At 44.2% G+C, this 144,179-nt stretch overlaps 1 protein-coding gene across 3 annotated transcripts; it reads left to right on the top strand.

The window, feature by feature from the left end:
* Nucleotides 1–74,530: 74,530 nt before the first annotated feature.
* On the top strand, nt 74,531–142,307 carry RASGEF1C (RasGEF domain family member 1C). Of its 3 annotated transcripts, none has more exons than XM_027724053.2 (14): nt 74,531–74,694; nt 116,001–116,183; nt 117,808–117,930; nt 120,485–120,622; nt 125,498–125,710; nt 127,233–127,307; nt 130,171–130,266; nt 131,355–131,457; nt 131,555–131,634; nt 132,261–132,356; nt 136,681–136,776; nt 136,905–137,028; nt 139,063–139,135; nt 139,544–142,307. In XM_027724053.2, the coding sequence occupies exons 2-14, from the start codon at nt 116,007–116,009 to the stop codon at nt 139,566–139,568; spliced, it is 1,419 nt and encodes a 472-aa protein (XP_027579854.1). In that variant the 5' UTR covers nt 74,531–74,694; nt 116,001–116,006; the 3' UTR covers nt 139,569–142,307. The 3 variants fall into 3 exon arrangements, with proteins under 3 accessions (XP_027579854.1, XP_039238320.1, XP_039238319.1); XM_039382386.1 differs by lacking the exon at nt 74,531–74,694 and adding an exon at nt 88,788–88,802; XM_039382385.1 differs by lacking the exon at nt 74,531–74,694 and having other exon boundaries at nt 115,977–116,183.
* Nucleotides 142,308–144,179: the final 1,872 nt, after the last annotated feature.

Below are 144,179 nucleotides of genomic sequence, written 5' to 3'. Positions count from 1 at the left end.
TAGATAAATGTTGTTTTTGCTTATACCTGGTGGGTGGGGCAGGGAACAGCAGAGTTCAGCTGGGGCATGTGGGGCATATATTGGGCATTAGAAGAAGTGTGGCCACAGACTGGGTTTCCTTGATATGGATGGGAGAGTCTCCTTCTCAAGAAACTCTTATGAGCAGACTGGATAAGGTTTGTCAGAAGTGTTTTCCCTGACTGACAGCCGAAGGAAAGGGTTAGGTCACTTCTCCTGCTCCTTCCCAGGGTTATTTGTCATCACTGGTGAAGGACCTCTGTTATGCCAGGGTGCTGTGTTCCAAACTACTTCTTTTTTGGAAGTCTCCAGAATTAAAGTCCTTGCAATTCCTGGAAAAAAATGGCTTTTGGGAAACATATTTTGTAATGAGGGTCAGAGACTAACACCCTTCCCAGCATCCATGGCAACCTGCCTTAAAAATCTCTGCGTGGAAATCTTTTACTCTTCCTTAGATGCTTTTTGAGCAATTTCCAGGAGTGTTCTGCTCTTTCCCATTCACAACTACTAAATATATGCTCTGTTTGGACTGCAGACCCCAGTCTATTTTTACATTTATTTCCAGCATATTTTAATTTTTCTACCCTGGATAGAACAATTTGGTCTGTTCTTAAACCCAAGACCTTGCTGCCCCCTCTCCTGCCACTGCCTGATTTTGGCATTGCTTACAAGGAGTTTATTATTCCAGGGTACTTGTGTTCTGGCTGGCTGGAGACAGACTTAAAACGGGGAAAAAAATGGGCAGGAGAAAAAGGAAATCAGTTGTCCCCACACAAAGGAGTAATAAAGCACTTCTGCAGTCTCCATCCTGTTTGTGAATGGGGTTTTGGGGCAGAAAATACTAGTGAATTCCCACTTGTGGAGCGTTTCTCATTGTTCTGTGTTGAAATGGCCGATGGTTTCTGTGTGTAAGGCAGAAAACAAGTGATGCTTGCTTCCTTGTCCTCATGTGTGCTAATATTTAGCAGGGCTTTATTTATTTCATTAGGTGCAAAGAATATGGACTCATTGTTTACACTGCATGAACGGGAATGGCAAAAAAATAGATTTTTATCAGTGCTACTCTTGCCTTTGGTTGCTACTCTGGCCTCTGGAGTGTTTATTTCTGGATCTGGTCAAGATTTAAAGGTGGGGGGAGCAGGATTTGAGAAAATGTTCTCAGGCATGTGGGTATTGAAGGACTATTACATTTGAGCTCTGTCTTGATTAAGCTTATATATCTCTACTTGACCTTCACATTGAAATTCCACCTTTAAATAATGTTTATAAGTCTCCAGGGTCAAATCCAGGCTTCTGTGATGCAAAATATCATTAATGAAATTACTGTGTCCTGAGCTGACAGTGTCTTGCTGGGCAGGAAGGCTGAGCCTACAGCAGTGATGGGATGTCCCTGCCCTTCTTGGGACCTACCTCCAGCCTTTGGAAAGGGGGTTTAAACTCAGAAACAATGAGTTTAAATGTGAGTTGAAACACTGCAAAGCTTCAGTACCCCAGGGACAACCATGGTCCTGCCCTGTCACTCCTTACTAGCACCCACCACAGCAGCTGGCTTGGCTCTACTTAGTTATTTTTCCTCTGGACAAGGACTGTGACCTTTGATAGTGACAGAGAGAAATTCAGCTCTCCCAACAATACTGGTGCTTTAGAAATTGGGGGGGAGGGGGAAGAAACCCAAGCCTTGAGTCCATTACTACAGAAACAAAATCCAGCGGGGCTGGATGAGGCTGCAGGAACGTTGACTGGAGTTTCCAGCATGAAGGCAGGTGAAAGGGTTAAAGACAAAGCTGGTGCTTGTTCCTGCATGGCATTATCTGTATGATTGCTTTTCATATCTTGTTTATTGTGGTTAGCAGAGCAGCTATAATATAGAGTGCTAGATGCAATAAATCTTGTCGTTGTGAACAGCATACTTTTCATCAGAGCTCAAGGAATTTGCAAGGTAAGCATTCAAAGGCAATCTATAGATTTAATTATATAGAAAGCCTAAGTGGTGTAGATCTTAAAAGAAACTATAACCGTGAAGACTGCATTATGTTCAGTTTTCCTTGTATTACCTATATTATCCTGCCTTAGTTGTTATGAGGACATGAGAATGGCACTGCCAGCAGTGTCTTCTGTGGTTTTGTATCAGCACTGAACAGCCAAGGATACTGATAATTTATGGGCTGAGGGTTTTTTAGCCTTTCTGACAGCTGTGTCTATAAATTTACACTCCTGAATTTTAAAATCTTCTCTCATGCTAATTGTAGCCCAAGAAATCCCAGTGGGTGAAGGAAATCACCCCCGATTTTATTTACTGAAAGAGGCCTGTGACCACAAAGCAAAACACTGTGCATCAAAGTGACAGGTCCAAATTGCTCTAATCTCCACACTGGGCTCTGGGCACTGGGCTGGCCACAGCCTGTCCCCCACCAAGGGGACACACTGGATGTCATCCTGCCCTGGGCAGGAGTAAGGAGGTGACTTACCCTGTCAGGGAAAACCACCCACAGGAGTGTTTGGGATTGTAACAGTTTCAACAACTTTCATTTTTTCCTGACTCGTAAAAGCCCCAGTTTGGTGTGTGCTGATGTGTGGGTTGGGGAAGGGCTGACCTGTGCTATGGGGCCCTGAGGGACAGGATCTTTCACACAAACTTCATGCCAGCTCTTTGCAACAGCTGTTTGCTCTCCAAATACCCCAATGTCACCTTGTTTTGCTTGTCCCTTGGTGCAGTGTGAGCACCAGTGTGCTGTGGGACTTTCCTCCACCAACACAGACCTTATGGAGGCTGCAGGGAGGGCAAGGGGTGATGTGGGAGGCTTTTGCTGAGACTGGCATCCTTGGGACATGCCAATTCAATGAACTTGAGGCTCTAAATGAGCTTCCAGAGCTTGAGTTGCTCTGCTTTGGGCAAGGTCTGGCTCACTGATGGTTTCCCAAGCTGAGGTCTGAGGAGGGTGGCTTCCCCTAGGAGAGACAGAAATAGGACTGTTAGAAGTGGAGAGATGGATTTGCCATTGCCAATTAGACATGAGACCAAGCTGGGTTAAAACAGCTCTGTGGCAAACACCAGGATGTGGTCCATGGCAGGGAGAACCTGTTCTGGCCTTCCCAGCTCAGGAGAAGGACTGGGAAGCTCCTGGGTGGTAGGTAAATGTCATGTGTCACTGAAGTGTTTCACTAGGACACAGTGAATGATGCTTTTGGAGCACTCCTACAGACCTTGAGTCATGAGGAGGTTGCCCAACATGCCCTCAGGGTAACAAGTTGCTCAAACAGGTTTGTCCAGGGAGGAGCACCAAAAAATTCTGTCTGGAAAGGGGCAGAGCAAGAGATGGATGTGCCCCAAATTCACCACACCTTTCTCATCCACAGCCCTAAGAAGGGTTGAGGGTGTTTGTGCCCATTTCAGTGACTCAGTCGTCACCCTGGTCTCATGGTGGGAAAATGGTGTTCACAGCTCTGCAGATAAAAACTGCACAAAATTGCTGCCAGTTTATTTCCCTATGTTGGGCTGTAAACTCTGATTCAGGAGTTACTTCACAAGGGCTTGTGCTGTCAGTGGCACAGGGAGCCTCGAGGACAGTGCCAGGCAGGACTGGAGGGGTCCCCACAGCACAAAAACTCACGGATTTTGCTTCTAGTCTTCTTTTTCCCCTCATGGCGCTGCCAAAAGTCCCTCGGCCCTGCAAACTGCTGAGTTTGTCCAGTGCTTCTGTTCATCGTCCTTTGTCAGAGACAAGGATTTCCTACTTCACAGTGAGAGTGGAAAGACACAAGTAATTGGTAAGGCATTCTGCTTAATTGTAAGAGCAGAGTAAGTATGAGATCAAAACTAAAAAGTGCATTTTCTTCCCTCTCAGTAGCACAAAGTAAACATAATCTGACTAGAGAATGTAGTCTAAAATCAGTAACAGCTAAGCATCAACAACAAAATAAAATACATGTATTTAATTAGCACAAAAACACAGATTTATTTCCATCCATAAGCAACAGATGCTGAGGTTGCACTCCTGCCTCAGTGGCAGCATTATCACTCTCCTTGTGCCCCCCTTGCCAAATCCCCTGAGATCTGGGGGCAGCAGCATTTTGGATTTAGCACAGGTGAGATGCCATACAGGGTGAATTAAAAATAAAAGGATTTTCTGATAACCATGCCAGTGATAAAACTCTGAATAAGTGTTTCCAGTTCTGAGCTGGAGTGATGGGGTGGGCAGAGTGTGGCTCAGTCCCCAGTGTGGCAGGAGCAGTGGGAGGTCACTACCAGGACCTCACTGTGAGCAAGGGCCTGCCTTGATGTGAATTTCTGCAGCCCAATTCTGCTTCCCTTTCTGTGCTTTAACTTCAGATAGTATTTTTTTGAATCATATTAATATACATTTGAGTAGCAGCACAATCTCAGAAAGAAGCTCTTTTGTTCATACATGCAGCAGGAGCAGAGATGTGTAATTTATTTGTGTGGGCTGGGGAAATCCCATCCTACTTTGTTTTGAATTAAATGTTCTTAAAAGCTGGGTTTTTTTGTTGGTGGCAAACCTGTGATCAGAGCTGGTGTCAGCAGCTGTGCACACAAGGACTTGTGTGCTTTTTAATCCAACAGAGGCACGTGATCATGAAGAAAATCCCTCTTTCCCAAAACTCTCCCAGGACCTGTCCGTGCCCATCTCATAAACCTCTGTAACTCCCTTAGTACCTCTTATGCTCTGGTGGGGAAAGCAAAGCATCTGTTGTGACCTTCTAGCTGTCCTAGTTTTTGCCTGAGAAGGAAAATCTCTCCTCCTCAGCTCTGATACAGATCTTGGTAGTTTCTCCTGTGCAGGATCGATAGCACAGAGAAGTTGGATGTTGAGCTACACCCTGACACTTGCACAAACCTACATTCTTCATGTCTCCAGAGGAAATCCCAGTCCTGATTCATCCAGACCTTATTTGGGGTGGTGCTGAGCCACCCCAATCTCACTGTTATCTTTCCATGGGCTTCCCCAGGGGCTGAGATTCCCATTCTGGTTCAGGATTAGACCCTGAGGACTCTCACTGTCCCTGCTCCCTCCCTGAGCAGATGTTGGGTTGGTGACAAATGGGCACAATCGTGGCACATGCCTTGGGTTCAGCATGCAGAGCTGGCTTGTAAATGGGGTGTTTTGTTACTGCAAAAGGCAGTGGATGGATATTAATTGCTCTCTGGCAGTTTGTCATTTTTCCTGTTGGTTATTGATGAAATATCAGTAAAGTGACAGAAAACAAAAGAAGAGAAACCAATGTTAGGAAAAACCTGAAGTCAGAGGAAAAACCCTACAGTGGCTGGAAGCAGAAATATGTTGCATTTTTAAGCTGAAATTTTCCAGTAGATTTACCAATATCCAAATATTCTTCTTGGCCTCACCATGCTGCTGCCTCATACCACTTCTGAAAGAAAAATTTCTTCTGAAGATCAAAACATTATTTCAATATTTCAAAAAAATGAGCCATTTTGACTTTTCTTGCACTCAATTTATTTCTTTTATTATGAAACCCACAGATTTGTGGGGGGGGGAACCCCGCAAAAACTAACTCTCATTCTGCCCCAAATTGAGAGCAGAGCAAAACAACTTTAGTTTAAACAGAGAAGAGGGTTGTGTTTGATTCATGAAAGTTTTGCAACTTCTCTTTTCTGCCTTTTTCTTGCAGCACATTTGCTTTCTTTTTGGGGATTGCAAACAAACTAAAATGATAAAAAACATGGAAATACTTTCTCTGCTGGGGATGAACTCCTCTGTTGCAGTGGAAATAGTGGATTTATGGATATTGGACCCTTGAGTGGACAGAGCTCAGATAAAATTGATGGCACTTTGCTCTGTGCTGAAGCCAACCAAACATCATTATGATCACCTTGGGCCAGCTCAGGGGAGGGGAGTCTTAATTCCCCAGGTAGGTTTTCATTTATTAACTCCTCCAAATTAGCAGGGAGGATATAATAACCACTGAGGAGGCAACACCCCTTTCACAGCAGTGGCACTCTGTGCTACCCGTGGTTCAGAGAGGAGCCATGAGCAGGTACATATTCAATGAAATGTGTTACATTTCCTAGAAACAGCAGAAAGAACCAAATTATTCTTGTTGGATTCTTCTGCCCTTTTTACAAGCAGAGAGTTACAGCTTCTTTAAAGATGCAGATCTACAACATCCTTTGGTTGGGGGAAAGTCCAGGGGAGAACAGAGTGCACTTGAATTGGTTTTGCTGTGACTGTATAGAAAGCTTGGACCATAAAGGGAATATTAATGCTTTGCTCTGTCTGTTTGCATGTTGCATTGCTCAGTAGTGCTGCCTGGCTCTCAGCATGTTATTTCATTTATACATGCATTTCTAATAATCCTTGCTCTGTGCTTCTGCCTCTTCTCCATTTTTCTCTTTTTACCCCCAGTCCCCACATTCCTGGCAGTTGCAATAGGTTGGGCTGTCCAAGAGCTGATAGACAAAACAACCCCATATTCTCATCAGCTTTAAACACAGGAAAGATAGAGGCTTTTCTTGGAGAAAAAGCTTTGCCGTTCTGCTTTAAGTACCATTTGAATTTCACATCACAAAAATGAGATTCTACCCTTTTCCTTGAGAGCAAGGCTGGGAAAAGCTCTCTCTAAACAGACCCGACAGCAAACACTTATTGTAATGCATCACTCTTTCTCTTTTCACTGCTTCCCTACCCCTCACATCTTATGTAAAGAGTAATTTGGCCAACACCTGGTGCCAGCCACCTACACCCAGTGTGCCATTACCACTGAACCCCTTAGCCTTGTCTTCTGCCTGCAGCTCCAGGAGGGATGGCTGCATTGGTGTGCCGCAGGTATAAAGGTATAATTGTGTCCCTGGGCAGGGGGAAACTCAGATTCCCCAAACCCCAGATTACGAGGGATGAATGGGTTGCATGGGGCTGGTTTTACAGGGCCACAGACCAAAAGTATTCATTGTGGCCAGGAGTTTGTGCAGGTGCTGAGATATGGGCTTTTTTGTAGGTGGTGAGGAAATGCTGGAAAACCTGGGGGAAAGAATTTATCATTTTCTAGTATGGGGAAACTGCTTTTCAGACTGTTCTTGGGAAGAGTCACTTGACATGTGTGGTGTGATGCAACCAAAGTAAGCCAGGCTCATCTGGACTTCTGCCTTGGGGTGATGGCAGAGGCTTCTCAAACAGGGACAGGGAAACAATGAAGTGCCCACACAGGTGACATCTTCACCTTTTGGGGTGTCCTGAGCCACCCCAGGTCAGCTTTCATGCCCCAAAACAGCTGGAGTTGAGGATCTGCTCTGATGTTTCTGTGAACGCTCCAGAAGAAGTTCAGAGGGATCTCTTCCCGACACCTGGAGCAGGACCACGAGTCCTGTGGGTGTCACCAGCACAGGTGAGAGGCACAGCCTCAGGAAGAGACCCTACACAAACCCTCTGAGCAGCTTTGTCTGCCGCTGGTGTGTTTGTGACTTCAAAGGCAGGAACTGAGAGGTTTCTTGGAGCCTCGGCTTTGTTATTCATCTTCTCCAACGCTCATAAATTATCAACAAACAACCTCAGCTATCAAGTCGGTGAGGAGGACTGGGTAATTATGTTTGTGGTTCAAAATGAGGGTTGTCAATTTTAATTAGGGAAAGCTGAGGGCACAGGGAATTTTTAATGCTACTACCTGAACTCCCCAGGGCTGCGCAGAAAATAATTGTAAATGAAAAATTAATCTGGGCTTGGTAGGGAGTGCAAGGGGTGCTCCTTTTCCTCCTATTTCATCATTTGCTTTCTTTGAATCAAATTTGGGTCTAGTGATACAACTGCCAACAAGTTTGATTTTAATTACAATAAGGAAAATGTATGGGCAGGCACCAAGGGGTGTTTTCAAGCTTTTTAAAGCCCAGCAATCATTAATATTTGAAGATATTTCTCAGGTATGAGTTTCAGAAGCAAATCCACTACCTGAATGGTGCTGCTCTCTGGGGCTCTGGGATCAGCAAGGCAATCCTGAGCTGGTGCCTCTGGCCCTGCCTGTTCCTGCAAGTTTTCCCTTGCCCTGATGCTCTGCCCTGGCACAGACAGGATTTGAGCTTTGCACCCTTCCCAGGGCTCAGAGTGTATTGAGCAAGCTTAGAAAAGGCAAAGTGAACTGAATCATGACTCTCCCCTCATTTGTAACAGGGGTGAGGTGCTCTGTGCTCCTGTAGCTCCATCCCTCCTTGGTGAGGTGGCACCAGAGCTTGTCCCCCAGGGACAGGAGGGGGCAGGGGGTGCTGGGTGTTGCTGCACAACAAATGACCTCTCCCCTGCAGAGAACTAAACACAGGGAAGCGTCGATCCCATCGTACCTATTCCTCCTAAAACCAAGGGAATTTCATCCTTTAATGTCACCAGCAGCCAGAGGGGCTGTCTGTGTGACTGCTGTGTCTGATGAGCAGGCAAATGTCAGCCTATCGTGGGGAGGGTGGGTTAAGTTTTAATCAGCAGGCCAGTATCTTCCCCTAATTTATTTTCCTTCATTTAGACGGGATTTTCTGTATTGCATGTGATCCTGTGAATATTTATGATGAGAATTTTTTTTTCTTTTCCTGCTTCTGTGAATAACCAATTTGGTACATCCCAGGGATGCACACAATGGAAGTTAAACTGATCAAGCCCAACTCTTTCCTGGCATTATCCTCTGAGCATCAGCAGAATTGTCAGGTGTGATTTTGGCCTCTGCATGTTCCTTAGGAAGGGTCTATTTTCTCAGCCAGACAGCACTGCCTTGCTTCAAGTGTGCTTGGTACCAGCAGAGCTGGATCCAAAATAATCTCAAGACAGCAGAAAGATGTTTTAGTGGGCTTAGATCAGGTCTGAAGTGAGTCCACTCCAGCAGATGAGCTCCCACTTGCTAATGTAACAGTCAACCTGCAGACAGATAATTGGCAGTTGTAGTTAAGTCACAAAGAATAATGGGGGAAAAAAAGGCATTTATTTTTTAATACTGCATATTTTCATTACGGTAAGAATATGCTAAATTTCTAATTGGAAATACTTTGAGTCACTTGGCTGATGCTGGTAGGGAAAATGAGATCAATCACAGTAGATTTCATGTCACCAGGGGGATTCCCAGCCCTGCTGATGATGTGGTGATCCAAACTGGGATCAGCCTGGATCAACTGGCAAATTAAAGCCTCTTGGTTGCCTCTTAGTGCCATGGCATGTTAAGCAGTTCTCAGAGACCAGCAAATGTAAGGACTGACTCTGAGCTCAGTTATACCAGCAGAAAGTGGGGATAATTCCACTGCTATTGCCAGGCTCGGGACCCAAACACTCCATGCCATGGTGTGAGTGGGTGTCAGTCCTTCCTGTTCATGCAGGTGCAAACTGGAGTCAAGCTCTGAGGGTTAAATCCACCTCTGCCCTGCCTCTGCCTCCAGCCCTGCATTCACCTGTGAAAATCCCTGCTGTAATCCCAGTAAAGCCAAAGGGTTGTCTGTGTTATGCCCCTTGAAAATCTCATTGTGAGCATTTCTGGGCGCCTGCCATGGCACCCATAGATAGGAAAGGTCATAAAGTAAGGGAGGAAATGAGAGGAGCTTGTGTTCCCAAATCTCCTGGTGCTCAGTTACTGCTGAGGCACTTGGCAGTCACAGAGCTCCCTTGGATGCTCACTCTGTGGTCCTGAAAAGCTGGGAAGTGTCTGTGGTGTGGGAGGACAACTCATAGGGTTTTTTGCCAGTCAGGGTGACCCAACATCTCAAATCATGCTCTGGGGGCAGTTGCCTTGCTGCCTTTCATGAATTTCAACTTCTCTTGCTGCAGTTACTGTTTTGTAACCAGGCTTGAGGAATGGGGATACCCGTATTGAGGAAAGCTGCAGCCGGGTCAATACATGCTGTGCAGCTTGTTCTCATACCACTGCACCTACAGTACACTGTACCTTCTTTAACTGTTTGATACTCCAGAGTCTGGAGGAAAAATATGCACAAGAGAGGTACATTCCTGGGAGTCTCCACGTTTGCGGTGGTTTCTGCAAATTGCAACTGATTGCACTTTAAGCTTTGCTGTGATTTGGGGCCAGGAGGTCAAAGACTGGCAACAAAACCATTTGACCTCAAGATTTTGAGACAGAAGATTGTTGGGGACATGATTAACACACAGTTACTTGGCTCCTATTTATTATCCTTGCTCAATACAACCAAGCCAGTTTCTTGTATCAGAAGATCTGGCCCGTTTATGGGTTTATTATGTCGTGAACAGACAGGCTGTGGGATGCTGTCCTGTAAATTGTTTGGTGCTCTCAATTATTTCTCTTCAGGAGTCTTCTTTGTTCAGCTGCTTCCCAGGTGAGTGCCTGGCATCACCTGGAGGGCAAAAAGTACCGTCGTTCCTCTGCACCACAGCAGAGAGCTTGTAAACTGTCTGGCTGCAAATGGGATGGAGGGTGGTAATTAAAATGTGCTCTCAGAACAGAGAAAGAGGTTGCAGACAAGTATTTATTGTCTCCTAGGTCTTCAACAGGCTGGTAAAACATCAGAACACATTTAAAATAACAGCTTAATTAAATGGTGCTGCAGTCTTAATATTGCCTGGGAAAATCATCTCCTTATTTCCTCTAAATCATGCACTTGGAAAGGGAAGGACAAAAATACACATAGTAAAAAACTTGCTCACCAAAATTACCTAAAAATGCAGTTAGGGGATAGAGCATTTGGCTGAGCTTCAGGAGAATGACCCTGGTTCTGCTGAGGGCAGCTTCTCTGGATCCACCCTGTTCTCTGGGTCTCTATGAAGAGACAAAGCTGGTTTGCAAAGAGCAGAGTCAGCTGACAATGCCCTCAGTCCCACCTGGGCAGCACTGCCTGTACCTAGAGGCTATGGGATGAGTTTGTCTAAAACCAGGAATTATAGGGGTATAAATAGCAAATGAATGAGGCAGATGCAGTAAAACAGGGAGCAGGGGGACACAGTGGCTTCCAGTCACAGGCTCATACCTGGGCTGGTACCATCCTGTCTTTTCCCCACAGCCATGCAAGGCACAATCTAAAACATGGCCAGCCAGCCATGCCTTGGTGCAGCCACAGAGAAGACGTTCCATCACTCCCAGTTTGAACAACCAATAGCAGATAGTAATCAGAGGACCTTATTAGACTGGGGAGTTTTCCAGTAATGTCCCTTTCTCGGGCCCCTGGGGGACAGCAGACTTCCCTGTGAGTTGGTCTGCTCTGCATATCAGGCCCTCCGTTCCTCTAAGTCTTCCATTACAACTGCCCTTCTTTTCCTGTTAACAGAGGAGGTCTTGATGTGGCCATACCCCAGAAGAACCTTCACCCACCTCATCACTTGTCTGGCCCTCTTGTTCCTTTGAGGCTTTTTGGTGCTTGTTACAAAGCTGCTTCCAAAGATGAGTGTAAAGAACCGCAAGCGCCTTCCTCCCTGTCTGTTTGCATTTGTGGGATCTGACCTACTTCTTGTTATTTGTAACACAAAAGCCTCCCTTGTTTTCTGACTTGCAGTGAGCTGCTGCAGGAGTACTCGGTGTCTGAGAGCCAGGGCAGCCCCAGGAGAGTCCTGGTGTCTCGCACCACAGTGAACTTCACCTTGGAAAAGCCCCCCAGGAAAGGAAAGGGGGGTTTATGGGAGGCTGATGTTAGCTGCACATGTGATGACCAGGACATGTCCCCAGCCTGGCAGCTCTGTCCTGTCTCTCCTTGCACCCAAGCTCAGAGCCATCCCTCCTGCAGACAAGCTGTCAGGGCTTGGGGTTTGTTGCCTTTCCTGTCCCAAAACCCAAATGTACAATCCCTCAGCAACACATTCTGCAAAATCACACTTCGTGTGGTCACAGCCTCTACCTGTTTCTGAAGGGGCAGAGATGGTTAACCCCCCTTGGGGCGGAGGACCTCTTCAGTCCCTGCACAGCATCACTGGACACTTGCATTAGAGAAGAGAAGGGGGGAAGTGGAAGTGCAAAAGCAGCTCCTGTGGGCTGTAGCCCAGGCTGACTGTGCCTCAGTGAAGAGCAGCAGCACACCCTGCTCTCTGGGTTTGCAGCACCAACATCCCATGACCATGAATGTCCATGTGCCAATGGCTGCACCAGTCCCCATGGGGAGATGAGCCTTTTTTTGAGGGCACACATTTTGTTTTCTCCACTACCCATCCACTGGCAATCCTGGGCCACCATCTCCCTGGGGGGAGCAGCTGATATGAACCAGGGAAAAGGCAAACAGCATGCACTGAGGATTTTAGAACTGAGCTTGAACAGCAAGGAATCATTAATATATGCTCTTTCCCCTCGTAAATATTTCTTCAAAAGACACTGCAGCTATCTGGGATGCTCCTACACAACAGCAAGTCATAAATGATGGCTTTCTTCAAGCAGAGTAGACTGGAAGTTCAGTTAAATACATCAAATTAACTGTCAAAATAATCTTCCAGGAGTTGATGAGCCCAAAGATTAAATGGCATGTTATTTCTTCTCTGTGCTTTTTTTATCTTAGCAAAGGGGATTTACAGTAGATTCCAAAATCCATATTTTAAATGAATTGCAAATAGTTTCTTGTAGGTTTGGCCTATATGAAAAGATTATTACCAAAAACAACTCCTCTGTCAGGGGGAATGTAGGTTAAAGAAAAATAGGAATGTAAATAAATGTAAAGTCTTTACAGTGAATTCTGCAGGGGGCATGTTTATTTTCTCCTGAATCCCCAAGCCTGGCGTCCTATGCTATTAAAGGGCCTAGTTCTTTATTGTGAAACATACAGCATTTGTGTGTGTGCGCGATCAGTAAATATTTGGGCTGAAACTGTTTAAACATAAGCTTTCAATAATCTTTGTTTTGCCTTTTTTTTTTTACCTGTTCTCTGGCTGAGTCTTGGTTTGAATTTCCACGGACTTAAAAATATGTGATTTTTATTTGAAGAGCTTGGATATCTTGTTCATTTTGCTGTTTAGCTATTACCAGGAAGGTCAAATCCTTCCTTGGTTGATGTTCAGCATCACGTAGTTAAACAGCAACACAGCATGTGCAGCGAGGAGTTATTTATTATTCTTAACCACACTTTCAGGTACCCGAGCCCAGCGCTGACACCGCGCATCCACCGCGTATTAAATTGCATCGCCCTGACAGAACCTCCTGCCACAGGTTGGGAGCGAAAATGGTAACAAATAGATGCAAAAAGGTGATAAAAGAAAGCGATGGCAGAGGATATGAGGAGTCACAGGGCAAAGAGAGAGATTGGTAGCAGTCAATCCTGATTTTCAAGATAAGAACCTGACTCCGAGGCACCGTTCCCTGTGTTATTCCTGTGTGAACACTGACAGGGAAGGACAGTGTGTCTGACCCCCGCCTTCAGCCTTAGCTGGGATACATATCCATGTATTTATCTGGAGCTCTGAATTTCATCTTCCCTTCTATGATGTTTTATAGGCAACAGCTAGTGATTTCTTTAATTTATTGAAAGACCTGTAGGGTAAATAAGCAGAGAGAGGGAAAGAAAGCCAAAGCTTCTAAAGGATTTCCCCATTTGCCATGCTTCTGGATGTTCATGTCCAAGTTAAGAAGTAACATTAATTACGGGCATCTAGAAGGAGCCATAATCATCTGTCATTCATGGTGACAGGATGACATCTCCTGTTTGGATAGTTCAGCACTACCATTCACAAGCTCAAGAGCTCAGACTGTGATGGTAACTATTTCTGACAACCTCAGGAGATGAGTTTGGCATTTTGGGATGTATGTATGTGCAAGGGAGGTCTCATGGCAGCACAGGTATTGCGTTAGGGCCTTCCACAGAGAAAGTGCTCTACCACCCAGTGGCATTAAACTCCTCCAAACAGCCAATACACAAAGTGTGATAAGTTGTTAAACTGCAGCAACTCATTTGTGCCTCTTATTCTTGCTAAATCTCCACTTTTACCTGGGAACACATGTGAAAACAAACTCTGCCCTTTCCTGAACCAGGGTCACAGGCTGCCAAGTGGCTCAGTAACAAGGCCAGAAGGGACATCCTCAGAGCTTGACTTCATCCTTTGCTTCTGGAAGTCTTGTGGATTTTCTTGCTTCCAGGATGAGTTCCAGTGAGAAATGCTTGTTTGGAAAAATAAACAAAAACTAATAGCTAGTAAGAGTTGTTCTGTTTATCCCCTACATCTATGGTGTTATGATTGCAACTGTCATCAAAATCTTGCTTGTGAGTACCTAAAATGAGTAAACTGGGCTGGAGGGCAGCAGGGGCAGGAATGCCAGACCCAAATAATGGGTTCAGCATGCAGAGACTCACCAGTTCAGGACTGGTAAGCACCCACGTGCAGACGAACAGATGGCCAGTATCACATCTCTGCAAGGCAGGGCGTCAGAATGGCAGATCTTTTTTTGTCTGGGTAGGGTTTTTTTCCCTCCTGTCAGATATCAATCTCTAGGAGAGTTGACATCTCTCATATCCTCCCTGGCCCTGGCTTCTCTGTGTGTCTGCATAAAGTAGGGCTGCTGGCTCCTGCTCAGTTCAGAGCTATGTAGGATTCAGGAGACCCTGCCTGCATTGCTGCTGCCCCACAAAATGTTCCTGCATGCCCCTGTCACCCGTGTGCTGCTGTGGCTCATCCCTGCAGGTATTTAAAAGCCTGGGGTTGGTCACATAGCTCAATTGTGTGAGGGGTGCAGCATCTTCATCACTCTTGATTAACAATGTGTCACGAGAGACAAGAATCACTTACCTGTGACATTCACTAATGATGTGTTATATTAATAATAACAGAAATGAAGAATAAAGAAGAAAGCAAAGAAAAGAACCCCCATGCAGCCCCAAATCCAAGTTAAATAATGTAAGGAGCATCTCCTGTGATCATCTCACCATAGATTAGATCAATAACAACATCTGAATGAAGCCAGGAGAGTGGCTCTGAGCCCAGAGCTTTGCAGCACTGGCAGCATTTGCAGCCCTCATCGTGGTTTACAACACAAATGTTTTCCCTACACATCACAAGGTTCCCTGGCTGGCTAATATACAGCCATTGTTGAAAGAAATACTTTGTTAATTTTTTTCTTGCTAGAGGAGAGATCAAGCAGTAATTCTTCCATGCCACGTGGAAAGAATATGCAAAGCCAGTTCTTTGAAAGGTCAGAGTTACATGAGACACTGCAAATATAGATAGAAAAGGAAATCTGTTCTCATTCTGCCCTTTGGGTGGATGCTCGACATTACAAGGTTTGGTGTGCAAAGTATTTTTTTTAAACTTAGGGAATAAAGTTTATAACCTGGACTCTTTGAGGAGGTTTGTAAGAATTTCTGCTGGGTCTTGATATGGGATTTGTAACTAACATGATGAACGTCTTTGTTTGCTGTGTTTATTTTTCTCCCTCAACTGAACCAGTCTCACAGTGTTTATTGTGTAGTTCATTATTTATACAGCAGCATTCAGCTGCCCTCATCGGATCAGCTCCCTCTGTGCAAACACACAGTGGGAAAGTCCCTTCTCTAAAGAGCTTTAGCCATCAGTGCTAATTAGAAGACAAAGGTGCCTGCTGCTCTCCGGTACTTTGTTCTCGCTCACAATAGCAGGCAGTTGGTTTTCCATGATGTCCCAGGAGACGATGGGATTGTACCTCCCACGGGTCTTTTTGCCAAGAGTCACCACCCCGAGGGCGCAGGTTCAGAGCTGGTTCTGTGAACAGATGAGCATTTGCAACAAACTCCTTGCCTGTAAGATGCTGAAGTTTTAGCATGTCTTTGGTTTTTTAAACACAAATATCTCAGCTGTGGGAAGTTGTCATTCAAATGCCTTTATATTAGGCAACCAAAAAACCTGGATTTTCCTGGCAGGAATGTGGCAGGAGGTGAGGCCATGGCAGCATCTTCCAAACACACTGCCTTCACTTCAAGGACTCAAAAGGACTTGAGCTTCAACTTCTTCTTCCATCTTCCTTTATCTTCAATGTTTCCAGTGTCTGTTTGGGAAGATATGAAGAAATGGTTTCCCACATTTCTGATTATTACACAAGGGGAGCGCAATATATAATGAAAGTTAAAATGATTTATAAAGTAGAACACTCCAAAGGACACACAACACAGGGAATGAGAGAACGGCTGGAACACAATCTTTTGGCAGTGCATGAAAGCCCAGTAATGATCTTGGAAATGTATTGATTCAGGGATTAGCATGAAAGGCATCCAGCTAAGATGCTTTGTTCTGTTTTGGGTGGCATCACTAGAGACCTTGAGGAAGGTCAGTGTAGATCACATTGACTCTCAGTCAATCCAGCTGGATGTTGGGCAAGAAGTAAAGACCTCATGGAAGACCAGATGCTGTATCCACACTCACTGTTCCAGGGTAAATAAAAGAAGAAAATGCTTTTCATTTGTTTGAGCAGCTGTTGTTCTCCAGTGAATCTTCCACTCCATTGTTTTCAAATGCAAATTGGCTAAGTAACTGTACATATTTCAAATGACAATTAAAGATAAAGAATTATTTAAATACATAATTCCATTGCCATTGAACTGGTGTGAACCATGCTTTGATAGTGCAGTCAGAAGGGGTAGTGACACAGAAAAGGCCAGTTGTGCTATCCAGGCACATCTCTTACTGAGTTACACAAGGCTTTTTGAGAGAGGCCAGAAAAGTAACATCATGAAATAAGACCTGGAGGATCTGAAACGGTTTTAGTTTTTAAAGTACAGCTGCTGTGTCATTTGCTTCCCCATCTCCCTCTCAGCTATTTCTGCAGTGGGGTCAATTAGACGTGGCCAGAAATGCAGACTTGGCAGCGTACATGGGATGCAAAGAATATGGGAAGAAAGAGCCATGTCAAGCTGGAAGCAGAAAGCTGATCCTTTGCAGTGTAGCTCTCTCTGAGCCCTCCCTGCCCAGGCTCGTGGGATGGGATGGGAGATGTTGGGACCACATGAGATTCAATCCTGTGGACAGCCCTGGACATGACACTCGTGTGTCAGCACCCCTGCACTCACACCGTGCTCTGGCTCCTCCACCTCGTGCACCCAGAGCTGCCTGTGCCCTGCTGTGGTTGCTCCCATGGCACTGTGGGCACCAGTCCTGTGCCCATCCGGTGACACACCAGTGGTGACACACCAGTGGTGACACCTCTGCAACTGGAAGAATTCAGCCCCTGAGTTTAGGCAGTTTTCACGACACACAAGTCTGACTGCAAACTGCACAGCTCCTTAATTAATGACTTGCTGGCTTCGTTCCCAACCCACGGCTTCTCCATTTAGACTATTCCAGTCACATACACTCTCAAAGCAGCTTTGGCTTTTACAAATGCAACTCAACAGACGAATAAATAACAATAAACTCTGGCTGAAATGCATTCAGGAAACATTTGATAGGAACTAATTTATTTTACTTTATTATTTAGCAAGCCAATATATAAAATTACCTATCACAACAGCAGATGAACTGATGCACTCACTTCTTATTAGCTTTTGGTTGCTGCTATTGAAAGGTTCAAGTATATTTTTTGAGAGGGACTTATGTAAGAAAGAGGTTTTTTAAAAAGACAAGGTATTTTCAGGGTTTCCTGACATAAAAGTATGCTGAGATAGCCCTGCATCATCAATCCTTTAAAGTATCTAAGCTGCATCTTGAAAAGCTTACATCCTAGATTGGTTTTAAGGAAGACATCGCTGAAAATCCTGCCATAAAGATTACAGCTGACACCACCTGTCCTCAGGCACAGTCAAACTTCCCACCACATGGGTGAAATGTTCCCAGGGAATGGCTGTGCCCCCCAGGAATGGAGCATCAGCTTAGGTCTCCTTGCCCTCAGCCCTGGAAACAGAGCCCATTGCACTAACTCATCTCCTCTGACATGAAGAGTGAACACACAGGAAGAGTGAAAGCCCAAATCAAATACTACAAAAGCAAAATATTTCTGGCATGTACAGTCCTTTGCTTGGGAAGATGATGCAGTGTGCCCCCAGCTCCCTGCTGGCTCTGCTGTCCTTGAAGGGCACTGCTGTTTCAGGCAGTTTCTGGGCTTCTCCCTCCTGACACAGGTTGCAGCATCATGTTCAGGTTTGTCCAACAGAAAAACTCACCACGAGGATATGGGTTAAAACTCATCACAAGCATATGGGTAATCTTAGAAAGCAGGAAGACTAAAATGAACCTCAAGTAGTTTGGCTGCTCAAGCACCACACTGACTCTGCTTTGTCAACACGATGTGGACAGACTCCCTGGAGTCAAAGGAAACCAGAGAGGGCAGCAGAAAGAGCAGCCAAATATATTCCCCTGGCTGTAAATAGCCACTACTACATAAAACATTCTGTTGGATTCAGTGCATTTGCATTCCTGAAAAATACATTTATGATGGTAAAGGTGAAAACTGGAAGTGCAGTGAATTCACTGGCTTTGGATCCCCAACATCTCCAGGAAAGGAAAGCAAACCTTCAGTAATTCCAACTATGGTGGAGGTTTTTTTCATCTTTAGACATTTGTTGTTGTATCCTGATCCCTCTGTTAGACAAAAGAAACAGCTTGAAATATTTAGGCCCCAATCCTGAAAATCAGAACCAGTTAGAGGTCTCCTAGTACCTGAATAAATGTGTGAGTTTTTGCAAAAGCAGAGGTAAGGTCACATTCTCTGAAAATCTTGTTTTGTAAAAACAAACAAAAACTGAGAATGAGTAACTCTGAAAATTTTATGGTGGCTCCAGATAGAAAAGAGATATAAGTGGAAATCTCTCTATTGCATACCAGGAGTTGAGTGTGTCATATGCTTGAGCTGTTTTATTTGTACAGTCATTTATTCAGCAGTCATCCTGGTAGTTTTTCTACCCCTTCAACTTTGTGCAATTGTAGGATATGACACAGTTTCTTTACAAAGCTTTGTGTGGTTGTATAGAAATGAAGCTCGTCATTAATTAAAAAGGCTACAACGTGAAAAGAATTTCTTGGTATGTTTAAGAACTGGAATGATATTCTCTTCAGTTTTAGAACATTTAGCAATTAGTTCATCAAGAGATGTGTCTGAAGAGTCAGTAACCTGAAGCTAAGGGTTTGGCAAGTGAAGGCAGATATACGATTCTTGGAGAGAAAATAAATTGAGAAGAAAGCGAAAGCTTAGTAAAAGAAATCCATAATGGTGTATTTTCTTCTAATGTATGTTAGAAGGCATTTAAATGGCTAAGACTGGGCAATGTGTAAAAAAGGCAGTGCTCAGATATAGACAGGTCACGTTTAAGACAGGGAAGGTTAAGTGACTTTCAGCACTAACAATGTCCCCAGGGTTCGATGGGATAAAAAGAAGAGAGAAGCATATCCAAAGTAAATAGAATATTGAGTGTACTAGAGAGAGCTACCACCAATTAATTTCTGGGGTTAATGGTAATGCAGAGCAACATGACATATGTCCAGGGGGAACCTGTGGAAGAGAAGAGTGTCTGGCAGGGAAGGGCAGTGGTGAAGAAATTCTCCTCCTCTGTTGCCATCAAATGCTTGTCCATCTCTCCATGTCCTTCCTGCCTCCCAAAGGCACAGATGCCAAGCTGTGCCTGACTGTCAAACTGCCTGAGTAACCAAGCAACTCCAAATATATATATACATATATATTATGTGTCTTCCTTTCCCTGTAATATATAAATATAGGTAACGGTGTTCTGATATAGCAAGTTCAGATTCTTAAACTGGTTTCCCATTTCTGTGTTCCCTCCCTGAATAGAAGCTGGCTTTTTTCACTTTTTTTTTTTTTTTTTTTTTTTTTTTGGTCAGTGACCAAAAAATACTTTGCTACCTTTTGTGAATAAGTTTCTGTGTATTTTAGTTCTGGTCCTTTACATCCTGAGCACCCCACGTCCTGCCAGAGCAAAGCCAAGCTGTACTGAGGTGGTTGTCTCCTGCTCTGCTGCACGGTGTGTGCACTTGCAGTGATAATTCCCAAGACAATTTAGCTGTGCTTTGAGGAATTAGTTAAACCTCCAGCTCTACCTAGAGCAGAGGAGTTTGTGGGGGTGGGGATGCTGCATGAAAAGTAGGCAGCATGAGACAAATATAGAAGCTGTCAAGAGAAGCTTATTTCAAGCATGTCCCCCCAAACCCACCAGTCTATTATTCCAGCCATAAATTTGTCCTTCGGTGTTTGTTTTTCTTGTCTTGGAGTCTGAAAGGCCTATTTCTAACATTGTGAAGCCTCAGCTGTCATATCTGCTTTCCTCTTATTGCAAGCTACGCACTGAAGCACTGTGCCCTTTCATATCAAATATATCATTAAAATAGAGCCATTTTCCCATCAGAAAGAAACTCTGGGTGCAGCTATTCAAGCATTTTCTTTATCAGCCAAGCCAATCTAAGATGGTCTCACCTTCCTGACCTGTTTCTGCCCACAAGTACAGTTTCCATCCCCTCACGTGTACCTGGGGGGGGAGGGAGGGGGGGGCTGCCCCATGAATATGATCCATGTGGATTAAAACCAGCGCTCTGAAAACACATGTCTCAGCACATCAGAGGGGAGCATCGACCCCCAGCGTGGAGACAAGGAATGTGTCCTTGTAACCACATCCTCAGACAGAGCTAAAGGCTGTTTCTGCTGCTTACAGGCACTTCCCAAAGCAAAGCCTGCAAGCAGTGAAAAACCTGACCTGAAACCTTTATACACTTCTCCAGCAGCCAGCTAGAGATCAGAACCATTTATTTATCTTTAATGACACTCTCTTTAGGCATTTCCTCAAACAAAATTAACACCCTCAAATCCCCAAATCAATTCAGCTTCCACATTTTGCTATGATTAAGTAACATGCTGTTATTTATTTAATCCTCTTTGGAAACAGCAGAGCTGCTGTGAAAAGACAAGCCATGTTTATTTTCAGGCATTTTAAATTCATTACACTCCTGTACTCAGAGACACATATGCAGATTTATATCCTTGGTACAGAGAAACCCATTTAGTGAAACAAAACACAAGCACCTAAAAATACAAATCAGGGGGAGCCTTCAAAGCTGCAGCAAAGTCTTGTATCCTCCTTGCAAACACAAACCTCCCAAAAGACTACAGCACCCAGCATGCACTGATCCGATGGAATTTCTGGAACCAGGGTGACAGCTTGCATGAAGAAGCAATTAACCTGCCTTAGCAAAACAGGAGGGAGTGGGAAGAATTGTGACCACAGCTGTTCCATATTCCTGAAAATTCGGTGCAGCTGCCAGCTTGCAAGATTACCCTGCACTTCAAGCTAGTGAAAATTCGCAATCTGTTCGACGTGCTGGTTGTCGGGAGGAAAAGCGACACTAAAAATGACTTGTGGAGGGCTCAGTGAATACTGTGATATCATAGGAAGACACTTAAATGCAAAAGAAGTGCCTCTGTGAACAAACGTTAGTGGGGTGTGTTTGCTTTGGAGAAAATGCTTTAAGCTAAACTTCCAAAGGAGCAGAACAAAAGCTAAAACATATCACGATGGGTATTCGCACCCAGAGCGCACTGACGAGCTGTTCCACCTAACGAATGAACCCGTGTTTGGTGTTTTGGGGATAATGCCAGCAAGCTGCAGCTCTGTGAGACACGTGCTGACCCCCCCACCAAGGGGTTTTGTGCTGCTGCCTTCAGACAGCGTCACTGGCAAGCTCAGGGCCAGCCTTGCCAACCAGCTGCCACCACGGGGCACACCGAGTGTCCCGGGAGGGAAGTGGGCACCTCGCCCGTCCTTCCCAAACTGCCTGATGGAGTTGGGTACTATTTAGGTGTGTAGGAAAGTTTAGCTTTTTGCAAACCTGGGAGTCTGGGAAGAGAAACAGCCTTTCCGGTGATTACCAGCTCAGCAGAGAACAAGAGCTGGGTTAATTAGGTTTGCAGTGCCAGTTGCATCTGAGTAGTTCAGCAGCAGCATCAAACCCACTGTGTTTCCTGAGCCTCCCTGTCTGCAAGACCAGCATGGACAGGACAGGCTTTTGCTGGAGGTGAGATCAGGCAGGAGCCCGAGGTGAGATGTGGACTAAAACCACCTCTCCGTGGCAAGGGGGGAGAAACTCCACCATACTTTGGGGCCAAAGGGGACAGGGGCCATGCTGGATTTTGGTATCTTCGTGCCCTTTCAAAAGGTCCAGTAGAGTGGTAGAGCACCAGTGTCCCCACAGACTGCAGCAGTGCTTGAAGCCTTCCCAGCACCTTCAGCTTCCCATGCCAGGCTCTGTCCAAACCTCAGCGTGCACCTGTGTGGGGAAGCCAGGCTGTCTCCTGCACGGGAGGAGACCTCTGCTCTGCCCTGAGTATAGTCATGTCAAGTCTCTTTAAACCATTCCTGTTCTTTTCCCTGGAGTGAAGATGCTGGAAATTAACTGGAGACAATAAATCCTCTTTATTCTCCCATTTGATTCTGCAAAGTCTTAAAAATAGAAGTACCCATTTGTGTTTCCTCTAATCCTGTCAGGGTTAAGGCCTTGGGTGTATATTGGTACAAGATGAACATGTACGTCTATAAAAATCTTTACTTCCTCTTCTTCTCCCCCACACACATATGAAGGCACTGCAGCACTTGAAATTTTTCAGTTGCCTGGGAAAAAGAATGCTCTGAAGAATGATCAAAGGTTAATGAAAAGTTCAGCCAAGGAGCAGACCCCAGCAGAGATAGCAGTTCTTTAAAGCTTTCAAACAGCTGACAAGAAACCATCAACAAGTATTTGTGGTCAGGGATAAAGAGAAACATCTTTTTGAACATATCCAAGCATGAAACCTCCACGGTAGTTACCTTATAATATTATCCCTACATGTCAAACTATGTCATTTTTATAAAGAAGACTGATTTATATGTGACAGCAGCAACTTTTTACAGCCCTCGGGGGCTGTGACTTCAATAGCAGAGATCCAAGTAGTAGAACTGTAGTCTACTACTCCCATAATAAATGGCAGTGGGAGGAAGAGGATTGTTGCTTTCTCGATCCTGTTACCAGACTTCAATAAGTATTGCCTGTGAGTGCAGTCAATTTGCTTTCAGGGCTCAATGAAAATGGTCTTCGTGGAGCACTGTTTTTTTATTAGTAGTATTTTTACTTTTCTTTTTTTCTGGATTTCTCATGTTTTAAAATAGAACTGTCTTGAAAGTAAGTTTCGCTTAGATGCCTGGGAATTTTTTAAGAGTATTTATTTATGTTTTGCAAATATTCATGTTATAAAATAAATCCACCCGAGTTGTTTGTGTTACTAGAGCACAGGGAGCTCCACTCACGTGCAAACATGGTCAACTGTCCTTCAAAAAAGAGGACCAGGGCTGTGGAAGGGTTTATCTGGACCAGAAGCTGCTCCTGCCTGAGGTCTGAAGACCTCTGGAAAGACAGCAGTGGGAGCAGCCAGCAAAATGGGGCCAGCCAGCAGGTCTAGGTGCCTGAATGGTCCCAACAGCAAGTCATGAGAAAGAACCATCACCTCCTGTGGGCTCTAGTTTGTGTTTTAACACCAGTGAACAGAGGGTGGGGGCTCTTCAGGCCAGGGATGACCTTGAGGAACTAGTACTGGAGGAAGAGATTGATTGACATTCTCTGGGGTTAATTATAGGGTGGTTGTTGATGGACTGGACAGAGGCCTTAATATCTGTAAGGTATTTGTAATGGGAGTTTATCATTATCACTATTCTGTTATTGATCTAAGTGGTAGTCACAAGACATCCGGATCCTGCTGATTAATTTAGATATGTTAATGGTGTATGTGTTCTAAGCAGGGTTTGATGCACCAGTGCATTTTTGATCTTGACTTTATTTTTATTTTCCTGTCGCCATGGTGCTGTATATGTAAACATGCCTTCTTTAAAAATATCAAATATGAAGGCAGATTTAAAGCATTTTAGAACCCAAGTACTGGGATCAGAAAAACACGTGCGGTGTTTTGACATGAGCTGAAAATACATCCAAAGTCTGCTTTTCCAGCATGCTGACAAAATATATAAATTAGCCTGGCAAAGGTCTGGCTCCCACCAGAGCTCCCAGCTCTGTGTAGAGCCCTGATCCAGCAGAGCAGCCAAAGCCACTGACACGTGGGGAGTCACCACTTTTCCAGCAGTGACTGTACCTGTGGCTGTGGCAATGAGGAGTCAGGGGAGGCAGCAGCTCCCTGTCCCTTAACTCAGGGATAAATTAGCACTGCTCCAGGCCTGGCTGCTGCAGCGGGGGCTGAGGGATCCCCACGGTGGCCTTGGCTATTCCATCAGTGGGAAGAGAGGGAGCAGAGTCCCCCCTCAGGAAATGGCAGGAAAAGACAGTGCTTTTATGGAGGAGCCCTGAGCACCACATCTCATATGTGCTGCACCAGCACTTTCCTCTGAAGGAGTCATTCAGTGTTCTGGCTCCAGTGGATAAAGAACACAGCCTTGTGCCAGCTGAAATGTCTTCTTGGTGCTTGGTCAGCCCTTTCCCAAACACATCTGCAGGACCTGGGGCTCAGGCTATCACCTTTCCATGGATTTAGTTTTCAATGAACAGCCACCTGGTTAAAACACAACCTGTTGCTCTGTACAGTGCTATCCTGCCTGGGTTTGCTCCTGGTTTCTGCATCAAGTTTTGCCTCCCCGCTCATGCTTTTAATTTTAGAGCTGTGACCATTAGTGCAAATGGGCTGGTGGAGGCATGAAGTGTCCTTAAATAGCTCTGAAAAAAAAAATCGAATTTATTAGTGGTGTTTTTTCTTATGGCTGATGGATAAAGTTCACCCTCAAGCTGGAAAAGATGCAGACTTTAAATCACCTTGTGAAGAGAAGGATTTTCTCTTGGGACACAACAATAGCATGAAAAAATCCTAAAATAAACAGGCCATTTTTATTGAGTTAGATATTTATTTAGGTGCTGAAATCTAGTTCCTAATTTTAGGCCCACAGTTTTATCAGCATTGAGAACCCTGGCCCTGATAACAGCAAAGTCACAGAAGCACCACAAGAAGGAAGTTAACATTACAAGTCTAATTTCTTTTAAAGCATTGCAGAGCCCGTGATTTACACTTCTAATTCCTACAGATGCTCTGGAAAAGACCACTTAATGTGTTTTTCAAGCATGCTAGGACTGCTGGTGGGAAGTTCCAATTCAAAGCATTAATATTATTGCTTAGCTATTGTATTTAAAGTACAAAGAGGCCACATGGCCTTTAAATGTCACTTGAAAAAAGAAATCTTCCCCTGGAGAGATCAGCTTGTTTCTTCCAGGAATTCTCTGCTCCCAGGCAGATCTGCAGTATTGAAGGGATACTCATTCACAGCTTGTCTGTTCTTATAGAAACTGAAGGAAAATCTCCCAAAGGAATGTTTGTGGCTGCTCTATTGCTTGTGTTTCATTGCTGCACCTCGTTTGTGCTGTCCAGCAGTTCAGGCTGGTGATAAAACACCAGAGATCAAGCTGGTGTTGGAAACCAGGTCAGCTGCTGTGTCTCAGCTTTAGCTGTTCTAATTGCTCCACAGGACAGCCAGACACACACAGAGACCCCAGAAGTCTGGTCTTTGCATTTGGAGCAGACCCCCCCTCTCTGTGTTGATGAGTCTAAAGAGGGGTTACATTTTGCTTCATAGAGTTGCTAACTGGGTAAATTATCCCAGGTGGAAACAGCCCTCACCTGGGTCACTCCACCCTCCCTCCAGTGGAGAGGAAACATCTTTCAGCTGATGAGGAGCCCTGAATCCCTGACAGTGTATGCACTGTCCCCATCCTGCAACACACCCATCCCAGAAGTTTTACAGCCATGCCCTAAAAAGGTATCAGTTAAGGGGCTGTAGCTGCTCTACCGTGTGTTTGAGAAGGATTTCCCCCCCCTTATTACTTCACTGTGCGTTTTCTGAAGCTCTCTTACAGCATGTGTGGCTCCTCAGTCCCAGGTAAGCAGCAGCCCTTGGGCCAATTACAGTGTTTCACTTCTGTGGATTTTGAAGTGGATGAGATCAAGTGGGTTGTTTTCCCACAGTTTGCTCCCAGCCTCCTGTGAGTTCCCTGTGACCATCTGCCAGGGATGCAGATCTGTGTCCCAGGAAAGGTAAAGGTGGGCTGAGGCTCTCCTGTTCTTGTTGGACTGCTAAAAAGTATGAGACTTGTGTGTTTATTTTTTGTTGGGATTGCTTATCATCCTCTGTAAAACTAAGTACAGTTACTACTTGGGCATACAAAAAAAAAAAAGCTTAGTGACATATGGTCAAGTTAATTCATGTATTACTGGAATATTTTTGTTATGCTTTTATTGGTGTTTTGCCCACAGTCTTTGTATTTGAACTTTGATATATTGTCTATGAACTAACATCACTTGGGAAGAGGGTGAACTTATAAAGGTACTTAGCAGCTCCTGGTGGACAGGCACCTAGTGATTTTCAGAACAACTCCACATGTACTGTTCTGAGAGCTCAGAAAATAAAAGAAGTTGAGCAGATGATGGAAGGGAAAGTACTTGACCTTTTGTGTCTGCTGCATCTCCTGACACTCTGAGCTGTCTCTCGCTGCAGAGGGCTACATGAAGGACCTGCTTTGAACCTGAAATAAGAAAGGGATTTCTTGTGGCTTCTTTCCCAATACTCTGAACTTCTAAGCTATTCGGGTCTTCCTTTTATTTATGACAGTTTTTTCTTGGTAGGTGTCATAGTAATTTGTTGTTGTTCATGCTGGTATGAGAATAGATAACTTATGGGGACTCTGGGGAGGAAAAAAGATTTGGGGAAGAAGTAAACCTTCCCTAGGTTTGTTGTGACTCAGTAAGTGTCTTGGATGGGGTGTGTATGTGTAATTGGCAGTGAAGTGTTGCTTGGTCTATGGCAACTTGTGGCTACCAGGTGACCTCAATATTTGCTATAACTCTCCTTGCCTGGCTTAGGACCTCTGGTTCAATGACATCAGAAAGAAAAAATTGAGGTCTTTGCCTAGAAACCCAAAGTTTCCTGTTTTGATGCTAGAAATGGATCTCATATGAGATGTTCAGTACATTCCTCTGCTTAGGACAGCAGAAATCTATTTTTGAAGAACGAAGCAATGTGTGATAAGTATTGGCTGGAAGAACATAAGTAATTCATCACAATCAGGTACTTTGTGAGAATTCTGGACTTCAGTCAGATGTAAGAATGTTAAAATTCCTGCTGGCTGGCAAGGACTGGGGGGGTGGATCCAAAAAGTTTATCTCTTGAAACAAGTGCTTTATTTCTTAAAGCTTAAGCTCTCTGGACAGTAAATATCTGGTGTTTTCTTTGCTCTCATAATCACATTGCTTTACCTTGCTGAAAATGAGAAGATAATCCAACCTTTGTTTCTGACAGTTGCTTTTCATAAATGACCACCCATCTGTCTCCAGCAAGCCCAATTATGTTCTTCCATATTACATTTCCAGTCAATTCACAGTTGTCTTTTGTACAATGTAAATGGACCATATAAGCCTGGAGTAAGTGCCAGTCCTGGTAAAGTGTGTCCTGTTTCAGTTTATGGCTGATTGGCTGTGTCTTGCTGTTACTAAACCTTTTTGTCAGGGAGGGTGAGGTGTATGTTCTGTTACCAACCATTGACCTACTACACAGATTTGGCATTATCATTCCCACTGATGGCAAATCTTGTAGTTGGGGATGCAAAATGGCTTTCACTGGTTCATTTGTAAGAAAGAAAGGAACTGGGCTGCCCAATCCCACTGGAATGGTTGTCCTGCTGGGCTGGTTTTGGGTAGTGGAAGAAATTATTTGAATGCTTCTGCACCTCTTGGTTGACATGTCAGCTCTCACTCTGTTTCTAGGGCAGCTTCCTGCTTGGTAGCAGGAACTTGCTTTCACTGCAGCAATCTAGAGCTCAATTTTTGTCTTTGCCAAAGTCAAAGGCAGGGCAAAGGTACTTGGCAGAACAAGGAGGAGATAATTCCTTAGCAAGGGGGGGTAGAGGGCAATGAGAGTCTGATCTGTTGCAATAGCAGGGACCAGGGACTGAGTCTGTTCCTGTTCTCGCTGATCTGCTCTGACTCTGGGAAACTCACTCAGGCTGCTTCAAATCCCCATTTGTAGGGGAAGGGAAATACTTCTTCACCTTCACCAGTGTAGCAAATATAATAGCCCTGATCTAAAGGATTTCTTTCAATACCACGATGTTTCTCATCCTCTTTCCCCTCAGCTCTAGGTGTACAGGCTATTGGCAGGCTTAAAGGAGGTGTGTGTGTCATTCTTTCTCCCCTATTCCCTCTTAGTGTCCTTACCAAAGAGAGGAAAGCACTTTCACGAAGGCAAGGAATTTCTTTGCTGCTCTGAACGTGCCTGAGCCAGAAGAGGCTTTGTTAGCTGACTCAGCTTCAGCAGCACTGAAATGAAATTAGCAGGTGTTAAGCCTGTTTTGAAATGCAGCATCACTGTGACCCGATTAATAATGGCCTAACTCTTTTAAGCTGCCTCTTTGGCCTCCTATGATTAAAATTTTGCCAATACATCATGTCATTCCCTTGGTTTTTCTTATGCCAAAATGAAATTCTCTTTATTGCATCAGTGTCAGTAGCTGGAGGATGCTCGTTATTGAAGGCATTCAAATAGCCATGGTCTTGTTCCTGCAAGGAGCACAGTGTGTGCAGTTCCTTATGGAGCTCCACAGGTACCAGGAGGGGCTGGCTCACACCCAGGGATGTGCAGAGCTGTGCCCATGGCAGTAACTGACCACTGCTAGAAGTTATTTTATCTGCATTGCTTTGTTTGAGGCTTCAGATTCAATGCCCACAGTACTTTCCTGGCCTGTTTAAACTGGAAACCTGTTTGGAAATCTTGTGCTTTGCTTGACTGTTGTGCTTCTGGCTGGCAAAGTGCTCTGGGGGTACAGAGAGACTCATATTCTCTGCTGATGAGTGTTGTTGAAAATAACAAACAGCAATGCATTTTTATTTTTTAATAATTAGGTAGAGAGACAAGCCCCTCTCACTCTTCCCTCATTTGGTCTGTGTGATGTAGACTTCTGTCCCTTTCTTTGCTGCAGATGCTGTTGGTAAAACAGCTTCTAAGGACACAACCAGGTACAATATATTGGGACACCAGTCCCTGCCTCTGAAGACATAAATGCTATTACTCCTCTTGTAACCTTCACCTTCCTGGGCTCCTATTTTCTGCCCTCAATTTATTTATTTAGCCTATGGGTTTTTAGGGCAGGGCATGGCTTGGTTCTTCCATGCTGCATTCAGCAGAGCCCTGATCCTTTGATAATGCAGCAATAAATCTCTGGGAGAGCTTCCTGACTTGACAATTGTGTGCTGAGTCCCATATTCAGAGATTCAGGAACCCAACAGGCTCAAGTATCTTGGAGGTAAATGGCAAGAATAAAATCCAGGTCAGTTTTTTTGTGTTTTGATACTCTGACAATCAGCAATTAACCCTGGAAACAATATAACCAAATTTTCAATATCTAATGCACCGATGCCTTCTGGTAATCTGACTGCTGGTTTTGATGACAAAGTGAGGGCTGACTCTCAAGGTGCTGTTCCTACTTGACTTCTGAGATCAGCTACAACATCTGGTGTCAACAGAGATGAAGTTCATCCATCTGCAGAAGGCCTGTATGTCACCAAAATAAAGTTCTAATATGGTGACTGAGCTTTCTCCTGTCCCTTATTGCCATCTAACCATGCTGCTTATCCCCACGTGCCTCTGAAAAATGCTATGGATTTACTGAATGGTAGAGTTGCTTTTCTCCTTCCAAATACAGATGGTTGGTGTAGTGTTTACACCCACAAACACGAGGCAGTAGCAGCTCTTATCTATGCTATAATCCAGTATGAGGGCATGTTCTGCCAGACTAAAACTGAACTAATCCCACTAAAATCCCCAAGATGTGCAGGTCCATACTGCTGAGCTCTTTGCTCTGAGTTCCTGAATACATCTCTGAACACAGGAGAGAAAAAAAAATAATGCTTGAAGGCAGAATATCCATCACTGCTATAAGGTGTAAACTATGATAAAACCAAAATTGCATTGCTACTAGAAGTATTTGAATTATGAAGAGATCTTTTTGTAATAAAGAATTTCTTAGGGTTACTGTGACTTCCTTGGTCTGTACTATTTTCACTCAGATAGAACAATTTGTTGTACAACAACAGTGTTTGCACATGTCCTGTATTTTGATACAAATTGTCTAGCACTGTGGTTATCCTAAATGGTCATCACAGTAAACAAAGCCCAGTCACTGTGTGTTGGATGAAAGGAGCAGATTTGCAGTAAAACAGCTGACAGGGGAAGAGACAGTGTGAGACTGCAGCCCTGAATCATGTCACTGACTTCAGGCAATGCAGATCAGCAGGAGACAGGGCTGCAGCAGATGGTCTGAGTTTGATTAATCAAATGTCCTGAATTAAAGCCTGATTGTTTTTCGTTTAAAGAAGTGGGTTAAAAAAATAAAACCAAGCTGACAATGTAAACGCGTGCACTGTCTATCCCTGTTATTAACTTCAAAAAACTGAAGGCTGAAGGAATCACTGTTTTCCTGACAGAGCTCAGCACATGGAACATCACAGTGCTTAAATAGATTTAAAACATTGTGGGGATCAAGCAGTTGCATAGGTACAGCAAATCCTGCGTTTTGTGGAAAGGTTGAGCATGATGGGCTGGGGACCTGATAAAGGACAGGCAGGATTGTGCTAAAACACACAGGGCCCCACCAGTCTTGGGAGCTGCTCTGGGCCATAAAACAGGCCTATGAGTTATCTGTTCAACCCCAGACTTTCACCATGCCGTGTGTGAATTCAGTGTAGTTGAGGATTCGAGCCTTCTAGCTTCCAGAGAAGCAAAGCAGGCCTTAGTTCTCCATCGCTGAGACTGCATGTTTCTTTTTTGCTTTTGAATCATGTGCATGTTTTATTTTAATTAATCATCATAACACAAGAAAGGGGGAGAAACGACAGAAGTGGTGAAAATCATATTCAGCTCTGATTTTCTGTCTCTAAAATAGCAAAAAAACACCCCACATTTTTGGAGTGCAGAACTGAATTAAAACTATAGATTGATCATAAGTCCTCTTGGCTCTAAGCCAAGAGTGGAGCTATTAATTTGACGCAAATTAATCTATGCAAATTTGCACACTGATTTAATGAAGAGACAGACATGCAATCATTTCATTACTTCTCAGATTTTCAATTAGATTGAATTCAGTAGCTGGCCACCATCGTAGTGGAGGAGTTTTGCTAAAAGGTTATTTGATGAATATTTATGAATTTGTGACTCTGCTTCAGCTGAGCTTAATAGCAAGCATCATACTTTCTGAGTGCATGCAAATGATTCTTCAAATGTCCTAATGTAGTGATTGATTTACCTTTTTTTTGTCTTGACTGCTCTATCTTTAATCCCAGTTATTACTCTGGTGTTCTGGTCGGAGACAAATGAGTTGCTTAGGGGTAAGTGACTGTTTTAAATTATTACAAACACTGTCTTGTTTCATGGCTATTTCAGTGTGAGATGTGATGTTCTAAACAGCTGGAAATGTGACAAGCCTCACTCAGAGTGCAAACAGATAAAAATTGAGACAACCCATAATATTGCCCTGGGCAAAAAAGATGTCACTTCTACAGATGTCTGAGATTAGAGGGATGGATTCCCTTCTCATGGAGTTCTGTAATGATATTCACCTTGCAGTCACACTTAAGGATGTGTTCAGCTGGAAGTCTGATACTTCTGCTGTGCCAGCTCCAGTGAATACATGCTTAAGCACTGTCCCAGTTTGAACTGGTGGTTCTGAACCTTATCCAGCTTTTGCTGAAATGAAAGGAGCTACAACAAATTTCTGTAAATGGAAATACAAGCAAGTCCAACGTGTTCTATTCCTGCCTTTCCTTCTTTCAGGTTCTCAGTTGTTGTAAAGATCCAGATTAAAAACTGAGTACACAATGCATTCATGTGCTGCAGGACCACTTCAGAGTTAGTGGATGTTTGGGGAACAAACTAGATCAGGTAGCTAAATCTTTAACTCATTAAATGTGAATGTGTAAAATACACTCAACATTCCTTCCCCAAGAGCTTCAGAAATGTTCTCCTCTGGAGTCATTTAAAGCCATATATGTTCTCTGGCTTCAAGTCTGAAGGTACACCCACTTAATTCCTCCAGGCAGCTACTGTTATTGTTGATAGGCTTTGGTTTTTTTCTTTCCATCTTTAAACCTACCTGTTCACAAGACATGGGCCTCAGGTGGCTTTTACACCTCAATCTATAGATAGAATGTCAGAAACTTGAAGTAGAAAACATTCCATTTAGTGCCAAATTAAACAGGGATGTGAACAAAAAGTGATCACATCATTATGAGCACTCTGAATCTCCCTTTTTCTATGTTTATCCATGTAGAATCTACCAAAACCTCCAATAACAGTGTCAGAGCCTCTTCCTGTAACCCTAAGCGAATTGTTTAGCATGTGGCATGAGAGCTTCATTGTGTCTCTCTGCATCTCTTCTCAGCTGTGCTACAGACAGGATTTTGGATGATCCTGAAGTCAGCCTGGTAGTTTGCTTAGGAGATAGGGGTGGTTGTGAGGCTCTTTAGCTCCTGAGAAAAACAATTCTGACGTCCTAGGTCAGCATCTTGCTTTTTATCACAAACTTCAAAATTTGCCTCAGACTTTAGCCAGTGCAATGCATGTGACAGCACAGGTAAATGTGAAAGGAAAACAGCTGTGATGTGTGAGCTTTACAAAAGGAGATCTTGAACTGCAAAAGGCATCATGGAAGTAAGCCCTATATTTTATCCTTTCAGAATTGGAAAGAGTTGGCTGGCTAGGGTGAAAACGCAGTAAACTGTGATGGAGATGACAATTGTAACTTCAGAACTAAGCCAAAACCAGTGTCATTTGCACCTTCTGCCAGAGTCCTCGGTGTGCTAGTTAAACCAGTTTTGTTGCCCCTTGGTTGACAGCCACATATATTACAATTACTCCCACATAACCACAAAACTCTACCTGAGCAGGAGTATGTTTGTATGAAGAGCCAGAAGAGCAGGATATATCTAGAAAGATAAGCTGGGATAAGGAAGTGTTGACTGAAGTAGGCTGCACCTCCTTTTAGATTTCACTCTCCACTGGAGCCAAGGTGTTAAGTTCATTGACTCCTACCAGAACATGTATGATGTTATATCTTCCCACTGACCTCTGCATTAAATCTTGCTTGTGATGGAGGAATTTAGATGGGAAAATGGGAGAGCAGCAGGCTTGAGAAGACTGGTAGGTGGAAAGTTGTGTTCCCATGCTGCTGAGAGTGAGCCCTGTTCTCTTTAACTGGCAAGGAGAGTGGTCCCTATTAAATTAATGACTCTAGAAATAAAGAATATTTATAAATTTTTTTGCAGTCCCTTTACTCAACAAGGTCAAAAGGGCAGTGTTTTCATCACAGCTTATTTCTTGCATTATATAAACACCTGCAAGTTATGTCAGACAGGACTCAGCTGCTCTGTGAGGAAATGGTGCAGGATTTCAACACAGGGGCCTGGACTGCCTGGGGAGAAAAGCTAATTCAATATAGGCTTTGGGAAAGTTTGTAGCAAATGTCCTTGGGTTTGTCTATACGCTTATGTAAATTGGGGTACGTGGGAAGAAGGATTATCAAACTGGCAAGGCAATAATATCACCAGCAAGTGACCTAAGGCTGAACCATTGCAGGGAGGGTGGGCTGAGGGACTTACTCTATTAAGGGGTTTCTGATTTCCACACCAATTTATTTGCATGTTGTCTGTGCGACTGGGTGTCTAATCATCTCCTACTTATTCATATGTTTTCCTGCTCTGGAGAATATCCTCCCTGAGCTTTTTCTTTAACCTAACAAAAGGAGCTTTCATTACTAGCTAGAGGTGTGACCGTACAGCTTTGTCTGAGAGGTGTTGCTGCTTACAGCGTTATTATGTGACAGCGTGTGATGTTTCCACACTTAACTCGAAAGTTGTCGAATGCCTCATTGCCCTCCTGAAAATCGCCTTTCTTCTGAGCAGCGGTGACAAATGACCATCACAGGGCCCAAGGAGCAGGAGGGAAACTGCAAAACTGAGTGAAAATTAATTTCCTGTAGTAACAGACTAAAACCCACATTTGCACGGCCTAATACGTTTCAGCCCCTGGCAGCGTTCCTGCCTCCCTGTGGAGCAGTTGAAGGGTGTCCCCTGGGCTGATCTTGGAGCTGGTTTTCCTTCCTCACTGAAAGGACACGGCACATCCATCTTGGCATAGGGAGGCATTCCCTGCAAGCTCTTCCTCCAGGACTGAGTCAACAATCCCATTTTCCCTTTAAAAGGGAGGAATGTAGAAGAAAGAGGACTGCCCCATCTAAGGGGCTGGGAGAGGTTTTTGCCCCAGTCCTGCTACTGGCCCGTGCTGGAGTTTCTGGCACATCCCTGCCCTCATGGTGGGTGACCTTTCCTTGTGCACAGGCTGAGCCACCAAGCTTGGAGTTGGCCGGAGATATCCTTGGAACTAAGGAGGCTGATGTGATGGAGGAACAGAGGAGATCTGTGTGTTTTCATGGAGAAGACATTTCTGGCTTTACCTGTGGTAACTCCCCTACTGCCACTTCTGCTCAGCCTTGTTATCTACTGCTACAGCTGCCTTCAGGAGGAAGGCACTGGCTCACTCCTGAGTAAAGTAAAATGTAGGTAAAACAGGAAAAAGGTGCTGTTCTTACACAAGGGAGGGCCTTCCCTGCAGTCACAGTACTGAGATGCTGACTCTGGGGGACTCATGGCTGTCCCCTCTGCCTGGGGACCAGGAGGAGACCCCTTCCCCATGACAGGGCCCCTCTGGCAGGGTTAGATGCCCTGTCCTGCCCTTGCTCCCCACTGTGCCCTCAGGACGCCATCGATGTCAGGCTCAGCAGGGCCGGCTGGGCTGTGCCCATCCTCTTCTCCCCTCCTTGCATGGGGACATGTCCTGGGTCTGCAAGCCATGGGCAGGGCTGGCAGTGCCAGGGTTGCTGGAGCAGTCACAGAGAAGCTCTTCCCCCTGATGCAAATGTAACAAAGGAAATATTTAAACAATGAGAGTCACCTCGTTTCCTCTGGTGTGTAGCCCATTGCTGTGTGGAGATGGTTCTAGTGCAGGGTCTAATCCTTTCCTGTTCCTGGATGTTTTCTGGATTTTGGAGTGTTTCTCTCATGCCCTGGTGGCAGGTAACTCTGTGCCTGTTTTGCTGCACTTCCCCTGCACCCATGTAACCCTCTACATGCTGCCCCTGAATGGCAAGATGGCTCAATTTATTGCCTCTTAATATTAGGTCTTTCAGCCACGCTTCAAATAAACCTCAGAGGGAAATCAATATATGCCACCCTTAGCACATTGATTCACATCACCTTTCCAATGATGTCTCCTATAACAAATGCAAAAGGGCTTTTAGAGACTTGTCTGAATGCAAATGTCTTCCATGTGCAAAACACAGTGGTGTGGGGTGGTGGGGAATGTATGGTCCTGAACAAACTTGCACAGGGCAGCACAGACTCGTGCAAGGTTGACTTCAGTGCATGTGAGTGCATGTTTGAGAGATGCAGTCCGTAGTCTGGGAACAAGCAATAAAACAGTGGGATGCTGCCTCAGCATGTGGGATATAATGGAACTGGGATGGTGACAATACATGATGACAATAAAAAGTGTATATATAAATAAAGCCAGCGACAAGGTTTGAACCTCGAAGCACTTTGTGTCAAGAGAAGAGCAGAGCTGAACACAAAGAAGCAGTACATGCCATGCAGTGCTTTTGAGCTCCTGTATTCTGGTGCCAGGCAGCTGGGTGCCTTGAATTTGTGTGTGTGAGAGAGCCTCAGTCAGCCAGTTACCATGCCAAAATATTGGCCTTTTAGCAGACAGGGCTGCAGTGAAACTCCCTGCTCCAGGGTCAGACTGGGCAAGGGGAGTAGCTGGGATCAGATCTCAGGCTGCAGAAACAGGTCCTATCTTAGTGTTATAGCAATGTTCTTAATACTTGCCCACACTCCAAAGCACTCCAGTGACCTGAAAGCCACTCAGCATTGTCACTCTGCCTGTTCGTGCAATGGGCTATATAGAAAGTATAATTTGTATTGTTCTGTGTTGCATGAAATCCAGTAATTGCCTGCTCACAGTAGCCTTTTGTTACTGCACTTTGGAAATAGCTGCATTTTGGAAAAATACAGCAGCTACCTGATGTCCCTTTTGGATGTCAAAGCATCCACCAAATCCACGAGCTGAACTCACCAGTCAGAGGAGTTGTAGGGGCTTCACAAGACATTGTTCTGTGTCCTGGCAGAGCAGCATCAGATCATCTGTGTAAGCAGCCAGAGACAAGCACTGGCAGCACAGCCTTGAGAAAATGCTGAATGCAGCTTTTTGCTGGCTAAAAAAGGACTTGGAGCTCTCTCCTGCTGCTTCATTCCTGGTGTGTGAAGCGAAACAAGGCTTTGTACATAATTTGAAAGCAAACAGGATTGTGTCAAACATATCAGACTTCACCATTAATTATTTCTCCAGACTGGAATGACCCATGGGAGTCAGATTTTTAGCCAGCTCCTCCAGGCAAGCAGATAATATCATTAAATGTTCTTATCTGATGGAAGTGGGTATCACCCCCCTGGACGTTACACTGATACACACCAGGAAAGAAGCTGACAAAAATAAAAAAGAAACAAATTCTATTAGGGTTGGAGCTGAGCAGCACATGAATTTAAATAGCTACTTTGTTAGCTACTTGGTATATTAAGTACATCATTTTCCTGCTCCATTATTTCCACTGTAAAACAATCACTAATGAAGACTGAATTAGAGTTTGAAAAAAATGCTTTTGGATTTTTTGCGATTTGACTCAAAGTGGGTCCTTGTCTAAAAGGGTAGATCTGGTAGTTCACAGATCTGCAGGGATTGCTGATATGTACTATATAGTTGCTTTAAAGGTGTCAGCATTTCAGAGCTGTTGGGCTGTACATCTGCATTGCTGCAGTCTATGAGTTCCCATTAGGGCAGTTTCCAGTGTTTTCCAAGATTCATCTCCAGTAAAACTGCAGGTCCTTGAGGAAGAAGACACAGAGGAAAACATGTTTATACAGAACCTACCACCATAGGACTCCAATCCTAACTGAAGTCTTTGAGTACTGCCACAGTGTAAATAATAAGTCTTCCAAATGCTGTTTAAAAGCCCCTTAGGAGGTTGTGGAGCATGTCTGAGTCCTACTGTGCTAATTCACTGGGACCAGGGGTTTACTGTTGGTTATTTCATAGAATATGTGTTTGGCTCATAGTAAGAGCTGGCATTTGGCATGATAAATTGTTGTTATTCTCTTGAAGTCCTTGGACTGGACATCTCTCAGCTCTAAGGCTGTATTGGGTTGTGTGACCTCACTGGGTCATAAGATGTCATTTGAAATGTAACTTACTGGGGTCTGAGTATCTCCTTGGGTTCAGCAGGAGCAGAGGGTTAGGGTAGCTCAGGGTCTTATTCAGAGGCAGACTCATCAATACATTTTAATGCTGTTGGTTCAATATGCAGAATGTTTGTTCCTTGAAGAAAAAATACTATTCTGTCTGAGGAACAGGATTTGTAATAATTCTTTGTGATCTGGATATAATTGTCACCTTTCACTTGAATGACCCTCTGTGCAAAGATTATTTCACTCACTGAACATTCTGGGAATTGATGGGAAATCATAAAAAGCACTGCTCAATCAAGGCACCTCTACCTGCATGGCAGAACAGTGCTGAAGCAATGGTACTTCCCTTGGTCAGTAAGCTGTGTTTATTGTATGCATTTGATACTCCATACATCGTCTCATTTTCATCCATAAAAGACCATGAATTTTCCCAGAAAGTTCTTCTGTACCACAGATCTGCTGTGCAGCTGCCTCCATCCTCCAGCTTGACTCTCAGTCCCAGCAATGCCTTGGAAAATGTAATACTTAAAATAGAATGGCTGTATGTGCATCAACCCATACTGTTTATATTTATAAGCTGCTACTGCTCAGGGCATGTATGAGGACAGGCATGGCACCCAAAAATGGAAGAAAATCCCACAGAGGTTTTTATGCTTCCAAAAACCTCAGCTGCAACTTGAATATTGGAAAATGTGTTTCATAGGGCAGTGCAGGATCTCTCTGTGCTGGGACCCAGTTGCACAATTTGTCTCTTCTGTATTCATGAAGAGCTCTCTCATTATGGCTATTTCCCACATTTATTTTATTTCTAATTACAGTGATTTATGATTGGGTTTTAATTAACTTCCCTTGTCTGGAGCCTACCTATATACTTAATAGAGTCTTGCAAACTAGGCCTAACACACACTGGTGGAAGCTGCACATGGAAATATCCTTGTAGCCACTGGCTTTAATTAATATAAGATTAGATTTTGGAATGGAGCAGCTGGTGAAGATCATCTCAGCTTTTGTGTTACAGAGGAGGTGAATGACTTGTTCAAGGTCCCTTCTGAGCCCTGGTCTCCCAATCCCAAACCACTGCTGTGGTCCTCAGGCTCCCATTCCGTGAGTCAAGTGCACCGTGCCTGTGGACACACCCTGTTGTCCAGGAAGGCTGATTTTTGTAGATGCTGTTTTTCACCTTCATGACACTCAGCAGCTCTAGTGAGACCTTAGATCTGGTTGGACTTTGAAGGATGCTGGGACCCCACAGTAGACCAGAGGAGAACAGCAAGCTGCTGACAGTGTTGGGCTGTTGGTTCCCTGTGAGGCTGCATTTCAGAGCCTCACATTGCAGTCCTGGCTGCAGAGATGTGTAACTGTGCTGGGAGCTAACTCTGATGTGACATCAGACTTCTAGTTTAGTATGACAGTCCCTCAATTTTCTAATAAATTTGGGTCAACGCTGGTCTTTTGAGGGATAATTAAGGTTGATCCATTCTGCAGGGCAAGCAGGAAGAAAATTCATTACTGCACAAGGAGGTCAAAGAGGGCCAAGGTGGAGAATATCTGTGTTCCAAGCACTGCTGTTTAGTGCTGCATCCTAATTGATCAGTGAACTATGTAAATGCTGAGGAGGTCATGCTCTGCATTTTATAAAGTGTCAGAACTGATGAGGCTTTCTTTGAAAAGTTACCTTGCTGTGCTGCATGCTGCTGAGAGAATAGGAAAATGGCATCTTTAACTATTGTTCATTTTTAATTCATGGCAAATTCTTATGATCTTTACACTGTACTTGGCCTGCTGAGCATAGTGATTGCCCCTGTAAACAAAATACTTGCAACACAAATATGACAACAAACAGTCTCCAGCACTTCTCAGCCTCTTCCCTCCCTCGTGCTGGAGCTGTGAAAAACAATTGCAGAGCAGTAATGGTTTCCTATTGCAGACAATCAAGTGCTTTGTAATAAGATTTATTAGCTTGAACTCTGGGGCAGGCAAGTTCAGCTTGTTCTGGAGCTAAAATCAGTGGCCACTGAGGCCCCTGTTTCACACACCTTTGGGTGTGGGCTTCCTTTGCTTGTTTGGTTTTTTTTTTGTTTTTTTTTTTTTTTTAAGAAGAGAAGCCTAATCCAAAGCACACTCTCCATCTTCCTTCCACCTGAGTTCCGGGATTCTGGGTAGGGTGGTGCCATGAACACTACTGCCCTGCACAGGAGTAGGAAATAGGAGCACCTCATAGCAGAGCTGGGTCCTTGTATGACACTTCTGAGCCAGAATTGCAACACTGGGAGGAGGAGATCTGCTATAAATACAAGGCTTTGTTTGCAGAGCTCTGACTTGCAGGATTGTGCTCAAGTCCCATAGTCTGAGCACTCTGCTAGAACAAATTGCTCCGAGAGATCTCGGTGTTTTTCATTTTACTATGACTGGAGGAATGCCAAGTTTTTTTCATTCACTTGTAGCAAAAAAACTTACCTGACCTCAGGGTTTTACAGAGCACAATGAGTTAGAATCATCCAGGAATGAGAACCTCCTATGAAAGAAGCTACATATTCATTTGTAGAAGTGATGTGGGGACAGAATCCCTACTTGTTTCATTAATCACTTTTGTGACAGGCCCTTCACCACTCCTTCCCATCAATGCTAAAGCTGGGAAACATTGTTTTTCACAATGAGAGAGGCTAGAAGTGGATCTCTAATTATGAATACTATTAAGATTCAGAAGCAAATCACTCAGGGCTGTTTTAAGTATTATGCAATGGAAATCATCGCTCAGGCTCAAACAACAGGCATCTGTTACTGATATTAGAATTGTTAATGTAAACATATCATGGTTTTCCTTTGTGATAAGACTGTGCAAATATAATGTGAAAAATAAAAATCATTTTGGAGGATGCTTGAAATTCTGGTTCCTCCAGGTAGGATTCTTCTGGTGGCCTCTGGGCTATCTCTTGGACACTGAAAGAGCAGAGTGGTAGATTTCCATCCTAGTCTGGAAGAGGAATGCTGTGGCTGATGATCTTGTTATGAAGAACAATCTCTAATTCTAAAACAAGAGGTTGAGGCTCTCACAGGAGAAGCAGCTTTGCTTTTGCTTCATGACATGAAAACTAAGGAAAGAATATGATTGTTGGCTATAAATACAAGAGGAATAGATAGCAGGAAGGAGGAGAGTTCTGTTGTTGGCCTGTGCATCTGTAAGTTTGCCCAGTGCTTTCCCATTCTACAAATTGATTTAATAAAAGATGTTACCTCTCCCTGCAGGCTTTGGTTTTCTTCTAGTCCTGCACCATAACAACTGTGGTACTTCTATTATTGGCACTAGAGTGGAAAACTTGCAGTCCAGTTGAGGTAAATTTAGTTTGAGTGCAAGGAGATTTCTGAATATGAGAGCTGCAGGGATCAGGAAAAGGCACACAGCATGCAGGCAAGGCACCTGAAATCCCCATAAATTGGCTTTTGATTAGTATCTAAAGGATTGCACGGCATTGGAGCACATGACAGCAGAATTGCTGTGGTGGCTCAAGAGACCTAAGGGAATATGAGCTGAAATAAAGAGACTGTGTAACATCAGTGAAGTGGGGAAAAATCTGCATGAGGAACATCAGCAGATTTAATAACCAAAGCTTTCTATTTAACTCTTGATAGTAATCCAAGTACTTCTTCCTCTGCCTTGTACTGTTTTCCTCTGTGTATTGAAAGTCTGATTTACTAAGAAACTATATGCCTTGGAGTTGTGTAAGAACAATGAATGTATTCATCAGCTTTCATATAAAGCAGCTGTAAGATCTCACCAAGGAAGGCTTCTGCAAAGAGTTAAGCTGGGGGATAAAGGGGAATGTAATAGAATTATACATAAGATTGGCACATCCATCCAGCGTGCTCACAGGCTGTGTCATAAGGTTGGTTGTTTTGTTCTCTCTGCGTGCTTAGAACTTTCAAAAGTATTTCAGAAATTCAGCATCAATATCTAAGGTAAGATTTTTGGCTCCCACTTAGGCCCTGTACAAAGGAGCCAGGGTCTCAAATGGAGTGCTGTGCTCAGCACTTTTTCCTTAGGAGAAAAGCTGTTCATCACAGCCAAGAGGAACAGAGCACAGATACGTGAGGCCTTCCTTGATGCCTGAGGTGGGAGGGTGACTGGCTAGAGGCATTTTGGGTACTTACAGTACCCAGGGAGTGCAGTGTTTTGAGCTCTGCAGCAGTTTCTTCAGCAGAACTGATGTGGCACAGCACAGTGCAGGAAAACTTTGCGTGAAAAACTTCATCTGAGTGAGTTGCCAAACTCTTGCCCAGGATAAACAACCAGGGAACATCAGACTATTTCTGTAAGTGAACCTCTGCCAGTGGGATCACTGAAAGTACCAGAAAAAACTCTCATCCTTCCTCTGCACTGTATTGCCTCTTTGTTTTGTACTGGTAAGAGGGAGATTTCTTGTCTCAAGAAAGGAAATGCTCTAGAGCCTTAATGGTTCATTGCAATAGAAATTCCTCATGCACATATTTACCTGAAAAGAGGTTGTATCAAGGTGGGGGTCAGCCTCTTCTCCCAGGTTACAAACAATAGGACAAGAGGAAACAGCCTCAAGTTGTGTCAGGGGAGTTTTGATATTAAATAAAATTCCTTCATTTAAATTGTGGTCAAGCATTGGAACAGACTGTCCAGGGAAATGGTGGAATCCATGTCCCTGAAAATGTTCAAAAAGATGTAGAGACAGGGTTTGGTGGTGGCCTTGGCAGTGTTGGGTTAATGGTTGGACTCAATCTTGGAGGTCTTTTCCAACCTTAATGATTCTGTGATGTTATAAAATTTGCAGGTCTAAATTCTTCCTTGAAATTCCACGATGGAAGGGCTGATAAAATAGGGTGGAACACCTCACTACCTGGGATTCCCTGGAGCATTATGTGTGCTCAGAAAAAGAGGCAAACAAAAACCCTCCCTGCAGACTGTCTGGGCCTGAACTAACTTTGAACTTGGTCTGCTTTTCTGGATACTTGAACAGGCTTTGGATCAACCTGTGCAAATGGGAATGTATTCCCAGTAATTATACAGCAACACTCTTGTGAGCTACTACTCATCAGCAGTAGTTAGGAGCCACTGCAAACAACTGGATGCACACAGGCTGATGTTTTACACTGTCCTCAGTTATCAATCTCCTCCTGTTGTAAATGCATCTGAAGGGCATGATTTCCATTTAGAGTACATTATAGAACCAGGTCAAACATGAGGAATTCATTTTTTTACCTGCCTGGTAACCTGACAGACCATGTAGTTCGATCCTTGTGAAATTATCTGAGTAGACACAGCACTCTTCAAAAGTAGAGGATTAGGAACTATTTAGACAAAGGAGCGGGCAGGTGTATTAAACCACAGTGATAAGAAAAGTTGCTTACTCTGGACTTACAGGGAAAATGAAATTAATAAGGAAAGTGTTACTTATTTGACTGGGAATGTGGGAATTATTGGGGAAAGTGTTACTTATTTGACTGGGAATGTGGGAATTATTACTAATTGCAAGAGTAATTTCTTGATAATGATGCTGTAATGATTCTTTCTATTACAAGTGGCAATGCTATCATTGCTACATTACTCAAACTCAAATCCATGGGGAAGCTCTGTAGGGTGAGCAGTGATTGAAAGTTCCACATTAAAATAATTACCCTCGATCTTAAATTTAGAATGTGTGTGATATATATCTAATGTTCTCTAGGTTTCTTAAGGCTGCTCTTCAACAAAGATACTTCTCTTATCTGCACTGTGCTCTGGTTATTTTGGTTTTTTTATACCAGTTAATTGTTCAGGACATGTTTAATGATGATATTCAGAAATGAAAGAGTTTTAGCATTGGTACAATGGTGACAATCGATAAATGAGCAGCTTATTTCTTATCTATAATGTTGTGTGGGGAAAAATTTGTCATTCCTATCCAGAGCTTTTCTGGTTTTGCTGCCTCTTTGAGATGGGATTTAAACATCTTGGTAGAAACATACAGTGGCAATGTGAGAAATATGACATAGCTGGGTGCCACAAATGCTAATCCAGGTCTCACTTTGATTCTAAAAGCCCTGGTGAAGCATGCAGGGCACGTGGAGGATCAAGAAGGGTCCTTCTGATTAGAGTAAAACAGAGTTATACTGCTTCCACCCAGACTCTGCTTTTGTGCCTGTCTTCCTCACGTAGGGGCACCTCCAGAATTTCCTGAAGAAGGCAGGGCAAGCCCTTCCCCTGGGAAATACTGTTAATTCAATTCTCCCAGAGGTGAGGAGCCTGCTTGAACTGGAATTTTAACTAGTATCTTCCATACTACTCAGGAGTCAATCCTTTGACAGCCAGACAGAGGCACGTGGTTGTCATGTACAGATATGCCTTGGCGTGACCAGGGCACATCACTGAAATGCACTGAGAAAACAAGGTGCTTTCCTCTCCTTACTTTTTTCCTGTGGTGTTCCTGGTAGCAACTGGGAACTGAGCCATTGCTATGCCCTGCCCTTGGCTTGGCTTTCAAGGCAAGGCTGTGCTGGCAAAGTGTTAAATGCTCAGGGGTTGCTGTTGTGGGAACACTTCTGAAGGAGAGTTTTATTCTGGCTTCTCTGTACCAAATGAAGGGGAAAGAAGGCCCCTAAATCATTTTTGGTTAAGCTAACTGGATTAAATTATGTTGTCATAGAAAAACAAACCCTGCTTCAATTAAAAGTTGAAGGAGCAGTGGGAGATGAGCTGTCTCCTGCTTTGGAAGCACTTGCAGAACTTCTGCACTGTTTCTCCATGAGGTCCTGGACGGGGGGAATTGGGTGCCACATGAGGGTGATGGCTGACCCAGCTGGGGGCCTGATCTCTCACTGCTCTTAAATTCAGCAACCATCTTATTTCCTTACCATGCTTGTCCCGGTTAACTGAAGCTGGGGATGTGTCAGGATTCTCCTCTGGCAGAGAATTTTAGTCTTTGTTTTCATACATATTCTCCTTTGTAAAAGCATTCACGATCTGTTTTCTTTTAAAGCGTAATTTTGAACATATTAATGATATTGGCAATTACTCAAAGAAAAACATATAATCAACGAATGCTTGCTAGTCTGTGAGGTGATAAATTTTAAAAATACAGTCTATGCTCGCCTGGAATTTATTGCTTCAGGCAAGGTGATAGCTTCAGCACTGCCATTTCCAAAGACTGCACTGTGCATTTATTTTCTCATTAGCATCTAGTTTCTATTGTATATTTTGAACAAAGGTAACCTTGGAGTAGGAACACATTCCTTTCTGTCAGGAAGAACTTGTGATGCTGTTTCAAAGGTGCATGCATGATTGAACAGCAATACATCACAAGAAGCTCTGCAAAGAAGATAATTCTCCATGGACTGTAGTTGAAGAAAGGAAAAATCCATTTTTTTTAGATTACCGTACTTTGTGTGGGGGGGAGGGTTAATTTATGTGTGTTGTGACAAGCTCTCTCAGATGGTGAGTAGACTGTTTGTCAACTCATAACGATCATTCTCCAAAATAGCAAAGATTCATTGATTCGCATTTTAGTAGGTTTTGATAAAAAATTATACTCCTTTTTAAAGGAAGGAAGCTGTTGTCAGTGCAAATTCTTTAAAAAGTGAAAATTCAGTGATTTTAAGTAGTTCAGGAGAGGAATTTGATATAGGAACTCTTAAGTTTCCATTTGCCACCGCAACATCCATTGTATGGTATAAAACCCTTGCTATACTGCTGGTATTTAAAAAAAAATAATGCTTATGGTGCACAAAGGCTACACAGAGCTGGAAGTTCATAGCAGCTGCATTTCTGAGGATGGAAAAGAAGACATGGGGAAGTGAGGAAGGGCAGTCTTTCGGCAAAGCACTGAGCTGTGCCCTGGAGGAAGAGGGGGGTCCGTGGTGGAAGGAGGTTGTGTGACCAAGCACATAAAATGTCCGTGGGAGGCCTGGAAGTGGCCTCTCAGGTGCTCCTGTTTTGAAAGCATCTGCATTCCAGCAGCATCTCAGAAACATTAGACCCAGCCCAAGAAGGTAACTAGGAGTGGTGCTTTCTGTAGTTTGGACCAGAGCTGGGGCAATTAGCACTGCCCAGCACAGGTCAGACCCATTCACATCCCCCAGAAACCACAGGGCATAGTTAGAACAGGAAAAACACAGGCAGCAGAGCCAGGTATCAACCAGGAGGCTAATCCCAGTACTCTCATCCTACAAAACACAAGCTGAGACCTTTAAAAGCTCTGTTTAATCTCAGCCCTGCCTGCTCCAGCAGAACTCTGCCCCCATGTCTGGGGTGAGCACTGATGCAGAGGAGTGGCTTCTGCTGAAATCCCACCACTAACTGCAAAACCTCTTGTGTTTGGAAAGTTCATCAGTGCTGTGGCAGCTGTCTCTGACACTGCCAGGATAGTGACTTAATGTGCCACTCTGCAGCTACCAGTGCCACCTGCACCAGTGCTCTGGATGCACCCTCAGAGACCTCCTATAGATGAGCTGAGCTTTCCTGGGAAAACAGAAGCACAGATAACAAAATTTAGAAGGAAAATAGTATTTCTTTGGGTTGCTTTTCTGGAAGGATTTTAATGGCAGATGAGTTGGCTCTCTCTGTGCTGGGGAGGCTGTGTGCTGAGTGTTAGGCTGAGTACAAACAAGCTGCTCAGGCTCATCCTGCTCCAAGGCGAGAGCAGTGCCTGGGGAATTTCAGAGATATTAAAGGGCTGCACCAGCCAAAGCAGCTGGATTGTGGTTTTCAGCTCTCAGTGCAAGTGAGCTGTGGTTTTGGCCCATTGCTGTTGTTTCTCTGATGATGGAGATTGAACAAGGAACTGACACCCTGGGGTTGCTCATTTTCAGGATTTTTCTGTGATGGCAAGTTTGAATCCTCAGCTTTTCTGGGACACAAGGGTCACAGAAACTTGCTTCAGTGGAAAATGGGGCTGGTCAGCCCTGTGTCAGATTGATCCTAAAGGGTAAACTCCTCCATCAGAGGAGTTGGGGGCTTAAGGATAAACTCCTGGTGTGAGGCACTATATAATCACAATGTGGAAAGATGGCTCTTGGCTTGAGGAGCATGAGCTCTGTAGTCAACTACAGCTGTGCTGGCTCAGAAGATCACATTAAATGCTCTGCCTGTTTCTATTCATAAAACTTGATGGTTTCTGAACAATACAAACTTCTAACGTGTTTGAAAGAGCCTTAAGTTGGTAATAACAATGAAATGCAAAGAATCATCCAAAATTTTTCTGTTTACTTCTATGGTATAAACAGCTTTATTCAGTAGTTCCTGCATGGGGTATTCAAGATTTTTAACTGACAACAGAAACCCACATATGGCTCAGAAAAGTGTTGGCATGCTTTTGTGTGAAGTTTGTTAAAATTGTATGATAGACATTTTGTTATTTAAAAAATCCTTTTCCTTTCAGACAAATTTGTTCTGTGGTTTAAAAGCTGTGTTTTAAAAGCTAATTGGACGAGGCCAAGGTTATAATTAGTTTTGTACTCATGCAGAATAGTCTTCTAGGACTCTTTTGTAACTCTGTGTCTGAAATTGAAGTTTGTCAGGGTATCACAATTTATTAACAAAAAAAAAAACTGTGACAACTGCAGTTGTACCAGGAATTTTTCAGTATCAAAGGCATGGATGATCTAGTGCCATTATTTACCAACCATGTTGTCAAGCTGCCTTTCTCCCTCCTCTCCTGGGGGTGATGCTGATGGCCAAAATCATCAGACTTGCTGGTGATATTTGAAGGATTAAGAAAGTTAAAGCAACATTTAAACAAGCTGAAGGCTGATTCAGAGATGTTAACAAGTGCATTCAATAGTCATATTCTATCTATCAAAGCAATCACATCTTTGAGATGAGCAGAAAATAATTTATTTAGGAAATAAAAGTCTTCACAAGCAGACTAAACATTTATTAATTTTTTTTTTTAGGGACTTTAAAATCTCAGTTTCCCTGACACAGAAAAGTTTCAGAGGAACATCTTCCAGTCTTATTGTATTTGCTTCCTTGTAAAGTCAAAGGTGAACAAAATCTTGCTGAAGGCATCCTGCAAATATAAACCCATTCTAATCAGGTCAAGTTGGTTATTTTAGCTTTCTGCTAGGTGTATAACAGCATTGATTTCTACGTAGTAGCTTATTTTGGCCATTCAAACACGTACAGCATGCACAAATATGACCCCCTGAACAATCTTACTGTGCTTATTTAAGCCTTATTTTAAAAATCCAACGAGGATGTGTTTTCCTTAACAATAAATGTGAAATGGAGAGAAGAAAACTGACTTCACCGATTCAGTGACTTTATATTTTTTTCTGTGCTATGAGCCTGTAGGTGGAAAATAAGTATGAATATTACACATTGAAGTATCCCAGACTTCAAATATGTGTAACCAGGCAGAAATTTTCCCTTCCTCAAATCTTAATAAAGATTATTCAAATGATATCTTACAACATTGGTAGAGGGAATTGTTTCCTGTCTTTGCTAATATCTGAGTTAGGAGAATGATGTATGAAATAAAAGAGAGAGAAGATGGACTATACATGCTTTTTTAAACCTTTGAATTTCAGACATGATCTGCCATGTGGATGATGGTTAGGCTCAGCCTTGCACTGTCTCTCACCATTTTTAAACAGAAACTACCTCCAAAACCTAAGGGATTTACCAGGTCTCTGTCATCAGGAAGAAATCTTATGATGCAAATATACTAAACTTATAACAAATACGTTGCTCACACGCAGTTTGCTCCCAATATTCCAGACATTAGTGAAAGTGGAAACAGTCTGTTGTCTTGAGGGCCACAAAGCCTGGTCAGTAATGAATTACACCCATCTATGGTCCCACCATCTTGGCTCTAAGGAGCTGCTACCCTAAAGGCTTCCCCTCTGTGTGTATGAAAGGGGTGGTTTTTAACCTGTATTTCAACCACCTCCTCCTGATCCCCTGCCCCAACCACATCTGTCTCAGTTCTCAGGTCATTCATCTGACCTCCATGGTTATTAACAGTCCTCAGGTTTCTGGATCCTGTGCTTTTCTGCCTTTGTCTGGACCATTTCATAAGGCTGAGAGGTGTCTGGGCTCTCCTAGAAAAGCACAAAAGTTGTTTCATTCAACTTACCCTGGACTTGTAACTGCCTTTCCCACCTATGCTATTACTTGTTAGCTCTCCCCTTATGCTTTTACCTGCCTGGCTGTTATCACACATCAAAGGTACGTGCTGGGTCCTGACCAAGCACAAGGCATGCCCCAGCACATCCTCTGGGAAGTGCCAGGGGCCAAGTTCTCCCCTCAGCCCCCGTGGGTGACTGCTTTGATCTGGCAGGAGCTTGTGCACAGGCACCTGGGGCAGAGGATCAGCTCCTCTCCCTCCCAATTATTACAGGAAGCAGCAGCTTCTGCAGTGTGTGAGACGTTTGAGAGTGGCTGCTGCCAAAAAAGTTCCTCCTAATTCCATAAGGCAAATCTTGCATATTAAAAATGCTGTCCCTCATCAGGCACACGTGATCATTCAGCATGTGGAGGTGTCAACCACTGGCAAGCGTCCCCAGTGAAAATATCCACATATTTGGGTAATTAGAGTTCATCTCTGGTCTGAAGAAGTTATAGTTGGAACTTGTATGCAGGACCCATGGGGAATTTCTTGAACAGGAATTTTTCCAGTTATTGAACCTGAGTTTTGTGGAAATGATCTGACTCTTCCCAGACTTCTGACAGAGCATATCCATGCCTGAACAGCCACTGTTTCCTGCTTTCCTAGAAGCCTCAGCCTTTCCAAAATCCCCTGTAAACTGAATAAATAATAAAAGTTTTCAATTTCATTAAAAGGCTGGGGGTCTTGGCCAAAAATGGTCCTGGAAATTTTTTTGTTGCTATTTTCTTTGCTTTCTTTTGTTTCTTAAAGTCTGGTTTACCATTACATTCTATTTATCATCTAACAGGAAAGGTGGAGGAAACATGCCTTTGAAAGCAAGCAGATTAAATGACTTCCCCATGGTCTCACAAATACTCCAGAAGCAGAATTGAACTTGCAGCTCCTGGGTATTAGTAGGGCCTTAACCACAGAATGATCTTTGTCTTGTTATGTGAATATAATCTCAGTTACATTCTGGCTGACTTAAACCCCTGAAAATAAAACCAAAGCTCTAGCTTAAAAATGAAATAAACTGCTGAATCCCTTCAGTACTAGTGAATTATTAATATTAACCATTTAAAGAAAAATGTTGCTGTTGCAGAGGAATAGCTTTTTTTAGAAGTGTTTTCAAAGGACAAATGTTTATATTCAATAACCAGACTGCAGGGAATCATCTCTGAGAAAGCTGCTTTGAATCTTACTCTGAATCCTTTACCCATAACTTGCTAATGAATTTTCAGCTTAACTGCAGTTAAAATGTAAGAGTTTGACTGGGGAATGGATTGAAAATAATAACTTTTCTTCTTCCTGTTTTCTCTCTAGGTACTTGTTAAGAAATGTTTGAACGCAATGAAGTGTTAAGAGACTGAGAGCTTGTTAAAATAGCAGAGGGGCAGCTGTTGGAAGGGGAGGCAGAGAAGAAAGTAAGGAATGAATCTGAAGAAACTTCCTTTCCAAGGAAGATTAAAAGCATTTCAATTTGAGGAAAAACGAATGTCCTTTTAGATCTTCCTGTTGCACACTTTAGAATCAAATGAGCCAGAAAATTTGTTTGGCTGCTTCTGCAAGCATTGGTCTTTTATGTCTGCCTTGGGACACTGGACCTGGTGTGCACATGCCCAGGCTAATTGCACTGGTAATGGTCTCAGTGCAGCAACTGGATCCAAAATTTGATGGATATTTAGGAACAGTGGATGTATTGATAGTAACTGGGATTGGCTAAAACCAGATAAAGTGCTCAAATGTCTGGGTTGCAGTGGGTGATACAGGATTGGATTTCCTTTTGATAAGGAAATTTTGCATTAGAAAGGCTTCTCGTCCCTCAATAATTAATCAACTTCTATACTTATTGCTCAGTAGCCATCACTCAGCTCTGGTTGGGCATCTTCAGGGATGGCTTCTCCCAGTGCTTCTGCATCCCCTGCAGTCTTCTCAAATGCTGTAACCTGTGGGATCAAATCAACTATAAATATGAAGGGCAAAGCCAGCAGCTCTAAAGCAAGAGCAGTATCTCTGTGGTGGTGTTTGCTGGCCCGGGGAGAGGCTGAATTCCTGCCGTGTCTGTCTCTGGGAGCACAGGGCACAGCCCTGGGATGGAGCAGTGCTCAGGAATGAAGCCTGCAGCTGGCATAACACAGTGGCTGTGGGGGTGAGGACAGGCATCAGCTGCAAGTTTGCACTGCTGGGCATCTCAAGTAAGAAGCAGTTTATGTTTGTTTGCCAAGGCTGGCACAAGGGCGAGTGCCTGGGATGTCTCTGTGTGTGTTTGCCACATGTGAAAGGAAGGGGCAGGTTCTCCTTGGTCCAACCCACTAGTGTCAAATAGGAAAGGACTGCTTGGCCTCTGCCCTATTCCCTTCTGCTCTCTCTGCCCATGTTATGTTGGAGCTGGTGCTTTTTGGACCCTGCACGGGGCTGGACCCATTTGTTAATCCACTAGAAAATTAACCTCTCCCCCACAAAAGGGATGTGGGGGTTTTGGTTGTTGTTTGGTTGGGGGGTTTGTGTGTGGTTTTTTTTTTGTTTGTGGGTTGTTTTGGGGTGGAGTTTTTTGGCAGAATTGCCACAGGGTTGGCTCAGCACAAGTTCCAGTGAATGTCAGAGCTGAAGCAAGGCAGAGAGCAGGACTTCTGCCTTCAGAGACAGTGTCTCAGCTATTGGTTCCTACACTGGGAAGTAGAGCTAACAAGGAAGATTTGTGTACTGTGAAGTGGCTTAGTTTTTGTGAGATTATTCCAGGTTAGCAGTGTGATCTGTGGAGCAGATATCCTGTGCTGGGTGCAGATCTGAGCTGACTGCCTGGAAGGAATATATCTTTATTTTTGCAATGTGTGTGTAATGTTAGATTGTTTCATGGTTTACAGGCATGGATACTGAAAGCAGTCAATTAGATTACATGTGATTAAAGACATTTTTGCTGTTAATCAGTGTGGATTAGGAAGACGGGTTTAAGAGTTTAACAGGGAGAGTTAAAAATATGGAAAGGGTCTTATAAATATTTGAAGTACAGACAGCCTTCATTCAGCTGTAAGGCTTGGGGATCCTGAGAAGCCCACATTTCATTTCCCAGCAGCATACAGATGGGAAAGTCTGTTTACAGATGCATCATGTTCTGTGGAAGAGACTTAGTGGGAATGTTTGCCTTGGACTCGTAGTATTATTCATATATAGTTCTTGTTTAGCTTGGACTTTGAGCAAGAAATTTGCCTCTCTTCTATTCTAGTTTGCTTTTCAAAGTTTACTTGTACAAGTGCTAGTACAGATTGAGCTACTGCCACTGAAATCCTGCATGGGATGCGGGGGTGCAACAGGCACAGGGACCAAAATGAGCTCCTGGACCAAAATGAGCACAGGGACCAAAATGAACCCCAAACAACAACACCCAAAAATAAAAACCAAAAAACCCAAACCAACCAAACACATGAAAAAAACCCCATAAAACCAAAACATCCAGATAAACATAAGCCCCCAAGCAAAGAAAAACCCCACATACACAAAAACATTGCCAACTAGTTTACACATGATCTCAGCTAGTCCCTCTATGGTTGCTATAGTGTTGCTAACACAAGTGGGTTAGCAGTACTGCTACTACTTTTCTGGTTGAGCAATAAAATAATCCATGTTGGTGTATGAATAGTAATTTTCTGCTACTACTTTTCTGCTTGAGTAATCGAATAATCCACGTTGGTGTACAAGCAAGTACTTTTTAGCACACAACTGAAAACAGCTTTATCAAAATCCTCAATTAAAACAAACCCTCCCTTAGCCTCAAATCTGAAATCCTATTCATTGGCAAAACTCGTTAGCTTGTCAGTTTGTTAAATATTCCCAGGACTAAACTCACATCCCCAGAAAGGATAATGCAAAATGCAGAGGTTTAACAAAGCTGTAAGAGGGATGGAAGTCCTTCTTTCTCTTGCTAATGTATTTCCAGTTTTGCATCCTTATGACTCTGGGGAACACGGTCTGTGAAGTACACGATTAAGCATTATCATCGTGATTTCAGAAGCCATCCTCTTACACCAAGTAATAACTCATTTTCCACCATTGTGCACACCAATATTGCTGTCAGAGCTGTAAGCCTGACCCTGGCACTTGCACAACAGGGGAAGAGAAGCCATAAACTGGCAATAACCACGGTGTTCACTTGTTTCTTGGTAAAGACAAACGGGCCTGTGGACTAGAATTGCAGGCCTGCCATAGGCTTGGCAGGCTGGGCAAAATAAGGCTGTTCTGTTACTCCAAGGCATTTTGGTTTATGGTTATAGTTTTCTGCGGGTTTCCAAGGCACTCTTATGTTTTCCTGGAGGCACCATTCTAATTTTGAGGGCAAATCCTGACCAATGTTGCATTCGCTGGTTTAATGAGATTACTCCAGGTAGAAGTTGCTCTCTGTTAATTAAAACATTCACTTGAACTCAAACCTGAAGGACTGTTTGGAAGCAAGAGAGCAGCAGCAGCTGGGTTTGGATGTGAGAGGGAAGCTGAGGTTGGTGGCAAGGTGCAGCTCTGGGGCAGAGAGAGGTGCAAGAATCTTTGCTCTTTTAATCCCTACTCTTTCAGTCTCCCTGTATGGCCAGTGAATGAAATGGTGGCTGTGATGTCAATTGACAGAGTATTACAAGGGGCTCTTGCTGTTTATAATCCCCAGGCACAAAACTGGAGACCTAGTCCCCATTTCCCAAACAGGGAGGAATGTTTTCATTACTATGTTAATTCAATGTCTCCTATAATAGTGATACTTTAATTGCTCCTCTGTTTTCCTCAGACATAATCCAATTCCCTTTGGCCTCCTAGTTTATCCACACATTAATTCGGTTATTGCCTTGTAAAACAGAAGGGCAAATGTATCGCTTAAATTTTATGACAGACAGTTAATAAGCATGACTGAGATTTTTAAAGTGCCCTAATGAAATTAGGTGCCAGACTCCCAGGAATTTCAGTGGGATCTGGGTGCCTTCCTGCATCACACTTCTGGAAATTCCCAGCCTAGACACACGAGGAAAACTATATTTCTTTACTGCACATTGAACACTTCAGAGTTTCTCCTTTTCAACCTGAATTCCTGATTCTACAGCCTTTAATCCTGTAGATCTGCTTTTGATTTAATCTAGCAAAATTCCTTTTGATTTCCTTGATTAAGGATTGCAGGGTAAAAGCCTTTGAAGTACAGCAGAAAGCTTCGAAGTATAAAACAGGCAGAGACAGGGCTTGGGGTAGTGGGAGGCCCAGGTTCTCCCAGTCAGGACTGCAGTCCCTGTCAAAATTGCCTCCATGCTTCCTCAAGCTTGTGCCTGCAGGACTAGTGTCCACTCCCTGAAGTCTGAGGGGGCTGCTGAGTAACAGCCTTGTTCAGCAAACACAGGAAGCTCTGAAGCTTTCCCATCTCTCCACACCAGCTTGCTATGGGAAGGGGCTTATTTTGTCACAGCCAGGTCTGTGCTACTTTTCCAACAAGCAGATGCCTCTGAGCCACTCCTGTGTCATGGGCATTTGTGTCCTGTGAACTTGTATTATCTGTGTCAAGGAGCACTGGACCAGGATAGCAGCAGCAAAAACTATTAGAAAAAACAAGTGGACCATCAAGAATGGCCTTAATTCATTTTGACTTGAACAGTGAAACACCAGAACTGAACACGCTTTGAAGATCTTCCCCTCTTCGTGGCTGTTTCAAGCACCACTTGTAGTGGCATGATCAGAAGCAACTTTCATTCACAATCAAACGCATGCACCCTGCAACTCCTTCAGCTGGCTTTTCTCCCAGCAGCAGGTTGCAACAGAAAGGGAGACAAATGCTCCTGCATCCTCCCACGAGTTCCTAGTGCCACCAGGATTGGGTAGGGATGAGCAAACAGCCACCACTGTGACAAAGCCTTCATCAAGGAAAAGCCTGTGCTCTTTATTGTTACTTATTTGGGGGGGTGTGTGTGAATCAACCAGTATAAAAGCCAATAATGAATGATCAAAGGGTGAATAGTAATGATAAGAACATTACACTAAGTCATGGAATATCTCTTCCATACCAGCAAAGATGATAAAACCCACAACACACCTGCAGACTGGCTGTGATCGATTTTCTTCAAGCTATCTAAGGAGAAATAAGGATTGCCAAAGCAACACATGCTTTGGCCTCTCTCTTCCTATCAAACATGGAGTGAATAAAACAGTGATCATTCTGCTTTGATTGGTTTTTAGATGAAAGCACTTTCCATCCAACCTTACCTAGCACAGGTGTCATAATGGCCAGGGAAAACCAGACATTTCATAGAGCACTGAAGGAGTTGCTAAAAATTGAAACTAGAAATAAGTTGCAAGTGGTGGGAGAGAGCTGGGTTCAGGTGCTCCTCTGGTGTAGTTCAAGCAGAGATTGTAGACCCAGGGCTGAGCTTAGCTGGAACCCATGAGCCCTGGTGAATGCAAGGCAAGATGTGTTTTCATACAAAATTATTCTCTTTATTGGAGTCTTTCTTATTTAAAGTAATTTATGGGTTTAGAATCAGTGTAAAGCAACTTGCACTGATGTGTGAATTTGGGCTTTTCAGGAAGTGCCATGTTCCAAACCTCAGTGGACAGAGGGATAACAAACATTCTGGTTCACTTGGGTGTTTCATGGATTTTAGCACAATGTTTGCCTTTGCTTCTGGTTCTTCCATGAGGGAAATCAGCCTTATTGCTGGCTGGGCTTCCATGTATCTATTGAACAAAAATTACTTTTATCTGGGAAGTTTCCAATGTGAGAAAATAGAGATGTGCTATTTTAGATGGGCTGATCAGAGCCTTTGAAGGGGCTGGGTTCTCCATCAATTACAGACAAACTCAAATATTTCAAAGGTTTGGTTGTTGTCCAAACAAGCTGAGAGTTTTTGTGGAGAGTTTCTGACCTGTTACACTAGGTTGGCTATGACTGTCACAAGTTGCATCTTAAAATCTTAAGTCATGTCTGCAGTTCTTCCATTTGCAGGAAACACCTTTAATTTAAACAGAAAAGGTCTGGGTAATTAAAGCAAGCAAAATGCTGTAGCGAGGAATGTGCCATCCAGCTGTGATTGTGCAGAGTTTTGATGTTTCCTTTTCCCCTCCCCAGAAATTAAAGGAGTTACAGTCTTGTTTCCCCTCAGCTCGGGTTCCCAAAGCTCCCTTTACCCACTCACCACCGTGGCTGCTCTGGCTGCAGATGTTCAGCTCTGTGAACAGACAGAGGGAAGCATCCAACTACCCAGGCTGGATTCACAGACAACAGTTGGGAGCACCTGAACCAGCCTGGCCTCAGCACAACACCCGAGCAGAGCTGTGCCAGCGTGTCTGGGAGCACAGGCTGAGCCTTTCCTGGGCATTGCTATTCCTGCTGGAGCCTTCACAGTGGTTTTACCCCTCTTCAGCTGCCTGGCTGAACCAACCAGGCTGTGGGACTGAGCAGTGAGTTCTCCCCTGGGGAAACTTCCCTGCCATTTCATTTGGAAAATAATAAAAACGAAACACTGAGATTTTTCTCTGCAGTGTGGTGGATTTGGGAAAAGAGGGAAAAATGACTGCAGTAGTTCTTTGTTAAATGCTCAGTGCCACGGGGGAAGAGATGCTGTGGCTGCTAAATTTGGGGTGGATTAAACTCCCTTGTAGTACTGGGCAAAGCATTTTCATTTGGAGCTTGGAGTCCATCCAAAACAGAAATGCAGAAATACAGACCAAGCTGTGATTCTGACAACTGCTCAATCCTGTCCTCCCATGCCTTCTCCCCATATGAACACAAACACCAGTTTTGGTTTCAAGACTTTAATCTTGCTTTTGTTTTTGGCTGAGCACTCATTTCAGGTAAATGCTGTCAACAAGCTTGTTCTATTTCCTGAAAACCTAAGAGTCCATGGATTCATTTTAGGAGATTCTTCTCTTCATTGCAGGCTTCACAGTTTACATGTGGGGCCAGGACACATTTGTTGGTTTGTTTAGTTGCAAAAATATCCTAAATAAGGTCTTTTATAGCCTCATAATCTTGATTTGTTGTTAGGCTTTTCTAATACCTTTCAGCATTTATTAGCTGTGTATAGAGAAAACACCCTAAAATCTGATAATCTGTAATATTTTTACTCAGGCTGTTGAGTTGATTGCACTTTGTGACATCTTAAGTACATCATTGATGCTGCAGCTATAAGGTGATTATTGCTAGGTTATTGGCATTAAATATAACAGTACCCACAAGGTTTTAAAATTGTTGCATACATTAGAAAGGAGATAAAATGTATTGATTATGCTGGAATTCATTCACAGTTTTTTAAGACTGCACTGTGCCCAGATGAACTGGGAAAACCCTGATCTTTTTGCTGATAAGAAGCTGAGCTCCCATCAGTTCTGCACTAACAGAATTAGGCTCCCAGAAATAGCTGGAGACAGGGAAATCAAAATATCACTTAAGCTGGTACTGATCTGCCTCTCTTATGTAAGTGGGAGGTGGGCTCCAAATTCAAAGAAGTAGAGGGAAGTGTAGCACTGATTTCCTCAAATTGTTTCCTAAGTGACCAAATTCCTGGGGGACTGGGCACTTTTCCTCAGTGAATTTTGTTGTCTGCTCTTTGAGATATATGAGCTTGGCCCTATTCCCTGCAGAAGATCTATATAGATTGAATGGCCTAAAACCTCTAAGATCAGCAAGAAATTAGCCAGCACAGATGGGAACTTGAGTCCTGTCACTAACTTTGAACAGGCAGTGTAAGATCTCAGGGATAAATGAGAAGGCTTAAGGGAAATGTGGTGCTTAAAGAACTTTATTACTTACATTCCATAGCAGTGATTTTGATTAATCGCTCTCTAATGCTTGAAGCACCATATCCAGATCAGAGGGAGCTCTGCACATGATCTACACAGAGACCCCAGAGCTCGATCTAAGGGGCACAGTCATAAAGTAATTTGTGCAGTTGTAAAAAATGGGATGGCAGAAATGGGGAAGAGGGCAAAGGTGTTAAAAATGCAGGTATTGATTAGATCCATTTCAGTTGGGATCAGCCCTGGTGCATGCTGTGTGTTCAGAGGTGTTAGTCTGGGTTGCTGCCCTGGTACAATTGAATGGAGTTGCATCTGGGGTGCTGAAAATTGTGATGTGATGCAGATTGAGCCACTCCTCTGCGTGCCATGACACAATTTCCCTATCCCAGAAGGACCACCCAAGGCTGAGAGGTTATTTGATTCCTAGGGATGTACAGGCTGTAACTTTGCTGTCTACAAGTGCTCTGTCACTCTGAAAAATCAGCCATGTGGTTGGCATGAGATGTGAATTTCCCATTTGTACCAGCTGGTGCAATGCAAGGCTCTGAGAAGGTGGCAGTAGCATTTGAAGCTTTATCAGCTTTTTTCAGACTTGTAGGTAAATGAATTGTAGACTGTGACCCTGAACTGAAGATGGCCACTCTCTTTACAGCCTCAGCACAAGCCTTACTGGGTCCTCATGGAAAAAAAATGTTGTCCCCTTTCAGAACAGAGCAAGCCAAGGGTTGTGATCCTGTGGTGTCCTGCAAGCCAAATCCAGCCTTGCCTCCCCTGGCCACAGCCAGCCCAACTCCTGGGAGATTAATGAGCCAAATTCTGATCTCAGTTATATTTGTAGACTTGTCCCATATCCATCCTATATAAATCAGTCTCATCCTGTTCAAGAAAGCCAGCTGGGTTTTGGTCCCAATTAAGTCAATGGGAATGTTGCCACTGACTGAGTGGGTTTGGGTTTCATTTGGGGCTGAGAGCTTTCAGTTCCATTTAACTGTTTCCTACTGGAAAAGGCAGTGCTGTCCCAAAGCTGAAATAAATATTTGGCTTCCTCTAAATCAGGCAGCTCTCCTCTAAAGGTGCATTGCATTTCCCACAAAGGCCGCTGCAATATTTGGTTGGCCAGGATGCTTCCCTTTCATGCTGAATCAACGACTCTAATAAGCATGATGACAAAATATGAGGACTTCTGTGTAATTATGGCAATGGCACCACCTGCCTCTAATTAAGCTGCCAAAACATTTGGTCTAAAATGATGCAATGAATAAGAAAAAAAAAATTATATCCAATATTTTGGCAATGCAACAAGAAGCTGGCTTTCCTCACATAATTAGCTTTAACAAAGTGTTGTTAATCTGATTTTTGATTAATAGACTATTTAATCTTATAGCAGGCTGACAAGACTCTGATCTACCTCTGGTTTAAATTTTTTCTACCAAAAAAGCTAAGATTTGTAAGAGTTTTAAGAGATATACTTGTATGTGAAACATTAGATTTTCTTATTATTTTCATTGTTCTTCATGAGAGCCCCAAAGGTTACATTCTCTGAATTCACTGAACTTTTAAGCCTTTCATTAAATTGGAAGCCAGAGGAAAAGCTGATTTATTTTTTTTTCTCTTCCTAACTCCTCATACAGACAAGTCACTGGTATGACTAATTGGGGGGAGGAGGGGTGCCCAGGAACCTTACAAACTTTGCACATTTTAGAGCTGCTGGTCAGCTGGCAGAAAGTATCAGCTTTGTGGGCTGCTGTGATGCCCTGGGGTGTCTGGTGGCTAATGGTGTCCCCCTAGAAGTGCTTCTCCAGTTGGATTTAGTGACAATGAGAAGAGGAATATAATGTGTAACAACAGCAAAGCAGCCCGACCGCTTTTTCAGAACTTGTGTGGCCATTTGGGTTTCAGAGCTGTTAATGTAACCTGGCATGTTAAATCAGACATGATCAACACTGTAAAAGAGCCAAGCATACCAACAGTACAGATGGGTGGCAGATAATGAAAGCAGCCGTGGCTGGGCTGTGTAAAACTGCTGATCAAACCACATTAATGTGTGGGCCTTATAATTCTGAAAATCAGCATTTGAATACACCAGGATGCAAACAGGTAACTGTGTATTCACTGTAGGTGGCATGTTTTAAAAACAAGTGTTTAGCAGCTTGCTTATGTCCTGCCCTGGGTGCCTTAAATTTCCTTTGGTCATGATTTTTCCACAGCCTTGTGCCCCCTGTAACATTTGGTGACTCCATAAAGTGGGTGTAAGAGTTTTCACCAGCCACAGTGTTTGATGTCTGTTCTCTCATCATGCTGGGTCTCTTTCCCATAGCACTGGCTCAGCTGGATTATCGACTCCCACTCCAGCTGCAAAGTCTTGATGAACTTTAAAATTCAGAAGAGTTTCAAGAAAATCCAAGAACTTGGCAGCTCCGGGCTATTTGTAAAGATGACTGTTAATTCAAAAGATTTGTTTCAATTTTCTCAGCCTGAAGTAAAGATAATGGCAGTGTTCTTGTATATGCTATATTGCTGGGCCAGTGGGGAGATTTCAGGATTTGAGAAAAGGTTTCCTGGTGCAGTTCCCTGCTCTGACAGCAGAGATTTGATGGCACGAATGATACTCCCTTTATAGGTCAGACAGCCTTTATATCAGTGTGTTCACACACCCTTCAGAGTTGGGTGCAGAAGTCCATTTGTTATCTCCAGGCTGCCTTTGTGCAAGCAGGAGGTTGGTTATGTAGTAAACCTTCACAGATTTGCTAAGTAAAAGCTTAGTAGCCGGGTGGTACCATGGCCCACCAGGTAAGAGGCTGCAGTGTAAAACCAGCTCCACATTCCACCCACTGCCAGCACCTCAGCAGTGGAGCATCCTCAACAAACACTTTCTGTCCAGCTGTGTGACAAGACAATGAGGGCCAGACCATCTAATGCTGATAGAGTGTGTGAATCAGAACTCCAATGTGGTGATTATCCCACAGGATCTGCTGAAGCAGCAGGAATATGTGGTTACTCACCACCCACTGGCACACCAGACAATAATAAAAGCCAGTATCTCTATTAATTCCCAAATCTTGTCAATACACCGCCCTTCTACTCCAAAACAAAAGCAACAACCCTTAGGTGACCTCACCTCTATTACACATTGGACTGGCAGATTAAATGCTTGTGACTGCTTTTCCCCCCCTCCACTCTCTATCGTATTTATCAAATATGTTTTCAGATGCGGATTTGGGAATTCCCTGTGTTTACTTTTAAGTGCACTTGATAAGATTTGTTTTCTTAAGAGCTGATCCTAGAGCTGAACAAATGGGCTCCTGAGCCAGTCTATAGAAGGAGATGGCTTGGGTCAGTTTAATGTTTGCCGTGATTAAAGTACACACTGCTGAGTAAATACAGAGAGGAATTACATATTATTTGAATAGCTCCCTAATTACGGTGAGCTCTTCCTAACTCCTGTACTTCCTTTTTAAAAGATGAAAGTCGGGTCCCTCAAAATTCTCATATTTAGTTCCTTTGGAGTAAATGGTCTGGTAAATAAAACAAATATTACTGCTCTAGTTTGTATCATGCTTCTTTTGCATGCTAATCCTAAATTCCCCTGAGATAATTTGACAAGAAGGCCATTAATGCAAATTTAAGCGTGACCTAGAAAGGACTTATTTTTCATGTACCACATTGATTCTTTGCTATTGTTATTTGTTCTTCTTTGTTTTAAACCGCCTAGTGTTTCGAGGTTGCCTTTCCTTCTTTTTATTTCCCTTTTTCCCCCTCATGATTACGGTAGAATAGTTCACAGCAGAAGAAATACATTGCTTTCAAATAAAATGCTCAAGGAAGATATGAAAATGTTGCATGTAAAGAACAGAGTTTATCTGACAACTACTAGATACAGTTTGGGAAAACTGTTTTTGTAGGCAACTAACTAAAGTTGACTTTAATTTCTTTTCTTTTACTGGAGAACTTGTGTGTAAGTTTGCATTACAGATAGCTAAGCTTTCCCAGTAGATCTGGTCTCAAAGCTCTCCCTTGCCCAACCATGCCAACTGGCCAGCACAGTGAAGTAAACATTAACAAACCCAAAACTGTTGCAGATACAAGGATTAAACATTCTTTTTTTTTTTTTTTTTCAGTTGCTTAACTTTGTTTCAGTAATTTCTAGGTGTGACATAATTTTGGGGGGCTCTAGCTCTGACATTCATGTAAGGTATTTAACCTAGAAAAAAGCAAGGAACAGACTTGAGAATCTCAGCACTTCTAGGTTTGGTTATACCTTGTAAGGAATAAAAAAGGTCACAGTTACCTGTCTCCCTTTAGCCCTTTGCAGGTCACTTCAGGGCTCTTACTATTTTTGTAATATAATATATATGGAAATAAAGTATGTAACCTTTCCCAAAGGGATCTCAAAGCTCTGTCCTATCTTCTTTTACTAAGTCCTTGAAAAATACGCCATTGCTCATAGTCAGGAAAAGTAAATGTAGCTGGTTTCCAGATAAGATGTGGCCTGTTGGTCTGTGTTGGTGGAAACCCCTCTGTCCCAGCGTGTGCGATTTTCCTGCTTTCCAATGTAATGGCAGAAGGAAAATGTTTTCTTTCCCTGTAGCTCCTGCCTGTGCCGGGAGGGTGTTGCCGATGGTGGCCCCGGGGCTGTGAGCGAGGGCGGGCACACAAACGGCCCCGAGGTTAGTTAATATTTTCCCCTCCCAGGTCGATACGTCTGCTCAACATTCGGCTGGAGAGAATGCAAAACACTTCCTCGTGTGGCGCAATGGGGACAGCGAGCAGTCCTGAGGCGGAGGGAGGCTAAATGACTCGAGGTTGCGGAGTAATTGAAGTGGAGGTGGATGGAGGTGCGAGTCCCGCCGGAGCCGGGGCTGCGCTCCTGCCCTGCCCCGGGAGCTGCGCCGGGAGCGGCTTTGCCAGGACCGAGCACACGCTGACACCGTGCCAGCTCCTGCTGCCGCAGAACGCACCCAGTGTCCAGCACGCTTGACCCCCTGTCTGAGTAACTTGTTTTGCCATTTGTCACTGCCAAATGTTTCTTTATTCTGCCTCAGTCACTTGGTTCGCCACTCATTTGACTCCCTGCATAATTAACTTTGCCAGCCAATTGACTCGCTGTGTAATTATCTTTGCCAGTCACTCTGGTCTCTGCATATTAATCACGGTGTGCAGTGGGCCTCGGGGCAGGCTGCAGCTCGGTGGGGCTGGCAGCAGGTGCTGGCCAGCCCTCGCACCCACCGGCCACTGCCTGGTGGAAGGAGAGAGCCCGAGGGCTGCTGGCGCAGACGAGACCTCGCTGGGCTGGGACCACAGCAGGGCTGGGACAGCTGCAGACATGCTGCCACTTGCTGCTTCTCTTCCCTGACCCGAATTTAACTCTACTTCCCAGCAGTGCCCCCCCTCCAGCCCTTCCCCTCCTCATTTAATTGCTCTCATTTCATATCTCATCCGTCTGCCTTTGTCGGCTTCTCCAACGCACTTCCCCGTGCGCTTCACCACACTCTGCTTGTGCAGCCTTAGCCCTTTGCTCCCTGAACGACCCACAAATTCTTTGTTCAGCTTCAGCTGGGGGGCTGTTTTTTTGCAGGATGCCTCAGAAAAATTATCTGACTTAGAGTGACAAGTGTGAAGAGCAGTTGCAGACAGTTTATACATCCTCCTCGGGGAAAATAAACCTGTTAGTGTGTGCCATATGCTACAAAGAAGTGACTCTTGGCCACGCAGCTGAAACACTAGAGCCCTTCCTTGACTTCTTTGTCTGCTTGTCTATTTGTCTTCAAAGGAGGAGCCCCTTTCAGCTGACACTTCTTCTGTCCTGTTTGCCAAATAGCTGTGGACTTTGTAAATAACGCAGATTAAAGTTTTGGATGTTGTCAGGAATAAATAACATCATGACCAGATATATCATCTAATTGCAGAATAATGTACTTTGGAAAATGATCTTGCCTGCCTACTGTTCAGAGATGGTCGTTTTTCTCCATTGGTGCACTTTGCCTTTAAAATCTCTCTAGCCTGTGCTCTGCTCTGCCCCTTCTGTCCAACTTCAGTCTAGCCCCTGTATTGCTTGATCAAATTTTGTACAACTTCATTCCCTATTGGATACGCTTCAGCTCTAAAAACTCGATTCAGCACCAAAACCAAAGACTTCCAATCTAATTTTCCCTGATGGAGTTTTTTAGTTTGCCTGGATGGATAAAAATCCACTACTAGGATTTTGGCTTCTCTGTATCCTTTTGTATTGACTAGTTATTTCATAGTCCAGTTATTCTCCTTGCTTTGAGGACCTACAACAAATTCTTGTAAAGAGCCTTTTAAAAATCCTCTCACATTGTTTGATGTTTTGCACCCTGTGTGTAACAAACAATGTCTTGCAGAGCTTATTTTTCTGAAGTATCAAGGAAGATAAATCCCCAAATGCATTTCTGAGATACAAAGGCACAGGACTGTACTGTGAAATCAAGAGTGATGTTGTTGTCTCACCTAATTTCAGTTGAGGTAGCTCCACAAACTTCAGCTTCTGGGATTAGTGTGGCTCTATCCTGAGGTGCTTTAGCCTTGCTCAGAGGTTGCTCATGGACCTCGACATGGTGCACCATCAGATTTGAGTGATGTGAATGTTTTGTTCATGTCAAAGGGAGGCAAGTACTCCCCCTCCTCCCAGCTTGTCTTTAAGTCTCCAGCTTTTACATTCCCTGACATGTTCCTTGGAGAGCCTGAATTATTGTTGGTAGTGGTTTTGTTTTGCAAGAGTGCGAGTTCTTTGGCTGACTAATGCACAGACAAATCATCTGTCCTGGCTTGGTCTTCCCATAACTTCCGCATAACAAAAGGAAAAGGAGTGATCCCATCTCAGCTGTCCTGCGCTCTCACGCCTGCATTTCAGTCTGGGGCAAGATAAGGGAACTCTGCTGGGAAGAGATCTGAAGTTCACAATCTGGAGTGTTTCTTCTGAGGTTTAACGATTTTTTTTTTCTTCTTCAGAAAAAAAGAAAAATGAGTTCATATGTGAAGTATGACTGCAGTTTATTACATTTTTTTTCCTGAAGTGTCTCTGCCCTGCCTCTCCCGACAGCTTTGAGCTGCAACAAACCCACTCAGAAATGCACCGAGAGCCAGTTCTGACTGGTGAGGACAGTGCTGCTGCTGAAATTCGATTTCAGCACAGGAAGTGACATGACTGGAGCAAATTCCTCAGCTTGACATTTGAGAGCAAATATCACACCATTGGTGGTTTGGCTGGGCTGTTGTTTTGGACTAGGTTTGGGTCAGTGGGAAACGTGGTGACAGAGGGGATGTGCTAACGCAGCCTCATGTTGCCTGCTCGGCTGGGGAGAATTTGGGGAACAAGGACACACCTTTGCATTTTCCCCAGGGTCAGTCCCCACCTTTGCAGATGTACAAACTTAAGGCTTCATGCACAAGGAACTCCAGCAGAACAGAGGAAAGAAACACAGTCCTTGCAACGAGCTCTAGCTAAAGATTAACCTTGCTGACTAATTGAATGCTGGGAATGAAAAACGGTAAAGCAAATAGACTAAAGAACAGGGCTGTATTTTTCCTCTCCATCTGCTGATGGAGGGCAGTGTTGCCACCTGTTTGGGCCAATATATTTGGATATTAAATAAGCCCAGTCTCCTTCTGTGATACCGAGAATTTAATTCCAGATCTATTAGAAAAGTCTACAGCATAAAGGAAGCCAATAACAGAGCGTGTCCTTCAAGTTATATTTCACACCCACCCAGTACACGGAGATAACAGTGTTTACTATCACTTTGTGAGTCTGGATGACTAAATCAGAAAGTAATGAAATGCAGCTGCCTGCCATGTTCCTGTTTTCTCTTTTATTTATTCATCTTTCTGTAAAAGACCCCAAGGTCTGTGATCCCCCCCCCCCCAGGGAAAGCCTGGCTGCAGCCAGGGAGATGTGGAGGCACAAACTACTGCTGAAATCCAGGGGATTTCAGCTTTGGTAACAGAGTGGGTTTGGTTCAGGACTCCTAGTTTAGTCTTTTCACTGTTGTCTGAACAATCCTGACACCCTCCAAACTCAGTGCAAGAGCTCTCTCTTTCCCAGTGCTGACCTGTTGTGATGAGGGAGGAAAAAGAGACAACAGTGAAGGAAGGGGACAGGGATGCTGTTGGAAAGCATTGGCCTTTTAAGACCTCCTTTAGAGTCTCTCTATTATTGCAAAGATGAGCTTGCTATAAACTCCTGGATGGACTGACAGAGCCTGATGTGCAAGAGAATGGGCCTGAGACAGTTTTCTATTATCTGGGAGATTTCTGTCTTAATAGAAGGTTTCAGAGCCAGTTTGAGAGTTGAGCTCTAAAATTATGCCCCCACAGGAACAGAGTGTGTTTTGATGGAAAAAGCAAATAAATTGTGGTTTAGGATATTGGACACACACAGTATTATTCTGCTGGTTCTCAAATCATGCAGACTCCATTGAGCCTAAATGTCTTCTGTGGCAAAAATCAAAGTCACTTTCTGTTCTCATTAAGGAAATACTAATACTGGGCAATACCTGGTGAAGGTGGCTGCTGTGTTCATCTCTCAGACTCTGCAGAATTCTCTTCTCTCTGCTGCTGAGCCCTTCCTACTCTTGTGCACACATTTTCCTCTTATTTTTCTTTTGACAGTATCTACTATCTCAACCTGTAAGTGTGAAATCAATGTTTACATAATTTGAACCAGTTAAAAGTAATTAAAGCCAACCATCACCTCCCAGGTTGGGCTGAAATGGAGAACAGTCCATGCCCCAGAACACACACAGAGTCACGTAGCAGGATTAAATGGTAGCAGATCGTAAGGTCGACTCAGATGAAGCTCTGCTACCCCAGTGCAGCTCTGTCCTGTGATCCCAGCCATTAGAACAGAGCCCTCTCCACATTCAAACCTGTGGTTTATTAAATAGATTTTGTGATTTCAATCTTGCCACTACTTTATTTACTTTACTACTTTCTTTACTCGCCACTTGTGGGTGGTGTCTCCCTTGGGAATGCTAGCCACAGCTTCCATTACTGGCTGCACCATTTGTCATAATTCCACATTATTTTCTTTTCTGCCAATGACAATCACATAAAGAGCAATGGATTATTTACCTCCTTCCAGTTTAAACATGATCTATATATTTCGGCCCAGCTTAATAGCTCTTACATTTACAGTGCATTTTTTGAAGATTTTAATTAGATGTGTTCCAATAATTCCTACAGCAACATTTATTTTTCTGCCAAAACCCAGGATTCAATAAAGAGGCTGCCTTCATGTTTTATAGGTTTTAAAGAGAAAGAATCTAATGAACAATTTTTGGTGTTATACTTGTTGGGTTTTTTTAATCTGCAATTAAGGGAATGTAATTACTTTTCACCTTGTCTTCTGTTTGCTTTTTGCATTCCACTTCTCTTGTGCTTGGGGTATGAATCATGTTTTATTTCACACTTGGAGAGCAGGCATGGGTGTGCTGCTGATTCTGTATCTGGGCTGTATTTTTGGTAGACACTCAGCCTCTACAAATCAACAAAGGAGTCACTGAAGCCAAGTTGGTTTAGATGAGCAAGGGATGTAACCTTTGATCTTCTGCAAGAGAAAGCCCTTGACCCTGCCCCTTTGAAAAATCTAATTTCAAACAAAAACTACATGACTGTCAGTCAAACACACACTATTCTCTGGGCGAGGGTTTGCTCTTGCAAGCTTTTTTCCTCCTCCGAGGAATGCAGTCGATAGAATTCAGATAAAAACCTGATAGCTAAGAAAGACCCTTCAGCAAAATGTTTGTCCAGCAGTGTTAGAACTTGCCCCTGGATGATGAGTTAGATCCACCTTTGTCATTCCCTCACAGCTCTCACGCAGTTCAGCAGCTGATTCCAGCACTCCTTGGAACTCACTGACAATCATCAGCCTGGATCTGCTCCTGCTGACAGTCAGTTTTACACTGTCAGAGCACAGTGGGCCTGGGCCCATCTCTCCCAGGTGACCTGCCTGCCTTCCATAGTTCCTTTTCCAACCTCAAGCTGTATCTCTGTGCAATGACTTTGTGGGCTCAGCCGAGCTCTCCCTTGAACCTGCTCTGTAATTAGCTCTGCTTTAGGTTCTTATCAGCAGATTAACTGCTGCACAAACATTCTGCATTTCCATGGCTTCCAAGCCACATAGGAACTTGGCCACAACCTTGGCATTACTCAATATGTCATCTGAAGTCTTAGAAGTTTTCCAGACCTTTTAATCTTTACTCTTCACATAATATTGTTCCCTTCAAATGGATGTCATTCCACCCACACTTTGCCTCGTGGGGATCTAAAGCAAGCTGGGTTGAGTAAAGACCCATTTCACACAGGGAGGAAAACACAAGAAAGATAAAGCCTCTAAATATAAGCCTCCATTTGCGAGGACAATAAAGCCCATGTTTAAATCCATTCCTGTTGTAGTTATGGGTGTTATGAGAGCTATAGAAACGACAACCCTACTTGTACTTGATGTTGTAGGAATATATAATGAGGAGGAAGTGTTGTGTCCTGAAAGACTGCCTGGCAGTGTAAGGATAAAGTCAACAGGGAGATCTAAGCAACAGACAGGAGTACGGGAAAGTTGACAGAACTTTTATCTACAGAGGGATTCAGTGGCTAAAACAAATTATCTGTTGAACAGTGCTGTGATCTCTGTGGGTATTGTGGCCTATCCACATCCCTAAGCAAGTATTTAAGTCTAATTGAAGAAATTAAAGCATAACATGTGCTTCAGTGCTTTGCTGAATCAGGGCCATAATGCCATTTTAACGCTGGGCAGGGATGAGCTACAGACTGTGTGATATCAGTGACATTCCTTAGTGGCTCCCAAATTGGGTACGTTCTGTCCAGCCAGAGGAACTGAAGCCCCTTTCTCTACTGTGATTTTCAACTCTGATTAAACCATCTCAATATACATTCCCGAGGCCACTGATGTAATAGATTCCTTCCAGAGAAAAAACTGCGTAAGGCAACGCTGCCAGGAAACGGGAGCACTGACACTTGGTGCCTGTATTTATTGTAAATATCCTGACTGAAGTCTTTTGTGTGGTACTTTGAGAAGCAGCTTGTTGTTGTCACCCTCTTCAACTGCACCATTGTCCAAGTCTGAAAAGAAATTGGGATCTCATCTATGGTGAAGAAAATCCATCTTAGAAAAGGAGATGAAATACAGTAAAGACAAAAATAGCCTGAAAATGGGTTTTCAGTGGGAAAGTAAGTCTCCTGGAGCTCTTGTCAAAATAATCTTCATCAACAAAGGACTCTTAACTGCTGTGGGATTTTTAGCTCTTTTTTTTTCTGTAATAGTAGATTCAATACATGAATGCCCATTTCCCAAAAGTGACGCTCTCCCTGACCGTATGGTCACAACATGACCCCCAGTCCCTTGCTTCAAACAAACTCAGCAGCTTGGCAGCCTTCTGTGCAAGGGAGCCAGCTCACCTTACTCTTAGGCATTTCCCAGAAGCAGCAAAACTGAAGGGGAGTTTTGCAGCTGAGCAGGATAAAACTCTTGAGTGTTTTGTGCCCTCCACCATGGCCGTACCACAGGCTCGAGAGCTCTTCTGCTGGAATCAACGAGCCCCTTGTCTCAGTACTCCAAATGTGCAAGGCTCCTTTATGCATTAAGCAACTAAATTATAGCCAAAAATAAAATAAAAAAAAACCAACAATTTTTTGGCATACTCATAGTATTGAATGTCATTATACTGTTAGACATCAAGGATACTGAGTTTGGACTGGAGTTCTCCCCTGCTAGAGCAGTTAGTGACTGCAGGCTATGGCATCTGGGCAGGCCAGCACTAACCAGAGGTGCACACAGCTCTGTGTAACAGCATCCACAGCTCCTTTCCAGCCCCTGCTGAAACCTGTGGATGTTCCCATAGCCCTGATAGCTTTGCCAGACCCTCATTAAGGTGTCAGAGCTAAAGACAGGGAATATCAGTTAAAATGTGGGGCAAGGATGGGGCTTAGCCACACAGCAAAGAGCTCCAGACACTGACCCTGGGGGCAAGTGGGGACACTGCTCCAGGGATGGTGACTCCTGTGGTGGTTGTGGACCAGCCACACCCTGTGGCTGCTGACAGGCCTCACCTGGTAAAAATTATCACAACCCTAAGGAAAGAGCACAGCTGTTTACCAAAATTGAGAGGGGAATATCTTAGTGAAACCACATGGTTTACTGGGTGTGCCTTTCAATTTCTGATAAATCCCTCAGTGAAAACATGGCCAATCTGTCACCACAGGTACCTTTCTAATTAAAGTGAGAACATACCACATGCATTTCTCAGTGTCCAGTGCTCTTTCTCCTGGGTGCAATTGGCAGGGCTGGGTTTGATCTATGAGCTCCTTGTGTGGCTTGGTTAGTGGCCACCTTGGAGTGTGCTCCTCTGTCCTCCAGCCACCACAGCAGCAGAGACCAACAGGATGCTGTGCCAGTGACTTCCTGAAGCCAGACTGCTGATAGAGATTTGAGCAGTTCTATCTTACTGAAATTAATTCCCCCGTTGAGTCAATAAAATGTGGATGCTGAAGTTAACACAGAGTGCAGCACTAAGCCCTGTGAGTGAGAACCAAGAGGGTGTGTGTCATTCTTTACTAAGGAAACCAAGCTGGTGACTGTCAGAGGACACCTTTCCCTTTCACAAAAAAGTATGGAACAAATCAGCTGCTGCTGAAGCAAATATACCCCTTTGCCACCTTTTTTTCTTTCCATCTGAGAACAACATCTAAATGTCAAATGATGGTGAGTGACAACCCTTCCTTTTACAGCCTTCTGGCAACTGTGGAAATGTGGTTTGGCTGTCTAGAGAGACAGAAGTGATGAAGATGTGGAATGTCTGAGGACCAGAGGCTTCTTCTTTCTGGATTCCTGCCATGGTGTTTCCTAGATTCTACCATTGTCCTCCCTTGCCCGTGGGAGAAGGTTATGATGTGTCAAGGAATGATGCTGTCACCCAGCTGGGTGAAGCCAAGGGGCTGCACCTTTGTGTGCTAGTACCAAAATGTCCTTTTGTAGGAAGGCAGAAATGAGGAGAGACTGGGAGACTGACTCAAGAATATTCTGGGTTTTTTGTGGGTTTGTGATGTTTCTTCTTTCTCCCAGGTGTCTCATTAAAAATGAATTAAAATGAGACAATTAGCTGCTACTGAGAATTTACAATGCTGCTGCATCAAAGTACTTTGGAGTACTCACTAAATAACAGCCAAGTAATTGGTACCTATCACTACTCTCTGTCACAAAGACAATGGACATGGCAAGAGTCCTGGAGAGATGTGGTCTTTACTGAAGAAAGAAATAAGCCTGTTTAAACAGGCTAATTATAAACAACATATATAAATTAACATGATTAGCAGTAGCTTGACTGGCTTTTTCTTTCTTTTCTCTTTTTTTTTCCTGCTTCCTTCCATACAGTTCTCTGGTTGGCTGTAGAATGGGTTCCCTGGTGAACAAATAATGAAAGACAGAAATAATATTACTTTCACAAAACTATGGTCAAAATGCCCTTGTGCTTCTTAAAAATGGAAAATGTGGATACATGTCAACTGGAAAACACTGTCTGACAGTGACTGCAGGACAGCTGCAGCTTCTTCCATGTGTCCCCTCTAACCTTGCTGCTTCTCCTTAGTGCAGAGCAGAATTCAGGTCTTCAATACTGTCAGGACCAAAATTAAAGGCCAACATTTCCCATGCCAAACCTACTGTGCAGGCACCACCAGTCCTTGTGTGTGGGTCACACACAGCCTGGACAGGGTCCCCCTCTGGCACAGGCATGTTTGGTCCCTGCCAACCCTCCACTTTGAGCTGTGATTTACTGCTTTTCCACATCTGCAGCAAGGTACAGCTGCTTCTGCCTCCCCAGCTCTCTGCTCCTGGGGGGCAGGATTCCATCCCAGGAAAGGCAGGAAAGAAACAGGAAAAGCAGTAAGGCAGGAGATAATTTCTAATTAACTCTTTTTCACAGGTTACATTTTTTGTTGAGACTATACCAATTCCAGTTTTCATAACAATGCACTTTTCCTTTGACAAGTGCTTATTTCATTTCATATAGTTGTCTAAATAGTTATCACACTGCTAATGTTTCCAGCCAGAAATTACTCCCCAGTGTGCCAGATCCAGACCTTCCAGTAATTTGTGTATGTAAATTTAGATTATTATTACATTAACATGTAGTACTACAGGTAACAAAATGAAAGAGCAGGTACAAATTATCTGCATAAAAATCTGCATAAAATATTCACATATGGAAACCTAATTTTTCTTGTTTGTAGAAATGTCTCAACATGTAAGATCTATTTATCAATCTCACTTGTGCCCACATAGCTCATATTTATTGTGTGAGTCCTAACATCATCTTCCAGTAGTTCATAAAATATGATCACTACTTGGGACCTGATCAGAATTCAGAACTGTATGATAATTTGGTTACTACTGTGGGTCTAAAATGCCCTTTTTCTTCTTTTCCTCCTATGAATTTTTCTCATTTAACAGTCAACTCCACTATAGAGATCTGGGAATTAGCAGCTGATGACTGTTCAGCACTGCAGGATGCTTAATGCAATTAGCAAAGTTAATAAAATGTTGGACAGGTGCCTTATCCCAGGGGGAGAAAGGCGTTGTTCTTATTTGCTCGGGATCAAACAGTTATGTTACCTTGTTTCTTTTAAGAAACCGTTTATTCTTAAAGTGGGACAAAATAAAGAACAAAATCAGTGATTGACCTGTTAGTGGTTGAACTTTACATTAAGCTTCCCTGTTTTCTGCTTCTAGGAGAATAACCTCAGGAAACAGCAAGTACCTGCTTGCAGAGGGGCACAGAAACAAAAGGTACACTGAAAAGGGCAAAGCCTGAAGAATATTACCCTGGAATATCTAAGGAACAAGTTGAAGCCAGCTCTGAACCTTTAATAACGTGTGGAGAATGGGAACTATAACAGGTCAGAGAGGAGTGAGTACACTGTTCCTCCTCTCTTTGACAAAGCTGGTCCTTGGAAATCACACACTTATCAGCTTAACACCTGCAAAGATGGTGGAAAAACTGAGTCAATGAGAGGCAGCTGAAAAGTACTGATCTGTAGACCTGAGGGGAGAAGAAGACTCCTGCTGAAAGGTCCATGAAGCATAAAAAACCCAAGGATGTTGCCAATAAGGTAAGTGTGTGAGTTTTACTTGTATCTTCACTCAAGAGCTCTCAGGTTGGAGGATTCCCCCATTAAGGGTGAATGTTCTCCTACATCTGCCCTTGAGGGAAAACTAAACCAGGTAGTTCTCTGAAGTTATTTCTATGTTGGTTTTAGAGGAAGATTGGGAAGTCTAAGTGAGAGCCTGTAATTATGCTGGGCTGGTTTTTAAAATAAAAAAATTAACATTTCGAAAAAAGACCTTAAGAGAGAAACTGCAGTCAGTCTGTCAGGCTGCTTGTCCTCTGGTTCAAGTCACATTGTTCCAGACTGTATTGATTTTGTGCCTCCCTCACCTCTTTTGTATTTATATCCTCCTAAGAAAAGATTCTACTGTGGCTAAAGTTAAACTAGAGGAAAGGATAATCTTAGTTTCTTCATCCCCATCCTGCCTCCTAAGCCATCAGCTCTAGAGGCAACTGTGCTTAGGGAATACACACGGCTGCCTCTGACATTACACCTTCCCCATGCCTTTGCTCTCTGGGGATCACAACTGAATCAAAAACAATATGAAAAATAGTGGCTGGAAACATGGCATCACTTCTATCTCTGTGATTGTGTCATCTGAGCAGCCATGGGGGTATTGGAGGGTGAGCAAAACCCCAAAGGGGCCCAGTCTAAGGCAAACCAAGGATACTCCCTGTCCTGCACAGCTTGTGAAGCCCTGTTTGCTTGGGTCCCTTAGAAATCTGTAGAGCACAGGTGTAAAAACAAGGAGCATTTTAGTGTTCCTGCTGAGGAAAAGGCAGAGCTCCTCATGCTGAGGCCAGAGTTAACACTGATGTAGCCCCAGTCTTTGGGTAGAGCCACCCCTTTACCCTTCATATAGGTACAAAATGATTCTCGGTCCACAGGTGTCACCTTGGTGCCACTGGTAAATATAAAATGGAAGTGTGACTATCCTTGTGGGCTTGTGCTGAGAAGTTGGTAATTGCTTGAAAGGACTGTAATTTTTGCCTTCACTTAAAACAAAAAAGACACAAAAAAGCTGATAAATCTGGTGGTTAAAACCTGGACTGTGCAAAAGGAGTGGGCAGGATGTGCTCTTTCTTGGGGGTGGGGGGAGCTGACTTCCAACCTGCATTTTGTGTTAACACACAGAAATGCCCAACTCCTTAGACACTGCCCGAGCTGACATGAGAGAGGTTCAGATGTGCAGGCTCTCTGTGGCTCCCCTTTGCAGCCCTGGGCTAGGAGAATTCCCTAATCCTGCTTATCTGAAGTATTTACACTCCTCACAGTGTCCAAGTGTCAGCAGGAATGGCATGGCTGGGTTTCGGCTTTGAGTCATCGGGTGAAAGCGGTGTGGTCTGGGGCCTGTAGTGACTAGAAATCACTACCTTGTGTTGGCTGCTTGTCCTCTGCAAGATGAATTTGTGGGCTTGATCCATTTTCCCCACATAGATGCATAAAACACCCTCACATCTGGCTTGTATTAGCGTGTCCTCACTGGCAAATTCCCTAAAGACAAACCAAGCTGGGGAGAACTGGGGTGTTTTAACCAGCTGCAACTCACCTGGCCCGTTGAGAGCACAGGTATAGCGAGAGTGCTGCACAGGGTGTGCTGGTCCTGCTCAGCCAGCCAGGACACCCTCTGCTGCCACCCTAAAGCAGTGCCGTGCTCCTGTTCAATCACACGGCCCTTTCCCAACGTGTGCGATAAACTTTCATTTATGTAACCGGGGCGTTTTGTCCTCCATGCCTGCGAGCAGCCCAGTTAGAAAGCAAGCCCGTGCTTTCTAAGGACACGCACTTCAAGAAATAAGCAAACAAACGTTGCCCCTCAATTTTCACCTGCCGGGAGCCAAAAGCATCCACTGCAATGTCAGGTCCCTAAGCACGGGGTTCTCAGGAGAAGGGTGCTGGACACGCGGGGTACACCTGGAAGGGGTCCCCAGGGCTGTGCCCGGCCGCGGTGTCGGGGGAGATGCCGGTGGGCGAGGGGGGCACAGCATCCGCGCAGGGGGGACTGGATCGGCGCGGCTGCCAAAGCCAATTATCGGGGCGAGGACGACATAATTATATTAGGGAACATCTGTACTTCATTAAAAGCCCTCGCGGGGCGGATTCGCGCCGGGCCACGTTACGCACAGGCGCTTCCACCCCCTCCTCTCCCCCTCCACCCTTTTCCGCGCTCCGGCAGCTGCACCGCCCCGGGGCCGCCCCCCGCCCCATCCCCGCGCCGCCCCCCGCCCCGGGCGGCCGCACCTGCCCCCGGCCGGGCCCCCCCTGCCGCCGCGGACCCTCCCAGCGCGGCGGGCAGGCGGCGCTCTGCGGCCGGGCTGTGCGGGGGCCGGGGCGGGCGGGCTGCTCTTCTTCCTCCTCCTCCTCCTCCTTCTCCTCCTCCTCCTTCTCCGCGGCGGCGGGCAGATGCGGCGGATCGCGGGGCGGCTCTGGCCCGCAGCGGGCTCCCGTCCCCCCGCCGCCCCCATGGACGGCAGCGGGGGCAGCAGCCGCGCGTAGCTCGGTGAGTCCCATCCCCGTCCCCTCCGCCGCGCCCTGCCCTGCCCTGCCCGCTCCGCGCTGCCGCAGCCGCCGCTCCCGCGCTCCTCCGCGTCCCTCTCTCCGCGGAAAACATCGCCCCCCCACCTCGCCCCGTGTTGGGGCCGGGCTGGGTTGGGATGGGATGGGCTGCGGGGACCGGCCCTGCCACCTGCTCCCTGCGGCGGCCGCGGCTCCCCCGGCGCTGCCGCCCGGTCCCTCCCGCCGGGACGGGGTTTTGGGGGGAGCGCTCCCCGGTTCTGCCGCGCCAGCGTCCTGCTTCCCTGTCTATCCGGAGTCCCCGTGCAGTTGGGCTCCCGAACATTTGTTTCAGGGTAGGACTTTACCAGTATCAGTCTCGGAGTTATTTTGTTTCAGCCAAATTTAATTTAAACTGACTCAGCGGTTGTGAGAAGCTCCGGGGAAAAATGTCAGTATGAGGGTTGTTTTCTTTGCCTGGGATTTAAAGACCTCTCTCTGTGTATATTCGGTAATGATTTCTTGTTGTAAAATAATTTTGCTGTTGCTCTATTTACTCCTGGAATTTAACAGTCCTCCAAGACAGGCTTGTCAGAGGCTGAAATAATCAGCTCCAAGGCACAGACACAGCCCTTGGTCGTTAACAGGTGCAACGTGCATGTTCTTATGAACAATGAAATGGTTTCAGCATTCAGGTTTATTTGTATGCTCTGCATTTCTGTGACTCTGAAGAAATTGTCATGCTATGTTATGTCAAAGATGTGCTTACGGCGGGAGCGTGTCCATAGTACCCAATTAATAGGACAGGGGAGCAGCTGCACAGACCTCATCCCGCAGTGGTGGCTTTAATACCCACGGTGTTCCTGGGTGACATCGTATAGCCTGGGGCGTTTCGGTGGCTTTTGTGAGAACCCGCACTGGGCACTGATCCCTCGGGCACAGGATGAAACGCTGGGAGATGAGGGGAAAAAGAGAAGTGAAGGGACCACTTGTGCTTGGATTGTATTCTCTAGACCTGATGGTCTCTGCCTGTATTGAGTAGGCTGGGGATGGCACATTTTATCGTGTTACTGAAACCTAAAATACTGACGCTTATATTGCACAGGAGAAATTTCCTAGACAGCTATTTCCCAGGTAAAAAGACTGTCATTGTTTTAGTAGCTTCGTGGGCTCCTTATTTAAGGCACTGGGAATTGACTTAATGGGAATCACTCAGAGCTGTTGATCAGAAGGAAATTAGTCTGGGACTTAATTATCGTTCCCAAGCCAATGTAGTGTAAAAGGTGTATTCCAGCAGTCCTGGATGTGGGATACCTGTGCTCTGTGGTGCAGCCAGGAGCACCTTGTGCCTGAAGGTGTGTCTGCCCTCTTCAGCACTGAAAGATGCATCATGCTGGTGCTCTGCTTTCCAGGACTCTTTTAATCTCATCTGTTTTGTCAGGGATGGGAGAAGGAGTGGGCTGCCTGTGTGGAATGGGGAAGGACAACTGGGTTAAGGGGTGAGGATGGGGAGAGCATTCCTTTGTTACCCTCTGGCTCTTCACATATTCCAACAAAGAACTGGTAGAGCAAAGGGAGAGTCAAGGGTCTAGCCAGGGAAGAGTGCCTGGTAATGAAGTCTGACCTCCTGGGTGATATTAATGGAGGCACCAAACAACACAAAGGCACCAGAGATGTCTAAGAGGTCTTAGCTTATTGTGAGAGATTCTCTGAGAAGTTATGCCTTGTACCTTACCCTATCATAAGAGATAGTGCTTCTTCCTCCGTGGAATTGTTGATAAAGTCATGGAAGTGTCACCTGGGGCTTTCAGTCCTCTCCAGAGGGCTTCCCCAGTGGTGGGCTTTGCCAGGTCGTGCTGATGAGCTGCAACAGCAATGAACTTCATGTTGTTCTTTAGTAGCTGCAAACCTTGGAGCAGCAAAGTGTTTTGCAAAGGATGTGGAGAAGCATAACCAGCATTTCTAGTGCTGTGTTAACTTCCCTTGGACTTCTTACAGCCTCACCCAGCAATGTGATTCCATCCCTTGTGGTTCTTGGTTCAGGGCAGCTGAGGGTAGAAATACACTGGCATTTTATATAGTTCTAATTGAGCCAAACAAGGAAGATAAACACCTTGGTAACCCTTTGCAAGGTGCAAATGGAACAGCTCCCTCTGGTTTAGTGCTGTGTACTGTAAAAATACAGCACACTTCTCAGAAGGCCATTGCTTGAGGAGAAAACATTTCTTTTATACCATCAAGTCAACTTCATCTGATGATGTTCAGTTGAAAGGATTTATATTACTTATATTACTTATTTTATATTACTTAATCAAATTTGAGGACAGTAATCTTAAAGGATTCTTTAAAAATCCTCAGAAGTAATTAGCAGCCTTATTTAGCATCTTGGGCAATTTACTCTGGTGAGAGAGTGATTTGTCCTTTTCACATTGCTGGCAAAATGTGATGTTGCTGTGAGTAAGCTGGATAATGTTTACAGATCTGCTATAGCAGCGAAGCTCTGGATAGTGGTCCTTTGGTTGCCTGAGGCTTTTCTTGTTTGACAGGGCTTTGAAAATGATCTCTGGATGCCAGTTGTATGTTTATGCTGCAGATGCTCATCTGGTCAGGGCTGTGTCCACTCTGCAGCCGTGGATGTGGCTGGGAGTGCTTTGCTCTGCAGGAGCGTCTGGAGCTCGGTGCATCCTAGTGCTGCAGGTACCTGCTCTTGCTCTGCTGAGCAAACCTGTGCAAAAGGAGTTGTGCCCTCACTCCACTGACTTGATCCATCTGCAGGAAAGGATCTGAGTAAAGGTGGGGTCGATGCAAGAGCAGAGCCTTACGGACACCCTGGCCAGCTGGCTTAGGAGACTGGTAGCCCCAAGCCATTAGCTTGGCCAGGAGTTTACTAGGATGTAAATTGAGTTAGATGTTTCAGATAGTAAAGATGAGAGAGAGAGCAAGCAGTGCTGAAAATGAACAAGGCTTTAAGGGGAATCCAATGCCTTTTGCTTAGTATTGTTCCTCTCTGATGCAGAGTTAGGAGAAGATGCTTTCTAGGTGCTGCCAATGGCACATGGAGTTTGGGAGGACTGGGTGGCAGTGTCCTCTTCCCTCACAATAGACAGTTAATAAATGAGGGAATTAATAGTTGCAAATGAATCCAGAATCACAAGTTCAAATCGATGTGCTGAGTTCCTTAGTTCATTTTTTCTGGATTCTGATTTCCTTTCTCAAGAGCTGCTCTGCCAGTGGAATAGTAGTTCATGTGCTCTGGGATGCTTCTATCACATAGCACCATGCTGGTTGTGTTTGAGAGATTTTGTCTAAGCAAACTCCCTCTGGACATTTTCCCCACCTGCAGGTTTCCTCAGGGATGCAGAAGCTTAGCAGGTGTATAGTGAAGGCCTTTGCTGGTCAAATGTTTACTCATGTCCTAAATATAACTTCTGGGAATGTGTGTTTGTTTTGGAGCCGGGGAACACTTTTCTCCTTTACCCTCTTTATAGATTCAGAGGATTTAAGCATATGATTAACATTAAACATGTGAATATTCTCCACAGACTCATTTTTTGGATCAAAGACAAGAGTGCTCAGTCTGTTGAGAGGATGGAGCCCACAACCACTAAATGCAGGGAGCAGATCTACTGCTATGCTTGTCTAAAAAGTGTATGATATGAGTGCTTTGGATTTATGTCTGTCTGTGCCCCAAATCCCTCTGCTAACTGCCGTCTTGATGTTCCTTATCTACAAAGTGCTTGCAAGCATTAACAAACCTTTGTGATACTGCTGAGACATTTTATCCCCTTTTTCCGGAAGGGGATGCTGAGAGAGTTTGGCGATCTTTGGTGAGACCACTGTGGGTTATGGATAAAGCTGGGCATTGAACCTGGAGCTTTGAATTCCCAGCCCAGTAAGGCAGCAGGAAGGGGCAGCAGCACAGCTCTCTGGCAGTACTGGGTTCTTTCTGCCATCTTTCACACGGTCAGAATGCTCCCCAGATTTGCATCCTGACACAGAGACTTCTCATATTATCTGCTGGGTCAGACTCCAATGCAAAATAGTCTGTCTACAGGAGTGAGCAGTGGCCTGTTAAGGGAAGGAATCTCAGAGAAAATTGTGTGTCCGTGCTGGCTCTCAGCCTTGCTGGGTGTTGCAGGCAGAGCTGCTGCGTCAAGATTCCTCTTATCTGAGCTTAGAAAAAGGGGATTTTTTCCATCTTCTCTAAGTGCAGTGATTCTTGATTTCTCACTGATTTAAAAATACTCAGTGCCTCTACAGAGCAGGGAGCCCAAGTCCATGCATATAAATATAGACACACTAGGTGTGCGTGCCTGTGAGCTGGCAAATGAATCAGTTCCCAAATCTGAAGTTGGCATCCTGTCATTTTCAGCTCTGAGGTGTTTTGTTTTTTCTTCTTCTTCCTGATTTTATTGTGCTTCATTTCTTAAATTAGAAGAATTTCTCAAGAGAGAATGGGTTAACTTCAAACCTAGAGGAACGTGCTTTGCACTGATCCCGCAGGGCTGTGCTCATGCAGGGCAGTGCAGGGGGGAGAGGCCAGTGCCTGCCTCCCTCCCTTGCTGCTCTGCCCCTGGGATGCCAGTGTGCCGGGAAGCTGTTGGGGCCCAGGCAGGCTCGTACTGGGTCCAATAAACTGTGACAAAGGCAAGTTTCTGTGTGTTTTGAGTTTTCCCTTTATAAAATTCAATTTATCAAAATCCAGTGTTTTGTAGTACAAGGCAAGTGACAAATTTGCAGCAATTCTGGAGTTTCCCACAGGACAGCAGTACCTGTGCATACAAACGTGTGTGAGGGACAGACAAGCCCTAATTAGGAATTTACTGCCTTTACATGCTTTGTGAATGAACCACAACCTTCCTGAGCTTTTACACGTATATAATGGCATCTTTCCCTCTTTCCTTTTATCCTCTGTAGGGGACCTGTGTTCTTCAGAACTCATGTTCCCTTCCATAGATGACCCAATCAGTCTTCATCATTGCCTGTTAGATCAGAAACTTATTAGTTAATAGCAGTACTGTTCTTCCTTTTAGTCCCTACTACAGCTAAGCTCATGGCATTTACAGACAGACTTGTTAGTCATTAATATTCTTTGTATTCTTCATCTTTGGCTCCAGAAGAGAAGGCCTTTCATCTTTTGCCTTGCTTTGTTTTTTTAGAAGAAACCAAGTTTGACTGGAGGAAAAAAGAAACCAAAAAAACATTTCTCTCCTGCTTTCTTATAAGCTTCCAAGCAGTCTTCCCTGCTGACTTTGTACTTTCACAGTAGACAAACATTGACTTTGTTTTCATAGAATATAGCTGGTTTTTTTTTTCCTTGATTTACCTTTTTGGTTATGCCTCAGCAGCTTGACAGGACAGGATTAATTAGCAACAACTGCCTCTTTTGCTGAAATTCTCAATTCTTTACTCAATTTTCCCATCAGGTTTATTGTACCTAAAGTCAAGTTGTTGTAAAGAGACCATAGTCATGTGTCTAAACTTAGAAAAATTGTGAAGGGTTTCCCTGGTTTGAAGACTGTGAGATTACTGTGATCTATCTGTCAATTCTTGTTCTCTTCTTTAAAAGAAATCAAAATGCTGATACCCGGGAATGTATTTTAACTCTGTGTACTGGGGGTGACGTGTGCCAAACCCACGTCCTCAGCTGGGAAAGGCTTTGTTTCCATCATTAAATTCTCTCTACCTATAAGTGGTCAAATCCTTTGCTAATCTGCAGTGTTAACTAAAAGGAAAATACAGAGGCACAGCATTTGTTGTTTGTGATCTATGAGATCTCAGACCTCATTTCTGAAGAGCAGGACCAAAAGAAAAAAAAAAACAAACTTCTGGCCTGGGCTATCTGGTTTGCTCTTGAGGTTCATTCAGTGCTTCTCTAAGTGTGCCAGTAGTTCATATCCATGCTGCTCAGGTTTCCTCGCTCCCAGCTCTGATGCGGTGCACATCGCAGTGCGATCATTAAGTGTGATTACCACATTTTTGACCTATTTAAAAGTGTCTGGCTGTGAAATTCCAAAGATTCTAATTTAAGCTATAAAACAGATTATTAATGTGCCACCGCTTACACATTTCATGGCTCATTTCCTGATTACAGCAGTTCTGAACGTGTACGTGTTGGCTGTTCCAATGCGTGTGGATAAACATCCTATCCCATGTACAGCCTGGTCACCTGGCTTGGGGCTCATGTTCCACATACCTTCCACAACTTAAAACAAGTAGAAGAGAAAGCCACAAGTGCAGGAAGTTGTGACAAACCACACTGGTGCCGGCAAAAGGTTTATGCTTTTTGTAGGGCTGGAGCTCAGGATAGGGTATGGGAATGAGGGTCATGCAGGGGTATGGAAGTCAGGCAAGAGAACAGGCTTCAGGAACATCTTCAGACAGTCCCTTGCTCTGCCCTGTGGACTGGAGGTGCCCTCTGAAAGCATAAGGTCTGGATGGCTGTCCCTGGATTGCTGCCAGGAGACTTCAGCTGTACTGAAACTGGAACACAGGCAAGATGCTACGTGTAGTCAGAGGATCTGCAGAGAGCAAAGATGACTGTCAGGATCTTCAATCTGTTCCATCACTTCATTCAAATCTGTCACCTTGTTCATGGAACTGAAACTCTCCAGAGCCTCCTTTACCCATGTGCACAGAAAGGAGTTTGGGGTTATGGTTATGTGGGTCACTTATGATTCAACCTTTAGGATGGCCCAGCATGAAATAATTCACTAGGGTTACAGATGCAACTGCAAACAGCAGGTCCAGTGGAGAAATTCAGGTTGAAAGATAAAGAGCAGGTGAAAGTATTGTAGAAATTATCCTGTGATGCTGTGAGGCACTTCTGAGCATTGTGCACTTAGATTGATGTTTCATAGGATTACTTATGTGCTGAAAACTGCACCTGGAGATCTCCCTGAGCTGGGAGCACATGTAAAGCTGAGTGTGTGGCTGGCTGTGTTTGGTGCCTTGTTCCAGAGGGGCTGAACCTGGTCCTGCATGAACTGCCAGGTATAGATGTCTGCCTCTGTATGAGATTAGCAGTGATTTTATGCAAGTTTGGGATGCAGGATGAAAGCAAGGTTTGGAGCAGGTGAGATGGGACCTGGGGGAGAACTTTGAACCAGTTGTGCCTTGTGCACACAACATGAGAGAGGTGAGAACTGGGCACTAGGCTGTGGAGTTTGTCCTTGCTGAGGAGCGGTGTGTCTTGGCACTTTCTGCCCTGTTCCAAGGAGAGGGGATGGAGGGAGAGGTGCAATTATTGCTCCCCATCTCCAAGCACTGCTGGAGGACAAGGTTAGCAGTGTCCCTCGTGGCTGCTGCTGTGCCAAGACCTGGAGGAGAGATTCCTCTTCCTCCTGGCCTCCATGGAGACTGCCAGCATTGTGTGCTCTTCTGTTGCATCGGGGATGGGATTTGTGCTTCTGTTCCTGGCATGTGCATATGCTAAACAGCATTTCAGATGCTCAGTGTGTATTGCTTTAGAACTTTATAAAAGCAGAGTGGCTGCCATTCATTACTCAGTTGCTGGAACTGATTTGGATCCTTCTGTCTCCCAACTGAGAGGCTGGTAGTGAGGCTGGCTGAGCCCTGGTAGAAGGTATCATTACATAGTGTACACAGCTGGGAGAGCATCAGCTCGTCGTTTGCAGTTGTCTTATTTCTTAATGTGGTGTAGTAAATTATAAATGTACACAAACACCTACGGAGTGTTTCATTCATGAGCTGCCAGACTGCAGCGTGCTTTTTGAAATTGCTGGTTTGGGGGTTGTTTTTGTTTTGTGGGATAATTTTGTTATCTGATACCAGGTGTTTCCTAAAAGTAAATCGATCACGTGAGAACCATGTGTCTGTTAGTGATTCTGCTAATAAAAATTTAGTGGTTTTTTTTATTCTATAGAAGATTTTCTATCCAACAGCCTTTTTATTCTTTATGGCTGTTATTAGGTAATTTCAGGAAGGCCATTATTTGCTAATGGGTGTGTTGTGGGGCTTGGAAGCATGTGCCACAGCATCCAACAGAAGTATTTGAAGGAACAGATTGTTAGGAAAATGTGCAAGAGGTTTGTATAAACAGGGATGGTTACAAGGAGTCCCTCTCGTGGCATTACTCACATGCCTCTGTTCTGGGCTGTAACAGTGCTAACAGTGATCCAATTTGTGTGTTAAAGCAAGGATCTTCTGAAGTGGAACCACAAATGACAGCAGAATTATGATTACGGGGCGGTCAGTGCTGATGGCGAGCCCAACATAACACACAAGTCTGGCTGCTGTTAGGAGAATGTGCCCGTCTAATAAGCAGCTTAACTTGGTGTATTACTGTGAAATAGAAAGAACCATGGAATATGTGATGTGAATAGTAGGCTGGATTTCCCTGTCACTTCGTATTTGTGTTCCTGGAGCTGCCCTGGTTTTGCCAGGGTTACTTCTGAATTACACCCAAGTGAATGAGAGGTGGATTTCCTCTTCTCGACACCTTTCTTTTTAATCTGGAAACAGCACTATAATTTCATCCTTTTAGCCTTTTCGAAGTTTTCATATCAGACAAAATGTAGCCAGAAAGACTAATTGGTCTGAATGTTTTATTTTTCCTGGTCAGCTGCTGACTGATACAACTTATTCAATTCCATTAAAGAGAATAGGTGCTGTTCCTTTCTTACTAATGGGAGTTGAATTAGGTCATTAAAGGCCAATTTCAGGAGAAATATTAGCAAATACTAAGGCTTGATCCACAGCATTTGGCAGTCAATAAATCAGCAGTTGCTGTCTACACAATAGAAAGTCTAGTAGGGGTTTGAGTGTCTTTCAGATTGAGAGCCCTCATCTTGAGTATCACTTCTTTAAGTTTTCTGAAATCAGTTAAATTGAGATGAAACCAGTGACTTGTTCGTGTTTGTTGGAGTTGCTCAAAATTTTTGTTCTTCACTGAGAACAGACTGTGCTCTGCTGTGCCTGGATGGGGAAACCAGAAGCTTTTCCCCTTGGACTATAAATAGCCTGACAAATGTTTGTGTTCCAAAGGAGGTGTTCAACCAGCCACTGACATGTGTTTCCAAATTGCCTTAAATCACTTCCTGATTGTTTACATTGCAGGTATCCAGGTTTTACTTTTGGTAAGCTTTTACATGCATGAAGTTTCCTTTTAAGATTGTTGTGTGTCTCCCACCTTCCCTTCTGTCGGGATTCTTCTTTACAAGCCACGTCTAAATATCTCAGTGGTATGCTGTGGAAAGAAAAGTTTGTGTACAACGCTGTGGGTTTGAGTGTTTGAGCAAGAAGCACAATAAATTGGAGGTTCTGCCCTGCACACCTTCTATCTTGATGTTTTGACAAGCCCCATTTAAAAACTCTTATGGCAAGTGATTTTTCTGAGCACATGTGGAGGGGAATGTGTAAAGTGCTTGAGATGGTGGGGACTAGGGAGAGGCATGACAACTGCTTTGTGCAAGATGATCTGTGTTGGGAGGAACAAATGGTGCACTGAGATGACAAATGGAGCAGCAGAGGTGCAGCTGGGCTGCCAGGGCTCTTCGATAGCAGAGGTACCGACAAGCGGCTCCGTGGAAGGAGTTTGTGGTCAATATAAACAATTTCCTGTTAGGTTTGAGCTTGCTGATAAATTAATGATATAATTCTCATTGATTTAATTAAATTAGATTCCGGGGCCTTGATTTGCAGAGTTTTCTGGTAGTGGTTTTGTAACTAGACGGGCAAATAAATGGCCTTTATTTTCTTACTTGCTGGGTGGGGTGTCTGGTGATAATTACTGCATTTATCAAGGCGTCCTTCCATGTTGGAGACAGGCCGGTGTCCACTTCTGATGGACAGAAACAGGGACAGTGAGACTATGGGCCTTGTCTAGAGGCTGCTGTGGGATGTATCAGAGCACAGGAGTTAAGTGCTAGCACCCTAAAAGCCACATTGGTCCCCTGAGTCATGCATTGCACCTCCTTTGGGCTATTCTGTGCCTTTCCCTTCCTGGGGAGGGCAAAGAAATGCTGCACAAGTCTGGCACTGTTCCTGCACCAGGGTGTTACTGCTGTCAGCAAGGAAAGCTCAAGTGCAAAGACTTGAGGTTTCGGTACCATCCCAGCTTTGCTTTTCACCTGCCGAGACAACAGGTGCCAATGTCACATTGCTCTGATTTAGTTTTGCTTTCTCTCACATGAGTTTGAGTGTGTGTTGGCTTTTGTCAGGAGATCAAGAAGGAATTAAAGCTGCATTCTACTTAATTGTTCGTCAGCAGCTAAAATCATGACAAAATTGCTCCACCCCAATTAGTAAAACAGCTATTAAGAAGAGTTAATTAGAGTCAATAGCTGAATTTTATTTATACGTATCTTCTTATTTCTGCTAATTACTGTGTTGAGTAACAAGTTTAGTAAGACCAGCTTATAAGAGGAACAACAATTAAATCTTAGGAAGAAGAGAATGGTTTTTTCCCTTCAACAGAACTGGAGGAGTTTGTACCCATGAGTTAGATTTGCAAAGCCTCTGAGCCTCCTCCATTGGTATTTTTTTTCCTAGAAACAAAGATCCTGTCAGCGCCAATCACCATTTCCCCAAAAGGGTCATTTACCTTTCATAAAAAATAATAAAGACCTGTATAAATATTCTCCATATGCTGCTCCTGGATTGTATTAGTGAAATATGTCAGTGTTTGTGGTGTGTGCAGCCCTGTGTTTCATGACATCACTTGAAAAATGCAAGACATTCATGTGAGTTATTTGGAAGATGGTGACAAGCCTATTTGGCAGAGCTGTGTCTTAAAGAGAGCATTTTCAGGCACAGAGCAGAGACAAACATGCGTGGCCAGTGCTGGGGTAGCAGACTTCAGCCCATGTGCTGCTGGAAAGATGGCTGTGGGGCTTTCCAGTTTGCTGGGCTTTTCCAGTGTGACCTGTGGGACCAAGTGCTTGGAGGCACCAAGCAGATGGCTATGAAGATCTTTTCTGCATGGCTTCCAGAGACAGGAGAGCAGGGGGGGTTTTGACAGCTTATGTAGTGTTGGGTCTCTACCACACCTTCGTATTTTCTATCCGTGGTTTTACTGAGCTTCTCAGATTATCTTGATGGTGCCAAGGTGGAGCTCAGTAGTAGAAATGTAGACACAGAAGAATCTAAGGTCAGGGTTGGCCTCTTTAAGCAAGTTAGACTTCCACCTGACAGTGCTGGCTAGAGCAGGTTGAACCTGTGCACATCTGGTGCCTCATACACCTGAATGCAGGTGTTTGCATTGGTGACCAGAGCTGGGTTTGTCTGAGCCAGAAGGACAAGGGTCCCTGGGGGCAAGCTGGGTTTGGAGTTGGATCATGAGAGTGTGCTGTGGGCAGCTGAAGAGAAAATTGCCCCAGCCACCCTTCCTGCTGAAGCTGTTGTGCTCTGCCTTCCCCATCCAGTACAACAGGGACAACTGATAGCAAAGAGCAAGGAAGAAGCAGCTTTTGCCTGCATCTTTTTATGATTTTTATCTAGTCCCTGAGCCTTCACTATATTATCTCCTTAAATCTCTGTGCCTGACACTTTTGCTTTAGCACAGTTGAATGTATTACTGTCCTGGGCTGTAAAAGAAAGCCTCCACAGGCTCTCTGGGAGTAAATCTCCCACCGTGCAGCTGCCTGCTTCAGTTCTCCCTTTTCATGTAGCTCTCTTTCGAGGAGTGAACTATTGCGAGGGTAAGTTGCTATATGCAAATTTGAGATTAAACCTTTTGTCTTTGCAGCATTTTCTATTTGAATTGCTCCAGAAAAGCAGTTGCAGGCTCCCAGCTTTGGACTCTGGCTGTGCAAACACCCCAGCTGAGGTGTTGGTGCATTGTGTGGTGTCTCGAGGTGCAGCGTTCCCCACGGGATTGACAAAACCCATGGAGAGGTGATCTGTACTGCAGGCAGCAGCACAGAGTGAGGGCTCTTTTGCTTAATGAATATTGAACTTCTCCTGCCTAACAGCAGGCTGTGTCCTGCTCTGCATGTGAGCATCTCTGTGAGAGGCTGAGCTGCGGGCAGGAGCGCTGCTTGTGAATCCATTAATTCATGTCTGGGTGATGGGTGTGCTCCAAACAGGGCTCTGCTGCTCACCCAACAGTTGGTGTCATGTAAGATGATATTTTTTTTTTCAGTTGTTTGGTTCTAGTTATTTTCCCCTTAAAAGTCTTTACTTAGTGCTGGATGCCTTTCTCGAGCTGCCCACATTACATTTTCTGCGTGACAATGTCCTGCTTTGGAAAGAATTGATGTAATAAATTTGTGCACACAGCAGTCCCTAAATTCAGCTCTATTTGTGGCAGGAGTTCCAAAGGGCAAATGCATCTCAGAAACATTGTGACTGTTGCATGAAATGGTAATTGTAATGCATGGAAGATCAGCTGCTGATTTATTTTTATTAGTGCAGATGAAAATTACTATGATGTTTCAAGTAGGGCGTAAAATAATATCTTTAATTTCATTCCAGGAGAAATATTAACTTCAAGTTTTGTATTTCTTTTCTTTCCCAAACCACTGTAAAATGCTTAGTGTGTGACCTGAGTGTCTGCTCTGTCATGTTTATGTAGGAAGGTTTCTTTTTTCCTGCTCAAAATAGGAAAAGTGTATTTTGATTTCTGTATTGCTTTATGCAATGTAAGTTCCGGTTTCTTTGATCAGGAGAAAGTCTCAGTTTTTAACCAGAAGTGTGCATTTATCCCATTAGAGAAAAGTTCGTTTCCAAACAGGACACTGCAGGTGACTTCAGCTTAAAAACCACCCAGAATGAGAAGTCAAACATTTGCTATCAGCCAGGGCTTGTGGAAGGGACTGTTTCTACTCTTGGTTTCCTACAGGTGAGAACCAATATGGTTCTGGAGACTTTATAGACACACAAGTAGTTTCTTGGAAGGCTGACTGCAAATTGAGGTTCTGAGGAACATCTGAGTTTCCACTTCTGGAGTTTCTCCAGCTCTCTTGGCACAAACTGCAGGGAGGATACAGCCATATCCTGTCTGTGACAGGTTAATCTGCTGCCCGTGTCCACACCTCGAGGTGGTTGGCAGCACAAAAGCAGGCCTGGGGATGGAAATTAGTGCTCCTCCCTGCTGCCATTTCGGGGGTGGATGATATAGGAGATGAGGGGCTTGATGTGCCCCAGCTGCTGTAGCAGACCTTCCTGCTGTCCTGCTGCTGTACAGCCCAGCTCAATTCTGTCAGCAGGCAAAATCTTTGTCAACTGATGGTACTGGCCTGGCCGTGGCAGGCAGATCACTGAAGAAAAAGGGATGATTCTCCTGGCATGACTCAGCACTCCTGCTCTGAACTACCAAAACAGAGGTGGGTAAGTACAGTTGTGAATAACTAATACTAAGTGTTTTCATCCCCAGATGAGTTGGCAAAAACATGGTTATAGGCAAGCCAGGACTTCATACCTGTGTATGAGAAAGTGAATGCACGTTTCTGTGACATTGTCCTGTCTCTGCCCACTGCACTGTGCTAGCAGTGATGTTTCAGTGGGGTTAATTGCTGGCCTCAATAGCATTGTGGGGAAATTGTAAGAGGCCTTGAAGAGAATATTAAAGGATTGAAGTATTGCTTAAAGCATTAACAGAAGATGCACATGTAGGTATGTGCGTGCATGTGTGTAATTGGCAATGCAAAGCCTTTGAATTGGAAATCATTGGTACAGAAATACAGTTAAGGGTTTAGAATGGAGTTAGTTCACACAGCCATAGGCAAAAGTCAGGGTATTAAAGCAGTAAAAAGATGTATGGCAAGGCATTCACTTCTGTATCAATATATTGATTATACTGAAGGGGGAGTGTGTGCAGAGATGAGTCTTGTGGTAGGAAAGGGAAATTTATTTTGAGGAGTGGGAAAAATCCCTAAAAGTGCTGTAGGAAATTACTATTAATGCTGCTTTCTGAAAATCTGGAGAGGGTCCTTGTGAGTTTTTTTCTGTGTTCCAGGAAGTTGAGGACTATCCTCTGTGTGGGAACAGCTTTGCACAGGTGAAAGAATCAGTGTGGTCTAAGACTCCACAGGTATAAGAGAAGGAAAGTCATGATATGAAAATATTTATGATTACAAGAATTTGTGCCCTGCTAAAGTGACACTTCTGCTGTGAATAATTTACCATAATGAAAGTCAAGAGCTGGGCATCCTGGTGAGTTGACTCTGACTGTTCACTGTGAGAGTGCTGAGAGATGCCCCTGAAGAGGCAAGGTTGATGCTTATTATTCCATAGAACAACTGGAATAGTCTTTCTGTATCAGTAGCACGTGGTCTGCTAAGGATTGTCATCAGCTGGTCTAGGGAACAAACATCTGGATACTGCCTATCCCAAATGACTCACCTGCTAGGAACCCTCTGTGTGGCACTGGTGAGCGTCCCTTCATTTGGGCTGAGCACCCTGCTGCTGTAAAGCTTTTTGTAGGCAAGGTTTTGGGAGGAATTTGGAGGAGGAGGCTTTGGGAGTGTTACAGGTTGAGCTGGGCACAGTCCCTATAAACCACACTGGTCTAGTGACTGATGTCTCTTCTGTTGACCTTGTTAGCGACACCCCTGCCACCTCTCAGTGGGTTTAGGGTGTCAGGGGGACCTCCAGTGTGAAGTGGGAGCAGGTGCCCATTTATGGTCTCCACCACTGCCTTGTGCTCGAGCTGTGCTCTCACCCGTGTGATGATGGTGCCCAAATCCACCGTGGACTTGTGCACAGTGCTAAAGATGCTCTCCTGTCCTGTCCATACCCCGACCTGGGCTCCTGCCCCAACCCTCAGCTAACTCCAGACAAAGCAGCTCACACTGTAGTTCACTGTTTAAATAAAAGTACACGGTGGTCCCCAGGTACTGAGACAGTCTGAGACATGATGTCTCCGTGGTGTGTGGAGTGCAGGGTGTGGAGCCAGTTCATTGCTTTATATCACAGACATGCCCTGAGGGTGTTCTGTTCACAGGAGGCAGCTCATCCCTCTGTCTCCTGAGCTTTTGTGTAACCAATAGGCTGAGCTACTGTGTTTCCTTTGTCTGCTAAGTGCTAAATCTTTGTGCTAACTCCTTTAGGAGATATTAGTATATTTAAGAGTTGCCTCGTCTCCACTTGCAAATACACTGCTTGTATTCCTGGATGAAGATATTCTTGGAATACTTACTTTAGTGTGAAGCCTCCAGTGGGCAGTCTTTTATTCCAGAATAACGAGTCTTTGTCCAATTTAACATAATGTACTTTGGAAGTGGAAGCCTGTAGTTTGTTGCACAGGAAATGCACTCATTTACCAAATCTCATTAATTAATTGGCACCTTTTTAAGGGAAGTTTCTTCTCTCTTGCGGTGTTTGAGAGAGAAGTGGCACTTAAGTTTTTTAGAATTGATCTCTGATTTTATGAGTGATTCCTTCTGCCTATTAAAAGCAATTTTTCTGCTGCTTCTTGTTATGAAAAAGGGACCCCAGCTTTGAGAATTACAGTTTAAGCTGCTCAGAACTGTGTGGCAGCTCTGTGCTTGCTGCCAGGAGCTGGTGCTGTGCTCAGGACAGTGCGTCTCTGCCGTTCGACGTAATATTCTACGTGACGGAAAACTAAAGTAGCTTTTTTTCTTTTTTTTTTTGATTCCTTGTGTATCCCGTATCCCCCACCACTTCTGGGCGGTACAAGATTAGTCTTCTGGCTGCCAATCTACAGAGCTTTGCCCAAACCCCGAGACACGTAGCGGCGCCTGCACTGCGCCAACCGTATCAGACAAACCTCGCCGCCTTTCCCAGCGGGCTCTATGGATAGAACTGTGCAGACGCTTCTCCTCAGCCACCTCGTCTTTGCTCCTTCCCTTGCTTCACTTTGTCATTTCCAGGTCACTTCCCTTGCCTTTGTCAGCATGTTCAGCGTTGCTCCGCGTAGGCGCTGCCCTCGGGAACACGGTCATGCATACTAAATTCACGTCTGGGACCACGGCATGAAGTGGTCCTTCCACTCGGGAGCCAGATGCAGCCATAGGGAAGAACAGGCAGGCTGCTGACCTTCTGGAGGTCAGTTCTCTGCAGCCACACGAACACCTTCTACTGCCCTCCTGGATTTGGAGTGTCAGGTGGGTGCGCTGCTTCTGCCACCCCTGGCTGCTCTGACTTGTCACCAGTGGCGCCTGAGCCAGTCTATTTTAGTAATGCCATTATTCACAGTGAGCTTAATCAATGAGCCACAGAGCAATCTACCGGTGGCTCCAATCAGTGGAATTACTCAGAAGGATCAAAATGAGCTTCTCTTTCTGAAAATGAAGCTGTCATTCACACAGAAACGAGTTCAAGGAAACCCTGTTCTTTATGCAGGGTGTGCTGTGACCCAAGTACCTGTTCATGTAAGTCTTTGTCTTTCTGTAATGTAGGAGTAGGGGTCTGTGTATGTTTGGGAGGATGTGGGTCCCGAAGGTGTTTGCCTGCAGAAGAGCCAGGGAAATCCCCTTAACTGAGAGAATATGAATAAAGGGCTGCAGAGAATCCTGCAGTTTGCTGTCGCTCTGCCAGCAGCACCAGTGCAGTGGGTTTTGGTTTTGGTTGGGTTCAGTTGAGTGTCTCCAGGACAATGTGGGCACAGCTCAGACTGTGGTCACTGCCTGAGGTGGAATGTTGTGCAGCTGTCCAGCAGTGAGCTGCTGTGTCTGGTACCTGCTGCCAGGAGCCTGCTGTCCCCATGCAAAGGGTCCTCACACCTTCAGCACTGAAGCGCCAACACACAGTGGGTGGACAAGTCCTCTTGCCTCTCTCACACGTGTTCTTCCTTCCAGTTTTCAGAAATACACAGAGGATTGCAGGGAGCAGGGAGGGATTTGGTGTGGAAACTGGCGCTCCTCTGTGCTTGGCAGGACTTGGTCCAGGCTTACAGCTGTACAGAGGGGAGGCCAAATGTGCCCCCCCGTTTGAGCGTGCCTCGGCACAGCTGTGGGGAGGAATCCAACCCACTGCCAGCCATGTGCTGGGATTTTTATGTGCTCATCTCTGCGTGCACTGCTATGTGTTATTCTGCAGACCTGCCTCTGTCTGCTGACTAGACCCAAAAATGCATCATGTTGTCTCCTCCCCCACATGTGCTGGATGCTACTTGCTCACTGAGAGCATGGCTTGAAGGTTTTACCCTGCCCATGAACTGGTGCCAAAAGGGAGTCTCTTTCCTCTTTTGGAGCTGTGCATCTCCTCTCTCTCCCTTGCCTCAGGTTTGCAGGTTGTGTGGCTGACAGGAGTGGGCTCCCTGGGCTCATTCTGTAGACAATGTTCAGTTTTGATAAGGGGCAGGGCAGTCCTTGGAGGGTTTTTTACTTCTTGGTGTGTTAATTTTCTGCTAGATCAGCAGAGTGAACAGACTCACCCCACTTTCTGCCAGTTGCTGTCTCTGTTGCAAGGAAAGCAACAGGGATGGGAGAGCAAGATCTCTTTGCTGCATGTGGTCACACCAGATTAACATCCAACTGCTGTCTTGCTTACTTCTTACCTTGGACTGCAAATGGAAACTGCTGAGCTTTTATGTGATTATTGTTGGATTCTGAGTTTCAAAATGCAGCCACAAATAGCTGTTTGGCTTTGAAAAGCTAAGTGTTGGGTGCATGTAGTCATTAATTTATTGTCAGACTTAGACTCATCGGGGTATAAGTGAGAATCAGATCATGGGATCCAAATACTTCCATGCTTTCAGAAACCTCAGTTCCCAAGTTGGAGATTAGGTCCAAATGTTCATGGTGATCTTTCCCAAAATGTCTAATCCCAAAGGGCATAACGCCTTCCTGCCCATCTCTGGGCCTTCAGCTCAAGGTCTTGAGTTCAGTTCCTGTCCCTGGTTATCCCATGGTGTCCTGCAAAGGTAAGGGGGAGCCAAATCTGAAGGTATTTTGAATTGCCAAAACCCCTCTGTATTTTGAGTATTTGAAATTGAGCTGGGGAAGAGGGTTTGTCCTACAGCACGTTGCTGTTATTTTAGGGTGTTGGTTTTGGGGTTTGGAGGGTCCTCTTGCTTTATTTGTCACCTTCACAATAGATGATTGTGATGCAGAAAACCTAGTCTAGCATTCTTGCTGCTCATTAAAACTAAAGGGATAATTGAAAAATGTCCAATTGGGTCCAGGTTTTCAACTTAGTTCAGATCCATGATTAGGGAGCCCAAAATATGGATTAAAAGGCCAAAATGCACAAATAACTGATGTCTCCAAGACATCAGTCTGTCTCTGGCATTGCTGTTTCTCTTGAGTTGTAGGAATAAGTGTGGTAACACTATGATATTTATTAGTAAAATGGTAACTCCCTCATGGCAGCCTCTGCAGGCTTTAGGCATCAGTTCAGGAAAACACAGAACCATGTGAGCAACCTCATCTCTGCTGGATGGGACATTTATATGTTTACTAAATTTTGAGCACACGAGGAGCCTCATTGGCTGTTGCATTTTGAAGCACACATTTAAATGATTTACTGACCTGGGGCTTACATGCAGATGTGAATATTAAAAATGAAAATTTAAGCATCCAGTCCAGATTGTGAAGCTGAAATACGTCTTTTCAATGCAGTGTTGAGGATTTAAACAAACATTTTCCATTAAGTTTTATGGAAGTTACATGCCTCAACTCCTGTAGACTGCTTTGAGGAACATCAATGGAGTGTTCCAGTTTGAAGCCCTAAATGCTGGATGTCTTTGCACTGCAGTCTGTATTCTCAGCTCTGAGGGTCTTGTAGCATCTCCTGGTCATTGTTTTACATCAGGACCCTGACTGTCCTTGTCACACTGTTGCCAGCCCCTGCAACTTTGTCTTTAGTTCCATGGTACCTAGTTTTATCTTAAAATGACAATTCCTACTCCTGAATCAGTACAGTTTCAGTTTCTAGTCTTACTTCTACTTAGCCTGTCTTGTAGGGGGAGATGAACATTTACAACCTTTAAATTTGTGAAGAAAGCACTTGAAACACTTGACAGCATTAACCATAAGTGCTCAGACCCCCAAAGGGAATAGAAAGTTGATAGATTTGTGCGTGTGTTTTTAAATCTCGAGGTTTTAACATCAGTCTCCTGATCAGTGGAAAGGCTCTTTCATTGCTGCAGAGCATTTGATGCCAACCTGGCACACACAGCCTCACAACCTCCCATGTGGGCATCAGCCAGACACCTGTGCTGGGAGACTAGATGGGTCCTGCGGTGTTTTAGCACGGACTTCAGCTGAATGACTCTCCTCCCTGCCTTTCTGGAGAGCACTTCCAGTTGTTCCCAGCTCCTCACGTTTCTTGATGCTCTGCCTTCTTTTTAGTGGTGCTCCAGGGATCCCAGACTGGTGTAGTAAGTGTAATTTCGATGTGCCATCTGTAGAACTGCTCTGGTTTTTTGGAGGTAAAACTGTTTTCCTTCAACTCTGCCTTTTGTTCATAGGCATCGGTGCTTGAGGCAGAGCGTTTCATTAAAGATTTATGTAAAGCAGGGGCTGGTCTCTGAAGCAGGAGGATAAAGCTGTGCTCCAGAATGCTAATGCAGAGCTGGAGCAGTTTGAGATGTGCATAATGCAGCACTGGTTGGCACAACCTGATGTTTCATGCAGGAGAGGGAAACTTGCACCGTGTTTATCTTTGCCACCCTGTAACTTTGAGGTTTGTTCACATTTCAGTTTAGGTGAGGGAACAGAAACACCCTTCAGGCAGGCCTTGCCAGGAGCCCTGAGTGTGCCCAGGCTGGGAGGAGTGAAGGGGTTTGGCTCTGGAGCTGGGGTGGCCGGCAGCCGCCAGCCTGGAGCCTGCCACTGCACCGAGCTCAAGTTGTTGGGAGAAAACCACAGCCACGTGACTTTTGTTCTCTCTCTCCCCTATCCTTCCTTTTCCAGCTGGCAGGATGTGGAAGTGAAGCTCAGCTTATGTTTCCTTCACAGAGACCTCTCTGATAACTTCTGCAGTGGCTGAATGTGCTGCGAGTGGCCCTTTTCTCTGTCGCTGGCTCCCGAGTGCTGTCCTGGTGGGGTGTTTGGGAATCCAGGGAGTCTGTCAGACACTGAGGCACTTCTGAAAATTCACAAGTGCACCCGACAGCACTGGTGTGGGTGACTCCATTGCATACCTGGCAGTTGCTGCAGTGCTGCTGGAAATCTGCCTTGTGGAAGAGCACATGTGTTCCTACAGAGCCAGGAGCAGGGACTGTCCCAGACCCACCCACAGCAGCTTGTGCAGAGCCAAGCAGCCTCTGTCTTACAGCACTAACTGGACATCTAACAGCATATGGAGCTTCCCCTGGGCTCCACAGCTGCACACAGGAGCCCACACAGTACTTTTTGAGAACAGTGTTGTTTACTGTCCATGGCAGGTGCAGCTCCTGTTCCCCACTTTGCAGGCAAAGCTCCTTCCTGTAAGGATGCACCCGAAGCACCCAGGGACTTGGTAGCCTTCAGCCAGGCATTAATGTATTGCTGAGCTGTTTTTTCTGAATGTAAAGGCACGACAGGAAGCGGGGGTTTGTATTCATGGAAATGTAATTATGTATGTTGTGTAAACTAACTAGTAAAAGTAATTCTGGAACTCACAACAGGACAAGATTTGAATACTTATTAACCAAAACAATGGCAGTTGCTGTGTAGGTTGGAATAAACATCTCTGTCCTATAGGAGAGGTTGTGAGTGTTATCCTGTCCTCCCTTATAGCCCTGGCAGCCGGAAATGACCATCCTGCAGACACAGTGTGGGAGGCTTTGGCAAATGTGGGCTTGGATTGTCTCTGCTGTATGGAGATCCTGCAAGTTACAGGATAAAAGACTGGAACAAGCTTGCCTACACAGGCGGTTCACTTCCAGCTAATCTCCTGAAGATAGGATCTGTGTGTTCCTTTGAAGTCATTCATGGAGAGCCATGATAATGTGGAAATCTCTTGGGCTGTCTCCTCCTGCCCAGCAGCTCCAGCCGGGATCACAGGCCAGACTGCTGCACTGAATGTGGGAGAAGGAAGTGCTGCTGAAGGGCTCTGGGCATGCAGAGGGTGGTGGGTGGCAAATGGCCTTGTCAGAGGATGAACAGGGTGAGGTTTGATTTGCATACTGAAATTTCAGCCAGAGCAGCATTAACAGTGTGACTGTGAAATATGTCTGAGCCCAAAGGTGTGGGTTGCAGATGGTTCCTGGGATGTGAACTCCCTGCTCACATCAGCTGTGTGGAACAATTGCACTGCTTGTCACTGAGGCATCAGCCCCCCGGACTGAGCTGGTTTCACTGATTTCACTGTGTACCTGAACTAACAGAGCAGACCATTGATGCTCTCATTTCCAGTTGGTTTTGAGGTAAGGCTCTCCCCAGACTGGAACATCCCAGTCGTCTTCCCATCAGTCATCTGCATGGAGGACACCAGCCACATGTGTGTATTTTAGCAAGCACACAGCTAGAGAAACACCCTCAGTAGTTTTTTGCTCTGCATTTGCTAAAGGCAGGTAATGCCAAGCTGACAGCTTTTGTGAGAGAAAGTTCTGAGAAACTTGAGTTATTCTGGTGCAAGTCAACTTGGCTGTGATGTGAGTGGAGCTATAGATAAGGATTGGCCAATGCTGTTAGGGTTAGCAAGGAATAATTAAAATGATTATCTGGTTCTCCTAAACTGTGGAATATGAATTGTAAAAAATCCAAATCTATTTCTTCATTTTTGTGGTTTCTTTTTTGGCAGTGCATGTGATGTAGGACAGCTAAATGTCACTTGGCTTATCTGCTGTGTCTTCAGCAATGAGTGCAGGCAGCCATCAGCTTCCAGTGACTTTCAGCATCTCTGCAAACAAGCACTGGAAATGGCTTCGCTGATGTTACAGACAATGTTGGACCTAGAAATAACAGGTTGGCAGTGATAAGTTGTTGTTTCCCAGCAGCTTTGGAGGACAGGGTATACTTGAAATAAATCTGTCAGGTAGGGTTTCAAATTGGCCAGGGCTGTAAGCAACAGTTTATTGAGCTTATTTATGATGTGGCACCTAGGAAATGAAATGGAGAAATGTCAAGTGCTTTCAACACCAGCCAGCACGGTTTAATGCCCCCTCCCCCTTGCTTGGAAGCTCTGTCTTGGCTTCATGCCGGAAGCATATTATTGTAATAAAACACATTTCACATTCTAGGTGGTAAATGGAATTTACCCGATAATTAAAACTAGAAATAAAATAAGTGCATTCATCATCATCTTCATTCCCAGCATAGCTGACATTCTTACCACTATATATGGTATAAAAATGTGCACCTTGGGCTTTTTAGCTGTTCATGGCGTAATGACCAAATCCATCTGGGAGAGTCTTGGGAATCGAAGCTGAAGCAAAACCACACAAAAGCTAGATCTGAGCAGTTCCTGTAAATGTTTCCACAATCTCTTCTCCTGCATTTGGACTTTGGCCTGGTCTGGAGCCCATGTTCCTTCCAGACTGCTGGTTGTTGCCATTGTACAAAGAACTGCCTCAAGTTCCTCAGCTGAGTGACCATCTGTCTGCCCTCCCACACAGACACCTGAAGATGAGATAATGTTGAAAAGAAAACAATTTAAATAATTTAAAGCCTCAAATGCGTCTTCCTACAATCTTTAAAGTTTCCAGTGTGTTCTTTTTCATGTGTTAATAGGATAGATATGTTCTTAGAGGCGAAGTTTGCTTGTTACATTAGAATTGTGCATTCAGTTTGGTAGAGTTGTTTCATAATTGTGCAAAGGGTATTCTTGATGCCTCTATTATAACACATGCACTGAGCCTGAGTCACTTGGACACACACAAATGAATATTAGTTGGATTCAGTTCTTTGGGCCAGCAGCCCTTCTGCAAACCTGGGGACAGGGAGGAGTGACATGAGCTCTGCAGTCTGTTTTGCAAGTTATGTCTCTTTGTGCAGTCTTAGTGAGTAAAGCCTTAGTAAGCACAGTCATATAATCCAGTACAAGTAGCACAACTGAGCACAGCAATTTCTTTTCAGAGGAGTGCTTGCTAATGTTAGGATAAACTTACACAAAATAGCAAAATTAAAGGCAACTTTGAAATGCAGCTAGAGGGATCTTGGATTAAAAATCTCTTGTGTGCTGCTTTATGAACAAACAACTTCATCCCTGATAGATTGTGAGCCCTGAGCATACATAACAAGGCAATTAAGAGAAAGCACAGTCAATGGAATAATATTGTATTATCTTTTTGTTTCACATAAGTCCTGTATCTCCTTTCCACTGCCAGTTTGCTGTAAATTGCACCTTGTCATTAATAGGATTATTGATAACTCTGCCAAAAAGAGCTTCTGCAGAATTTACTGTTTGCTAAAATGCCTCCATCATTTAAAAGTGTTACTAATACGCTTTAAACATAAATCTTGTACAGTTAATGCTCTAGGTTACAGCCAGCAGCAAGCAGAGCTGTGGATTGCTAAAGCTGGAAGACAGGGACACACGCCTGCTGTGGGCTGCAGTGTGTCCAGCTGCTGGAGTTTTTTTCAAGTCTGTAAACTGTTAAAAGTGAATTTATCTTTCCCCCGTGGGGCAAATTCAGGGGTGAATTCCACCCTGGATAATTTGGCTTGTGCCACGATCTAATGTTCACCAGACAACTCGTATGTCCCTTGCTTTCACCCTCTCCCCCAGCTCCTTTGGAGGCAGCAGCTGTGGTGTGGGTGGCCCCGGGTTGTGCTGCTGATGTTGGCTCACCTTGGGGGTGGCACTGCAGGTGGCTTGTGCTGGCCTTGGCCACAGGGGCACAGTGATAAAGGTTCAAAGTCTGACGGCCTCTGGGCAGTCGGCTGGAGGATGTGGGTTCACATCCAGCAGCACAAAGCTGTTCACTGCCTGCCAGCACAGCTGTCAGCCATGGGGTACATGTCACACGCCGTCCCTCCTGGGATCCGGACCTGGGATGGATGACTGCAGGGCATGGGCTCGTTTTGGGCTAAAAGACAGCATTGTGGCTGGAACTCTCTCCAAACCACTTTTCTTTGCAGGGTAGCATCACATCTCTGCAGCTTGGTCTGGTTTCAGCCAGCTGCTCCCTGCCCTTTATCATCCTATCCTGGGTGTCACTGTGGCACCTGCAGTGTGGCTGTGCAGAGAAGAGGGCTGGTGGTGCTGAGTCTCCTCTGCCCTTTGACAGTTTCCCAAATCCTCCCTGCATGTTGAGGTCCCAGAGGTGCTGAGTGGGATTCCAGAGCGAGGTTTGACAGTGGAGGTGCCATTGCCCATCGCTCCAGTTTATTAGGAAGAGTTATGTTGCAGGATTATCCTGGACTGCTTTGCTCCTGCTGGGCAGTGCTTTATTGCTGACAGGTCTGAAAGCTGCAGAGGATTTGGGGAAATGAAAATAGATGATTCTCCCATCTCTGGTGATCCAGAGATCATCTGTCACTGCCTTTGCAGCTTGAATCTGGGTTGCTGTCTGGAGCATCAGGCTCATTCAGGTGATCAGTGCTATACACAGTATGCCTTGTCTCTGTATAGTATTCTCTAGTGCTCAGTCCTGCTCAGACTAAAGTAACGCAAGTTAATTTAGTCATATCTATGAGACATGATTTACAGTTATTTGATGGAGCTGTGTGGTGTCAATCTGACACTGTAACGAGACATGAACAGACTTGCTGTGGTACCATCCTGATGTTTCAGCACAGTGACCAAAATCAGGCTAAACAAAGATGGTGCAGAGAAATTCCCTGGGATTTTCGTTACCAGCATGGTGATGCTCAGATGTTGTTGAAGTCTATGGCCTGCATGGAGATAGAGCAGTGACCACTGCTTGCTCTTGCAGCCCCTTCTCTAGCTTGTGTAAAGCAGCGATTGAGGCAGCGTGCTCAGTCATTTAGAAGATGATTGTTCTCTCAAAGCAGCAGTTTGTCAGACTGTAATTTTAAAATTACATTGTGTTTTGCTGGGACTTGGCAGAACTTCTCTGAGGCCCAGACTTTTAAAATAGCACCCCAGAAAAGCTCATTCCTGCTGCAATTAAAAACAAAAACAAAAGGAAGAAGGAAGAGTGATTTGAAAGGAACTGTTTGTTTGGGAGTTGGTTTGGGTTTTTTTCTTTTAAGAGAATGCTGTCTGAAACTCTTGCTTTTGAAGATGTATTCCCAGGCTGAGTCACATCCAAGGTTCATACAGAACAGCCTGGCTGATGTTTTAGAGGTCAATATTTGTTGCCTACTTCAGTGATGTTGCCGGTTCACAGCAGTGGTGTCTCGCAGAGGAGGGCTACAGGCATGCCCTGAGATAAATTGATTCAAAAGGTAGGCACTGCCTCTTGGCTGCTTTCATTTTCCTCCCCCTGGGTTCGCTGTGCTGGTGTGATTACAGCACACACCAGGCTGGGGTTGCCATCTTTCACTGGGTGACAAGGACAAACATTTTTGCCTTCAGAGAGAGACTGAAGGTTTCTCTATTGTGTGTCACTGCTGTCTGGGGAGAACGTAACTGCATGTCACCTGTGACAAACACAGCATTAGAAATAAGTCTGCTGTGGGTTAAGAGCCTCTATCTGGAGGTTATGTGGCTGTTATGCTACTAAATGTCACTTTAACTTACAGAGTCTCACTCCAGCCTTATTTCTCAGTGCCTTGGTTGGTGAGCACGTGGTTTTGCTGCTGCCACTCATGAAGTGCATAACTCAGTGTGAGTAAAGACACCCGTCTGAAACCATAATGTACAACCACATTAAGCCCCATTAGTTAAGAGTTGGACTGGTTACAAATGAGGGCAAAATGCACGCTCCGTTGCTGCATCTGTCTCTTCTTCGTGTGTGTGTTTAATTTTCTGAACAAAGGGTGGGGAATTAAGAGACACCTCTGTGATACATTCGCTGCCATTTTGAGCCAGCCCAGGTCTGGGAGAGCAATTATATTGTAGTCAGCTCTGTGAGTCATCCCAAAAAATGCCAGCTCAGGTTTGATTGCCGAGATGGTATTGTTGCTGAAGTGCGAGACATGGAGTAGAAAGAAGACAACGTGGTATTTAGCTGCAAGACTGAGCTCAAGATGCTGACAATTTGAAAAAGCTCGGTTTTGACTTTGCGTGCCAAACAAATTTACTGTAGGAAGAACACGTTTGCCACACAGTGATGTCATTTTCATAGAGTCACTCTACAGATGGTGCCCGCAGCTCAGCAGAAGGCTTGGTCTGAATACAAAGACCTCTTCAGGATTCTTCTAAGTCTCCTGGTTGGAAGAAAGCCAGTGCTGATGTGATAGCAAAATGCAGATAGTGAAACTACTCACCCAGTAAAATTCTTTCCTGAACTCAGCTTGCAAATCAAAAGTGTCATTGAACTGCCTAGAGAAGGTGAACATTATCAAAGATTTGCAGTTGTGAGAAAGAGGAAAAAAAAATATTCAAGATTCTACAGAGGATGGAGACATGGTGCTGGACCAACCCCTTTCTTTGTGGAAGGGTCGTTTGGAACTTGGAAGCTCCTGGAGGCTTTTGTAGAAATGACCATTGAATAGCAATGGACTGAGCTCCAGGATAACCTCTTGACTCTGGCTTCTCATGGTGTGCGGGGTGGCAGCGGAGCGAAACGAAGAGCTGGTGTAACATGAGAAGCTTTCAAAGTGGAGGATTTGGGAATTTTGAAATTGAGTTCTCGTTGAGAAGTCATTCAGTTGGTAAAATGGACTACAGTCCTGAAAAACGGTGGTGGATTGTGCCGTATATAAGATGGAACTTTCTTCTCCCCAGGTAATTGTTGTAGCCATCTGAACACTCACTATGTTAAGAAAAATTTTAAACAAGAAAGCAATTGTATGTTTTTGAATGGCAGGCACACACTGAAAAATGCCCTGGACAAAAAAGAATATTGGTCATTAATGTAGTAAAAGAGACATAATGGGCTAAATCACTTAATTTCCCACACATTTCCGGATTTGGCCAGTGCGAAAGATTTCACTGAAATGATCACAAAACAGACTGAGATAATCTTGGCCAATATCCTCCTTTTTGACAAAACATATCCTAATAATAAAATCCTGCTTTTGATCACTTATGTCAGTGAAAGGACTTTTCATGGTCCTTCCTTTTCATAGTGTTTAATAGGCTGTGGTGACATTGCCAACCAGCCCGGAGCAGGAAGGGAAGGAGAGCTTTGTGCTGGCCTTGGCAGGAAGGTCAGGGCACAGATCTGGCCCAAGTGTGGTGGCACTTGCAGGGACCAGCTGGAGGCTTTATTAAATGTGTGGAGTGGAAGTGAATGGGAACCAGTGGTGTGAAGGGGGGATCTTCACAGATACCTCTATTTAGAGACAGTACTTGAACAAAATGCTTCTTATAGTATGGAGGGAGTTCAGATATGGGTGGACTCCTCCTATTTCCCGAAAGGGTCACTGTCACTGACTCTTGGCCCTGCTGGGATGCAGGGAGTTCTCCAGGTGAGGTGACATGACTGCAGACATGCACTGCCGAGCAGGTAAATAGCCATTACATCTCTGCTTTTGGGCACTGCAGCTTCTCTGGAGTTTCATCTGTTAAAACTCTTTGAAGAAATTAAGTACCCGGGGCTCTTTCTAAAACTGAATTGCATTTTGTCCTGTTCTTGTGGCACAGTGTGATGTTTTCGAGCAATTTCTGAGCTGTTGGTTTGGGTTTTTTACCAACTGTTTAAAGGTACCCAATTTCACCGTGTTGTTTCAAAGCTTGAATATTTCGGTTTTGTGGATATTTTAAGCAGGGATCCTTGAAATCCCTAAAAAAACAGCTTGTTTCTTTGAGTCCCAGGCATGTCTGCTGAAAACAGTCACAAGAAGTGATTTCACTGTATGGCTGCCCAGAGCAGACGTATTGATGTTATTTAGCCTTCACTTGCCAAGCTGAGTGTTAGGATTGTGTTTTCACATGTGAGGAAGCTATCAGCTTTTCAGATAGCCATATTTTCATAAGCTGCATTTGGCTGTCACACCTTCTCCTGGAGTTTCTTGATATGCAAACAAGTCTCAGTTATATGTGCTCCTGGCCTATAAACTGATATCCCTGAAGAGTTCCTGATTATCCTTCCATTAACTTTTACTCTCCTCCATCTCCCTTGGGGAGGTAAGAAGTAGTCTTTCCTTCATCATGGGTTTCCAGCTGGTTACCTCCCTGCTTCCCTCCTAAATAGATTCTCTCTGTAGGGAAGAACAGTCTGTCAAACTTCAGTGCTGCCTAAAAGTACAGCAGGGACTGCTGAAATGGGAATTTGAAAATTTGAAGTGCGAGGAGAGTGTCCTGGATCTCAAAGTGTCATCCCAAAAAAACAGAATAACCATACACCACATCTGAAGGACAGTGTCCTAGTGCAGCCAGGAGAAGGGGTTCTGCTGTTTGAATGTGGTGTTTCAGCTCCTCAGCTGTGCTGCTGGAAACTTTAACGGAGCATTACGTGAGGCTCTGCCACTCTTATATTTTCTGGTCTAATTAGCACTATTTACAAACCAACAGTCAGCCCCACTTCTTGGTTGCATTGAACACTGCTCACATTATTACATTCCTCACTTCCATGGTTTTCTCTTTGTAGAGTTCAGATTGTTTCTGAGTCAGATTGCCATACTCTGTGTCCATCGTAGCTGCAGCCGGAGTCATCCCAGCAAAGCATTTAGCAATGAAATCTTCACCTGTCCTTGTCCATCCTTCTGCAAACTCCTGTGACAGTAAATGTTTGTGTGAGTACAGCCTGAGCCCTGTTCTCAAAGACTGGATCCATGGAGGGTGTATTGCATTGGGAACCCAGACATGCAAGTTTTGGACACGCTGCTGGCTTGACCCCTGATCTCTGTGATCATTTAAATTCTAACTAGTCCTAAAATAGTCTTTGTGGCCATTCTGTGCTATCATATATTCCTGCTTGGTGTATATCCAGTTGACAAAGGGCTGTATGTCTCTTCTAGTTATTGCCTTAAATTGAGCATAAACCAGTGTTCTTGTCAATATTCTTTGTTTGCAGAAGCCTGCTGGCTCAGCTTCTTTAGAATTATTCAAACTGAAATAATTATTTAGCCGTATAAACGTTTCAAGAAAAGTTGCACATTTCTGGTTTTGATAGTAGCACTCTTAGAAAATTTGCAAATACCAGGGACTGAGTTTTTAAATGGGATCTCTAACCTTGTTTCTGTAAGTGTTGACGTGAGCCATCAGTTGTATCTGGGGAGCAAAGGTGCCTCCCCTTATCCAGAGGAACATACTTTTGGAATAATCACACTGATTTCAAGGGCTTGTGGAGTTTGTGGCCACTGAACAGAAATAAGATGGCAAGAATACAGCCATCTTGCCATCAGATATGTGGTGATGCCAGACCTAATTTGGGCATGTGATTCATCCAATTTCCCATGCAGAGTGGAAAGTCAAGGGTTTTCTTCAATTGCATGTATAAATCTACAGGCTCGAGAGATTACAGGTGACATTAGACTCTTCCTTTTGCAAATCCTACATGTTTGCATATCTGTAGGTGCATAGTTTTACCAGAAATTCCCCTACGGAGTTTAAAGTCCTGGTGTGTACGTCTCTTGTCTGTGCAGGTCTGGAGCCATAGGAGATTAAGTCAGGGTGAGACATTTAGCCACAGGGTAACAACTCTGGTGTGCACTCAAATTTTGTATCAGGCAGTTTGTTGTATTATTAAAATAGTGCAATTTCATAACAGTGGTAGCTGCTGCTTTGAAAACCTCACTGTTGCTCAAGCGAAATGACTGAATGAATATAGTTTTTTGTGTTGGGTGCTATCTGTAGATGCAGGTTGGGATTTTCACTGTGTCCCTGTACAGCATGTCCTTTTCCAAGCACTGCAGAGGGATGTGTGTGTCCCCCAGTCTGGGCTGCCCATACCCCAGGCAAGCTGGTGCCCTGCAGCCTTGAAGGCTGAGGGGGGAAGAAAAACCGTGTGTGTTATTTGGGGCTTCTCAAAGCACCAGAATAACGAGTTAAGAAAGCTCTGCTTTCTGTGCTTTCTGACGGGTCACATATCTTTTTGATCTATAGGATTTGCACCCTTGACACCATCTTTTGAGGAGCACTTCCAAAAAGTATGGAATGAATGTAGATTATGTGGGAAATGTCTCAGTAGTGTGCTCACACAGCTCGAGTCAGCACAGTCTCCCACTGTTAACGGAGCACGTCCTTTATGGAAATTGGCTTTGTAACCCACATTTCAACAACTGAAGAGTTATGAGGTCAGCAAGTGCAGTTCAGAATTTAGCTCATTTTGTGTATATCTTGGACCATACTCACCCCTGGGTTTTATACCACAAAAATCAGTGGAATGATGCCAAGAAAAAAAAATTATTCTCCTAATATTTAAAGTCAGCTCTTCCAACACACATGGGTGTCACTGAGCTCCCTACCACAGCTCTAGGAAGGGTTCTGCTTGCTGGTTCCTGAAGGTTATAATTGCTATATGGGCACTGAGAATTGCTAACAATAGCAGGTTTTGGATGGATATTAAATCTTGTGCTTCAGGGTATGAACTGGTCTCCTAACTCGGGAGCAGAAAGAGGCTGCTGTAGTGAGCAAACTGTTGTATTTCTGCCCTCTGCAGTGCTCTTGCCTTTCAGTGATGCATCCAGTGGTGGCCAGTGAGAGGGTGGGTGGACCATGGGTGATTCCCATGGTTCTCTCAGAGCAGATTGTTGATCCCAAAGCCAGGGCATCACATCGCTGCTGCTTTGATAGGAAGCTCAGAACTAATGTCTGCAGTCCTTTTTAATGACAGACTTCTAGCAGTGATCACAGAATTGTCTTGCAGAGTTAATTTCTGCTAATGAGCAATTAGTCAGCTCAGCAGTGACTCTCCCCTGCCAGTTGCCCCTGGGGAAGAGGTGGTCGGGGCTGAGCATGGTGCTTCCCTGGGATGTGGGAGCCCCAGCAGGATCTGTGTGGGCCCAGCACCCTCACCTGCAGTGGCACTTGGGCTGCAGCTCAAATTCCCTCTTTCTGGAGCAGAGGGATTTATTTTCCAGCTACAGACTTGCAGCGTTATCCTAAATGTCAGCAGAGTCTCTTCTTTCTTCTTCTTCTTCTTCTTTTTTTTTTTTTTTTTTTTTTTAATACTTAACTCAGCCAGAGAAAAATCTGTCAGCAGAAGACTCTTTGCGTGCCCGAACGAAGGTTGAGCTTGCGTGGGCTGAGCCTATTCCAGGGAGAACGTGCTTAAATTTGGGGGCAGCTACAGATGCTGCTTTGCTGCCTCGCGCAGGGCTGGCGCGGGCCCGGCTGCCCCGGGTCACGCCGCGGCAGCGGGTGGTGGCACCGGGAGCGGGCACAGATGGTGCTCCAGAAGGGGAAATCCAGAAGCTCACGAGCTCGTTTCTTTTAGGGAGACGCGTCCATATGTCACCCACAGAGCACGAGAGCCTGCTCGTCAGCATGGAGCGCTCCCAGGCTGCCTGGGCGGAATGACCCGGATCTGTAGCTAAGCAGGAGATGTTGGCTGTGCTGGTGTAGCCCCTGTGCTCTGTCCGTCCTCTCTGCCAGGGAGGGAAGTCCTGTGTGTGTGAGTGTCATCATCAGTGCCTCTCCTGCCCAGGGCTGAGAGGTGGGACTTAGCTAGGGAGCCTGCATGGCTGCATCCATCACTGACGGCTCTGCTCTGACCTCTTGGTTTTCCTGTCCACAGTCCTGGCACAGCTCTGGGAGGTGAGTTGAGAACAGAGGATGTGAGCACCATGAATCAGGTGCTCAGTTGTCTGTTCCCTTGGCTGGGCACTGCACACCAGGCCACAGAGGTGCTTCCAACAAAGGATGTCTTGCAGTTGGACATAAATCTCGAGGATGCCTCCAGACCGTGGCAATTGGCACAAATGTCTCTTAGATTTTTGCTCCTAATCTGGTAACTGAGCATTGCTCAAATACAGTGTAATTAACAGGGGTGATACATTGACATGGGTGACAGTCAGAGCTTATGCTGCTCTTCAGAAGCTGTTGATGTTTGCCAGATAAAAATTAGACCCTCCTCCATTTAATATTTTAGCAAATTTGGGAAAGAAAAGAAGTCAAATGAAATGTCCCACCCAAACTGGAGCAGTGGCAAGCAAGTCACTTGAATTTCTGTATTTACATATTGAGGAGGAGGGGTACACTTACATAAAGGCGTGTGTGCCTCTATATAACTGCATATACATATGTAACACCCAAAATACATCATTATGCATTCATATTCACATGTGGAGTCTGTCTGAGGATGTATGTGTATATATAAAAATATGATTTATAGGTTTTTAAACCTCCCTGACAGACTCCAGGAGACCAATTTCTAAATGTATGCCAAGATTTTTGACTAAGAGACAGGTAGCAGTAGGTGCTAATAAATGAAAGAACTGCAAGTAAAATGTTGTGACATCCACCTCTCTGAACAACCTGCGGAGTGCTGGCAGAATCATCAAACCGAGCTGAGAGTAATCAGCAGGGACTGATAAAGCTGCTCTTGTAATTATTTGTTTGATATACAGCTTTCCTTCTTCCTTCTGCATAAATAGCAGAATTGCTTTGCTTAGTGTGGGAGGTTTTTTTATTCCTGTCAGGGCTTGTTCTCACCAAGATGTCATGAGAGGAGGACTGAGATCTGCATTTTTGTTTTATTTACGGGCCTTCCATTGTAATTCTGACAGCATGCGGTGGAGACAGCATTCATTTGGCTGGGGGGAGGCGTCCTTGCTCATGCAAAGCTGTTGGTGTTGCGGGGGCCAGACTCTGCCATGCTGCTTTTGAGCTGCCCTGATTTCCTCCAGGTTTGGCCTGGAAGAAGCTGCTCCTGAGAGGAGGCGGCTGCTGAGGTCTGAGGGCAGTCGCGATGTCGTGCCCGGCTATTTAGTTATTAAATAAAATTCCCACAGCAGCTTTCTCGTTTTTAAGAGTGAGTTCGATGATGCCACAGCCCAGACTGCCCTACAAAACCACACAGCCCCGCAGGCTGACAAGTGTTAGTTATCCTTAAGTAACTTCCTCTCCTCACCACTTCCACTGATGAAGCAAGAAAATCCAACCATTGACTGACTTCCAGGCAGTCACAGTGGTGGCCCGTCAACGACGACTGAACTGAGCCAAAAGGCTCCTGTTGATGTCAGTGGTTTCTGGGAATGCTGCCTGCATGGTTTTGTTCCGGGATTTCCCTCTCTGTCCATGCCTGGTTGAGCTCTGACTTCACTCAGGGCTGATTTTACAATTCTGTGTTTAACTAAAGGTACAGTAACTCATTCCCACCCTAAGCACTCTCATTTTCCTTGTTCCATTTATGTTCTATTTATCCTCTTTCTTTCCTTAATGAAAAAAAGGAAAAGGATAAAGGATAATTTCTAAGCAAAGATAACTTTTTCTTTAAAACCCCCCCAACTCTGTGCACAAGAATAATTTTTATATTGTCTGAGGGTTTTACCAGGATACCAGGAACTTGGGAGGAAGGAGGAGTCATGAGGGGAGAGAGGCACATTAGAGCAGAAAATAGATTTCCTAGCTTAAAGGGAGAGAAATCCAGACTGCTGCCTTTGGCATACATTTGAATATTGTCAAGGGCATCTGGAATATGTTGATAGGTGTCCTCCTTCTAATAATACTAAAAATCTGCTAATGATGAGGCACAGATATGCCACGGGCCGTGTGTGTCACGTGCACACCCAGTGTTGGGAAAGAGTCTGAGACATCAGAGGCTGCCTTGGGTCTCATGGCGGGGTCAGCGCCAGCTCCCTCTTACTCAGGAGAAATACTTCAGACTTGAACCAGATTAATGAAAAGAGAAATTGCTCTGAGACTAAGGAAAAAAAAAGCTCTACACCATTGCAGTGTTATGGGGGGGGTTGTTCCTGAGCAGTTACAGCACATCCTTTCAATGCTTTCTGATTCCAGGCGATGATGGCATTTTAAGATAAATAACGTGTTCATGGCTCTGCTTGTTATTGAAGGGCTTTTATTATTGCTGATGTTACATGAAAAAGAAAATTATTAAAAAAATGTGGCACTAACAAATTGAAGCCTCCAGGGAACTGTTGCCTGAATGGGATTTTGATTGGAGTTCAATTTAATTGGACATAAATCTCCTCATTTCTGATTTACGTTCTACTTCAGACCAGTCTACCAAATTCATGATAATCAGGTTTTCATTTTTCTCTATCGAGCAAAATACTCTGACATGAGCATAAACAGAAATATTCCTTCAGCAAGGTGACCTCGTTCTTGCTTGCACTGTGCTGGTAATTGATTTAATGCCTCCTTACCTATAACTGGACCTCTTTCTGAGGCTTGTCCATCAGATTTTGAGGTAATTGGTTAGTTGTTATTTCACCACAGGATTTGACTGCAAGACATTTCTCATAAACCTCTAGTACAAGATCATTTTACCTCTATGATCATTTTACTGACATGATGGAATAAATTCAGCAGGCAGACGGACGCTCGGCTCTGCTGCAGCTTTCAGTGCAGCCGTGGGCTTATCTCAGGGAATAACAGCTCTTGTTCTAGCCTGGAGTAAATTCTGTGAGTTGTAGAGCCCAGTAGTTTCTGTGGAGTTTGATTTTTACAGAAGAAAAAGCAGTAAAGGTTTCCGGGCACCCTGAGGCTCCTGTCCCACATCCCTCCCCTGCTCTGGAGTGCTGTGGTAGAACCGTCCTCTCCTCTCCGCTGCTCTACTCCCTTTCCTTTACCCGAGGCTGCTTTTTGTGATTGCTGGTGTAGATTTGTCAGGAGGTTTCCTTCCCCTCCACCCAGAGAAGGCTCCACACGGGTGAACTCTTTAGGGAAGTGATTTGGGAGGGCAGATGAGTAAGAGGTGAGAACCAGGTGGGATCAAAGTAAATCGAATTGTCATCTAATTCTGATTAGATACCCAAAGCCTTAAATTCACTTGCTGCTCTTGCAGTCTCATTCATGGGAGTGTCAGTAAAGTGCCTCAGCTGCTGCAAGGAATGGGTAGGAAAGGGGAAGGAGCCCACATTGAGATGTAATTATTGTTATTGGGTTTGGAGAATATTGCATTTAAGTGTTTTTCCCTACTTTTCCCGTCCCACCGTTCTTGTCCCTTGTGATCCCTCTGTGTTTCTAACTCATGTAGAAACTTCATTATATTGCTTATTTAACCATTTCCAGCAGTACTGGAATTGACAGGTTGAGTTTTCAGCAATTTCACAACTTTGTGGGCTGAAAATTGAATGTTTTAGGGGCTGTTGAAAAGGTGAAAAGAAAGCTACATCTGCTACCATTTTCCTAATTACATCAGCATACTCTGAGTTTGCTAATGCCAGGTACTCTTGCTGAGAAAATGTTTATAACCATGGCCTTGACAACTGGAAGCAATTACTTTACAGTGGTTTTCCTTTTGTATTCTGAAACACTAGAATTCTTTTTTCCTCTTTCCTCTGCTTCCCTCCCTACAAAAGAAGCAGAGAAAAATATGAATTTCAACTCGTTATCATTATCTTCTGAATATTTTTCTGCAAAGATGAATAGCTGGAAAATTACTGAAAGTAATGTAAAGAAAAATGAGCATCTGCTACTGAAGCTTCTGCTGAGCTCACTGGTATGTAGGGCTTGTGTGACAGTGGTGGGCAGGTACCGAGGCAGATGAGACCCGAGTGTGTCTCGTGTTGTCCTGGCTGAGAACCTGGAGCAGGATTTGTTCCCCATGTAGTGATGGCTGGGTAGTAGATCTGGCTGCTAAAGGTGTCCAAGATTTCTCCAGGATGTTTTTCAAGAATGTGTTACTGTGAACTGTCCCCACTTCCTTGAACTGTGGTTTTTGTGAATGTTTGATCAGGTAAGACTTTTGCAGGATTGAGGCAGGATGGGAGATGTTTGCTATTTTGGTTCACAGATGGGAGTAAGAACGAGTCCAATTCACTCTGGATTAGGTGTGTTTGTTGAAGTCTGTGCCTTACCAAAGTAATGCTTGACCCTGAGTCTCCTATACCCTTGGTTTATCCCCTGCCTGTGCTCACTGAGCATTGACTTACACGTTCTGAGTTCTTGTCAGGAGGAGCTCACTGGACCTCCCCTCATGGCACAGCTGGACACTCCACTCTCCACACCTTCCCTTACCATCCTCTTTAGCTCCTGTAATTTTGCTGGGAGATTGTCAGAAGCTTGTGCCTTTCATCCCTGAAGTGGGAAAGCTTTTATTTATTTGGTTAATCCGAAAGTTAAGTGGGTGGGAAGATAAGTCTGCAGCCCCGCTCCACTCGTCACATGGTACCAGCTCTTGTTTCCCCTTGAGAGAGGCAGAGCAGATGGAAGGCAGAGATGAAATGAGGATCAAAAGTAAACAGCGTGATTAAGTTTTTGATAAAGGATAAAACACTTATCACATCAAAGCCGCTGAAAACCACATTAAATGTTTCCTGAACGTTTTGTGTCCACGTAAGCTTTAACTGTACTTGCCATGGGGACACTGGTAACAGCAGGTGGTGGAGCTGGGGAAGGCTGGTGAGTATTTACCCTCGTGGCCCTGCTGCAGGTCACCTGCCAGGCCCCAGGCAGGCAGAGCTGGCAGCCTGCAGCCATCCTCTAGCACCTCAAACCTCTCTTGCCACAGATCAGTGGGCTGGCATTATGTGCATGGTTAGGCAGCCCTTTAAACCATGCCCTGCTCGGTTTTGCAGGTTTGGGCACTGGTTTTCTGGAGGTTTTAAGGCACTTGCAGATATAGATAGGTACATCTTCCTGGGTGGTGATCCTTTAGTTCCAGGCTTTAGCTCAGTGAATCAAGTCCTTAAATATTTTTGTGTAAGCAGCATAATTTGTGATGAGAAGTGTCTATGGATTGCCTCTTTTCATCACTGTGGTGGAATGCTGAGCTGTGCTGGCCAGTGGAGAAAGATTTAAAAGCAGTTATTGCCATTACTTTTCAATTTCCAGTCTTAGGAACATATGAAATATATTGAAGGAATGCAAGAAAAGAGCACTTTGTAACAGCCAATAAAAACCATGAATGATGAGCAATTAAACAGAAGAACAGCAAAAAAAAAAAATAAAAAAAAGAAAGAGCAGAGGTAGAAATAAATACAGGAGAAGGTTTCCTGTTCCAGTTTTTAGCATAACATCCCAGAAGTGCATTTCCTCTGGGGTGGCAATGGGCTGACTTCCAGAAAACCAGATTTTATCATCCAAAAAAGCCACAGTTGAACAAGCTGTTGCTTGAGCTGTTGTATTGCTCAATCAGAGAACTGAACATACAACCCCAAGACTTGGGAGCCCACTGTGATCTGGTGTGACACCGTTGTTCTCCTCATTTTTGGGGTCAGGGAGTCATGAGGACACTTTACTGCAAAGTACCCCAACAAGTGAGGAGGGACCTCTCCTGTGCCACCTTGCTCAGCACCACTTGCTCAGAGCTGGGGTTATTGATTGCTCTGTGCCACTGCTGGTGGACACAATGTTTTGGTAAAATTAGTGCAAAATGCTACCAGCTCAACAGCATTTTGTGTTCCCTTTGTCCAGATAATGCTGAGACCAATCTGCTTTTGTTTCCAGTTTATTATCTTGATTTTCTGTAGGCAAGGAAGGAGCCATGTGCCCTGCCTTTTCCCACATGGGAGGTCCTGTGTAATGGAGACCAGTCCCAGAAAGTGTCTGCCCCTGGATTTTCTTTTTTGCTGTTTTAACCAGTGCAGACACATTTTCCCATCTCCAGATCTCAGTTTAAATGCCATGTGTGGGCAGCCACCTGTATCATCAGTCATTTTGCATGTTGGGGTGTGGAAGTTTGCCCTTCACTACCATCTCACCCACAGCACCTCCTCCAGAGCACCAGTTATCAATTGAAATGGGAATCTGATTTCCTTCTGAAATGAGAGGAACAGCAAAACACTGTGTGTTGAATTGGACTAAAGTTCATGGAAGCACTTATCTGCTGACTGCAGGTTTAACTTCAAGTGCTTTTCAAGTGAGGTTTTGAGACGTTTTTACCACATGTGAGCTTTTGTTTCCGGGAAAAGTGGAAAAAAGTTTTTATGCCCAAGGTGGACTTCTTTACAAATATCTGATAATCTGGACTCCATTTTTACTTGCCATGGTTTATATGATAAAGCTCAGAATGGGGGCAGTACTAAACAGTTTGAGATAGGTGTGTGTTAGAATCACAGAAAACCAGGAGGGACCTCTCATGGTCGTTAGAGAATCAGAGCTTGATGTTTTCTCAGGATCTTGTGTAGCTGAGTTTTGAAAATCCTTTGAATTGAATATCCTTTCCAGGTCCCTGTTCCAATTTCATATTGTGCTCAGGGGATGATTTTCTCTTCAGCTGGAATTTCCCTGCTGCAGCCTGGGGGTGCTGCCTCTCATCCTGTCACTGTGCTCTTCTGGGAAGGGTTTGCCTCTGTCTACACCACCTGCCTTTTCCATCATCCGAAGCACCGTCAGTACAATAAGACAAATCTCCTTGAGGTTGTTTGCTTGTTTGTTTTCCTCTCAGTGCTTCCCTTGTTTCTGTATTCTGGGAGTGATTGACAGCAGAGCCTTATCCTCTGCCTATTGCAAGCAGCTGTGTGTTTGGGCTCTTTCAAAGAAAGATCTTGTTTCTATTTAGTACTCTTGAAAAGAAAACTTTGGAAATGCATGAACAGAAAAAAGACATTAGGTGTTGTGAGCAGAGAAGTCCCTGTCCTACGTTCCTGTCTGCCAAATAATAATGTTAGTTACTTTCAAGCTTAGTAGTGCAAGAGGTTCTTAGTCTTTGTAGAGTTGGCCTCATCCTGCTGTGAGCATAATAGTACCAGTTAACAGAGAACAAAAAGGCAGGTAGTTAAAACCCTCAGGTCTTCTTTGGTGGCAGGTAAGGTGGAAACCAGGTGCCAGCTCAGATACGACACAGGCCTTGCCTGAAAACTTGAGATAAGACCAGCAAATTTCTAATAAAAAGTCAAATTTTATTTCTTGACAACACCCAGGATGGATGTCCCAGTGACAGTTGTACAGCTGTTTCATTTCAGTTTAAAAAAAAAATGGTAACTTTTTTTTCAAAAACATTACTATATATTTTGGCAAGATTTCTCATGTAAAAAGATGCAAAAGTTCAGGCAATATCCTGTTTAGATGTGTTTCTATTTGATAATAAAAATGGCATTGACAGTGAGGGATTGCACCGAATAAATCGTTACTTGTGAGTTCTGTTTCATGCTGAAGCCAGGATGTGTCCTGTAAGTTCACAGCTGTTTCAACTTTCTCTTTTCCTCATCTAGACAGCTGTATGTCCATGAGATTTATTTCTTGATCTGTGTGGACATGAAATCCTTCTTGGGATTATTGCCATAGAAACAAGCAATAACATAGAGCGTGTTAGAAGTAACAAATGGGATTTGGCAGTGCTTCCCATTTACTACACAGAGTCTAAGCTGTGTACAAAAAGCAGCAATTATTTGTTCTCAGAACCCTATTAGCAGGCACATCTGCACATTCATTAAAACCAGATACTTCAGCTTCCATCCTGGCTGGGATGACATTCAGATATTCTGGTCTTTAAACTAAAATCCAGTGTGTATTTTATTTTTCAGTCGAGGTAGGAATCTGTTGGGTTTGGCATTTCGGTTCCTTTTTGGTGCTTGCAGATCCCAGAGGCAGCCCGTGTGAGCCTCCCAGGAGGAGATAAGATGCAGTGATCAAATCGCTGGCTCCAGGGAACGGTCCCTCCTTTGAAGGATGAAGTCACCCAAGTTTTGCTTGTAAAGCCTGATCTCCCACGGTGCTGGGACCCAGCTCCCAGCCTCTCCCAGGGCTTCACACCCTGCCTGGCTCACAGGACACTGCCCTTCTCATCCTGGCTCTGAGTTGGCAAAGCGCAGCAGCCTGAGCTGGAGGAGTAGATGGGTTGTGCCAGGCAGAGAGAGGGTTTTACAGGAGTGGCCAGAACGTGCTGTGCCTGTAGCTGAAGGTGAGCTGACTGTCTGGGTCACAGCACGGCTGCCGATACATGAGGGAGAAAAGCAAACTCAAAATTTTGAGCCAAATCCACGGGGCAGCTTTTGAAGTTGTATGAGATGGTAAAGAGGCAGGAAAGCAGATGGGACAGAATACAGAAAAGGGCAGAGAAATATATTAAAAACTAAGGTGTGTCTGCTGGCTGAGTGTGCCCAAGCCCCGGCAGGCTGAGATGCAGCAACAGGTACTGCCAGCCCGTGGCCCTTCCGATGTGGGAGGTTGGTGCTGGCTCAGCAGACCCTGGGGTGCAGATCTTGCTCTTCCAGCAGGCAGAGGCTGTGCTCAGAAGGGAGAGCTGGAGTCCTGGGAGAAGTTCTGCAGCTGCTCGGGGCAGCAGGGGTTGGCTCTGGTACTCTTCCCACCCCTCATCTGTTTCCCATCCTCCCTTGCATGAGGTAAAATCAAACAGAACCAAATAGTCAGGTCCCAGAAGGGTCCCTTGCTCAGGATGATGTATTTGCAGACCTGTGAGGGAGCATGCACTGTCCTTTTCCCAGTCCATGTCCTGTAATGCTGCCTTTAGCTGACGAGCGGCTTCCAGGGAGGATTTTAGAGGCAGCTTGAGATCCTTTAAAGCTCTCAGGGCAAAATCTGTCATACCTCTGCATCAGTTCAAAAACAAAACAACTTTGCTCAACAGAAGGAACATTTAAAGCTGATTGTAAACCTCAAAATAAGAGACGAAGCCTAGAATGCAGCCTGAAAAACCCAGAGAACCGAAAAACAGGGAGCTTGAAACTGGGCTATGTGCTTGGAGTCTGCCTGCCCTCCTTTTCCAAAGTGCTGAGGACTCTGCATCTCTGGTGAAAGGGATGAGTGCTCAGGATCTCTTTGAAACATTTATTTAGTACCTAAGTATAGATCTAGGACTGACTAACTTCAGGCTCCAAATATAGTGCAGGTGTCTGCCTTCTCCCTCTTCCTCATTTCTCTTTTCCCTGCTCTTTAATCTCTTCATCAGCTCCCACGTTCTCTGTTCTCTCCAACTTACTTCATTTTTCCATCCTCCCCCAGTTGACTTCTGCTCCTGTTTCCACCTCCTCGCTCACTCTGACACCTCCTCTGTCCCATGGGAGCCACAGGGCACTTTTCAAGGTCCATCCTGAGCAAGCCTGAGGTGGCACTTCTGTTCTCTACTCTCTCCCTCAGTTCTCTCTGCCTCATTCTCGGGACGGCAGTGGTTCAAACAAACTGCTCCATTCTGCTCAGGAACTTGCTGAATTCAAGTCCCAGGTATCTCTCCTCTCCTATGTGGGACTGACCAGGGATGGCAGCAGAAAGGGAATCACCACAGACACTCTTGTTGGGATTGGGAGCCCAAAGTAGCTGCCATCACTTTCTGGCCCAAAACCAACTCAAAATGTCACATTTTCCTGTGTGCTTCCCATCACAGGCATGATCTGCCAATGCCAACAATAAAAGCAGTTATCATGAAGGGACTGTGTTAATTCTGTGAACAAGAAACTCTCGTTGGTGTCTTGTGTTTTTCAAATCAACCAGGAGACAGAAGTGGCCGTGGGTCTGATGGGTCTTGTCTCTCTCTTGCAGGAAGGCATGCCCCAAACGCTGAGTTCTACCAGTATGTTTACCCCATGTGGCTTCAGCCCTCATCTACATACTTCGAAAGAAGGTGAACAAGGAGGACTGATCTTCCAGGATGGAAACCTTACCTCAGCATCTCTGGATGCTCTAATCCAGCATCTGATACCTACCACTGATTACTACCCTGAAGTAAGCAATTCACGGGATAATAAACGGTTTAATTCTGATGAATTGGGGCAGCACTTTATGCAAAAAGTGCAAATGTGTTAAATTTTGAATTAAGAAGGCTAATTTAAAAGCTGCATACAATTAAAGCTTGGTAAATTGATGCATTGCTTTAAATGCTGCTTCACTGCTCTATAATTGTTCCCATGAAAAAGCAGATCCCAAAGATGATACTGCCTTTAAATAAGAGAGCAGGGTTGGGGGGAGCTGTCCTGGTGATGAATTAGTGATGTAGCAGTTGGAACAGTTCAAAAATAGCAGTGCATCCCAGAGAGGTTTAGAGGAACACTGAAGCAAAAAACTTCCAAGTCTGAACTGGCATTAAATTAGCTGAATTTCAGTGGCTGCTGAAGTCAGCCAGGTTTGCCTGTTATGTACAAAGCATTCCCTCGGTGACAACAGAGATGCTTCTTCTGATGGGTTCATAATTTACCTGGGGTTCCAGTCACACCAGCTTTGCAGTCCCTGGACAGCACAGCCCAGATCCTAATCCTTGTTCCGTCAGTGAATATTGTTTTTCTTCACCAGCAGTGTGAGGATCTAAACTGGAAGCAGGTTTATGGTCCTGCAAGCTATTGACTTCATTGGATTTCGCACATCCTCCCTGGAATTCAGACACAGTTTGACTGGAAGACTTTTAAGTGCTAATATATCTCCATGGAAAGGCTTGTATTTCAAAGCACAGAGTAGCATTGACTTCTGGGCACTTTAGAAGACTAGGAAAGTTATCAATGCAGAGCAGGCAGCATATTTTAAATTACCCGGAGCTCAGTTTCTGATCAGCTAAAAATAAGTAATGAAGAGGCATCTCAATAAAAAAAAAAAAAAAGGAATAGAAAGGCAATAAAAATAGGTAATGGACAGATCAGGCTGTGAGATTTTCATTAAGCAATGTGTGATATGTAATATTATACCTGCTGCTCAGGAGCATGGCTAGGGCTGGGGGAAAGAAGATAATTCAGGTGCCAGGCGGGGTCAGGATGCAAGCAACTGAGGCTTCATGCATATATTTTAAATTCACTGCTGGGATAATTTAAATAATCCAAGGATTTATCCAGCAGACCTGCTTTCCACAGCTTCACAGATGTGGAACTGCATATGATGTGACTTGGTTGATAGAAATGAATTTTGGGGAGTTAGCAGAATAAATGAAATGTTGGTTAAAACAGGCTGGATGCAATTTGCAGGGCAGGAGCAAGATGTGGCTAATGTGGGGGTGTCTGCAGCTCCCAACCCAGCACAACACAGAGATTCCTGAGTGTCTGCACGTTTAGATTTACTGGCTCCCAGTATCCTGGTTGTGCTGTCTCCTGTACCTGGGCTTGCTCCTGCAGAGTGACCTACACACTGTCTTTGCTGGATATTTAGGCAAGCAAGGGCTGGAAGTGGATGCTGTGGAGAAGAGATGCCACTGCCTCCTGTGCCCAGTATAACCAGTTCCATATTCAGGGTCAGTAATCCTTATATCTTCCAGACATAAAGGTCTTGCCCAGTGAAAACGCAAAAACTGTGGAGTTCAGGGCTTTTATGGTCAATATTGCCCACTGTGTGGCTGCTTACAGCAGGTCTGCTTGTGTTTCTCCCACAGAAAGCCTATATCTTTACATTCCTGCTGAGTTCCAGACTCTTCATCGAACCCCATGAGCTTTTGTCCCGAGTTTGTCACAAGTGCATTGAGCAGCAGCGGCTGGACGACCCTGTGCTGGACAAGGTTAGTTTACCTTTGCAGCAGAAAAATGTGAGGTGTTTCCAATGGGCAGAGAATTCTGAGGCTTTGCTCTGTGTCCTTTGCCTCCCTTTGGGTTGAATGAAGCTTTCTCACAAAGGATGACGGCTGCTGCTGAAATCCTGACATTGAGGCGTCCTAGTATCCATGTCTGAGAGCAGTGCTCCAGGCACTAATCACTTCAAATCTTCTTCTAATTTTCCCTTTCCCCTGTCTCAGTCTTCCCAGGTGACTTTCCTTCTTAACTTCTTTAAGGCTCTGATGAAGCCTGCGGGATGCAAGGAGGTAGGATGTGAACCTCACTCACTGTCAGCTGCAGATGTCAACACACCACTCTCCCATTTTTACTCAATGCCTCTGCCCTTTTCCTTTCTTGCTTCTGGCACAGTAATATTTCCTCCTGGCCTTCCCTGTGCCTCTGAACACTCTGTAACTGCGTGCAGGTACCCACTCACCTCAGTGCTGACAGACCGGCCGCACGCCGGCGGCACTGCCTGGCACACCAGGAACGAGTGGAAACAGCAGTGAGGCTGTGACAGGCAAACAGATGAGAAAATCCAAGCTGTTCCTGCCTCAGCACTCCTCCTGCTTTGCCCCAGGGACTGTGCAGGCTGATACAGTGTGTAGCAACACATGTGCACCCTCTGGCAGTGCCACGGTGGTGACGGATCCCACTGGATCCTGTTCAGTGCTGGATTCTGCCCAAGCTTTCCTGGGTATATTGAAGACCTGTCCTGTGCATTACCTGGAGCAGGAGATGCACCTTCAGAGCAGTAGAGGGGGGGAAAGAACATGCATTAGTTGCAACTTTCCAGAACCCCCAGGATTCTGAAATGATTCTCAGGATCAGCCTTTCCAGCTTTGAAACAGTGGTTTTGGCATCAAATACTGAGTCACCAACATCTGAACACCTGTGCTTGTTTTTGCACAGGCACCTGGTTGCATGAGTAACAGGAGCTCTGCCTTCACTGTGGAGAGCCATTCACCAGACTACTCAGCAATCTGAGACTTGGATTGCCCGGACACTCTTTGTTAATAGAAATATTTGTGTGAAGTGCACCAAGCAAAACAGGTTTTATAAGCTGTGATAGGTTCTGCTCTCCAATTCTATGACAGATACAAGTTTAGGAGGATTAAAATGTGAGCATTGCACAGTTTTGCTGCTCATTACACTTTCAAGAAATGAGAAAAGCTATCTTATTACAAAGATCTCTTATCTGCCTGGAGTGAATCTGTGTTTTGTAGTAACACAGGGTGGGTGGGACACAGCTGATTTTGTGTTCCTGAGAGTGGGGCCCACTTTGAAACTTTGCACACAAGAGACCTCCCATCCCCTGTGTCCTGTGACTTGCACAAAGTCCCCTCCATCGATTGGTAATACAGTTTACACAGCTGGAGCAAATGTCTCCCCAGACCTTTGTAGTTTCCAATAAAGCTTTCCCTTTAGCAGCCACCTGCTGGTCTTTGAGCCTGAGCTTAATGCTAGCTGACAGCAGTTATTTTTAGAGATGTGGTTCATTGAAACCTGTTGTTGGTGGAAAGCTGAAATATGCATTTTAACCACCTTGGTTGAAAAACAAAGAGCTGGGGAGCTTAAGAGTATAATTTTTCCTGATTACAGGGTACACTTTAGCTGCAGTACGTAGGATACAGAAGAAGGCTGTTTGTTTCAGTCTTGTTTTCTGTAAATAAAAATGCAGTTTGTTGTTTAACACAATTTTCTTTTCACATGTTCTTGGATAACAGAGGATGAAAGCTTTGGGAGCAGCTGTGCTGGCCATCTTTTGAGATAACACTAATGCACCAACTGTGCTATTCCCCACATTTCCCTCCTTGCCCCATATCATCCTGACTATTCCCACTGCTGCATCCTCTGATAAATCTACATCAGAAGTAAAGTGGATATCAGCTGTGTGTTATATGACTGAGTGTCCTTGTCCTGTAATGACCTTGAGCTCATATGGGAAGAGAGCAACATTATCAGTAGCCCTGGTCAAGTTACTAAAGTGCTGCTGTTTTGTCCGTCTTTTCTTCATCTTACATCTGCCACTGGTCACTAAGTAGTTTTTTCATACAGCCAGAAAGCAAAGAAGCAAAAAAAACCCTCTTGGTTGGTCAAGAAATTCATTCCAATCAATTTTTCAGAGAAGGATGAAAATGTAGCAGGGTTGTAAGTACAAAAGGGAACAAATGGTTCAAATCAGCAAAAAGGCCAGATGTTTTTGAAAAAGGTATAAAGGTTGCACCAACAAATTGTCTACCCAGCCATAAACCAGACAATTGCATGTGCAGAATACTTAAATCTGCATGTAAAACAGACAGTTGTGCATGCATCTAAGTGCTGGTGTATTTTGCATGCCCAAGTGTATCATTTGTGCACCCCACTGTTTGTATGCATGTGGCAGATTTTGCAGGTGCAACCATAAATGCCTTCTTTGAAAATCTGGCCCCACGTTCAGTGACACACATATTTGCTGGGAGACTTTAAGGAGTAAACACATTTCAATCCCTGTCCATCATTCAATGGTTTCCATTTCAGGCTCGAATCAGAAAATTTGGACCCAAAATCTTACAGCTGCTGACGGAGTGGACAGAGACATTCCCGTATGACTTTCAGGAAGAGCGGATGATTGGCCATCTGAAAGACATGATTCACAGGATAGCCCCGTGTGATGAGGTGAGGATGCCTGATCTTGGATGTTGTGTTAAGATGTTAAGTTCATTTTTCCGCTTGGTTTCCTCCTTTTGCCACATTCTGTTCCATGCCTCTTCCCGGATACTCTCACAGTTTTGTTCTCCAACAATGGAAAAAACCTGCAGTAGCTTCCCTGAAAGCCACATCTCTCACTTTGGGTACTCCTTGGCAGTGACATGGGGACACATCAGAGCGATCAGTAGAATTTATCTACTGCACATCGAATTGTAGGATAACAATATTCCCATTTTACAGAAGGAATATATGAAGGCATAGCATAGACTGAATGTGCTGGTGACAATTCAAATAGCAAGAGAGCTGTGATCTCCCAGGTTAGAATCACAGAATCACAGGATGGTTTGGGTTCGAAGGGACCTTAAAGACCATCTCATTCCAACCCCCTGCCATGGGTGGGGACACCTTCCACTAGACCAGGTTGCTCAGAGCCCCATCCAGCCTGACCTTGAAGACTTCCAGGGATGGGGCATCCACAGCTTCTCTAGGTTTAAGTTCTTATGTTTGAAGAAAATGCAAATATTAATGAACATGTAGCTTCTCTGGGATCATGAAAGTGGCAGAAGACAGCAGTGTGTGGCCTGCTGAGCAGCAGCTCAGGGTAGATGTCTGTATGGTCTCAGTGTTCAAACGTGAGCTGTGTGTGTGGCAGAGTAGGTCACAGTGAATGGAGTCTCTGGGAGACCTGCTTGCAAATTCAGGTGGGTGAACCCCATAAATTAGTTCAGAAACATTAAAAAGACCACAAAGTCCACCAAAATAATAAGCAAATAGTACACAGAGAGTCTCTAATTACTTCTAGGTTAACCATGGGATGTGGAAGAATTCAGTTCCATTGGCTACATGAAGGCCTGGCCTCAAGCCACAGAGGGCTGCAGTTCAGTAGAACAAGAACATACCCATGAGGCTGAGAGAGGAGAGAAAGAATCAGCAGGGCTGCAGCACAACAGAAATGAAATTGGGCCCTCCTACGCACATGAAATATGTCAGAAATGGGAACAGCTGCCCTTGGGCTGGGCTGGCATCATGTCTGGCACTTTCAGGGAGCTGTAGGCTGGCCTGGATCCACTGGCTGGGCTGGCCAGCCCGTGGGAGAGAAGGGGTGGGAAGGGGAAGCTGTGTGACACAGTGATGGAGGTGAAGGGAACAAAAATAAACTCAGAAAAGAGCCCAAGTGGCTTCAGTTCCATTAACTAGAGTAGTGAAACTCCCTCTAGGGGAAGAGGCAATGGACTTGCTCCTGCCAACCACCACAAAAGGTGCCTTCCAGCCCTTCAGCATCAGTGAGAGAAACCCATACAGACCCACCAACATCATGTCCACTGGGAAGACGGAACCAGCCAAAGGGCAAAGAAGAGGGGCTTTGTGTGTGCTCTTTAAAAGAGTAGTTGCCCTAGTGAAGAGCCATAAATACAGTAAATAACTTTCTGCATACAAAACAATAGTTTTATTTGTCTAACCTGAGCAAGCACTGCACACCTTTGCTCTGGAGAGTGCATGGCTGTGTACCAATGCTTGTGGGTGCCCTGGGAGCCCTCAGACTACATTAGTCTCAAATCACTGTTTTTCAGATATTACCAGGCACTGTGATTGCAAGTGATTATGCCTGAGCAAAATCAATAATTAATTTAAGAAACAGCTCATATCCTACAATGCAAATTTCCTTTTCTAAGGGACAGCACAGAAGAGTGGTGGTGCCCGTTAGTTGTTCGGAAGAAAGTTGTTCCTGTTGTGAACCACAGAAAATAAAGACTGAAAGATTTGTGATGTCATGCAGTCCATGTAGGTCAGTGCAGGATTTTCCCCTGCAGTGTGTGCTCCTGTCCTTTGTAGAGTCCACTTTCTGAAGGCTCTGTGATGTGCTTAGAAAGGTGTCCATGCTGAGAAGCATTTCTGAGTAAGTGCTGTGATTTGCATTTAGAGCTAGAAATTTTAATTAAAATTTGAGCTCCTAAGCCACCTGCTGAGGCCTGCTGTCTTCAGAGGAACTTTCTTAGTTAAGAATGAAACATTTTCTTTAAATATTAAACAGTAGTTGCTTCTTTTGACTGTTAATGTGGCAGTGAAGTGAAATTGGTTGATGGAGTCCAGCATGCAGCCCCTGTACAGTGGGGGGTCACTTTGTGGCAAGATAATTACCAGCACATTGAAGGTAATGAACAATGTTGTTTTCACTTAGTGAATGTGGTTTAAAGAAGGCAGGAAATGCTTTTACAAGGGCAAAAGCAGGTTGGTTTTTTTTTAATTTTTTTTTGTAATTTTTCCTCCAATGCACACAGAAAAGCTTTGTGGGCAAGGGTGCACCCAACCACTTGTATCTTCAAGAGGTCTAATTTCTGTGGAATTTTTTGTGTCCCTTAAGTGTCTCTCATTTCATTCTTTATTAAGTGATTGGCTTACCTGAGTCTTTGATTACTGTTGTCTATATCTGTTTTTTGTGCCATATTCTCTACAAAACCAAGTGAAACTAGATCTCTTGATAAGGATCTATTGAAAGACTGGCTAATATACATGTCTTCCAAGCAATTTTATGCTGCTTTTTGGCTTTTCATCCAAACAGTGAAGAATTTGATGCTACACAGACATGGCTGGTCCAAGATTTCTCATCCAAACTCCTTTTAGAAAGATAACTGGGTTTCCAGCTAAGCCTTTTAGCCAGATGTTTTATATTTATTAGAAAACTTGCTGTGCCTGCCCGCCCCCCCTCCCCAGTTAATTTCCCTGTTTACAAAATATGTTCACAAAAAACCAAATATGTCACTATTTGAGTTTTCACTAAAAAATAACATTGTGTTCATAAGCAGATTTGCAAACACACCTGGATGTAAAACAGAGAAATATTTAGATGGTGGTCAGTAGTTTGAGTCCGGAACAGTCTTTGTAAATCAAAAGTGTGACCACCTGTTTGCATGAGGAATTACATGAAGAAGGCCTGTAGTCTCTTTTGCTTGGAGCTAATACACATCCATAACAGATAAAAAATGAGGGTGGGCTTTTATTTTCCTCACTCAATTTTCACTCTTCCTGTGTGATTTGCTTCCAAATACATTGTGTTGTCATTCTCCAAGACAAGTCCTCTTGCCTTCTAGATGCTTGCTTCATTTCAGACTTAACAGCTTTATTTTTCCAAAAAAAAAAAAAAAAAAAGCCTGTCTACATCCTGCTTATCTGGCCCTCGTTCTGGGCCAGCTCAAGAGGATGTATTTCTTGAGTGGAAGGAGAGGGTCCTCAGCAATGTGAAACCTTCTGTTAGAAAAGATGCGTCAAAGTTACAAAGTGTTGTCTCAAAAGTTGAAGCACTTGGGGTGTTCTAAAGGTCTCCAGCCTTTCCTGTATGAAGACACAGTAGGTGTATCCATGTTATTCTTCACTGTGAAGTAGAAGAACGTGCTACTTCCAGGGTGCAGATGGGATTCTGTGTAGGCAAAAAGGGCACTGACTCTGGTTTCTGGTTCCTTAAACACAAGTGCTGTCAATGCCTAACACTGAAGACTATCCACAGCCTACAAAACTCTGAAGGAGACAAAGGCTGGATCTAAACCACAGGATTCAGTACTTCCCAGGAGCTCCCTTGGGCTGTGTCCAGCTTGGGATGTGACACAGGTGTGTGCTGGTCTTTGTGGGAGGCACCATCTCCCCCAGCTCCTGTGCTGGTGGTGAGCAGGGTGTGCAGGGTGCCAGGGTGAACATCTGCACAGTGCAGGTGGAACAGAGGCTCCTTGCCAGCCCAGGTTCCTCACTGACAGATGACAAACTGATGTTACTGACAACTTGTCATTATCAAATCTTGTTTGGATGGGGAGCGAGGAGTTATTCCACTCGTGAGCAGCCAGGGGATCTCTCCACTGTGTGTCTTTGTGCCAGAAGAGTTGCTGGTAGTCACCAGCCTGTAAACTGTTCTCCCAAGTGACCAGGCTCTTTGAAATTGGGCAAGCACCCATGCCCAGTGCTCATTTCTCTGGCTGGGAAAGCCCATGAGACCATATTCCTCAGCAGGATATACTTCATCCTGCATGTATGGCTTTTGCCAAGGGCATTTCCAATCAATCCTTGTCTTTAGAGCCCATCTACCTGTTCTCTCTGTTATCTCAGTCCTGTGATGTCTGCATCTGTCAGTCATGAAGAGCTGCAGTAATTTCTTTCTGCCCATCCTCCATGGCCAGCAGCTCCACTCATTGTCTGTAAGGAGCTGCTCCAGCTCTGAGAACCACCTGGGCACCTTAGTAATGATCATCCTGCTGAGCACGTGGCTGTGCTCAGAATACAGTATGAGCTTCCTTCAGTAGCAATTAACATTTTGGATGTTAAATACTCAAAGCTACACAATGCTCCAACCACTCCACCTGGGTAGCAAGCAGCAGCAGCAGCATGCTCCTGCTGCATTCAGCTCAAAAGAGTGGAGAGAATAGTGTTAGAAACATTTCTAACTCCTAATAAATAAGAGTTGACAAGGCACCATTAACAGGTAGAGTTCTCAGCCAACACGTAGCTGGTATAAAGGACAGGTACTGAATGCTGCTGTGCTCCAGAAAGCTGCAGTAACTCATGTTGTAGCATTCCCTCTCCTCTGACCCTGATGTTGGCAGGAATATGGGAGTATCAGTGCCAGCCCAACCCACCAGTCCTGCCTGCCTCTTCTCTTGACTGCAGTCTCTTTCTGTGGTCCAGAGCAGAGAACTGTAATTAAGCCAACTGGTTATTCTGAAATAGGCTTGTTGGAAATAAAATGGTGACCTGTTGCTGGCTTAGGAGTATCTTGCAGAAGGGAAAATTCAGCACAAAAACACTCCTTTGTCAAATTTTCTAAGTGGCTTATGTTTCTTTCTCTCCCTGTCTCTGCAGGCCTACTGGAAAAAGATGAATCAGCTTTTGCAAACCCTGAATCAGAAGCTTGCCACCCTCAGCCATGGGCAAGAAGGGATTGTCAAGATCAGTGCTGCTGTCTCTGACAAGCTCGTTGCCTTTAAAACTAAACCCCCATCAATTCAGAGAGAAATCCTGAGTGTCTGCAGTGACCCCTACACTCTGGCTCAGCAGCTGACACATGTGGAGCTGGTAAGTGGGAATGGTTCCCAACTTCTGCAGCCAGAGGTATTATTTTAAGCCATCAGCTGCTAAGTATTCCAGACATAACTAAAAAATGTCTGCACTGCTGCAGCACATCCCATGCTGTATCAGCACTGCAGCAGGAGGCAGGGTTTGACAGGTTAAGGGATGCTTGGGAAGAAAACTGTAAATCAGTGTTCCTGTGCATCTTGGAGAGGGTCACTGCACTTCAGCTTGCTTGTTTGTGAAATGTGAATCACAGTCCCAGGAAGATCAAGTCCCAGGAAGGTCACTTCTATAAGGTGCTCAGAGCCCCACAACCTGCAGGTGCTGTTGAAATGGCTGGTCATTAACCCTTCTGTCAATTTGGAAGGAATTTTAGCAGTTCAGATCCATTCCTCTTGATACACAAAGCATCTGAGTTGTCTGATATGGTTTTCATTCTTCCCTTTGGGTGTGCAGATACCACCCACAGGAAGTCCTGCTGTTCCCCCCGTTGGGCTGCAGTCCTCTCCCAAACAGGCTCTTGTTGGTAATCACTCCAGTTGCAGTGCCAAAACATTGGACAGCCTGTTGTGTTGCACACCCTTCTCCCAGGGTCAGGTCCTCCCTGCAGACCTCCTGGATGTGCACAGGAGAATGTAAAACATTGCTGCCCTCTGCAGATCTCCTGTTGCTCTGATGACTCCCTGCTGCCTGTCCTGTGGACACTTCATCCTTGAGAGGAAGGCTGGAAAAACAAACCATGAAATGGATTGTGGATTGGAGTGAATATCATGAAATTAGCCTTGGGAATTCTGAAGGTAGTTGATATTCTATTGTCAAGAAGTGGAATGGTTCAGAAATCCCAAATATAGGATCATCTCACCTAGGTTAGTTTTCAGAACATGCAGGCTCTCTTTGGCTCTCTTTGCTTTATGTAACTTAAGCCAGAGAGTAGAATTCCTTTTGCCTGGAGTCTTCTTCTTGCTTTTGTTTTTTTTTCCTCCATAGTACAACTGTCTTCCAAGGGGAGATTTCTTGTGATTGAGGCATCACTGCCTTTTTAAAACAAATGCAGTTAGAGGTTTTCATTCCACTATACTGTAACCAATGCTCTCTGCCTTCTTTTTCATTACTACATGTGATACACCAAGTACTCTGCACTGAAACTGTCTGATGCTTAGTTGTTAGTAAGAATTATTTGCTGCTTATTTAAAACAGTTATTTGCTGGACCATAGCAGGTCTGAGGCAGCATCAAGCACAGAACTGAGATTTGCTGGCTCCCAGATAGAGCCCTGTGCATCCAGCACAGTGGAGGGGACTCTTACTGTGGCTTGTCAGTAATGAGACATATTTATGCTCATTTTCTTCTTTCTACTGAAATAGTTCTAATTGTTCTTATGAATTTTAATGTGTAGTATTGGTTGGCTGTCTACCAGCTCAGTTAACACCATTCAGAGGTGACTGATAATGGCAATGCCTTACCAAGGGAAATAGGAGATTCTGGGATGCTTTCTGATTTTTTCCTTCTCTCTTCCTCCCCAACAGGAAAGGTTAAGTCACATTGGACCCGAGGAGTTTGTGCAGGCATTTGTACATAAAGACCCTCTGGATGGCACCAAGGTATGGTTTCTCTGCATGCAAAGTGTCTCCTGTGATGTTTGCCCAGGTGAACTGGTGTGATGAGGTCCCCAAGAGCAGGGCCTGAGGCACGTGCTGACCGAGGCCAGGCCAAGTGGTGACCTGTGTCCTCCCATCAAGGATGGGACCTGTTGGCAGAGCTTGCCCTGGCAGGTCATTGCCATTCCTTCCTGGTGAGAGTAAAAGGCTGGCCAGCACCTTGATGTTCTGTTTTCTGGCTTGTTCCTCCCAACCTGCTTTGACTGGGATGGATGGTTTGTGGCTTTACACATCCAGGGAATGTCTGTTCCCTCTGTTGAAGGTTTAGAGGCTCGGGATGTGATGTAATGCCCAGAGTGTGTGCCCAGACACCACAGTAATGAGTCAGTGCATCATGAATCAACGTACTCCTCTCTCTCCACACAACAGCTGTTAACCCAAAGCACCACAGGGAGTGGAGTGCCTGACCAGGGCTTCATCCAGAGGCTGTGAAAGCCACTTGGAGTCTTTCCACTGATTCCACTGGGGTCTGAAGCAGCATTTCAGTGAGTGCCTCAACGAGGAAAGAGACTTCCTAGCTGGAGAGGGAGAGTCAGAGATTTCACATATTGTCTGAAAAGAAAGAGGGTGGAAAATTCTTCCCCTGAACTGCATGTGGGCTCCCACTGAGATCATACATCAATGGCAGAATTTCCTCACTGGATGCCGAACATGTGTTTGTAGTGCTGCACAAAGCTTGTAATGGTGAAAAGATGGATGGATGGATGAGAAGTGCAGCATTCTTCTTCTTGGAGCCACAGAGATTCTGCAGTTGGTTTCAGGGTGAGGGAAATGACAGAGATTCAGTTCCAGGTATTCTGAGCACTGGTCACATTCTTTAGGAAGGAAGCCCTCGCTTGCACTGTAACCTCCTTCCAGGAAGTCATAGAGAGCAAGAAGGTCCCCCCTGAGCCTCCTTTTCTCCAGGCTGAGCCCCCCTCAGCTCCCTCAGCCACTCCTCATCAGATTTGTGCTCCAGACCCTTCCCCAGCTCCTTTGCCCTGTGTGGCAGCACAAACCCTCTACATGGAGTCACATTTTCCCTGACCTGTGAAGAACACCCCTGTTGAGCACAGGGAGTTGGCTCAGGTCTGAATTCCCTCCAGCTGAAGATCATATTAAACATCTTTCTTGTGCGAGGGTTTCAAAAGGGTTCACTTATGAATGTTTATCAAGCATTCTGAGTTGCAGATGGAAGATGCTTGGGAGGTGCTAAATATTGCTGCCATTTATAAAGCTTAACCTTTAAAAAGCAGTCTGTCTCAACTTTAACTGCTGCACATTTTTCACAAGTTTTGTGTTATTATCTGTGGTCCTTACGCCCTGGCACAGGACAACAGTGCTGAGATGGAAATACCATATTTGGAACAAAAATGGGGTTTTGTGTATTTTTTGCTGTAACAGGGAACAAGAAACAGAGCTTGTGAAAAGCAGCTGCTGTGCGTAGACTGGGGCTGATTTGGGTTTCCTTTGGGTTTTCTGGTATTTGCATTCTGCTTGCTGACATTTACTTTTGAGATGCTTTTAAAATACACTGTTACTGTATATGTAGTGTATTCATAAAGTGCCTCAGAATTCCAGCTTTGTTAAGCTCTGCTCCTCCATAGCATGGTACTGTGAGTTCTGTTTCTAAACACGCCTGTATACAGAATCACAGGTGAATATTTTTTTACTTGGAATTACCTTGGGAATCCAATTAAGCCTCATTACTGAAGGGGTTCTTAGTCATTTGTTTGCCTGACATAATATGAGTGATCCCATTGACATTAATGGATCTGTGCTTATGCATTTTGATTTTCTTCTTAATGACACGTGTTTATAGTAGTGCTGGGAAATGATCATCCTAATAAAACAAAAAAAATCAGTATTCTCTGGTACCCTCTAGTGGATGTTAATGAATGTTCAAACAAATCTCGTGAACTCCAGAGAGCTGTGTGTCCTACATGGACTGTCTAACAACTTAGGGCTGGGAAAAGGACTTGAATTCTTATAATCCCAAGCAACATCTTCAGGCTGTGCGAGCTGCCCTATCACTCCTCTGAAGTCAAATTATCTGTTGATGACAAAGGAACTGGAAGAGTTCAGCCAAGTATCTGCTCCCACAGCCTGTATCAGTTATGGGAATTTATGTTCAGTTGTATATAAGTAAGTGAAAAATGTGCTTCCTGTAATGGCTCTTATCACTGAAGTGTCTCTGGCATGTAAGTGACCCGTTCAAGCGCAGCCATCACGGCAGAGCTGGTCACTAAGAGCCTGTTTTCCTGAAAACTCAATCAGGGAAATAGTTTGGTGTTTTTTCATAAAGAACCAACTAGAACTGTATTTTCTCTTGCTTATCTCTTGTACACTTCACTAAATTCCGGTCTCTTCCCTCCAGAAAAGGGCTGTGAGTGATTGCATTTACTGAAGGGAGTCCCAGAATCGAGGCCACAGACTGGGCGTGCTGTGGAAGGCTGTGTCTGTCTTATTTTGTCTGCATATTCTTGTTGCTGTCAGAAGCCTACAATGCCCCAGCTGTTCATATCCCAGTGAGCAAGGGTCAGTGCAGCCAGTGTCAGTGAACACTTGCTGCAGGCAAAACGGGCTGTTTTCTGTACCCCAGTGTGAATGGTACAGAAAACACCAGCAGTGTGACACACTCAGCTGGACCCCCCTCTGCCACCCACCCACCCAGGGACTTTTAAAAGGGGCCCTCAGTGCACAGTCTTCCACGTGCATGAGAGAGATGTGGCCAGTCATCATCACCTTTGTGCAGCATTTATCTTAGTGATCAGCCAGCTACCTGGAACACAGTTAGATCTTTCTGTGCTTTTTTTCCCCCCCCCAGACTTGTTTCAGTGAACAGAAGAAGACGAGTAACCTTGAGGCCTATGTGAAATGGTTCAACAGACTCTGCTATCTCGTAGCAACAGAAATTTGCATGGTAAGTCAAAAGTATGTGACATGTTTTACCACACGCCTGAGGTACCACTCTGAGATCTTACATTAATAAGCAAACCTGGGGATTTACTTCTTATGACCCAGCAAAGCATCTGATGGGAAGTTTTAGTGATACTGCACTTGCAGAAGCGACCTGATAAATGACAAATGTATTGCAAAGCAGAGCCGGCAGCACATGAGGGATGCACTGTTCTCTTGATGTAGTAGGAGCACAGTGTGGAATAATGAACCCTGCAGGGAAAAAGAGAGGAAAAAATGCCTCGAATTATCCTGTGAGATTTCTGCCAGAAAAGATTCTGGTGGAGCCGTATTTGTTACCTGTCATCCTAAGGCTCTGTTGTGTGTGTAAATTCCCACTGCATGGCTCTTTGTCCCATTGCCCACTACTGTAGCTGTGACTGTTGTTTCTTAACTTGGTCATGGTTTTAGTTTGTTAAATTTGGCCCCGTCAAAATGCAATTAATGGTTTCCCCTTTGAAAAGGGTGTGGAAGGGATGAATAATGATAGTTTAAAGAGCCTGGATAGCCCATGACACATAAGAATTACCACTTGAAGATCATCTTTGGGAAAGGGAGGGTGATTCCAGTCCAATTAAAATGTGTATTTAAAATGCACACTACCGTTTGGCCTGGCTGTATTGCTGGAAGGGACAGAAGAGGGGAAAGGGATTAATGCAGTGAAACAAACTCTTTCTGGGACAAGGATGCTGCTGTTATATGGGTGTGAAATCCTGCCCTTAGGAAAGTCTGTGCTGATGTGCCCAGTGACTGGAGAGAGGCCAGCAGGGAGCTGAGGCCCTGCTTGGGCTGCCTGTTCCAGCACTGAACAGTCACTGAGGCCAGCCTGGGGATTGCTGTGGGTTTCTTCTGTGTCACTGCCATGAGAGCTTTGATTTTGGAGGCTGCCAGTCACCAGCATCCACTGGATTGCTGGAACGGAATTAGGGACAGTGACTAATAGCAGATGGTCCAAACTGTGCATGGAACCATGCTGTACATGGTACAAATGCCTAGGATGACCTCCAGTTCTGCCTCTGCTTATTACAGATATTCATTTATTTTAATTTACAGCCTGCAAAAAAGAAACAGCGAGCACAAGTCATTGAATTCTTCATTGATGTTGCCCGAGAGTGCTTTAACATAGGGAATTTTAATTCACTGATGGCAATCATTTGTAAGTACAGCTTCTAACCAGGTCTCTCCATCAGCTGTCACAGATGAAAAAGGAAGCCCAATTCTTATCCATGGTTCTCTTTTTTTCTCTCTCATAGCTGGAATGAACATGAGCCCAGTTTCCAGGCTAAAGAAGACTTGGTCAAAAGTGAAAACAGCCAAATTTTTCATTCTCGAGGTAAAGAAAAGAAAAATTAAAGAAAGGTGCTGATGTACTGCTTGAATTATATTCTGGATTTTTTTGTTTGGGAATTTTCACATTATTAGCCAGGTATGAGATGTTTGCAGACACGTTTGACAGGCAGAGGGCCAGATTCTAAGCTGAAATTTCCCAGGTGCAGTGAGGAAGGTGTGAAGCTGCTGATATGTAGAGGGGATTCAGACACTCAAATAAATAGGAGAAATAAAAAAAATAAAAATATGAGCGTATATGCCATAGTGCTTCCATTGATGCTGAATGTAAAGTTCCGAGTCTGTACCTTGGATGTTGAGTGAACAATGGCCCAAGGTTGGTTTTTTTGTATTGAAGATTCTTTGGCAGATATAAAGTGTGTAGTCCTTATTCTTTCACATAAAAGCTCAGTAAGCTGTTAGTAAAAAAATCAAAGGTGTGAACAGCCATGGGCTGTAACCTCTCACTGTGTCTTTGGTGCGTGGAGTTCTGCGGGTGTGTGGATTCTGAAGACGTACCTTTTCAAGATGTAGGCTAAGCTCTGCTCAGGGTTTGCTACAACTGAGTGTAAAGTTGTTTTTGGAGGACCCGGGTTGCCTTCTAACCAACAGTGTCTTCTTTTGTGCATCCAGCACCAGATGGACCCCACTGGTAACTTCTACAACTACCGAACAGCGCTGCGGGGGGCTGCCCACAGGTCCCTGACGGCACACAGCAACAGGGAGAAGGTGGGTGTGACCACATCTCATCCATCTCCACAGAGGTGCAGTGCATTGCTGCTGGGAGCCAGTGGCTCAAAGGCTTGATGCAGATGTTCTCCTCCCTTCCATGGGTCACCAGTGCGAGGCTTGTGCGCTGCTGAATGCAACTGGAAATGTAAATCTGTGGCTGAAAGAGTCTGAAGTGGGTCCAAGGGCTTTGTGGACTTGCTCTCAGACACTGGGGGGCTAGAGAGGGCAGGACACACAGCGTGGAGGATGTTGTTGCAAACATCTCTATATCCCTGGGAAATTCACATTGTTTAGGTTGATAAACCTGATGGAACAGGTATTCCAGCCTAAAAATGACTTTCATTTTGGTATGGAGCATCAGCCTGGCAGGTCCAGGTGGAACTGTGCTTTGGTACAACCGTGCTCTGAGGCTCTGGCAGACAAGCCCCTATTGTGCAGAGTGTGATGTGAGATGGAGAGAGAGGGCACAGCACTGGAGATGAGGTGGTTCTCCAGTTACATTAGGGAAAGGTGACTTACCACAAGCACTGCAAAGGAGTCTAGTCTGAATCCATTGCAGCAAATTTGGAGTGATATTCTGTCCTTGTGAATTTTCATTTCATTTGGTCGTTGCTGCCGTCTCAGTGAGCAAGAATTGAAGTGTTTCATCAAGTGTTCAGGGCAGATACGGAGCTTTCTGACATGTCACTGATGCTGCAAAAATCAGACTGACAAGATGTTGGAGTGCAGGATCCTCCTGTTTTGTGCCCCAGTGTGTTTCTTGTTAATTTTCTTATTTCTCCATTCAATTCTCTATTTTTTTTGTTTTATGGAAGAGGGTTTGTATTTAACACTACAATTGCCCATAGTCAGAAATGGGTAATCTCTGCACAGGGCATGGCAAAGGTAAAGTAGATACTGCAGGAACAAGAATAATATGGAATTTAGTATTCATTCACTAGAGGAGCCAGACCAGATGCTAATCTCACACCCTTGTAAATTTGATGTAAATCTGCTGAAGCTAATGGAATGTCCCAGCATTTACAGTGAAATGAGATCAGCATCTGGTGGCAGGCTGACTCAGCTGCAATGGGAGTACACTGAGTTGTTCTGAAAAGCACTTCTCTGTGCAAAGGAGGGATGATGGCTTTGGGTGTTTGGGACTGGCAAAGAAATTCTTTTAACTCTCACGCACTGCAGTGAGGATCTGTCAGTCTGAGGTGCATTTGCAGTTTAGTTCTTCTGTGACCATGATAGATATTCAAACCAATTCTTTAGAGTTTGACTTAATTTCCTGTGAAGTCAGCAATCTCTGTCATATCTCTACCCCTAGCTGGTTAATACTGAGGGCAGAGAGGTTATTAGATCAAAAGGAATCTACTTTACATCAGAAAAAGCCATATTCTGTTTTCTGAACATTAGTTCAAGAAAATGCTCCAGGATATGATTTGGTAGCTATTCAAACAGTATTTTACAGTGTCAGATAAAGCAGATCATGTAATGCTTGCTGTAGGATTAAGGAATATTGTTTCTTTTTATAAGCAAGACTTATTTGTTTTAATGAACTTGAAGAAAATTGAAAGAACACGATCGCTTTTTTTGAAAGAAAATGTTATGTTGCTTCTTGGCAAACACATAGCAAAGCTCACTCTGAAGAAAATTTTTATCTTCAAACTGAACTGTGCTTGCAGAGGGGTGTTACTCATTAGTAACTAAGTCTGGTTTTGTCTATGCAGTCAAACAACCTGTGACACCTCCAAAATTAAGTCATTCCACAGGGAAACCCTGCACTGTGCTAATGACTTGTCCCTGGCTTTGAAATGTTGGGAGTATGTACAGTGCAGTGCCATGTGTTGTTGCTGTCTGATGCTGTGGAGGAAGAACATGTTGGATCTCATTAACTTCCTTCTTTCTGCAGGAGGCAGTTGTGCTTCATCATGTGGGTGGGTTAGATGACACGGGGGGGGGAATCAAAACAGAGAGAAATATGAGTTTCTGGCACTAACCCAGATTTTATGCTAGTAAAGTGCCTGGATTGAAGCCAAACCACTTTTGTTGGGTTTCCTACATAAATTTGGAAAGCAAAACATACTGGATAATACATTTTTATTGGGGAAACAAATGGCGACCCAAAGACAGAAATCCCATGAAAATGTGTAAAGAACTGGTATCCTCGAGTATGCCTTTGGCACCTTTTGGATGCAGATGAGAACGAGCTCTGCCATGTTCTCAGCTGACTCGTGGCTTTGTAGCTGTATTAGCATGGCATTAAGCCCACATTCATGTACCTTCCCTCTCAGCAAGGCTTTTCACTCCTGTTCAGTACCACTAATGGTGGTGACCTTGCTCCCAGGCAGTGTGGAGCAGGGCAGGACAAGCTCGCATCTGCCTGCAAAAAAAATATGTAGACAGAACTTGGCAGTCATTTCTAGCTGTGGATCAGTGTCTGGCTCCAGCTCTCTATCTATCCACAGTGGTTACAGTGGTCATCATCATTTTTGGTAAAAAATAAATCACAGACTGAATTATATTGTTTACTGCAGGTTTGTTGATCTAGTTTGAATATTGTGAAAATGAGTCTTGAAACACACTTAGCTCAGTTTGCTTAGAAATTGTTCCACCTGACCCTGATAGGGGGATAGGATGTTCTTTGTTTTCATTCTGAATTTTATCAGGATAATGCCAATGGTTCTTGGAGTGTCAGTCCAGGCTTTTTTATGGGTACTGCAGTGGCATTACAGAGTTTATCTGTCCCATAAAAAAGCCAGCAGAGATGCAGATCTTTAGCTGTTTACTGGATGTGGTATTTTAGCTGGAACAGAAGTTGGCTTCCATTTTCACGGTACATGTTGGTAGTGGCTTGTGGACTCCTTGCCTCAGTGAGTGTTTTCATGTCTGTGACTTGTTTGCACTCCTAGCAACGTGAAGGCTGTAAACTGGAAAATAACAGCTGCCAATCCTGTTCTAGGTCCATTTCATACCCCATTACAGCTGATGTACAGCATGAGATGGAATAACAGTGCAACATTAAATACTTAACTAAAGGATTGCTGCCTTGGCTGGTCTTATTTGCCATGAAGGCACTTTAGCTTTGGTGCTGATAACAAGCTACAGTTCAGTTAATATACAAGTAGGCCAGTGGAAGCATTTGGACACTCTGCCATGCACTGTGCTTTCCTTCATGTTCATGGTGATTAAGTTTATACTTGGTGGCTTAAAAGGCAGGTGTTGCTGCCACAGGAAAATGCTCTCAGAGGCTGCTGACCTTACAGCTCAAACCCTCCAAGCAGCCTTTTTCTGTTGCGTGTCACTGCTGGAGAGGTGGGGAGACTGAGATTTGACTATCAAACCCCAGAGCCCTGGGAGTCAGCCTTGTCATGGACTGGCCCTTTGTCTTACCTTTCTTTTTTCTTTGAGTTGTCTCACAAGAGGACCTGGAGCGACTCTGCTTCGCTCTGGATCTCTGCTGGAATGCTGGGGATTCACTTAAGGAGCATTGTTACTGTGTTCTGCTGTACAACATCTGGCATCAAATTTATCCCTGTTGAAATTCCATTAATTTCAAGACTTCTTTTATAGCAAATTATGACCCACCTCTGGTTGGTTAGGGGGGGGAAGGCTTGGATCACTGCATATGCCACTCTGCCCTGGATGATGGCCAGGGCTAATTTTGAGCACTACAATGGTCTCTCTGGCTACTGTTGGCAGTTTCCTGTCAACCGGCTTAATATTTTCAATCCTACTGTCTGTGGGTTAATTTGGAGAAGCAGGTTGTACTAATCAGGCACCAGGAAGGAAATTACATGCCTCGAGAGGTAGCCATGCATGGAGCTGTTGAACATGAAACAGCTTCCCATTAACTGTAGACAAGTCCTTGGTCATGAAATTTTATTCTGCCTTTCCTCTCAGGGACATACTGATTCTTTGATTCCCAGCTGTCTTTAAATTGATGGTTTGTGCATTCAGCATCTTTGCTTACAAAGACACAACAGAAAAGAGAAGAGTTGTGAAATGTTATTTTGCTCTTTGCTGTCTGATCTTGTCATCAGGCACTGATGCTGTTGATAATAAACTGGATTATTAGCATTTTCTTAGTCATGTTATTGTGCTCAGTGAACATTGTGTTCATTCACTTTCATCTCAGCATACATTCTCCTGACGGCTGAAGGTCTCTCTATACACTGCTGCCCTTTTGCCTGCCTGTTATTGTGCTGCTTTTTAAGTGCATAGCACACTGAAAAGTTAATATTTCTTTATTCTCCTCTCTCCCAATTGAGTTGTTCTTTCATGCAGAGAAAATACTGAACTGGAAAGATAATAGTTATGTCATTTCTCTTCGCAGATTGTGATCCCCTTCTTCAGCCTATTGATCAAAGACATTTATTTTTTGAATGAAGGATGTGCTAATCGCCTTCCAAATGGACACGTCAACTTTGAAGTAAGATCTGAACAATGTTTTTACCTATTCCATTCTGATAGCACTGAGACAGTTTGCCTGCAATTTTCAGTGCAGACCAACAAACTGAGGGCAGAGATAATCTGAGTGGAATGATTTCATGTTTACAGAAATTTCTGGAACTGGCTAAGCAAGTAGGAGAATTTATAACATGGAAGCAAGTGGAATGTCCTTTTGAGCAAGACCCTAACATCATCCACTACTTGCATACTGCTCCCATTTTTACTGAAGATGGTAAGACTATACAATCTCTAATCATTAGAAATGTGTCTCTTTGTCACTACTAATTAACACCCTGATCCATGCTTTGGTGTCCTCTCTCACTGACCAGTCCCAGTTCTTTCCTAGCTTTCCTGTCACACAGCTTGTTCATCCCCAGTCTATCCATGGGTTTTTGCAAATACAACCTTCTAGCACACAAAGCTGCCGCTTTTCTCTTGTCTGTAGCCTCTCTATGAGGCTCTGTCTGGGAAGTTGCCATTGTGGCCCTATTTTTGCAGTCACAAAAAGAGGCCACACAAGCACGTCATGGACTGCTGTGAATGTCAGCTGTCCCTTAGCCACTCATTCTGTGATTGATGGAGCCAGAGCTAATCTCTTCCACAAGCCAGCTCTGTCATCTCTTCAGTACACACAGCCCAGGGCGACAGTGTCCAGCTGACCTCCTCCTCTCCAACAAAGAAACACGTTATCCACGGAAAAGAATTTTTAAGAAAACCTTTTCTAGTAATTAATTTAAGCTGTAGCTATGAAAGCCCTGAAAATATTTCTCTGATTGTCTTTTTGTACTCATCTGTCCTCTTCAGTTTGGTATCCAGCATGTCAGACTGTGTCATTTCCTATTGTTAGCTGCCTCTCAGTACATTGTCATGCAAATTCTCTATAGACACCTTCCCCTAAGCTAAACTGGTGTTGGGTTTATTTTTTCTTGATTCTATAGGCAGTTTTCTGTGCTAATCCAAGGTAACCAGACCAGACAGCTCTTATTTCACAGACTACTTCAGAACACAAAATACCGCTTCTAAAATCCTGCCTAAACCCTAAGAAGAATGACTGCCAAAATAGAATAATTGCCGGAACAGAATAATTAATGTGATTAAAGTCATGTGTTACCAAGAGGAGATAGGATGGAGGCATTTGTTCTGGCTTTGGGCTCAATAGGGACAGAAAAGGAAAGTCAGGGGTAAAAGTACAGTTTTCAGGCTACTGGACTGAAAAAGGGTGACCTCAACCCACTAATTGTTTGCAGATTTTCTGTCTCATGCTATTCCTCCTAGTCATACTCCTTTCATGAGATGCCCTTTGCAGAAGCCACAGGAGGCCTTCCCCCTTACCCAGGGGAAGTGCAGAGTAGAAAGACCTGCCCTCAGTAAAAGGTGGGAGGATATATGAGAGAGATGCTGCAGTGGCATGTGAACTGCAGCTGCACTGTGCGTGTCACAGCGTGCTGGAACCGTGGGCCAGCACTGGAGTATTAAAAGGCATTTGATTTGTAGCACAGACCTCAGTAGTGAGATGGTTCCAGCATTAAAGAATAAAGCATCATGAAACAGTCAAATGAGGAAATGTGTGTGAACACAAATCACAGCCCATGATTCTGTGAAGACAGTGAGATATTAATGCACTGCCAGCTTGTGCAGGGGAAACTTTACAGTCTAGACACATTTTGGTGTCATAAAATGCATCCTACAGCGTAAAAATTTGCAGGAAAAAAAAAAAAAAAGACATTTATTTTCTTCCACTGCATTCTTTCTCTGGTTTCTGGAACTCACTCTTACCTCAAGGGTGTTGTGTATCCATTTAAGATACCATGTTCCCATAAGCTTTAAAAAGATTGAGGAAGATAAAATTGTGTTAAATGATGAGACTATCCTTAATTTTTAAAAACTTATGTGTTTAGCTGTCAGCTCTGTCTGTCTTTTTTAGTGTTTGTGTAACTCTTTGGTAGCAGTGCTGTGATGAAGGAAATAGGCCCAGACCTCTATATGGAAAACCAGAGACCATTCAGCTACTTAATATTGTTAAAAGGAGGTCACGCTAACATATTTTAACTCTGGACTCCTTTACTGTTCCATGAAAATTAACCTTACAGCTTTCCAAGGTAGACATGTGAGCTAAACATCAGTCCTACTCATTACCGGCCACCTGATGGACCATAAAGTTTTAAAGTTTCTGTTGCTGTGTGGTACAATGTAGGACACACAAGAATGCAGAGAAATGGGGGGACTTACTGATGTTGTTGGAATAACACATATTTACCTTTTCCAGGTTTGTATCTGGCTTCCTATGAAAGTGAAAGTCCGGAAAACCAGACAGAAAAAGACAGGTGGAAATCCTTAAGGTAACCTCTCATTTTATCAGCTCATTTCTAAAGTGCTGCACTGATAGCCAAAGCTTGTGAAGTGAAGGCATTTAAACTGTGACCTTTGAGGGACCTTTCTTCCATTTAAAACTAATCTGCAGAGCTGAGGCTGCCCTGATAAAAGCTCATTGTAATCTCAAATTATCCTCCATTTAAAGAATACCCTCTGCTTGCTGTACCCATGCAAAAGCCTGGTGTAGATGAGGAATACCCCAGGTTAACTGGATCTTCCAACAATTTACAGCTTTTATAAGAGATGTATAATGGTTTGATATAAGTGAGAATCTGAAGAGAGTGATTTAAAAAAAAAAAAAAAACAAAACAAAAAACAACAAAACACTTTACATTTGCCTTTTTTGTTCATTTCCTTATGTTTTAAATTTACAGATCCACTATTTTAGGAAAGACTTGAAGATTAAGAGATTATTGCAGTAGGTCAAGGAAAAGAAATCCGCAAACATTTTGCACTACTGATTCCAAAGATGCCTGTTTGGGATTTAGACAATTTCTTTTGTTTGAGTTTTTCGTTGGGTTTTTTTTGACTGCCTAACACGATGGATGAACTGGATTCATCCACTGAAATCAACGGGACTGTGTGCACAATGATGCTTTTCTAGCTATGAGACACGGAGAGGAAGGACAAACAGACTATTTGTGGCTGTGCCCAAACTGCGTCAGGATCACTGTAATTTTGCCTCTGAGGGAAAACGCAGGAAAACCAGGAGCACGGAGCATCATGGAACTGCAGCAGAGAATGGAAAAGTGTAAAAAAGGAAAGCAAAAATACACACGAGTATTTCAGAAGCAGGTGCTTCAGGCAGCGGCTCTTTAAACCCTCTGAGGCTTGTAAAATTAAATCAAAAGACAGACACAGCAGCAATCTGGTTAATTGCTGAACGAAGAAAGAAGAACTTCACCTTGCAATTGCAGTCCCCCAGCCTTGTTGAACAAAGCACTGACTGCTGCAGGGATGAAGGCTGACATCACTCCTATGGATACATGTATGTCACAAATAGGCCACGTCAGCAGGGGACAGTCCCGCAGACCCCACGGAGTTTTGCAGAGAACAATCTCAAGTGTGACTGTTGCTCAGTTATTCTTCCCATGGCTGTTGTTGCTTTTCTTACTGTGAATCTTGGCTGGTCTGAGGAGGGCACAGAGTGCAGATGGTGCTGCTTAAAGACACCCCCCCACCACTTCTGAAGTCGAATGAAGAAGAAAATGACTCTGGACTCAACTTACCTCTATTTAATGTACATAGTGTATTCCCTAAATTCACTGATGCCGAGTTGCATCTTTTAGAGGGTTTTATCACACTCAAAAAAAAAAACCCAACCAAACCTTCATTACCATTTCTATCAGGTTCCAATTAACACAGTACTGTTTCTTTTCCAACAGGATGCCAGGAGGATGGGAGGTGGGGGTAATTGCTTTGAATTTGGGAACACTTTAAAAGGAGAAAGGGTTTCAGACTAGAATGAATGCACTATTCATGAGCAGATAACCATTTTTGTCTTTTTTACTTTTAGGATCTAAACCACATTCACCATTACCTTATAGATAATATGAAATAGCGACTATGTCTGGTCTTTAAAGTTGTACAATAATCAAGGTGCTACTGTAACAGATATATTAAATTATAATGTACTATATTAGATTGAAAACTAAGCCCTAACAATAGACTAATTGTTTGTGTGTGGAAGGAATGTTTCTAGCTGCCCCAGAAAAGACCTCAAAAAGCTTAAATGAAAGCTAAATGGCACAGGATATTGAACTTTTCATTTTTATTACTGACTTGATGCTGGCCTTTTCAGATGTTCCAGTCTTTCTCTGCCTACAACAAAAGGTTGTAACCCTTTGTTTGAGATCAGTAATAGTTTTATTTCGGTACAGAGTGATTCCAAGTGGCTGTAGTGTTTTGAAAAATTAGGCTAATCACAAAACCTGGCTGTGTTGGCCTATGCATTTAGCCAGGAAACTGGAACTGTTCCTGCCCTCTGCCAGGCCTCCAAGTTATCCACGCCTGAGTGAGCTGTTGACCTGTGAACATTGGTGAGCTGGTGTTTGAGGGCAGCAGGCTGAGACACGCTCTGTGTGATACACTGCAGGTCTGTTGTGCCTGCAGTGCAGTTCTGATGTTGGGTTGTGACCTGTGGAAACCTGGCCAGTCTGGATCATGGCCATGTGGAATGTTCTGCTCCTGCCCTGGCTCAGCTGAGCAGGTGCTTCTAGATTTGCTTACACAGGGGCTCGAAGCAGAACTTTGAGTCTCCCTTTCCTACAGGTCCATCAGTGCATGAATTCAAGCAGGGGGGATGTAAAACTTTGATGTGTTTATTCAAGCTTTGTATGGAAGAACTAAGTGTAAGGATGGTACAACATCATTTCAGCCAGGGAATGATGACTATTCTGCTGATACTGTCAATATGCTGTTTGTCAATTTTTGTACATGAGCTGAGAGCAATACAGAGGAACATACACACATAGCCTTTCCTTCAGGCAGAACCATTTCCAAAATGAAGCCATTAAAAGCCTGTTAAATTCCAGACAAATCCAGAGCAATAACCATAAACATATTTACAAGAATGCTAATGCTTAAATGTGTTTGCTAAATTGTCATTTTTTCTTGCTATCTGCATCTTTTTAACAGGCACAGTGTGACTTCATAGTGGAAATGTAGGATTTTTATTGATCTGAGATGCAATGTAGGTGGATGGGCCTTTTCTTAAAACCTGCTTCTTAAAATTGAAATCCTCACTCCTTTTCTAATGAGCCAGTAGAGTCTGGTACAGCTGAGATTATAAAACCCTGAAGATAATTAAAATGTGATTTCTCATCATAATACTTTATATTTTGGGGAACCTTCCAGGAATTCAGTCGATTTTGTAAGTACAAGTTACATTAGATGTCCTCAAGTTTATCACTAAACCACTTTCATAGTCCAAAACTTTCGAACCTCGGTGCTTAAAATGGAAGCATAAAGGTCAGATTTGGGTGGGTATTAAGGGCTTAGTGGGACTGTCAAAAGCACTAAATATCCTTAAGCCTTTATGTAGTCACACATTTAAAAGGTCTTCTTCAGAGGTGCTAAACATCCTCATCTCTTGGGGAGTACTCAGACTTGCTTTATAGAGGTGCATGGCAGATTAATGTGTAGAGACACTCACTGCTCTTTGCAGAATGACTTGGAGATGAGAGTGCAGAACAACTTACAATGAGAAGACAGTGCTTTTAAAAAATGGAGTTAAGGAATCACAGGTTGTCTTCACAGAATTTTGTAGCCGAAATCCTATTGGATGTAAATAGAAACAATGTAAGCCTTAAGTTACAGCTGTCGGTTGCATTTGTAGTTCATGTTTGGCCTAGCCAGGGTGTCCAGCTCCTGGCAGGACAGTGGTTACAGCCTTGCTTCACCAGCAGGGCTCAGGAAGCACGAGTACAACTGACTGAAAACAAAGCATGACAATTTGGGGAATAGATTTCTTCCAAAAATGTATTAGTATTACATGAAAATGAGGAAAAAAACCCCATGTGCAGTAATTAATTTTTCTTGCTATAGAGGTATCCAAGCACTAAGCCCCTGTAAGGCATGTACTCATTAGACTAATATCTAGACAAGTTACTAGTAGTAATGTCATGGCTTTCTAATTCCACTTTTTTGAGAGGATTCACCTCCCTGACAGCTGCTTGAACTAATGCTACACAGAGAACGGAGCAAAACTAGACCTGCAGGTCTGCAGTGTTGGTATCAAACCCCTAAGCTAGAAAGATGTGAATATGTACAGTCTTCCAGAAGCATTAACTTAGCTTCTGGTATACAGCAGTACTTTAAAAGACCCAAATACATGAAATCACTTCTGCATCTCCTCCAATGTAATCAGAATGGCAGCAAAAGTCCCATTTTTCCATTTCTTGAGTGTGCCATTCTGCAACACAGGGCTCGACATAAGCCCAGCGGGAAGCAATGAGGGAATTGTGTGCCTTCAGCTTGTGTTGAAGTCAGTAGATGAACTTGCTCAATGCCTTTCAAAAGACACTCAAATCATACAATCTTGCCCTCAGTTTCACATCAGCATCAATCCCATTACCACACGAGAGGTGGATGGACTGAATTTTCAGGGCAAAACTCAAAATGAGTAAATTGCACAAGAATCCTGTGCACCAGAGTATCCTGAGCTTAGCCTATCGTCAGTCCCTCTGTTAGGCAGTGAATACAGTCCTGTTGTACATCTCTGGAAGCTCCCCATGTGGATAGGGAACGTGCAGATCCGGAAGCAAACTGCTGAGGTTTCACTTTAACAAAGTATGGACAGACGCTAAAGCACTTCAAATAAGAAACAATTTAAGCATGGGGATATTTTTCTCAGCTTGAAAATATTTTATGATGTGGTCAGTGGTGATAAGATATTCACTCAAGCCTGTCCCTTACTGATATCTTGGTTAATTTGTTGTGGTTTATTGCAATAGTTTATGCACCTTTTCTTAAAGCACATGAGTGCTGGTTTGCACATGACCGTAAATCCAGTTTAGAACAGAGCTAAGATTACTGAATATGTAATTGGAGTTATCAACAGGAAGACATGTTAGTAGAAAAGATACTGTTATGCATATCAGGGTAAAAATGTTACACAGTTAACAGTCTCTGGCTTAGCAATGACTGTGCTCCATGGAATGACACTGATCCCAAGCACAGCGATGTGCCAGAGGAAAAACCCCAATTGATTGTGTTGGGCTTTGGAGCAGTCCTGCAATTATTAACTGTACTACACTTTTTACTTATCGATAGGGATTAAACTGCATCGACAACTGGTATAGTCCCTGTGCCAGGTGCAACTCTCAGATGGGAGGTGCACTTAATAGGGAGAAAATCCAGCCTTATCAGAAGTTTTCTTTGACATTGTTGAAATTTCAGCAGCAAATTCAAGGACTAAATCCGATCCAATGGATTGATTCATGTCTGAGATCAGAATTTGACTTTCTGGCTTTAAGAACCTTTTTCTCTTTTTAGACTGGTAGAAATTAG

The sequence above is a fragment of the Pipra filicauda genome, unplaced genomic scaffold (assembly GCF_003945595.2).
Source record: "Pipra filicauda isolate LSUMZ 115617 unplaced genomic scaffold, ASM394559v2 scaffold267_size1258537_pilon, whole genome shotgun sequence".
Taxonomy (NCBI): Eukaryota; Metazoa; Chordata; class Aves; order Passeriformes; family Pipridae; genus Pipra; species Pipra filicauda.
Note: the sequence above shows the minus strand (reverse complement) of the source record. Positions and strands in the feature narration are given on the sequence as shown.

Bases quoted from the DNA above. Each gene is read 5' to 3' on its own strand.
- RASGEF1C (XM_039382385.1), top strand. From the start codon at position 115,977: ATGGGTCTTGTCTCTCTCTTGCAGGAAGGCATGCCCCAAACGCTGAGT. The intron at 125,711-127,232 runs GTAAGTGGGAAT...CCTCCCCAACAG, and splicing joins AGCTGACACATGTGGAGCTG to GAAAGGTTAAGTCACATTGG. The intron at 131,458-131,554 runs GTAAGTACAGCT...TCTCTCTCATAG, and splicing joins TTCACTGATGGCAATCATTT to CTGGAATGAACATGAGCCCA.